The 144,179-nt window shown below is 36.1% G+C and overlaps 2 pseudogenes; one reads left to right on the plus strand and one right to left on the minus strand.

Moving 5' to 3' along the window:
• Positions 1 to 29,906: 29,906 nt before the first annotated feature.
• On the minus strand, positions 29,907 to 107,280 carry LOC143638661 (aldose reductase-related protein 2 pseudogene; annotated as a pseudogene).
• On the plus strand, positions 107,202 to 108,236 carry LOC143638889 (heterogeneous nuclear ribonucleoprotein A1-like; annotated as a pseudogene).
• The last annotated feature ends 35,943 nt before the right edge of the window (positions 108,237 to 144,179 follow it).

Here is a 144,179-nt window from a genome sequence, read left to right on the forward strand (position 1 = left end):
CTTGTTGATTGATTGTATGTCCTCCTCTGAGAAGTGTCTGTTCAGGTCCTTGGCCCATTTGTTGATTGGGTTATTTGTTTTCTTATTGTTTAATTTTTTGAGTTCTTTGTATATTCTGGATATTAGGGCTCTATCTGAAGTGTGAGGAGTAAAGATTTGTTCCCAGGATGTAGGTTCCCTATTTACCTTTCTTATTGTTTCTTTTGTTGAGAAAAAACTTTTTAGTTTGAGTAAGTCCCATTTGTTGATTCTAGTTATTAACTCTTGTGCTATGGGTGTCCTATTGAGGAATTTGGAGCCCGACCCCACAGTATGTAGATCGTAGCCAACTTTTTCTTCTATCAGATGCTGTGTCTCTGATTTGATATCAAGTTCCTTGATCCATTTTGAGTTAACTTTTGTGCATGGCGAGAGAAAGGGATTCAGTTTCATTTTGTTGCATATGGATTTCCAGTTTTCCCAGCACCATTTGTTGAAGATGCTATCCTTCCTCCATTTCATGCTTTTAGCTCCTTTATCAAATATAAGATAGTTGTAAAATTGTGGATTGGTTTCTGTGTCCTCTATTCTGTACCATTGGTCCACCCGCCTGTTTTGGTACCAGTACCATGCTGTTTTTGTTACTATTGCTCTGTAGTATAGTTTGAAGTCTGGTATAGCTATACCGCCTGATTCACACTTCCTGCTTAGAGTTGTTTTTGCTATTCTGGGTCTTTTATTTTTCCATATGAATTTCATGATTGCTTTCTCTATTTCTACAAGAAATGCCGTTGGGATTTTGATTGGCATTGCATTAAACCTATAGAGAACTTTTGGTAATATCGCCATTTTGATGATGTTATTTCTACCTATCCATGAACAGGGTATATTTTTCCATCTTCTAAGATCTTCTTCTATTTCTCTCTTTAGGGTTCTGTAGTTTTCATTGTATAAGTCTTTCACCTCTTTGTTAGGTTGATTCCCAAGTATTTTATTTTTTTTTGAGGATATTGTGAATGGAGTGGTTGTCCTCATTTCCATTTCAGAGGATTTGTCACTGATATACAGGAATGCCTTTGATTTATGCGTGTTGATTTTATATCCTGCCACTTTGCTGAATTCATTTATTAGCTCTAATAGTTTCTTTGTAGACCCTTTTGGGTCTGCTCGGTATAGAATCATGTCATCTGCAAATAGTGATAATTTGAGTTCTTCTTTTCCTATTTTTATGCCTTTAATTTCTTTCATCTGTCTAATTGCTCTGGCCAGTGATTCGAGAACTATGTTGGACAGAAGTGGTGAGAGAGGGCATCCCTGTCTTGTTCCAGATTTTAGAGGGAATGCCTTCAGTTTTTCTCCATTCAGAATGATGCTAGCCTGAGGCTTAGCATAGATTGTTTTTACAATATTGAGGTATGTTCCTGTTATCCCTAGTTTTTCTAGAGTTATGAACATAAAGGGATGCTGTACTTTGTCAAATGCTTTTTCCGCATCTATAGAGATGATCACATGGTTCTTATTTTTAAGCCTATTGATGTGGTGAATAACATTTATTGATTTCTGTATATTGACCCAACCTTGCATCCCAGGGATGAATCCTACTTGATCATGGTGCACAATTTTTTTGATATGTTTTTGTATCCGGTTCGCCAGAATTTGATTGAGGATTTTTGCATCTAGGTTCATTAGAGATATTGGTCTGTAGTTTTCTTTCTTTGAAGTGTCTTTGTCTGGTTTAGGAATCAGGGTGATGTTGGCCTCGTAGAATGAATTTGGAAGTTCTCCCTCTTTTTCTATTTCCTGAAATAGCTTGAAAAGTATTGGTATTAATTCCTCTTTAAAGGTTTTGTAAAACTCTGCTGTATACCCATCCGGTCCTGGGCTTTTCTTAGTTGGTAGTCTTTTGATGGTTTCTTCTATTTCCTCAATTGATATTGGTCTGTTTAGGTTGTCAATATCCTCCTGACTCAATCTGGGTAGATCATATGACTTAAGAAATTTATCGATGCCTTCACTATCTTCTATTTTATTGGAGTATAAGGATTCAAAATAATTCCTGATAATCTTCTGTATTTCTGAAGTGTCTGTTGTGATATTGCCTTTTTCATCCCATATGCTAGTAATTTGAGTTCTCTCTCTTCTTCTCTTCGTTAGCGTGGCTAAGGGTCTGTCGATTTTATTTATTTTTTCAAAGAACCAACTTTTAGCTTTGTCAATTTTTTCAATTGTTTCTTTTGTTTCGATTTCATTAATTTCAGCTCTGATTTTAATATTTCTTGCCTTCTACTTCTTTTGCTGTTGTTTTGCTCTTCTTTTTCTAGGATTTTGAGATGAAGTATTAGATCATTTATTTGTTGGTTTTTTCTTTTTTTAAGGACCAATGTATTTTTCTTTAAAGACATTGTATTTGTCATGTGTGGTCACAGAATTCTGTTAGCTTAGGGCTTAGCTAGTGATTTGACAGATATTTCCTTACCTCTGAAGCCAAATTGTCCTTGAATCTGGGTTTCTTATGTGTTGGAGCAAGTCTTCTGCACCCAAAGTGACAGTTTACAAGTCTGTTTTCACCTTCACAGTTCACTTCTTCAGAGTTTGAATGTCACCTAGAGAACTTTCCTGATTCTTAGGCGTTTTTAGAGCATGCTTCTAATCCTGGATATATCATATTCATGGCCTTCTAAACTTCAATAATAATGTAGGAGCCTTTCAAAGCTCTTATTCTCCCAAAGCATCTTACTTACTTCCTAGTCTTTCTTCCTTGGTTTTTTGTTGTGTCTATTTTTCACCCAACTGATAACCATTTTCTCAGAGAAAAACTGTTAATTTACCTTTAAATATTTTTAACAAATGCCTACTTCCATGTATGCACTTTTCTACTCTGAGAGTTCTAAATTAGGCAAACTGTTTATATTAGTTCTTCAGGGAACCACTTCTCAGGTCCAAGCTTTTTTTTTTTTTTTAAAGAGAGAGAGAGAATTTTAAAAAAAATATTTATTTATTTATTTTTTTTAGTTTTCGGCGGACACAACATCTTTGTATGTGGTGCTGAGGATCGAGCCCAGGCCGCATGCATGCCAGGCGAGTGCGCTACCACTTGAGCCACATCCCCAGCCCCTCAGGTCAAAGCTTTTGAGGACATAGTCCATGCTGCTCTCTTTGGTACCAGGAAGCAAGACTGGTTGTATGGGCCAATGCCTTCAAGAGCGTCATTAAGGTTGTGAGGCAGGGATGGGGCAGTTGAAATATCACAAAGTTTTTTTACTGAGTTTCAATCACCTTTTTCTTATTGAAGTGTTCTCTTGATTGCCATTAACTTTGACTGTTTTCTAGAATTTTGATAATGTTCATTAGGATAGTTTTTGTCAATCATTTTTGGTGTTTTGTGGAGGGACGTGTCCTCAGGGTTCTCTGTTACATCATTTTCACTGATGGTACCTGTATGTTTTCCTGGCAATCAGTATTTTGTTTTATTTAGAATGAGCAAAAGCAAGTTATAAGCAGTCTCAAAGTGGCTGAGTTCTGTCTAGGAATAGGATAAATTATACAAAGTCAAACAGTAATATTAAAGTTTGAGAAAGCATTAAAAATCAAATCTTCTAACTGCTAGTGGAAGGCCTTTCTTGTATATTAAATTTATTCTTATGGCTAGGTATAATGCTTCTGAGTACCAGTCAATACTGGAGAAGTCACCTGTATTTTAATTTCCAATTATTAGGGCATCATGATAGAAATTTATTAACTATTTTATAGAGAGCTATCTCTGAGTCACCAAAAGCCATCTGACCACGTACCCTCATTTTAGCAACACATGTCCTCAGGATTTTTTTTGTTCATCTTCCATACTTCTCATGAAGTCAGTCTATTTGGTTTCCTCTGTTGCAAAGTGCTCTTTGTTTCCTACTTTCTCCTATGGCTTTTTGTTTCATAAAGTAAACTTTTTCTTTAGTGACTGATAAGAATGACCAAACATTAATTTGGGGCTTGGATAATGTTTTTTTCTGTCCTTTACTGACTCATTATTCCAACTAGAGTTATCTGTTCTATAATCTCTTTTAGCTCTTTTTTCCCCTTGTTTCTAGAAATTGTATTTTGTGTACTCTTCCTTAGCCCAGGTAATTACATAGTGTGCAAAATCAATGCCCAGAGAGAATCTATTAAATATTCTTAGTCTAGTGCTGTTGACTTGTCCACAATCTGGGCAGAAAAAGTAAATGCATGACAGTGATTTTATGTTTTGTACCCTATTACCTCCATAAGTTTGCTCCCAATCCCCGGGCTTTATGTTCTAATTTTGAATTAGAAAAATATTTTACCTATGGGATCACCTTGGTGAATGAGTCAGATGGAATTTTCTGAATTAGTTTTTTCTGATAGACTTGATGAGAACCAGTGTTCAGTGTGTGCTTCCTTGTGATTGACTTCTTTGATTTATAGGGAAATTTGGCTAAGAGCATTTGACTTAGCCTTAATGGAAAGAAGATAAATTGGACATATCCTCTGATAAGAGTATGTATGTGTGTGCATGATATTTTTATTTTATTGGTTGCCTCTGATGAGAAACTGACTTGAATATTTTTTATGACAAAGTAGCAGGAAAAAAAGCAAGCAAGCTTGGGTAATTTTTACAAGCTTGGAGAGCATTTGAGGTAGATATTCTGCTAATATCTGCTCTAAAGGCTGAGGAAGAAACTTAATAGTACAATACTCTGTTTATGTGACTGGTGACTTGCCTTCCTTGTAATTCATTTGAATGCCTTATAACTCCGAATGGAACTTCCTGGCCTCTTGTTACTCCTGCTATCTGTGGAAGAAAAATGGATATCAGCATTAGGGCTGTTTTTTGTGCTGTCAGCTAAAAGCCTGAAGAGTTTATAGAACAATCTTCTCCACTGTGGCACTTTGCCTGAGGCTAGTTCAAGTCAATTTAACCATTATATTAATAATATTAATAAATGGTAGCCATTAGTTATTCAGCCAGACTGGATGACAGTTACATCTTACACATTGTTTCTAAGTTATTATCTCCCTTTTCTATATGAAGAAACTGAGGCACACATTGTGGAGGTAGTGGTATAATATGGTGCCCCATATTGCACAGGAAATGGTTCAAGTCCAGGTCTCTCTGAATGCAGCATGCTCTCTCTTTCCACTGTGCCTCTATTCTTTTCAAAGATCTTTCTTATTGGGAGTATATATGATTTCATTTCTGTTATTTTTCTTCTAATAGTTATTGTTTGAATATCAGGCTTTATCCAGGCCCTATGCTTGCCATATATTATCATTAAGATTTATAGTAGCCCTGCAATGTAAATGTTTGTACCCTAGTTTTACAGGTGAGATGATTTTCCATTGTGACATGCTGCTTCTTCAAATTTTTAACCATTTTTAGCTTCTGTTCTAGTTACTCTTGAGCCATGTTCTGCCCTTCCCTATCCTAATTATACCTTTCCGGATTCATGTTCCAGATGATTCCATTATCTTGTTCCTACTTGATGGGTGCTGATGATTTCCTATGGTATCTGTATGAGTTGGTAAAACTCCCTTAGGGACCCACATGCTTGCTGCTTACTAGAACTATGTGGACTTCTTAAGTATGGTGTTCTTTAGCTGTGATGAAAATTCAAAGTGTGTAGTGGTTAGTTGGACCTTTATCAAATCTACCTCCAAAGGACTTGTAGACATTGGAAAGCAACTCAAATATGCAGATGCTCATGCTGCTTGCTATAAGCAATAAAGTCCTTTCTCTCAGACCCAAGAGGTTTTCATCTTCTGTCAGCATCCACGAAACAGTGTGTCTTATCTTTTTAAGTTATTGGTAGGATAAAAATACCAGATTCTTCTAAGTTCCTGAAAAATATTGTATCTGAAGTTTTCCATTCTATTTGATTAAGAGCCAGCTCAATTAATTCTTAGCTTCATGTGAGCTGGTGACTCTAAGGAGGCCCTCTGTAGACTCTAAAGTTCTCTTTGTTACTCTTTTCTCTCTGGGTTTCTTTCCTGTAAATTCTAGTTCCCTTTTCTTCCTGTTCTTTCAGCTCTTTGTCTACCCAGGAAATTCTATCAATTTCTCCTTTCTTCTCTCTCTGTCTCTCTGCTGCATTTTGGAAATTCTTTCTAGGCAATAAGCTGATGCAGTCCTTTGTTTCCAGAATCACTGTTCTTTATAGCTTTATGTCTTGTGTCATTGAGAACTCTTCTTTCTTATTGTGCACTATTTTTGAATTTCAGGTAAGAAATAATGTATTCCCTCTTATGCTCCCAGAAGTGGGAGTTGAATTCTTGGGTTTTGAAAATAGATTTGATATTTGGAAATAGCTCAAAGAATGGGTCAGTAACTCAGAATAATAAGGTTGCTCATCAAGATTGCTAATTCCTCACACCTTTCTCCCCTCAAATTTTGGTAGTAACCAATTTATTTCCCCCCTCTGTGGCTTTAGAATATTTGTGGTTTAAAATTACTTTCAAGATGTTTTTCAGTGGATTACCCTCTCAATGTCCCCTTTAATTTACAAGCTCCTTTAAACTTGGAGGAACCAAAAGTTCTACAAAGATTAGTTTTATTTTCGCTTGCCATTAGCCAACTCTTTCCAATGCCTTGATTAACTCAGTAGACAAATTGCATTAATTTCCCCTTTGGGTTTCTCTTAATATCATTCTCAGTGCCATACCTCAGGCTGCATCCTTCCTTTGCTTTGGTCTAGGTTATTATATCCTCCTCCAAGCTAGTCCCTCTCTCTTTCTATTATTCACATTAAGGTCAGAGTAACTTTCAAAAAACAAAAATAAAACAGATCTGACAGTCATTTTTGACCCTGAAAATGGTTCCTCCATGAATATAGAATAATGCTCACCTTCCTTTGTGTCTACAATTTGTTCTCTGTTTACATTTCTCATTTTATTTTACATAACATTCTCTACCATTTGATAGGATTATAATCCACAAATGTCAGTATTTTATTACATTTTCAACTTTGTCCCATCTTGATGCCTTTGCTTATCCTGTCTCTTTTTGGCAAGAATACCTAATTTTGCATGATTTCAAAGATGTTTCTCAAATACTAACTATACCATGAGGCTTCTCCAGAGGCCACCAGTGGAATGAAGTCCCTCATCCCTTGTTTTTGCATGATACATTAGATGGACCTATATTAGAGCATTTATCAGACTCTCCTTTTGGTTTACTTGAGTAAGTGTCTATCTCCCTTAATGGTCTGTGTGTCCCTGGAAGGCAAATACTGCCTTATTTCTCTTCATATTCACCATACCATTTATCTCAGGGCCTTATAAATAGTGCATGCTGAATAAATATTTGTTGGATTGAAATTGGTTACTTAAGGAACCTTATTTAGCACATAAAAATAAATCACTAGTACTTTCATTACTGACATTTGCAATTTGGTTTGAGCTCAGTGAAATTTTACATTCGAAATTTATCTTTGGACTTTATGAAGACTGCTCTCTCTTTGTGGCCAGCCTACACTCAGAACTTCTTTCTCTTCCCCCAACACACAGGGTACTGATGTCTTCCTACATTCTCTAGACAATGCCCTTTGACAATGGCTTCAAACCAGCTATGTCCTGGATTCATCTAGGGGAGTTTGTTGTACTGGGGATTGAACTCATGGGGGGGAGGGTTAAAAATAGCATATTTTCTGGATCTGATCCCAGAATTACTAATATGGAGTCTCTGGTGCTACTGCTCAGGAACTTGTGTGTTTAACAGGTACCTGGCACTGGATGATACTTATGTGCAGACAATTTTGAGACCTACTGCTCTATGATCTTGAGTTTAGATCATTTTTTGTACTGACTATGCTATCACAATTTATCTACTGAGTCTCCTGCCTTTGAGATGCAGCTTTCAATTAGCTAACATTTGAAAAATGTTGTGATTTACTTTTTGAAAAATTTATATTTAACTCATACATAAAAACATTAATATTGTACATATGTACATTGTATAATGTTCAAATCAGATTGAATATATCTATCTCCTCAAGCATTTATCATCTTTTATGGCGAAAACTTTGAAAGTCTTTTCTTCCTGCTTTTTGTAATTTCAAGCACATTATTTTTACCTCTAATCACTCTACTGTGCTATAACAAACCAGAACTTCTTGCTTTTAACTGTAACTCAGTACCCATTGACCTACCCTCCCCCCGCCCTCTTCCAGGCTTGATTTACTTGAGAACTCCATTTCACTAAGTTATTAATGTCTTCTCTCAAGGGCAGTTACTTTTCAAATTACAAAACGTTTTAATAGACTTTTTAGAACAGTTTAAGGTTCACAGCAAAATTGAGAGGAAACAGTTTTAATAGGGTGCTCTTAAAGAGAAAAATGTTGCCTTTAAGGAATGACAGTATTTAGACTTTTTGGTAGCAATAAGAATGGACTCCTTTAAAGAACAATAATTTTTAGTTGCTTCAGAAAGTAGGTAATAATTATAGAAAATACAGAGTTTTGTTATATTCTTTCTCTTTAATCATGTATTAAGATTGGGAAAGGATTGTAGGATTTAAATAGAGAGTAATATCTCAAATCATGCTGCAGGAAAAATAAGAAAAAATCAAAACCTCAGGAGCTTTACTCTTTCTTTCTCTCCCTCTTTTTCTCTCCCCCTCCTCTCTCCTCTCCCTCTCGTACTGGGAATTGAACCCAGAGACTTTCTACCATTGACCCTAGCCCCTTTTTATTTTGTTTTTAGACAGTTTCTCACTGAATTGCTGAGGCTGTCCTCAAACTTGTAATCCTTCTGAATAGTTGGAATTATAGAAGTGCACCACCATGCTCAGCTAAATATGGCTATTTCCCCCTGTACTTTGAATGGAACCAAAGGTCTTGCACATGCGAGGCAGCACATCACAACCCTTTAAAAATTTAAGGTTTTGAGACAGGATCTCAGATGTTAAGTTGCCTCAGCTAGCCTCAAATTTGTGACCAAGACTCCTGCTTTAGCCATGCCCTAGTTGCTGGGATTATAGATATGTGTCCACCCTGACTAGCTTGATTCTTTTTTGTCTCTCACAGTAAGAACTTGGTAAATGGTTGTGAACAGGTCAGAGTTAAGAATTTGAGGGGGTTTAAAAAAGTTTCCTAAAAGAGAGAAATTACAGTTCCAAAGGTTTCTAATAGGATAGTATTATGGTTTGGTTATGAAGTGTCCCACAAAAGCTCTTGTTAATGCAGGGATATTCAGAAGTTAAGTGACTGGATTGTGAGAACTGTAACCTTATGAGTCTATCATAGTTTGAATGGACTGACAGGGTGTTAACTGTAGGTAGGTGGGGTGTGGCTAGAGGAGGTGGGTCACTGGTGGCATGTCCTGGAAGGGTTGTTCTTCTGTAGCCCCTTCCCCCCTCCCTCTGTCTCTGTTTCTGATTATACCATGAACTGAGCAGCTTTCCTCCACTGTGCCCTTATCCCATGATGTGCTTCCTTAACTTAGGCCCAGAGTAATGGGAGTCCCTTAGTCTGTGGATTGAGGCTTCTGAAACCATGTAAACCCCAAATAAACTTTTTCCTCCTCTTAAGTAGTTGTTGTTAGATTTTCCTTGATGTGACCAAAATATCAAACTAAAACATATACAAAAGGAAATCAGTAATTAAGAAGTTTAATTTCAGCTTAAAAATCAAATGGTACCACATGGTGCTATACAGTTCCTATTTCTTCAAAACCTTAATCTATTATTATTTTAAGTTTTTTTAAAATAAAGAATATGTCATTAAAACAATGTTCTTATATAGAGTTGATGTTCATATTTGGAAATGTATATTAGGTGTTTGAAATCTAAACTGACCATGGTTATGGTTAATATGTAAGAAGCTTACTTAATTTAGTTCTCTTCAAATATATTTGTCCCATCTACTTTATGAAAAAAGTATGCATTCTAATAGGTGCATTTAATTACAAAGTATTACATATAAAACTGGTGTAATAAATTCTGAACATTATAAAATATACAGAAATAGAAGTATAACTGGATTGCACATGTAGAAATTTTAATATTTCCTTCCAAAATTCCAATGTATTGTTTCCAGTATACATGGCATTCCTACAAATCACTTTTGATACCACTGCTGTTTCTGTCTGATTCCCAAACTGGGTTGAACATTAAATTACTTTGGTGTATTCAAAATACATTTAGGGGGCTGGGGTTGTGGCTTAGTGGTAGAGCATTTGCTTAGCATGTGCGAGGCACTGGGTTTAATCCTCATCATCACATAAAAATAAATAAAAATAAATAAATAAATAAATAAAAGTATTGTATCCATCTACAACTTAAAAAAAAGGCCCTTAGATTTTTGTGTTCTATCCTAGGTTTATTGAATTAAAATCAACAGGCTAGAATTTAGTAGCCTATATTTTGAAAACACCCAGGCAATTCAGATGCCCAGTTAAGCTTGGAAAATATTGATCTAACCCTAAAGGTTACTTTGCGGGGTATTCAGCCTCTAGGATCATGATTCTCAACTTTGACTATACATTGGAATCATCTGGGGAACTTTAAAAATACTGTTGTTTGTGTCTCAGGCCCAGAGACTTATAATTTACTTGTTGTGGGGCATAAGCTGGGCATTGAGATTTTTAAAGTTCCCCTGGTAAATCTAATGTGCAGCCAAGGTTGAAACTACTACTACAGGGGGGATAAAATGGGCTCTGTGTGGCTATATTATTTTCATTTTGAGTTACATGATAACTTCTTAAGCAAATGGAATTTATTAGTTTACCTAACATGTCTAAGGATTGTCTGATTTTAGATATATCTGGATTTAGGGGCTAAACAGTGCAATAAGGATTGTTAATATGTCTTTCCATCACTTCACTCACCTTTCATCTGTATACTTATAATCTTTCACTATATGTCTGGAAATATGACCACAACAGCTCCAAGTTTTTATAGTCTTTTTAGTGTACAGTGTAGGGAGTGAAAAAATCTGTTCATTCCTTTGGTTCATATTGCAACTCTTAGGGCAGACTCTGATTGTTCTAGCTTGGCTTCAGGCACCTATCACTGAAGGAATCACAGTACCTAATGTCAACTGAAAAAGAAAAAAAAAGTCAGAGAGAAATTCTCAAGAGTGATGATATTATTTGAGAGTAGCATTGCAATGGCAATAGGAGAGCAATGCAATAGTAAAATGAATATACTGTAGTAAACTGAGGGCATGTTCAAAGAAGTTCAGGTAAGGACGAGTTTTTAAAGATAGACATGAAAAGGGCAATAGTTGATGTTTTGAAACAATACTCCTTGAACAAAATGATTAATAACAATGATGATGTTGATCTGAGGTTGAACAGATATCCTCAGAGAAGTACTTTTTTCATATGAAGTTGTAGTGGCCTCTGTATAAGCTTGAGATTTGGAAGTTTTTGTGATTGTTACTAACAGATAGTCATGTGTAAGAACAATTCCTTCATCACCAGGCTTTATTAATTTTTCAAAATTAAGGTTAACATAAATGACTCGGTTTTGATTGTGGCAACTCATGTTTCTTTCATATTATGTCCTTTGGATCAATATTTTTCTCTGAAAACATTCCTGATCAACCACTCCATATCTAGGTTTATATGGTCCCTCATTGTTAAGATGGACCTGGCCTTTGTCCTGGTTATTGGCCTGTTCTGGGCCCACTTGGGAAGTGGGGGGTGTGAGTGACTGATTATCACCTGGGAGTTAGGGTCAAAAACCTCTTTAGTCACATTTGATCAAAGCAGTTTTGAAGTGATAGTTTTTAGACTGTTTTACCTTGAGTCCATTATTGAGTTCAGGTCTGTCTGTCTAAAAGGAGATGCTATGTTGTCTAATCAGGGGCAGCATTTTTTGTTATGAGTTATACCTCAGAATTTTTTTTTTTTTGGTACAGGGGATTGAACTCAAGGGCATTCAAACACTGAGCCACATTCCCAGCCCTATTTTATATTTTATTTAGAGACAGGGTCTCACTGAGTTACTTAGCACACTGCCATTGCTGAGGCTGGCTTTGAACTCAGGATCCTTCTGTCTCAGCCTCCTGAGCTGCTGGGATTACAGGCATGTGCCACTGTTCCTGGCTTTATACTTCAGAATTGTGACAGGCAACAGCTACAAAGTTTTAAAAGGAAAATATAAAACAAAACAAGAAAAATAAAATAAAGCCAGTTGTATAATAGTTTTGGACCAAGAAATAATTTTTCTCTGCAGCCATACCAATTGTTACCAAAGATGTTCACACAATTTTTTTTTTTTTTTTTTTTTTGTAAAATGAGTTCAGATTTATCAGAAAACTGTGTTTCAAAGTACTGGTTAGTCTTTTTCATAAATCTGATAGCAAATGCATTAGACAAGAATCAAAACTGGATTTGCTTAAAATTTTGATGGGAGTTTAGTATTTGATAATAAAATTTAGTTATATTTATTAAATTCATCATTTTTGGATCCACCATGGCGGCGGGCAGAGAGGCTGCGCTTTTAATGCATTCCCAGTGATGGGATCATAAAGTCGCAAGGATAACTCTTGGATTCTACCAACGGAGAATCTCCTAGCAAAATTCCACTGAAGAGAGACCGCCCGGGAGCTACTAGGATTTTTTTGAAGCGTATGTGTGACCCGGACGAGCGGGACCCTGCCACAGACGCGGAGTTCCAAATCCACCAGCCACAGTCCGCGCACCGCGGGCACAGCTTCAGATCTGTCCACCCGCCCACAGTCAAAGTGACTGGGTCCTGCTAGACGCCGAGACACAGCTTGGCAGGAAGAAGTCTTTAGCCAAGCCTCCATAAGCCAGGAGCTGAGGCGAACCAGGCCGGACCAGTCCCACCCCTCCCCTCGGACACTCCGGCAAGGAGCCTGGGGCCCGCCATAGCAGAGAGGTGACGTCATCGGAGTTCGGCCGGCGGAATTCCTTCCCAGCAGAATCCACTTTAGCAGGTGCGTGACTCCCCATACTGATACAAGCAGCCAGGAAACTTCATTGACTTCTCAGGGGTCGTGTCCGTAGGGAAGCAGAGGGGATCCCAGCCCCCCAGGCCCCCATATCATCAGCGGTGACCCCCAAGGTCTTAGCCACCAGTTTACCACAGCACTGGGGCTTAAAAGGGGCACGCGGTGGGGCTGCAAGTGTAACTAGATCTCGGGGGAGTCACTTCTGGGGAACAGGACCTGGCTGGCAGGCTGGCAGGAGGAAGGGGTTAAGAGCTGGAGAAGTGAAATGGCTCTGGACTGACAAGTCTGAGAGACTCCCAGGAGACGCCCTACAGAGATAGCTCTCAGCAGGTAGAGAGCAGAGGCTCCGCTTGGAGGGCACAGCACCGCCTACTGGAAGAGAGGAAGGTGGATCTCTAAGACTTTAATTTTTGTTGTTGTTGTTGTTGTTGCTGTTGTCGATATATTTTTTCTCTCCTTCATCTCTCCCTGTTCCTTTCTCCCCATTTCCTTCTCTCTTTCTATCCCATTTCAAGTTTTATTGTTCTTTTCATTCCCCTCTAATCTATCTCTCCCTCTATCCTTTTTTCTTTTTAACAGCACCTTCATTCCCCTAACCCCCAACTCTCATCCCAAGCATTACATCTTCCATTGCGTGTAATTGTCTAAATGCAAATAGGTGAATGTCTCGAGGCTGTCTATAAGACTCCTAAATACCTAGCTACTACCAACACCCTGATCCAATTGCTTGGTAGTATCCACCTTCAGTGGAGCAATCTTCTAAAGTAGCCAAGACATACTAACCATCGTACCACCAGAGCAGCTAACTTAAACATATAGTCCTAAGAACAAACAGCAAAACATTATATGCATACAGAACCTAGAAGCCTTATATGAATTGAATGAATCAGCTTTAAAGTACAACAAAGCCCAACATTTCTAGGCATAATCTCCCACCACAAAAGAGAGACAACAGAGATATACAAAGCTAAAACAAATGTATAGGAGAAAGCAGTTACTAAGCAGTCAAACAGAGCTGGAAAGCAACGTGAACAATATGAAAAAACAAGGGAAAAAAGGGTTACAAACAATGCAGGACAACCTAAATATACAGGAGGACCTAGAAGAATCAGAAACATGGACAGGGAAAGAAATCAAGGCATACCTAATTCAGATGGAACGGAATATTAGAGAAGACATGAGACAGCAAATCCAAGCATTGAAAGTATATTTTGAAGAGGAACTAACCACACAAATTCAATCCACAAAGAATGAGCTTTATCAGGAGATAGAGGTGTTAAAAAAAATCAAGCTGCAATCATAGAAATGCAAGAAACCATAAATCAGATTAAAAGCGCTAATGAGAATATTACAGACTAGATCAAGTAGAAGTCAGAACATCAGATAATGAAGACAAAGTTTATCAAATTGAAAAGAATATAGTCAACACAGAAAAGAAGCTGAAATCTCACGAGCAATCTATCCAAGAGATATGGGATCTCCTCAAAAGACCAAATTTGAGAGTCATTGGGATAGAAGAAGGCACAGAGAACCAGTACAAAGGAATGGATAGCATACTAAATGAGATAATACTAGAAAATTTCCCAGAGATGAAAGATGGAATGGATTGCCAAATCCTGGAAGCTTACAGGACCCCAAACATCCAAAACCATAATAGACCAACTCCAAGACACATAATTATGAAGATAGCTAACATACAGGACAAGGAGAGAATACTAAAAGCTACAAGAGAAAGGAGGCAGATTACATTTAGGGGTAAACCAATTAGGTTAACGACTAATTTTTCATCACAGACTTTGAAAGCGAGAAGATCCTGGAACAACGTATTTCAAACACTGAAAAATAATGGATTCCAACCAAGAATACTGTATCCAGCAAAACTAAGCTTCAGATTTGACAATGAAATTAAAATATTTCACGATAAACAAAAGCTAAAAGAATTCACAGCTAGAAAACCAGCACTGCAAAGTATGTTCAGCAAAATATTACAAGAAGAGGAATTGAAAAATAGCGCCCCAAACTAACAGTGGGAGGTGTCTCAGTAAAGGGGGAGAAAAATAACCAAAGAGGGAAAACTAACCAATCTAAAATAAATAAATAGGTGAAAGATTTATACAATGAAAACTATAGAACCCTAAAGAGAGAGATAGAAGAAGATCTTAGAAGATGGAAAAATGTACCCTGTTCATGGATAGGCGGAACTAACATTATCAAAATGGCGATATTACCCAAAGTTCTCTACAGGTTTAATGCGATGCCAATCAAAATCCCAACGGCATTTCTTGTAGAAATAGATAAAGCAATCATGAAATTCATATGGAATAACAAAAGACCCAGAATAGCAAAAACAATCCTAAGCAGGAAGTGTGAATCTGGAGGTATAGCAATACCAGAGTTCAAACTGTACTACAAAGCAATAGTAACAAAAACAGCATGGTACTGGTACCAAAACAGGCATGTGGATCAATGGTACAGAATAGAGGACACAGAAACCAATCCACAAAATTACAACTTTCTTATATTTGATAAAGGGGCTAAAAACATGCAATGGAGGAAGGATAGCATCTTCAACAAATGGTGCTAGGAAAATTGGAAATCCATATGCAACAAAATGAAACTGAATCCCTTTCTCTCACCATGCACAAAAGTTAACTCAAAATGGATCAAGGAGCTTGATATCAAATCAGAGACCCTGCACCTGATAGAAGAAAAAGTTGGCTCCGATCTACATATTGTGGGGTCAGGCTCCAAATTCCTTAATAGGATGCCCATAGCCCAAGAGTTAATAACAAGAATAAACAAACGGGACTTACTTAAACTAAAAAGTTTTTTCTCAGCAAGAGAAACAATAAGAGAAGTAAATAGGGAGCCTACATCCTGGGAACAAATCTTTATTCCTCACACTTCAGATAGAGCCCTAATTTCCAGAATATACAAAGAACTCAAAAAATTAAACAATAAGATAACAAATAACCCAATCAACAAATGGGCCAAGGACCTGAACAGACATTTCTCAGAAGAGGACATACAATCAATCAATAAGTACATGAAAAAATGCTCACCATCTCTAGCAGTCAGAGAAATGCAAATCAAAACCACCCTAAGATACCATCTCACTCCAGTAAGATTGGCAGCCATTAGGAAGTCAAACAACAATAAGTGCTGGTGAGGATGTGGGGAAAAGGGTACACTTGTACATTGCTGGTGGGACTGCAAAATGGTGCGGTCAATATGGAAAGCAGTATGGGGATTCCTGGGAAAGCTGGGAATGGAACCACCATTTGACCCAGCTATCACCCTCCTCGGACTATTCCCTGAGGACCTTAAAAGAGCATACTATAGGGATACTGCCACATCAATGATCATAGCAGCACAATTCACAATAGCTAGACTGTGGAACCAACCTAGATGCCCTTCAATAGATGAATGGATAAAAAAAATGTGGCATCTATACACAATGGAGTATTATGCAGCACTAAAAAATTACAAAATCATGGAATTTGCAGGGAAATGGATGGCATTAGAGCAGATTATGCTAAGTGAAGCTAGCCAATCCTTAAAAAACAAATGCCAAATGTCTTCTTTGATTTAAGGAGAGCAACTAAGAACTGAACAGAGGGAAAGAGCATGAGGAAAAGATTAACATTAAACTGAGACGAGTGATGGGAGGGAAAGGTAGAGAGAAGGGAAATTGCATGGAAACGAAAGGAAACCCTCATCGTTATACGAAATCACATATATGAGGTTGTGAGGGGAAAGGCGGGGGGAGGGAGAGAACGGAACAACAACAGATGAGGTAGAGAGGGAAGATGGGAGGGGAGAGGAGGGGGAATAGTAGCGATAGGAAAGACAGCAGAATACAACAGTCACTAATATGGCATTATGTAAACATTGTGAATGTGTAACTGATGTGATTCTGCAATTTGTATTTGGGGTAAAAATGGAAATGCATAACTCACTTGAATCAAATGTATGAAACATGAAAAAAATAAAAAAATAAAAAAATTTACTTTCTACAAAAAAAATAAAGAAAATCACACAAAAAAAACAACTTAAAAATATTTTTAAAACACTCTAAAGTCATGTATATCTAAAAAAAGAACAAATAAAAAATGCTAAGGAAAAAAAATTCAGCATTTTAAGATATCATTCATGACTGATAGTCTCATGGTCCTGGTATAATGCTTTCTGTTTTGTACCAGGGATTGAACCTAGGGTGTCTTAACCACTGATCCACACCCCAAACTCTTTATTTTTTAAAACAAATTCTCATTAATTTGCTTAGGGCCTCACTAAGTTGCTAAGACTGGCTTTAAACTTGAGATCCCCTTGCCTCAGCCTCCCAAACCACTGGGATTACTGAAGTGTGTAACCATGTAGGTCAGACCTCTAGACTTTTAAATAAATTTTCGTAATTCTTAGAACATTTACAGTAATAAAATAGGATTACAAATTATTGTGCAATGCTTGCCACTTACTTAAATCAATTTTAAGCAGAGTTATCAAGTAACCATTTAAAAGAATTTGTGTTTTTAAAAAATCTTAATTCTTTAGTCCAGTTTTCATAAGTAATTAAAAAAAGATGGCAAAGAACAACAATTACCTTGAGAAAAAGCAAAATCTTTGTTTCCTCCCATGGTTAAATGCAGATCAACTTTTTTTTTTTTTTTTTTTTTTGGTGGTGGTGCTGGGGATTGAACCCAGGGCCTTGTGCATGCGAGGTCGGCATTCTACCAACTGAGCTATATCCTCAGCCAGATCAATATTTTAAGAAAACTTTTTGATTTAATGTAGAGAAAGACATTCTATTTTATATCAGTGTATTAATGCACAATTTTTAGAAAACCCATAAGTAATTGCTTTTAATCACAACCAACTTGATCACACACAAATTTTCTTAAGATTCATCTTTCAGAAGCCTTCTGCAACTTGCTTAGATCAGCAGCACCTGGCTTAAACCTTTAGTTTTGTCCTTAATTCTTCCATTCTGGAATAGTACAGTCATTCTAATTTAGGATGCAAATCTTTCAGTGCAAGAACTTGTTTTTATAAAAAAAAATCTCTAACCTTACTCATTAAAAATATACATGTATACTTAATTTTTTTTGCTTCTCTCCCCTACTTACTGGTTCCTTTGTGCCTTGTTTCCTACTTTAAATATATAGTCAATCCTTAAAAAATTCTCTGAATTTGGACAAAATTATTTATTCTGAATAAAGGAATGTTTTATGACTTTCATATAGTTTTTGTCATGAAAAACACCTTAATTTCTTTTGATAGTTTTTGCCTGTAAAATTACATATGTTAAGTAGAATTTTTCACTATTAGTAACATTCCTTTTTAGTGAAGATACAGGTAGAAAGCAATCTTGAATTTTTGTTGTATACTAACAATTGATGAAAACATATTTAATTAATAAACCCAAATATGTATTTTTAAAGAATTTAAGAGTTTAAGAGTACTTGAATTTGTATGTCACAGTTGTTATTTCAATACACTTAACTTAGAAATGGCTAAAGTTTTATATCTATTACTTAACATTTTAAAGTTTTAAAAATTAACACATTTATTATAAATATTAGTGGGATTCAGTGACATTTTTCCATACATGTATGCACTGTGCATTGATCAAATCCACAAAACTTTTTCCCATACTTCCTTCTGTACCCTTCCCAATTTCTAGTTATTACTATCTACTTTCTGGTGGATTGTTTTAGTTTCCACATATAAGAGCAAATGTGGTACTTGTTTTTCTGTGTCTGGCTTATTTTACTTTACCTGATACTCTCTGACTCTGTCCATTTTCCTTCAAATGACAGGACCTCCTATTTCCTTATGGTTAAATAATATTCTATATACAGGTCTTTTTGTGAATATATTTTTTTTCAGTTATACTTAAAGGTGTCCAAAATATTCCAGAGTGTTAGCACAATTAAGGTGTTTCACCAGCTTACCATCATATGAGCATGCCAGCAATAAATGAGGATCTTATTTCTTCAGATTCTCTTCAACAATTATTCATTTTTTTTTTTGCATTCTTCATGATTCAGGTAGTTTACTTTGACTTTCTTCCTAACAACCATTGAAGTAATCCTGTCCAGATTTCCTATACATCTCAATACAACTGTGAATGAAAGATGAAAGACAGACCAGAGCCAATGCAGAGCCATCACAGACAGACACAATATCTATAAGTGAATATATTACTAGTGTGCTAATATAAATGGATATTTATATATGCCTACATGCATATATATACATACGTATACATGATGTCACACATATACACATCTATACATCTATCTACATATTAAAACAGTTCTTTACAAAAAGCAGCAGATCTCTGATTGAATGACAATGATTTGTTTTCATTATTCTATTTATTTATTTATTTTTGCATTACAATTCTTAATACACCTTTATACCACAATTTATCATATCTCTGATTGTATAACTGAAAAAAGAAACATGTTCACAGAAAGACCTGTACATGAATGCTCAAACCACTTATTAATAATAGCCAAATATTGAAATAACCTAAATGTCAATCAACTGATAAATATATAAACAGAATGCAGTATATTCCTACAATAGGATGTTCTCTAGCCATCAGAAGAACAAAGTGTAGACTTAAGCAACATTAAGGAACATTGCTGTAAGTAAATAGAGTCAGTCAAAAAGACATCTTATTATGTGAAATGTTCAGGATAGTCATTTTATATAGAGACAATGAGTAGATTTTTGATAACCTAGGTTCAATTGGATGTGAAGGAGGATACAATGAACACAGTAGTGGGAAATGGAAATTGACAGATGATATGGACATACTTTGGTGGTTTGTGACATTTTTCTAAAATTAGATTATGGTAATATTTGCCCACCTATGTGAATATATGATAAAAATAATTGCATGGCTAATTTTGAAGAGATGAACTTTGTGATCATAAATAACATATCATTAAGACATAAAATGACCTTGAAAATAAGTGTGTATTTCTGACTGTTTGTGTATGAATAAACTGTCCTCTGATCCTTAACATTTCTGAAGTTTATATATCTTGTCAAATATTCTCAAACTGCCTTAAAATTTATGGAGCCTATTGATTACCTCCTGAGATCCTGAATATAATAAAGAGAAAAACTTTGAAAATAAATAAATAAATAATATGCTATAGTATATATATACCACATTTTAATTATCCATTCATCTTTTGATGGACATCTAAGCTGCTTCTATATTTTAGCTATTGTGAATAGTGCTGTAATAAACAGGGCATACAGGAATCTCTTTGGTATGCTGATTTTATTTCCTTTGGATATATAGTTATGGTTTAGATGTTAGTTATCCCTAAAAAAACTCATGTATGGGAGAATACAAGAAAGTTTATAGAGGTGAAATGGTTGGGTCACAAGAGCCTTAACCTAACTAATGTATAAATTCCCTGGTAGGAATTAACTGAATTGTCACTGTAGGCAAGTAGGGTGTGGCTGGAGGAGGGGGGTCATTGGGGTATATATTTTGTGAGCTGATCTTAGACTCTTTCTCAGCTTCCTGGTGACGGGTTTCCTGCTGCTTTCCTCCATCACACACTTCTGCCAAGATGTCCTGCCTCACCCAGAGCCCCAAGGAATAGAGTGGGCCATCTATGTACTTCTGAAACTATGATCCTCAAAATAAATTTTTCCTCCTCTAATTGTTTGCATCACGATATTTGATCACAGCAGCAGAATAGCTGACTAAAACATATACCCAGAAATGAGATAGCTGGATTAAATGGTAGTTCTATTTTTAGTTTTTTTTTTTTTTTTTTTTTTTTGTGGAAACTCCATACTGTTCTCCATATGAATATACTAATTTACAATCCCATCAACAATGTATAAGAGTCCCTTTTTTGCCATATCCTCTCTAACTTTATTTATTTATTTTTTAATAATAGTCATTCTAACTGAATTGAGATGATTTTCATTGTAGTTTTGATTTGTATTTTCTTGATGGATAATGATATTGAGCATTTTTTAAAATTAAAAAAAATGATTTATATATGACACCAGAATGCATTAAAATTCTTATTGCACACATAGAGCACAATTTTTCATATCTCTGGTTGTATGCAAAGTATATTCACACTCATTTGTGCCTTCATACATGTACTTCGGATAATAATGCCCATCACATTCCACCAACATTTATAACTCCATGCCCCCTCTTTTTCCCTCCAACCCCTCTGCCCTATCTAGAGTTCGTCTATTCCTTGCATTCTCCCTCTCCTTACCTCACTATTAATCAGCCTCCTTATATCAAATAAAACATTCGGCATTTGGTTTTTTGGGATTGGCTAACTTCACTTAGCATTATCTTCTCTAACTCTATCCATTTACCTGCACATGAAATGATTTTATTCTCTTTAATTGCTGAGTAAAATTCCATTGTGTATATATGCCACGTTTTTTTATCCATTCATCTATTAAGGGCATCTAGGTTGGTTCCACAATTTAGCTATTGTGCATTGTGCTGCTATAAACATTGATGTGGCTGTGTCCCTGTAGTATGCTGTTTTTAAGTCCTTTGGGTATATATAGACTGATGAGAGGAATAGCTGGGTCAAATGCTAGTTCCATTCCTAGATTTCCAAGGAACCTCCATTTCTGCTTTCCACATTGGCTGCACCAGTTTGCAGTCCCACCAGTAATGTATGAGTGTACCTTTTTCCCCACATCCTCACCAATACTTGTTGTTGTTTGTCTTCGTAACAGCTGCTATTCTGACTAGAGATGAATTCTTAGAGTGGTTTTGATTTTCATGTCTCTAATTGCTAGCGATGATGAACATGTTTTCATATATTTGTTGACTGATTATATATCATCTTCTGAGAAGTGTTTGTTCAGGTTCTTGGCCCATTTATTGATTGGGCTATTTGTTTTTTTGGTGCTTAGCTTTTTGAGTTGTTTATATACCCTAGAGATTAGTGCTCTATCTGTGTGAGGCGTAAAGATTTGCTCCCAAGATGTAGGCTCTTTATTCACCTCACAGATTGTTTCTTTTGCTGAGAAGAATCTTTTTAGTTTGAGTCCATCCCATTTATTTATTCTTTTTTGGCACAAAAAGGAATTCCATTGTGTATATATTCCATTGTGTATATTAGCCAAAGGATTCTTATTAAGGAAGTTGGGGCCTAATCCCACATAATGGAGATTTTGTCCTACTTTTTATTCTATTAGATACAGGGTCTCTGGTTTTATTCCTAGGTCCTTGATCCATTTTGAGTTGAGTTTTGTGCATGTTGAGAGATAGGGGTTTAATTTCATTTTTTTGCATATGGATTTCCAGTTTTCCCAGCACCATTTGTTGAATATGCTATCTTTTCTCCAATGCATGTTTTTGGCACCTTTGTCTAATATAAGATAATTGTAGTTTTGTGGGTTAGTCTCTGTGTCCTCTATTCTGTACCATTGGTCTACCAGTTGGTTTTGGTGCCAATACCATGCTGTTTTTGTTACTATTGCTCTGTAGTATAGTTGAAGGTCTGGTATAGTGATGCCACCTGTTTCACTCTTCATGCTAAGGATTGATTTAGCTATTCTGGGTCTCTTATTTTTCCAGATGAATTTCATTACTGCTTTATCTATTTCTATGATGAATGCCATTATGATTTTGATCAGAGCTGCATTAAGTCTGTATAGTGCTTTTGATAGTATGGTCATTTTGATAATATTAATTTTGCCTATCCAAGAGCAAGGTAGTTCTTTCCATATTCTAGGGTCTTTTTGATTTCTTTCTTTAGGGTTCTGTAGTTTTCATTGTATAGCTCTTTCACCTCTTTTGTTAAGTTGATTCCCAAGTATCTCATTTCTTTCTCAGAGGATTTGTCACTGATATGCAGAAATGTCTTTGATTTATGGGTCTTGATTTTATATCCTGTACTTTGCTGAATTCATTTATTAGTTCTAGAAGTTTTCTGGTGGAGGTTTTTGGGTCTTCTAGGTATAGAATCATATTGTCAGCAAACAGTGCTAATTTAAATTCTTCTTTTCCTGTGCATATCCCTTTAATTTCTTTCATCTGTCTAATTGCTTTGGCCAGTGTTTCAAGGACTATGTTGAATAAAAGTGGTGAAAGAGGGCATCCCTGTCTTTTCCCATTTTTTAGAGGGAATGCCTTTAATTTTTCTCCATTCAGAATGATGTTGGCCTCATCACCCTGATTCCTAAACCAGACAAAGACACTTCAAAGAAAGAAAACTACAGACCAATATCTCTAATGAACCTAGATGCAAAAATCCTCAATCAAATTCTGGCGAATCGGATACAAAAACATATCAAAAAAATTGTGCACCATGACCAAGTAGGATTCATCCCTGGGATGCAAGGCTGGTTCAATATACGGAAATCAATAAATGTTATTCACCACATCAATAGACTTAAAAATAAGAACCATATGATCATCTCGATAGATGCAGAAAAAGCATTTGACAAAGTACAGCATCCCTTTATGTTCAAAACTCTAGAAAAACTAGGGATAACAGGAACATACCTCAATATTGTAAAAGCAATCTATGCTAAGCCTCAGGCTAGCATCATTCTGAATGGAGAAAAATTGAAGGCATTCCCTCTAAAATCTGGAACAAGACAGGCATGCCCTCTCTCACCACTTCTGTTCAACATAGTTCTCGAAACACTGGCCAGAGCAATTAGACAGACGAAAGAAATTAAAGGCATAAAAATAGGAAAAGAAGAAGTCAAATTATCACTATTTGCAGATGACATGATTCTATACCGAGCAGACCCAAAAGGGTCTACAAAGAAACTATTAGAGCTAATAAATGAATTCAGCAAAGTGGCAGGATATAAAATCAACACGCATAAATCAAAGGCATTCCTGTATATCAGCGACAAATCCTCTGAAATGGAAATGAGGACAACCACTCCATTCACAATATCCTCAAAAAAAAAAAAAAAAAAAAACTTGGGAATCAACCTAACAAAAGAGGTGAAAGACTTATACAATGAAAACTACAGAACCCTAAAGAGAGACATAGAAGAAGATCTTAGAAGATGGAAAAATATACCCTGTTCATGGATAGGCAGAACTAACATCATCAAAATGGCGATATTTACAAAAGTTCTCTATAGGTTTAATGCAATGCCAATCAAAATCCCAACGGCATTTCTTGTAGAAATAGAGAAAGCAATTATGAAATTCATATGGAAAAATAAATGACCCAGAATAGCAAAAACAACTCTAAGCAGGAAGTGTGAATCAGGCGGTATAGCGATACCAGACTTCAAACTATACTACACAGCAATAGTAACAAAAACAGCATGGTACTGGTACCAAAACAGGCGGGTGGACCAACGGTACAGAATAGAGGACACAGAAACCAATCCACAAAACTACAACTATCTTATATTTGATAAAGGGGCTGAAAGCATGAAATGGAGGAAGGATAGCATCTTCAACAAATGGTCTTGGGAAAACTGGAAATCCATATGCAACAAAATGAAACTGAATCCCTTTCTCTCGCCATGCACAAAAGTTAACTCAAAATGGATCAAGGAGCTTGATATCAAATCAGAGACATGGCGTCTGATAGAAGAAAAAGTTGGCTACGATCTACATACTGTGGGGTCGGGCTCCAAATTCCTCAATAGGACACTGATAGCACAGGAGTTAATAACTAGAATCAACAAATGGGACTTACTCAAACTAAAAAGTTTTTTTCTCAGCAAAAGAAACAATAAGAGAGGTAAATAGGGAGCCTACATCCTGGGAACAAATCTTTACTCCTCACACTTCAGACAGAGCCCTAATATCCAGAGTATACAAAGAACTCAAAAAATTAAACAATAAGAAAACGAATAACCCAATCAACAAATGGGCTAAGGACCTGAACAGACATTTCTCAGAGGAGGACATTAAATCAATCAACAAGTACATGAAGAAATGCTCACCATCTCTAGCAGTCAGAGAAATGCAAATCAAAACCACCCTAAGATACCATCTCACTCCAGTAAGATTGGCAGCCATTAGGAAGTCAAACAACAACAAGTGCTGGCGAGGATGTGGGGAAAAGGGTACTCTTGTACATTGCTGGTGGGACTGCAAATTGGTGCGGCCAATGTGGAAAGCAGTATGGAGATTTCTTGGAAAGCTGGGAATGGAACCACCATTTGACCCAGCTATTCCCCTTCTCGGTCTATTCCCTAAAGACTTAAAAAGAACATACTACAGGGACACTGCTACATCGATGTTCATGGCTGCACAATTCACAATAGCAAGACTGTGGAACCAAACTAGATGCCCTTCAATAGACGAATGGATAAAAAAAAATGTGGCATTTATACACAATGGAGTATTACTCTGCATTAAAAAATGACAAAATCATAGAATTTGCAGGGAAATGGATGGCATTAGAACAGATTATGCTAAGTGAAGCTAGCCAATCCCTAAAACACAAATGCCAAATGTTTTCTTTGATATAAGGAGAGTAACTAAGACCAGTTTTGGGAAGAAGAGCATGAGAAGAAGATTAACATTAAACAGGGGTGAGAGGTGGGAGGGAAAAGGAAAGAGAAGGGAAATTGCATGGAAATGGAAGGAGACCCTCATGGTTATACAAAATTGCATACAAGAGGAAGTGAGGGGAAAGGGGAAAAAAAGAAAAAACAAAACAAAACAAAAAAAAACAAGGGGGAGAAATGAATTACAGTAGATGGGTAGAGAGAGAAGATTGGAGGGGAGGGGATGGGGGATAGTAGAGGATAGGAAAGGCAGCAGAATACAACAGACACTAGTATAGCAATATGTAAAACAGTGGATGTGTAACCAATGTGATGCTGCAATCTGTATACACGGTAAAAATGGGAGTTCATAACCCACTTGAATCAAAGTGTGAAATATGATATGTCAAGAACTATGTAATGTTTTGAGCAACCAACAGTAAAAATTAAAGAAAAAAAAAGAATGATGTTGGCCTGAGGATTAGTGTACATAGCCTTTATGATGTTAAGATATGTTCCTGTTATCCCAAGATTTTCTAGTGTTTTAAACATAACGGGGTGCTGTATTTTGTCAAATGCTTTTTCTGCATCTATTAGGATGATCATATGATTCTTATCTTTGAGTCTTGATGTGATGAATCACATTTATTGATTTCTGTCTGTTGAACCAACCTTGCATCCCTGGGATTAATCCCACTTGATTGTGGTGCATGATCTTTTTGATATGTTTTTGTATTCAGTTTGCTAGAATTTTATTGAATTGTTGCATGAATGTTCATTAGAGATATTGTTCTGAAGTTTTCTTTTTTTGATGTGTCTTTGCCTGGTTTTGGAATCAGGGTGATATTTGCCTTATAGAATAAGTTTGGAAGAGCTCCCTCTTTTTCTATTTTCTGAAATAAATTGAAGCGTATTGGTATTTTAAATATATATTTGTTGGCCATTTGTATTTCTTTTGAGAAACATATATTCAGATCATTTGTCCATTTTATTACTAGATTACTTGGTTTTTAAATTAAATTTTGATGTCCTTACATAGTCTAGATATTAACCCTCTGTGAGATGAACAGCTTGGGGATATTTTCTTCTACTATGTAGGTTGTTTTCTTCACCCTCTTGATTGTTTTCTTTGCTGTGCAGAAGTGTTTTAGTTTTATGTAATCCCATTTATACATTTTTTTCCTGCATTTACTGTGTTTTATGAGTCTTACCCAGAAAATTATTGCCCCTACTGATGTCTTGAAATTTTTCCCCATAACATAACACAATGTTAAGACATGAATTAATTGAAAAACTTATTATAAATATTTATTTAGTTACATTTATCTAATTTGTTTATTTCATAAGGGTACTTGTGAAAATTCTGTTATCTGACAAGCCTAGCCATTATTTTTAAGATATGTTCATGTCAGAGAAAAAGTTAAATTGCTGCACTTGATATCCTGAAAGCAGTGCACACTGCCTTGCACTTTGAGTTGTATATTTAGTCTTAGATATATTCATATGATTTAAAAAATTTAATGTAGAGGATTACAGGGTTATTTATAAACCTACCTGGTCAGCAAACCCAAAAGCAATAATGGATGCTAACAATTCTGATTTTGCCAATAAATTTAAAGTAACTTATTAGAAATTCGATATGCAAAGAAAAGCATTTGGCTTCATTTTACAGTTTTATGTGTGTTAGAATCACATAGCAACATAAATTTAATAGTTTGTAACAAAGTTTAAATCAAATTATATTTTTGATAAAATGGGACAAGTTAAAATTTTTATTTGCATACTTATGATGACTGTAGACCCAATTTTTAAAGCATTTCCCATAGCAGCTTGTTTTCTTTTCATGGTACATAAATATTTTATTGTATCAAGGAGATAACATTCAAGAGTTGAAATGAAATTCTTTTAACCACATTGCTTTACATGTATTTGTTTAAGTTTTAATTTGTATTGGTGTTTTTATTTTCATTGTTAACTAATTTTTAACCCAAATATGAAAACATAAAAATTGTATATATTTAAGGTGTGTTTGTGATGTTTCAGTTCATGTGTACATTGTTTAATGTTCAAATTCCAGTGAGCACACTTATTACTTCAGACATTATTTCTTTATGTTGACCACATAGTTCTTTTCTCTAGCTTTTTGAAATGGACATTACATTATTGTTTATAATTAGTCTACTATGCAATAATATGTAATAATTTATTGTGTCTATAATTTAGGACTTTTTTATACTGGGGATTTAACTCAGGGATACTCAACAACTGAGCCACATCCCTAGCCCTTCTTTATATTTTATTTAGAGACAGGGACTTATTGAGTTTCTTAGGGCCTTGCTGTGTTGCTGAGGCTGGCTTTAAACTTTCGATCCTCCTGCTTCAGCCTCCTGAGCTGCTGGGATTACAGGAATGTGCCACCATGCCCATGGAATTTAGGACTATCAATCAACCTTTCTCCATAACTTTTTCTTCTCTTGTCTACCTAGGCTCTGGAAACCATCATTCAGCTTCTATGAGATTACCTTTTTAAGATTGTACATATGAGGGCTGGAGTTGTGTCTCAGTGATGGAGTGCTCCTCAGCACTGCATAAAAATAAATAAATAAAATAAAGGTATTGTGTCTATCTACAACTAAACATTTTTTTAAAAGATGGTACATATGAGTGAGATCATGGGATATTTCTATGTCCATGACTCATTTATTTCATGTAATATAATCATTTATACTTCCATTCATATTGTTGCAATAAGAGGATTTCATTTTTTTACGACTGAACAGTATTTTGTGTGTGTGTGTGTGTGTGTGTGTGTGTGTGTGTGTATATATATATCACATTTTCTTTATTTATTCATCAGTGATGGACACTAATGTTGTTTCAGTTTCTTGGCTGTTGTGAATAGTGCTGCAATGAACACAAGAGTGCAGATGTCTCTTCAACATATTGATTTCATTTTGTTCATGTGTGTATCCTAGTAGTGTTGATTACTAGATCGTAATGTAGTTCTATATATACTTTTAGTGCTGAGGACTGAACCCAGGGTGTCACAAATGGCAGACAAGTGCTCTACTACTGAGCCATATACTCAGCCTTCATAGTTCTATTTTTAATACTTTTTTGAGGAAATTCTCTACTGCTTTTCATAATGGCTATATCAATTTACACTCCTTTCAACAGTGTTCAAGTTACCTTTTCTTCTTATCCTTACTTGCACTTACTTTCTTTAGTCTTTTGATACTAGTCATTCTGACTGGGAAGAGGTAATATCTCATATGGTTTTCATTTGCCTTCATGTAATGATTAATGATGTTGAGTACTTTTTCATACCTCTGTTGGTCATTTGTATGTCTTTTGAAAATTTCTGTTGCCATTTTTTATTTTATTTATTTTTATTTTTGTTCTTTTTTTTAATATTGGGGATGAACTGATTGGTGCTTAACTACTCAGCCACCTCCCCAGCCATTTTTTATTTTGAGACAGGGTCTTACTAGGTTGCTTAGGGCCTTGCTAAATTACTGAGGTTAGAGTTGAACTTGCGATCATCCTGCCTCAGCCTCCTGAGTCCACTGGGATTACAGAAATATGCCTCCATGCTTGACTATTTTCATTTATTAATCAGGTTGTTTTTGTTTTCTGCTATCCACCCATCATCAGATGTTTTTTTTCGCATATATTTTTCTCCCATTCTATAAGTTTTTTCTTTGTTGATTATTTCCTTTTTTGTATAGAAGTTTTTAATTGGTTACATCCCTGTTTGTCTATATTTGCTTTTCCAGTGCTTGTGGGGGGCTTCTATAAAAATCCTTTCTGATTTCAATGTCCCATTTCAATGTTTTCTTATAGTTTCATATTTTCAAGTCTTACATTTAAGTCTTTAATCCATTTTGAATTGATTTTGGTAAGTGGTATTAGTTTCATTCTTCTGCATGTAGATATCCAGTTTTCACATCACTATTTATTGAAAAGACTGCAGTCCTTTCTCCATTTAATGTTCTTTGCATCTTTGTTGAACATCAGTTGACTGTAGCTGCATGCATTTTCTTCTAGACTCTCTATTCTTTTCCACTGATCTATGTATTTTATTATGCTAATACCATGCTATTTTGATTACCATAGCTTTGTACTATATTTTGAAGCAAGTTGTATAATTCCTCATGCTTTGTTCATTTTTTTGGTTATTATTATTATTATTTATTCTTTTTATATTTGTATCCTCAGTGTTAGTAGAGTTCCCTGTTGATTAACAAACATTTTGACAGCTCACATAGGTGTCATTTGCTTCTCTGAGCCACACTTCCCTGTAGTAGTCTGCTTTTGGTTGAATATATGGATCTAAATAAAACCTTGCCTAGATTCTGTCCTATAAGTTCAGGCATGGTATGATTTTAAGCAAACATGGTTACAATGGAACTCTGGGAGTGAGTTACCCTTTAGTGAAGAGAGGGAATCCAACAGGTAATCTCTTCAGGACATTCAGCTTCGGTATTGAGCATTGAAAGGATACTATTCCAGAAAAGGCTCATCAGCTGAGGTACAGGACCTCCAGTTTCTGTTGAAAGTGAGTATGACTACCATCTCCTCCTATTTCAGTTTGAGGTCAAAGACCTGAAAGTTTTTTCATAATGTGGGCTGGTATCAAAGACTTGGGGATCACTACCGTATTTCTCTGGATCTAGAGGTGGATCAGAATCTGGGCTGGGCTTTTTAATTGTTTGATTTTTGCTTTGCAGGAATTTCCTTAATTTGGGGATCCTCCAGTAGTGAAGAGCCCTTTGTCTTGCCTAAGGTCTATCTACAGAGCCCAGGAGGCTATAGGTTGTGATAGTGATACCCTTGGAGTTGTAGTACTTGATCAGTTTCTCCTGGGTGGAGTACAGGTGGCACTTGACTTGCTTATTCACTGGTTTATATTTTAGTCCAGGCTTGTTGAAGCTCCTGCCGCAATCTCTGGCTGGGCACAAATCACGAGTCTCCACACAGCTTGTAGATTCAAACAGCAATTCTTTATTCCCGAACTCACACCGGCCGTCTACAAACACGTTCTGGGGAAATCCACGTTCTCTGCCCAAATCCACACCTCCACCGGGCTTCTGTCTCCCAAAATATACTGTCTGACCCTAAGAACTCAAGAGGAACTCAGGCAGCAGGATACGCCCTATTCTAAAGGGGGAACACCCTAATCTCCTATTATGCTAAACCGGGGACACCCTAAACACGGATCCGCCCTGGTCCTTGAGCAAGGTCACCTTTCAAGAGTCCTTCCACTAGACAGCATGGGAGTAGCTGGCAAGGAAATTGTCATACCTACTTGGCTGATGGCTCCCAGCAAGCTCCTTTCAATGTTGTCTTGGTTAAAGATGGAGATGCCAAGGACTTTCATCAGTCCCTTGTTTCCCAGTTCTTCCATGACGTCCTAGGCATCTAAGAATGTTAATTTACTGGTGAGGCTATTGACATTATTGACTTTGGTGAATAAGTTCTTCCCAGGCTCAAATCTGTGCCCAGTGAATAAAGTGGATTTCCAGATAATCATGTTTCAGATCCTAGAGGGTCTTCCAACAGGTTTCTTTCAGGAGATTTCTTTCCCACGAGGTACACCAGTTTGCTAGCAATGAAGAAAAGATCCTTCTACTTCACAGCCTTCTCTGGAATCTTCTCTTGGATGGTTTTTCCATCTCCTTTGTGTTCTGACAGACTTAGTCTGTATGGTGATATCCTCCATCAATGGCTACCTTCATAACTTCTTTAACTTTGTCTAGGGGAAATGCCTAGTTGTCCATACCCACATTGGGCATCTTGGTTTTGGTGATGAGCTCCATAAAAGTGACGATGGGTGGTACAGAAATGGTTCTGAGAAAACAAATAAATGTCTTTTTTACATGCTTGTTGATTTACTCAAGATATCTGGTGATTTAGATGTTTTGGTGTGGTGTGAATTTTAGAAAATTGTTTTATGATTGAGGAATATTATTGGTATTATTGTAATTGCAAAGAATTTGTATTATGAGGGCTGGGGATATAGCTCAGTTTATAGAGTGCTTGCCTCATATGCACAAGGCCTTGGGTTCAATCTCCAGCACAACACCAAAAAAAAAAAAGAATTTGTATTTGTATTATGACATTTTAAAAATATTGATTCTTCCAATCCATGCATATAGGATATCTTTCAATATTTTGGGTAACATCTTTAATTTCTTTTGTCAGTATTTTCTAAGTTTCATTGTAGGCAACTTTCTCCTTCTCCTTAAATTTATTCCCCACTATTTTATTTTATTTTTTGTAGATATTGTAAATGGGATTGCTTTTTTTTGTGGCATTAGTGATTGAACCCAGGGCCTTGTGCATGTAAGGCAAGCACTCTACCAACTGTGAGATTCCTTTTTTGATTTCTTTGTTCACCAAGAATATTGATGTCTCAATTTCTCCCTTCCCTTTAATTTTTCCTTCTCATTACCTGGTTTTAGTATCAAGGCTGCCCTTATAGAATGTGTTTAGAAGATTCTTTCTTTCATTTGTTTGCAATAACTTATGAAGAAGTAATATTGGTTCTTCTTTAAATGTTTAGTAAACCTCAATAGTTGAGCTGTATGGTCCTGGGATTTTCTTTGTTTGGAGATTTATATTATTCAGTCAATCTCATTAATTGTTATTGATCTGTTCTGGTTTTCTCTTTCTTCATGGTTCAGTCTTGGTAAGGTTATAATCTGCAGAAATTTGTGCACTTCTTATCAAATTTATAGGCATATAATTGTTCACGATAATTTCCAATGGTCCTTTATGGTTTCAGTTATAATATTTCCCTTTTGATGTCTGTATGAAACTTTTTTTAGTCTAGCTAATAGGGCTTATTATTGATCTTTTCAAAGATGCAAATGGTTGTTTCATAGATTTTTTGGTACTATTTTGTCTCTATTTCATTTATTTATGCTCTTATTTTTAGTGTTTATCTCCTTATATTAATTTTTTCCTAGTTCTTTGAGATGCAGCAATATGTTGTTAAATTTGAGATCTTTTTTTTTGATGTAAGTCTTGATTTGAACAAACTTCCTTCTTAGTAGTACTTTTTATGTATCCCATAGTATTTGATGTGTTTTGTTTCTATATTCATTTCCTTCAAGAAGTTTTTTGAAATCTTTTCCTTGATCCATTGGTTGTTCAAAAGTATGTTGTTTTATTTCCACACTTTCCAGAGTTTATCTTGTTGATTTCTAGTTTTATTGCATTGTGGTTGGAAAAAACACTTGATATTATTTCAGCTTTTTTTTTAAAATTAAGTCTTGTTTTGTGGTCTACCATATGATCTATCCTAGAGAATATTCTGTGTGCTGATGAGAAGAGCAAAATAATGTTGAATGGAATTTTCTGTTGATATATGTTGGTTTCATTTAGTGTGCAGTTTGGCTTTTCTAGTTCTTTGCTGTTTTTTTTTTCTGGATAATCTGTCCATAGCTAAAAGTGGTGTATTGAAATGGACAGTTCTGAATATTGGAGTTTGTCTCTCACTTTAGGTCTGTTGACATTGACTTTGTATACTTGGGTGCTCTGATGTTGGATACTCAGTTTTAATTGTTCTTAATTTATATGCACCCAATTGATGTGTATATATATTTAGAATTATTTCCTCTTGCTGAATTGTCCACTTTAGCATGTAATTACTTTCCTTGTAATGAATTTCTCCTTTTTGCATTCCTTTTGCATGTAATATCTTATATTGTCACTTTATTTTCAGTCTCTGCATGTCCTTACATATGGAATGATTTTATTGTAAGCAACATATAGTCAAGTCTTTTGTTTTTACCTATTCAGTCACACAGTATTCTTTTGATAAAATAATTGATTTATATTCAAGGTTATTATAGATAGGTAAGGTCTATAGGCATTTTGTAACTTGCTTTCTTGTAGTTCCTTTCATTTTTTTCTCACGTTAATATAGTCTACTTTGTAGTTAAATGATTTATCTTGAGTGGGGTGTTTATGATTCCTTGTTGATTATTTTTTTGTTTGACTTTTCCAGGGTTTTGCTTTGTGATTACCACGAGACTTACAAAAACATTTTTTGGTTATAATACACTACTTTGAAATAGGAACAACTTAAGATCATAGAGATCAGAATGGAAAAGAAACATAAAATATACTGATAAGGAAAGTCCACATTTGTACTCCATTCCTCCTCATATTTTGTATTTTTTTTAAATTATCTTTTTTTAAGTTGTAGTTGAACACAATACCTTTATTCTATTTATTTTTATGTGGTGCTGAGGATTGAACCCAGGGCCTCACACATGCTAGGCAAGCATTTTACTGCTGAGTCACAACCCCAGCCCATATTTTGTATTTTTGATACCCCATTTTACATATTTGTATATTGCTGTCTCTTAACATATTAATGTAGTTTTTATTAGTTTTAATTGTTCTTTTACTGTTTTACATAATAGTTATGAATGATTTTCTCCTATACTTACAATATTAGAGTATTTTGTGTGTAATTATTCTTGCTAGTAAACATTTTACCTCCTCATGTTTTCTTCTTACTCATTAACAGCACTTTTCATTTGAAGGATGTTCTGTAGCAGTTCTTGTAGAATATGTAATAGATTTTCACAGCTTTTGTTTGGGAATGTCTTTATCTCTTCTTCATTTTGAAAGGATAGATTTGATGGATACAGTATTCTTGGCAGATTTTTTTTCCTTTCAGTACTATGAAAATCTCATGCCATTCTCATGCCCTGTAAGTATTATGCTGAGAATTCTGCTAATGGGCAAATTGGGGCATCTCAATGTGTTATTTGTTTCTCTTCTCTTGCAACCATGACAATATTCTGTTTGTATTTTACCTCTGAGAGCTGTATTATGAGATATTTTGTGGTACATTTGGTTAAGTTAAATCTGCCTGGTGACTTTCGATAGTCCTGTACTTGAAGGATGTGCATATCCTTATAGAGGTTTTGAAAGTTTTCTGTTATTTCTTTGAATAAACATTCTACTCTATTGACATTCTCATGTACCACTTTAACCCTAATAATCCAAATATCTTTTTAAAAACTGTTTAAAAGTTGCAGTTTGTACTTTCTTCATTCTTTTTTATTTTTTCTTCTCCATTTGTGTGATTTCAAGTAGTCTGGCTTCCAGCTCACTAATTCTTTCTTCTTTTGATTTCTTTTTCTATTTATGCCTTCTGTTGCATTTTAAATTTTACTGAGTGTGTTTTTTAGCACAAGAGTTTCTGTTGGATAATTTAAATTGTTTCCATCTCTTTGTTAATTCTTTTAGAGTGTTGAATCACTTCTCTGTGGTGTTTGAAACTCATTGAGTTATCATAAAATGGCAGTTTTAAAACCTGAGAATTCTTCCATACTGATTACTATCTGGTCAATCTGTATCACCTCATTTTGGCTGTTAGATGAAGCCATGGTTTCCTGAAATCTCCTAATGGTTGTTGGTATTGGACATCATCTGGACACTGAAGGAATAAATATTTATTCTGGTCTTCTAATTTGGCTTTGTAACCATCTTTCCAGAATTTCTATGACATATGCTTATTTTCTCTGAGCCTGTGGTCACTTGAACTATTTCAGCACTGAATGGCTCCCAGGTCTAGTTTCCCATGAATCTGTAGTTGGTTTGTTATCACTGTTCATTCAGAACTACTAGATTTGTCCCAAATTTTGATTTGGTTGTGTTGTTCAGAATGAACCAGGGGAGTATCTAAAGAGTAGCTTTTCCCACAAGATTTTTGCTGCTGTTTGGCTAAGCCCAGATACCTTGTCCATAGTCATTGACCTGTGATCAGGGAATCCAGAATTCTGCTGGACTCTGGGTAGCATTACTGTGGATGCACAAGCTGTAGATTCCTTTGCTGTGTCTGTGACTACTATGCCACCAAAGTTTGTCACACCCTAGGGCCACACTGCTGTGGGCTGCCTACTGCTGATATGGACTCTTGACCCAAGACCACTGCAACCAGTCACAGGTGATACAGGCTAGAAGTTTGATAGAGTGGGATTACTTTACTTTCCTTGGTATTGGGGGCATACCAGAGGCTTCGTGTTTGGAAAGAATTAGGCATGGGGATGACTGGGATCAGCACAGTGTTAGGTTAAGTCCTGAGCTTTCTATCCTTTCCTACCTTAGCAAATGGGGTCTTGCTCCATTCTGTCCTGTCAGAAGTTGAAGTAGTATTAGTAAAGGCAGTCTGTTGGCCACTAAGCTGGTGCTAAGCTGGGTCGTACCCAAGTCTCATAGCATTATGAACCTCCACAGTCTCAGGGAGAGCATGGGTGTCCATAAGGTTTACTTCAGTTGCTGGAAATGATGTGGCCAAAAGGTGCCCAGGAGTCTGCCTAATGCTGTGGCTGGACTTTTAGCTCTGTATGTGAGGTATGGACTTTGTATGGAATCTTTGGTTTCAACCATTTTCTTGGTCTTACCATGGTAGGCTTCACCCTGGGTTCTGAGACAAACCCCTATGATACTGTTTGTGCCTTGTTCCCCAGCAGGTAGTGTACTACTCCCTCCTCTGTCTAAAGCTGGAGGATGTGTGATAGAGGCAGTCAGCCAATTGGCTTCCAGTTTCATTGACTCAATCTGCAAATATTGACTCAGTGGTAGACAAACCTGTCTGGCAGCAGGTTTCAGCATGATAGGTCTGGTATTAGGTTTCAAGTCTGAGGCCTGAATTTGATTCCCTCTTTCCTAAGTTGGGGGATACTCTGTCCAAGTTGCATTGCTTCTAGTTGCAGTAAATTTCTTTCTTCCTCCCTTCTCCACTATGTGTTTTCTTTTTGTTGTACTAAGAGCAGGCAATGTAGTTTGTTACCTTGTTTCCTTTCCTCTTGTTAGGATAGTTTGGTGTGTATATAACTCTTGGACTTGGTCTGTGTATGGGAAGATGGTAGCCAAATAATCTGTTCAAGGCACCATCTGGCTTTGCCTACTTATAGAATGGTTTTTCAAAAGTCTCTTACATTTTTCCCTCCATTATTTTCTAGCTTTCAGTGCTTATAAGTTAACTCTTATATCTTTATATTTTCTTTACATTTCATATAGGACTGGCTGAAATAACAGATTTCTAAGCATCTTTGAATAACGTAATTATCTATTTTTCTATCTTGTTATTTTGAATCTGATGTTTATTGCTCATATTAAGATAACTACAAAGTTTTACATTGTTAACCCTATAATTGCAGTTTAAGAATTGTCTTGAAAGAGTTACAAGAGCAGGGTGAGGTGGCACATGCTTGTAATTCCAGTGTCTCCAGAGGCTGAAGTGGGAGGATCTCAAATTATAGACTAGCTTTGGCAACTTTGTGACACCTTGTGTCAAAATAAAAAATAAAAAGGACTGAGGATATATGTAGTTCAGTGGTAAAGCACCCCTGGTTTCAATCCCAAGTACCAAAACAAAAATATTCACAAGAAATTTTTATATTAGGCTTGCAGATTAAACACAACTATGAACCAAGGTGTACCTAAACCTATAGGAATTCACCAGAAATGGTCACAGGATGTTAAACATGAGCTCAATTGTATTAAAGAGTGCAAGAGGAATCCTTGCAAAGAAGAGGGGAACAATTTTGGGAACTCCACATATTCCTAGGAATCCCAGTTGTATCTTACATTGATAGGTTTGAATTTTTGTTCTATCAAGGGCTCTCTCCAGAACACAAGAAAAGTTAAGCTTACCTTTCACCAAAGACTTTCTCAGGAAAAAAATGTCATCCAAAGAGAATTAATAGGAGTACTCATCCTAAATATGGCCTAAGGGAGGTTTACCTTTATCCTTCATGAAGGAACTTTTTGAAATATCTCAAAGTCAGAAAGGAGACTCTACCAAAAAGATAAAGGTGCCAAATGAGAGAAGACTCATTGGGACAGAAAAAGGCTTGTCATGGAAACAGAATACAAAGTGCTTATTGTTGTCAATGTACCTGTTCAGTGTCCCTCACCTTCAGAGGGAATAGGTGACTCAACCTAAATAAAACAATCAGAGATTCTCCAGAGAAGAATGATATTTATTTGGTAATAACATTGTAATAGTAATATGTGTATCACAGTAAACTATGGGCATATCCAAAGAGGTCGAGGCAATAGGAAGCTTTTAAAGACAAAAATGAGGAGGGGAACATCAGATAGTTTGAAACAACAATGCTTGATTACAATGACTAATAATAAGGATGGTGTTAATCTGATGTTGAACAGACAATGGCTGGGCATGTGTCTTTGTAAAAGTTTTTTTTTTTTTTTTTTGTATGAGATTTTAGTGGTAACCTCGTGATTCTGGCAGGGTCTTTTATGATTGTTACTACCAGGTAATCATGCATAAGGATCCTTCCTTTATAATCATCCAGGTTTATCTACTTTTTGTTGTTAAGGTTGACATAGTGATTCCATTTTAATTCTGATAATTTTTACATTAGATAGATAGGGTAGAATGGGTCATATGCAACCCCAAATGGTCTGGAGGGTGGGTAGTATGAGTTGGTTTCCTTGAAACGATATCAAATGGGTTTTTAATAGGAAGTGGGGTTTGATTATAAGAAAGGGTAAAGGGATATTGCACAGGGTAGATGATATTACAATGTACTATGGAAGTGGATTTTCCAAATTTTAATCTTGTTTTGATAGTGCTAATAGTATTGCTTAGAAAATTTATAGAGAGCCATAGTGCTCTAAGACAAAATGATTGTCTATCTAAGGATGAACACTCTGTATAAAGCTGGTCTTGTTTGAAATCAAATTATAGATTCTAATAAAAACTAACAATTTCCTTTTCCATTGTGTCAACTGAACCTTACATTATGAATTGTTTAATTGTTCTTCCCTGCTAGCTGTGGACATTAGCTTCTGGGATTTTGGAAGGAACTGAACTCATTTTGGTGATACAGTATGTTTGATGAAGACCTTAAGTCCCATGAGCGAGTCATCCAATTGTTTTAGCATTCAACTGAGGAGAAATTCCTTTTTTGGCTCATGATTTGCATACTGATAAGCCATTGCTCTTGCCAGAGTGCTCAAGTTAGTGAAAGTTGGTGGAAGACCTATTACAATTCTGATACTGTCAGAATTTATAGTATGTGAGAGCTCAGCTCAGGGTCCCTCTCTAAGATGATGAAATGTATTCACAGTTGAAACCCTGGCCCTGAAAATTTGTCAATTGGGAAAAGCACATTCAGAGTCAACTTTCTCTGTAATTGGTTAACACTCCTCTTTCTCCATGGAATCAAGTAATGGAAAAATAAATGCAGAGTAAATAGAATTTCATGCTTGTGCAAGTCACTGGAAAAATCATCCCTGAAAAATCATGCAAGAAGAAATGTTCTGTTCAGAGGAAAATTGTCTAGAAGGGAAACATTTTATTCTAGCTTCCCTTCTCTTATTTATACAATTTGAACTTCTGATTTTCAAATGCTGATCATGGAGACAAGAACTGGGAATGAGGGTATTTTGAAACTATCCTAGGGATCAAGTGAGTTTTAGTTGTATTAAAAGACAGAAGAACATATTAAACCCAAACTATTATCTGAAGTGACTGCTAATTACACTTGTAGGGAAAAATGTTAAAATAGACAAAATTTACCTTATCAATACTGTTGCATCTGTGTCTTGGTCATCATCACTTTTTCCTGATCACTCTTCTTGCTACATTATATCACTTTTCCATTGCTCCTGGAGGGTAAGGGTCAGAAGTTCAAACCAAATCTCAGTGGGATAAAACCAAGGTTTCCACAGGGCTGAATTGCTTCCTGGAGGTTCTAGGGGGATTCTACTTCACTGCCTTTTCAGCTTCTAGAGGCCGCCCACATTCCTTGGGCGATGTATCCTTTGGCTTCAAAGCCAGCAATGGCCTGAAAGTCTCTTCACGTCATATCATTCTGCCCTATTCTGCCTCCCTCTTCCACTTTTGTTTAAATAGTTTTTTTTAGATGTTGATGAACCTTTATTTTATTCATTTATTTTTATGTGGTGCTAAGGATCAAACCCAGTGCCTCACACATGCTAGGCAGGTGCTCTACCACTGAACCATAACCCCAGCCCCCCTCTTCCACTTTTAAGGACCCTGATCATTCCATTGAATGTATCTGAATAATCCAATCTAATCTCCCTTAAATTAGGTAATTAGAAATTTAATTCATGTACAGTATTAATTCTCTTTTGCCATAGAGCCTAACCTATTCATGGGTTCTGAGTATTAGGATGTGGATTTTTTTTTTTTTGTGTGGGGAAAGGTTACTGTTCTACCATAAGTGTCAAGTATTGCAGGCCTTTCATCTATTCCTTAACATTTATCTAGGAATGTTACTTTGTAAGGATCTTAATATATGATGGATAGATAATACCAGACTAGGAGGCAAAAGACCTGGATTGGAAGACAGCCTCTTTACTTTTGAGCTGTGTGACCTTCTGAAACTCTTTTAACCTCATTTATTCTTAGCTTTGTCATCTATAACCTTTTTCTTCCCCTTCTATCAAAGCATATCTTTATTCTTTTTGGCAGGCCTAAGCAAAGAACTAAAGTCAGTCTGGAAAACTAATTCAGGCTAAGATATGGAGAATTATGGCTTGTCTGACTCTCTTGGCTGTGTTTGTGCTGGGAGTGCCTGTGGGAAGGTATGGTTCAAGATACCCTGGTTGCTATGGTAATGCTGGCCACCTGTAAAGGTGCACAGCTCTATCATTCAAGGCATTGAGTTCAGCACCTTCTCCCAGGGATAGTGAATTGTGAGCAAAACAAGATGATCCTAATGTTTCCCTAGTCCTTGGTCCTTCAGATTGCCTGCTTTACGGAAACTTTCCCACAAATAATCTTTTGATGAAACCTATATAATATACTTGTTAAGCTAGCTCTGAAGTCAGTCAAGCCTCTCCAGGGCTTGGCTACCTACCAGGCCCCAGCTTGTTCTCCCTATTTGTGTCCGTTTGTCTTTTCTTTATCCCTTATCACTCCTGTGTGTCTGGTATCTCTATTACTGACCATGGCAGAGAGAGATGAGAGGATCAAAGCTCTATGGTATTAATAAGTGGCAATGGTTTGGAAGCTGGGGTTGTGGCTTAGTGGTAGAGCACTTGCCTAACATGTGTGAGGCACTGGGTTTAATCTTTAACACCACATAAAAATAAGTAAATAAATAAAGCTTTAAAAATACAATAACATTTTATAAATTGTGGCAATGGTTTTATGTATGACTACTTTCTCCCCCCATATACCCTGACAAGTAGCATTTATATATTTGTAAGATGAATTCATTTAAAAGGAAATCATTTTATTGGGCAATACAAGTAAATGGTATGGGTTGATGCCCACCTCTTAAAGCTGAGCTCTACCCTGAACATTTAAAAAGATGGTATCTGTTGGATGACCAGAAGGCCTAGCTTACCTAGGATAATTCCATTTTATGATCATGGACTTGTTTTACACTTAAGGTAAGGTGTACCTTACCTTAATTTAGGTGATGCATTATATAGTTACTATATTTATTTGATACTTATTTGTCAATGCCTTGAATGTGTTTGTAAAATTTCTTTTCTTCCATGGACTTTTATGAAAGTAGGGGATTTTAGTCTTTAAAATACATTCTCCTAGAATTGCCTGGAATCTGCAAACCATGGCTATGTTAGCTATTTCTTTTTATTTTTGAAATTTGTTTTTGGTTGTATATGCACACAGTGTCTTTACTTATTATTTTTATGTGGTGCTGAGGATCAAACCCAGTTCCTCATGTGTGTGAGACATCAATCTGGCACTGAGCCATGATCTCAGCCAATGGGTACCTATTTCTGACTTACTATATTCCATATTTCACATTCTAGCTATCATTATTTCTCCAAGTAAAGTTTGTAGACCATCTATTATGGACTGAATTTTGTTTGCCCCAAAGTCCATATGTTGAAGCCAAAACTCTCAATGTGACTGTATGGAGATAAGTCCTTTAAAGAGAAATTAAGATTAAATGAAGTCATAAGGATAGGGCCTCAATCCAATAGGACTAGTGTCCTTATAAGGAAAGCGTGAGTTATCAGAAATGTGCAGGAATAGAGAAAAGACCGTGTTAGGACAAAGCATTAGTATAGCCATCTGCAAACCAAGAAGCCCTCAAGAAAAACCTTAATTGCCAATATCTCGATCTTGAACTTTTTGTCTTCAGAATTGTGAGAAATTGTAGTAATTTTGTAATAGAAGCCCTAGCAGACTAATGCACCATCTGTATAAGAAGCAGTTAGAGATTTTGTTAAAAATGTAGTTTAATGAATGCTATTCTGGACTTAATCAAAATATCTCTTAATCAAAATATCTTCAGGAAGCTGTATTTTTTAGGATGAATTCTATGTGTATTAAATTTGAAACCAATGAATGAGAGACTAAGATTTAAAAGTTTTTTTTTCTTGTAGGTGTGCAAGATATCAATCCTTTTTTTTCTGTTCAATGATTTTCAATCAGGGTAGAAAGAATGAATGTCTGTTATCTTTGGAATATCATTAATGAAAATTCTAAAAAAATCAGGAGGCTGTAGGGGATATGAATATATATATATATATATATATATATATATATATATATATATATATATATATATATTATATAATGAATCTAAAAGAGAGGTACTGGGGATTACATGATGCAGGGGCAATTTAACACTGAGGTACATTCCCAGACTGTCTTATATTTTTAAATTGTGAGACAGTGTTTCCCTAAGTTTCCGAGGCTGCCCTTGAACTAGTGATCCCCCTGACTCAGCCTCCCCCAATCTCTGATGTTATGGGCCCACATCACTGTGCCCAGCCAAGAATATATCATTCTAGGGGGAAGTCAGTATCAAGAGTTACCTAGAATTTATCTTTAAGAAAAGTCATTGGGAAATTTGTTAAAGTGTCATTAAAGCCACTGTTTCTTCATTTTCTAGAGTATTGAGCTTTGCCCCTTTCATTCAGACATGGAAGTATCTTTGATTTTCAAGTCTTTGTTTTTATAAAGAGAGCATACTTGATTCCATATTTGATCTCTTACCTCAAATACCAATGTACTTATTCCTTAGAATTGGAATCTTATCTCAAGGGAGCTAGATTAGGGACAGATAAGTAAGCTAAGAGACATGGATCCCATTGATATCTCAAAACTTTACAGAAGTAAAGTACAACCTGCATGTCAGTTCTAATTACAGTTAGCATGAATCCCTGCAGACCCCATTATTTGTGTAAGTCCAAAGCCTTCCCCTTAATTCCCTAAATCATGTTTCCTCCAAATAATTCATTCACACAAAGTATTTCTAAGAAATAGGGATTTTACTAAAATTTTGTGCAAATTATGGAGATAATTTACCCAGCTGCAGTACAAATGACATTAACATGAACTATAGGCATTTGCATTCTTAAGCTATCTATTAACTATGGCAACTATGCAGAGTTTTACTAGCCCATCATATTAACCCAGTTTTTTTCTTGCTAGTTCCTTTCACATTCTCTCATATTTTAAACTTAAAATAGGCATAGCCATGGGATATATATTTTGTATCTGAAGAATGGAATCTCTCTGTTTCTTGATCATCATGTGAGCCACTTTTCTTTGCCACATCCTTCCACCATGATGTTTGGCCTCACCTTGACCCCTGAAGAATGGAGCCTGCTGTCTACGGATTGAGACCTCTGAGACCATGAGCCCCCATATAAACTTTTCTTTCTCTGCATAAAAAAAGATCAAAATGGGGCTAGGGCTGTGGCTCAGTGATAGAACACTTGCCTAGCATGTGTAAGGCTCTGGTTCGATCCTCAGTACCATATAAAAATAAATAAATGAAATAAAGATTGAATATTCCTAGTCTGGAATCTGAAATACTCCAAAATCGATAATGATTTAAAATCTGAAATTTTCTAAGTGAATTTCTAAGTGAATTTGGAGTATTTTGGCTTGGATGCTCAACTGGTAAAGTCTATGCAAATATTATCAGATCCGAAAAACAGAAATCTGAAATACTTCTGGTCCCAAGCAGTTTAGATAAGGGGTACTCAATGTGTAGCAACATATACATATGAATTGGGAATCTTGGATCCAAAGATCTACTAGTGGTTTGTGTGCCCTTGCTAAAGTCATGCTCCCTCCCTGAGTTTAATTTCTTTACCTGTAAAACAAACCTAGATTAAATAGTTTCTAAAGGCCATTTTAGTTCAAGCAATATGACATTCTGTGACCTAATTCCACTTGGCAAGTAAAACTGGAAGCTGTAGCATGCTTTGCTAAAATTAGGTGAGATTACTTTATGATCTGTTTCCTGTGTTTCTGCTATCCTCTCCCTGAAGCTGATAATTTGTTATGAACTATTTACTTATTTACTAGAGATTGTCTAGATATTACATATGTAGGGTTCAGAATTCTTTAAAATGTACTATTGATTTTCTTTATATTCCATTTTATTCCTCAAATTTTAAAGATAATTTTATAATCTCCCTGAAATCAGAAGAGTGAATGGTCTTTAAAATTAACAAGTTATATGGCAACTGTGCCATGGATATAAGAAGCACTATAAAGATATTGGCATATCTCATATCCTTAACCTTAGCTGTCAATCCCAAACTGTGAAGGCTATTTCTTATACTGTGTGACATGACCTGAAATATTACCATCTCTTATAGTGGCCGTGCTGGTAAAGAAGGCAGGGCTGAAGGCAGAGATCCATTGGTATGATAAATCCCCTGACTAGTCTGCATCACCACAGTGGCCAGTGGGAGGTTATTGGGTGGTTTTAGGAAGTATAATTAAAATATGTAATTAAAAGATATGTCACTGGATAAGATGTTTTTTGGATCATGGGTTTAGTGGCTAGTATTGGCTAAATTGTTATCCATTTGAAGAAGAGGAGGCTGGAGAGTGACATATAGGATCCTGTTTGAATTTGATTGATAAATACATTAATAAAGGATTTCTCAGCATTAGGGGTAGTGGTATACACCTGAAATCACTGCGACTCATATGAATGAGGCAGACGTATTGCAAGTTTGAGGCCACCCTGAGCAACTTAGGGAGACCCTGTTGCCACATGCAACTGAATCAGTCAGGGTCACTCCAGGTGAATTGGGCTGGCTATTAAATAATCACACAGACACAGTAAGTACCTTTATCTTGGGACATTTCAGCAAAGGCTCCTCAGCCCCAACTCCCACAAGGGAAGCAAGAGAGGCAGACAAAAGAGAGAGGAGCACATTCTGAAGCCCTATTTATTGAGGGGAGCCATTCAATAGAACATTCCATCCAAAAAAAGTAAGGGGTAGTATTACAGAGGAACAAGAAGGCAGCCCACTCCCACTGGGTAATGCCCACTCCCAAAGCCTTACTCCCCTGTTGAGCAGAAATGGGGATCCACCTGCTTCCATGTGCAGGGAAGCCAGTCTCCACATCTCCACTGCTTGAAGCCAGGGGGCGCTCAGCTCCTATGTGGCAGCTCCCCACAAGACCCTGTCCCAAATTTAAAATGGGATAGAAGTGTAGGTCAGTGGTAAGGGAGCCGCTGGTTCAATCTTCATCACTCCTTTTCTACCTCCTCAGTAGAGATGCTGGGGTTTGTGGTTAATGTGTCAAATTCAGTTATCTCTGCTACATTATTGTTGTCTGGCTAATCCTCTTCTTCCAAAAATATGTAAATAAAAATGATAATATCATTAATGTCTATAGTACTTCATATGCATTGTGTCATTTAAGCATCACAACGACCCTCCTTACTATTTTTGTCCAAATTGTATAGAGAAGGAATCTGACGCTCAGTGAAATTAAATAACTTTCCCAAGTTCATTCAGTTAGTGTCTATTTGAACCCAAATTTAAGCCTTGATTATCCCTCTTCTTCCTGTCCTCTTTTCCTTTATGTACTTTGTTTTGACCATTTCTCCTCTTATACTGAATATCTAGTAATATCTTGTTGAATTTGTGATATAGCTTGCAATGGAGTTAATAATCAGTTGGCAAAATAGAAACAAACAATAGACTGATTAGTCAATTAAGTAATTATTTATTGCCACTATATGCAGGGACATGAATACAGTGTTACAAAGACAGCAGAATATCCCTCACTCTCACGAAGCACATAATCTAATTACTGGTGCTGTCCACAGTTATAGCTGGTACTTTTAAAATATAATTAAAATTTGGTTTTTCAGTCATGTGCTACTTCAAGTTCTTGGTGGACACATGCAACTAGTGGCCAGCATGATAGACAGCACAGATATAGAGCACTTACATTATCAAACTAAATTGTATTGGAGAAAACACAATTTAAAATAATTCATTGAGTGAAAAAGAGGACATATAAGATGTTTAAAATTATTTAATAGGAGGTCTTGTCTGAGAGACTTTCCTGAATGAAGTAACATTTGAACTGAGCTTTCAATTAGATAACCAAGTAGATAGTTCCAGGTTATGACCCATCCACAGATACTCAACTGTGAAGTAATGTGATTCCCACAGAGAAACTTTAGTGAGGTTGATTTGCTCAATTGGTCCAGGATGTAAGGGAACCTATGTTCTTCTCTCTGTGGACATTACTTTGCATAAGCAAGAGAGAATGGAATGGAGGAAAGTAGAGGGTTCTTTCTCATCTCTTTCTGTTAAGGTCTGAATGGTAGAACCTGGGGTCATGAATTATTGCACATGAGAACCTTCACGTATTTTGGTGCTTGTTAAAGCTGTTACATATTTTCCTTTAGAATATTATGGGGAGATCCCTGCTTTTGTGTCAATGTTAAATTTTATAGGATATATGGTATGAAACTATATATCTTATAGTTGGTATAAGATATATATTTATATTTATATCTTTATATCATATATAGTTTCATACCATATATCCTATAAATATAACTTATAGTTTCATAAGACATATGGTATGAACAGAGAAAAGTGATTGAGCAGAAGAGATGCTTTCTGTACCTGGGTATATGTGCTGTATCAGGAGCTATATGCTCCATGAGTCTCACTAGCCTTCACTGGGGAATAAAAGGGTATTGAGATACCCACATATCCATAGGCAGGAAGTTAAGATCAAGTTTACAACATGGCCAAGTTGCAGCTCTTGTGGCAATTTGAACAACCTGGCAAGTTGCAGCTCTTGTGGTAAATGAGTTATTGGTAAATGAGTTACCATGTCAAATTGATCTCCTTGCCATTCTCTCCCTCTCTACCACCTGGTATTATCATCTGTTAGATATCTATGTTTATTCTCCAGAAGTTCTGTACAATCTCCAAAGATTTATGTATCTGGATTCTGGCCTTAATTCTTTCTTTAACTAGAGCACCCTGGAGAAGGGTATGGGGAATGGCAGACAGCCCCAGTGTCATTTTCATGAGCTGAGAATATTTTATATTTACTTTTTTAGGGAAAGAAAACAAGGTCTCCAAAGATAAATTTAACTTGACTTGCATGCTATCACCACAACTGGTCATGTCAGTTAAAAAAAGAAAACTATCTACCGATCATATACATGGGACAAAAATCTGGGGAATTATATGAGCTTTCAGCCTTAATTTACATTAATATCATGTGGATGTCATGGTATTGGGAATGGGAATGATTCAGTTCTTTGAACTCTTTCCAGTTTTTGAATCTCCAGAAACAGCAGTGTCAGTCTCTTCACATCTGCCAGCTGTTTGTTTCCTGCTGTGTTTAAATGTTTTTTTTTTTTTTAATGCATCATGTTGCTACTGTTTTTTTTCTTGTGGGGAGGTTGTTTCTGAAGATTATATTCTTTTTAAAAAGTACTGCTTCTTCCCTTTTGATGTAAAATCTGCTTGTAGCTTCCCCTCAGATATCTTGACTCACTTGCTATGGCTGGAATCCAAGTTCTGTCCCTCTCAGTTTTTGTTGCATGTTCTGAGCTTTGTCAGAGCCATTCTGTATTTGATTTATCTTCTGCCAAAATGGTGGCGCTATAGTCAATCTGTGTGTCAAGTGCTTCTGAGGCAGTCTTTCCAAACTAGATAATTTAATTTTTCCACTTTAAGAAAGCAAAGAGCAAGTCACCTTCATAACTGGAAATGTACTTTGTGGTGCAGTGGATGGGCTAGCTTTATTTTCCTGAATCTTAAGAAGAAGCTTATCTTATTCTTGAGGTTACATTCTCTTGAAAAATCTCCCTGCAACTCTCTTACCCTCTGCTACCACATATATTTTCAGTTACAGACATATACTTCCAACTCTTCAAGTTCTATGAGTCCTTTGAGAACTAGTTTAAGTCTTATTCCCTCCATAGATTCTTCCCTAATTAGAGAGAATGAGTTGTTTTGTTCTTTTCTCCTAGAAGCATCTATTGTCTGCAACATGCATTTTAATATTCACTTATTATATTAACTTTACTGTCTTCTTCAATGGGAGGGCCCGATTTGTTGAGGGATTAGTGAATTTCTTATAATTCTTCTCCTGGTAGTTGATATATTTATTCATCAAATATTTGTTGAATACTTACTACATTTAAGTTTTGTGTAGGCACTGTAGCTACAAAGATGAATAAGACATGGCCTCTGTCTTCAAGGGGTACACAATCTCATAGAGGAGTTAAAAAGTAAGCATTTAAATGTGACAGTATATTATAGATACTATGATAGAAGTCAAAATAGGGCAAGGAAAAGCACAAAGGAAGGAGTGGTGTTAGTTCTACTTGAAGGAGGAAAGAAATGATTCAAAGTTATGATGATTCAGTCTTACTTAAAAGCTTAGTCCATCCATATTTACTTGCCAGGAAATGGGTAGAATTGTATTCCAAACAGAGCAAAAGAGGAAAAGTAAGAGAGCTTTGCAAAAGTATGAAACATTGGAGAAACTAAGTTGTTTGGCATGACCAGAAAGCTGTTGGGTGGAAGGGGTGGGGTAACTAGTGAGCGAGGACACTGGAAAGGTTTTAGAAACCAGATTGTAGAGGGTCTTGTCATGTTAAGGACATCACAGGCAGTAGTTAATCATTGTGAAATTTTTGTATGGAGGAGTTATGTAATCTTTTGTGATTGAAAAAAGATTACTGTAATAGATAATATGGAGCCAAATTAAGAGGCTAAAATAATGAGGGTCTTGATCACCTGAGAACCATAACAGTCAGCATTGTGAAGGAACACAGATGCTAGAAGTGCAGGGAGGGAGACTGTGGGAGTTAGTGATTGATTGGATGGGAAAGACCAAAAACAGGAAAGGGGAAGTTATGATGAATCTCGGGTTTCAGATTTGGACCACTTGGTAAATGGTGGTATCACTTGCTGAGGCAGGAAACAGAAATAATTCCTTTCCCTTCTTGCAGTCCCATGCAGATCGACAGTAGATGTTCATTAAATGCATGAATTTTATTTAATTTTGCTGTTGAGAGAGGAAAAGATCTTGTCTTTTCTTTGTGGCTGCCTTAGTTTGTATAAGATTCTTCTTGCAGTGGTAGTGAAGTTTCATGGCCTCTTTGTTGGTGCTATACTGTGACATCTTTCTGCTGGTATGATCTATCTTTGAATTTCTGTGTCTCTGGTATAGGTCCTGGGCTCATTACTCAGATTGCCTTTTTTGTTAGTGCTACACACCTCTGATCCTTCTTCATATGTATGATTTAATAATAGTCATTATATTTGAAGAGTGATCTGGAATTTACGAGTCTTGTTCAAATATACTATCTCCTTTGATCCCTATTACTAAACTGGGAAGTAGAGAGTGAAGTAACTTTAATCGCCCCCTTTTCATATGAAGGAATTTAGGCGGTGTTGATTTGACCTGTCAAAGATCACACAGCTAGTAAGTGGCATTACTGTGACTCTGCCTCTCCATCCATTGTACTTTAATTGTGCAGTCTTGATCCTTGCCTTGCTCTGTTAACCAAGTGGTTTTAGATGACTCTTGGCCTTTCTGATTTCTCCCCTCTGCCTTTTTCTGACTCTCAGAGCTTATCTGTGCTTGAATTCCACTCTGAACTTCTGCTTCCAGTAACCTATCTTGCTTAGACCTGTATATTACCCTGTATATCTTGCTCTACTTCATCTCTCCCAGTCCAGCATCTTGCCCTGTCTCTGTAATCTTTCTATCCACAGTCCTGACAGCCACAGAAGGACTTGCAGATGGATTTGTGGCACTAGAACTTTTCTTCTCAAGAACACGGGGACACCCACTTTCAGTCTGTTGGAAAGAAACCTGACCCAAATAAATACTGGCCTTTGGACTGTGTTGCTTAAAAAGTGTTTGATAACAAATTTTCTAACCTATGACTTGCCTCTTTTTCATCATAGATGTCATTTAAGGCCATCAGTGGGCTCCCTTGTATAAGCCTGTCTCTCTGAGCATATGGAGGGCCCAATTCAAATTTTGGGGATGAACATTTTGGACCATTTAACAATAATATGGAACTAGAAGACAGCTTTCAGGATCATATACGTTGTTGGTAGGTGGCTTCCTATCAACACTGAAATAGTTCGATGATTGACCCAGTGGGAGTCAGGGTTGCTTAAGCTTCTTTAGCACTTTAGTGTTTTTTTGTTTTTGTTTTGTTTTGTTTTTTTTTTAGTTAAGTAGGAAGTACTTGGGAAACATTTACTGCATGCAAGGGAGGTTATAAACAGTCTCCTTTCTCTTGATCCTACTGTCTGCTTGAGAGGATATATTTTGCATGTGTTCCAAATTGGCTGAACAGCACACAACACAATTATAAGTCCTTTCTAGGAGTTTGGAAGAGAAAGTGATATGGGCCAAATTAGTTGAGGCAGCTTCCTAAAAGAGATGACAATTGAACAGAGCCTTAAGGAATAGGTAAGATTTATAACATTGAATATATGATTCAGCATTGGTGCTGATATTCTAGGATGGCAGAATGGCATAATAGAAACCCCATATTTAATTCTTTTTTGAAGAGTGTTTCTCTTCATCTCACGTGACAAGTTCAGGAGGGAGCCTGTCAAAACAGGTTTTCTTAACAATTGCAGATATTACCACCATAAGTTCTCCAGCTCTACAGATTGGTTCTTTTGCAACATGATTTTAGGTTGTGGTGTGAACATAACCCAGGAGATTTCTTTCTCAAATCAGGTTTCAACTGCAGGTGAAAACAGAGTTTGTACTTTTGAGATAATTATTCTAAGAAGGCAGTGCTGCTAAAACACAAGCTAGAATAGAAAAGTTAACTTTGTGTAGCTCTGACATGCAATTTTCTCTCTTCTTCCTTGGCAAAGATGATGCTGTGACTGGGGAGCCTTCTCAGAGTGACAGATCTGTGTGGGCTGAAGCCCCAGTTTGATCATGAGGGGGTGGAAGATGGAAATTTCTTTTTTTCCCCCCTCTATGATGGATTCTGAGGCTGGCGGCTATATGCTCTGGAAGCTATTGTTGGGGGCATGATATATACCTTGTTTCTCAGTGGAACATTATGGAGCAAACAACATCTGAAATGTTTTTGCAAGTGAGCAGGGGGTGCAGGATGTGCTAAGCAGAGAAAATAAAAATTTGTTAAATAGAAGAAATTTGTTGGAGGTGTGACCTGCAGGAATGCTGCATCGGATATCAAACTCAATTGCCTCACCCACTATTCCACCTTTTCAAAGGTTTTTCTAGGTGCTAGGGTGGATTGAGGTAAGATATTACATCTCTCAATTTGGGTGGTAATGAGACATTATTAAAAATGGGCAGATATAGTTGGTCCTTGGATAACCTTGAATTTGGCAGCATATATCTGTTAGTTTCACACCTTCCTATTTTTTTTCCTTATCCTCTATTGGTCTTTTCCCTTAGGAAACCTAGAATCCTCCTCTGTTAAGGCTGTATTGGACCCTCAGTGGTGACTTACAGGGAGAGTGGAATATGCTTGGGATGCAGGAGTGGTGTCAGAACTGTCTAATTTGAAGGCCTCTGTCTCATGACAGGGAAGCAGTCTGAATATAATGTCCTGAGGGCATAGCAAATTCCTATTCAGCATGAATTGTTGTCTGGGCCCACGGACAGGAATTGATTGACAGATTCAATCTGGGGTTCTCCTGGGGGCCCTCCTTTTTTATTGAATAGACAAAATGCAGACATAAAAAGGGTTAGAAATGACTGGGGTTGTAGCTCAGTGGTAGAGTGTTTGCCTAGCATGTATAAGGCACTGGGTTTGATTCTCAGCACCACCTATAAATAAACAAACAAGCAAATAAATAAATAAAGGTCCATAAACAACTAAAAAAATTAAAAAAGAAGGGATAGAAAAATAATGAAAGTGGAAATATAGAAAAATGATCTCAAGGATATTTTTAGGATGGATTTAGTGGAGAGAAATTAGTATTTACAGGGTAAAAAAATAATCCCTAATTTTTATTGAACCCTTACTATATTTCAAGCATTTTATATAAAGTTCTCATTTAATATTCATGATAAGCATATCATGCAGGTAGTTTTATTATTCACATTTCATGTATAGGAAAAATGAGATTCAATTTCCTAAAGTCACAGAGCTGATAAATGATTGAACTTTTATTGTTATTATTATTTTTTAAATTTTTATTTACATATGACAGCAGAATGCATTACAATTCTTATTACACATATAGAACACAATTTTTCATATCTCTGGTTGTATATAAAGTATATTCACACCAGATCGTGTCTTCATACATGTACTTTGGATAATAATGCCCATCACATTCCACCATCATTTCTAACCCCATGCCCCCTCTCTTCCCCTCCCCCCCTGCCCTATCCAGAGCTCATCTATTCCTCCCATGCTCCCCCTCCCTAACCCACTATGAATCAGGCTCTTTATATCAGAGAAGTATTCAGCATTTGGTTATTTGGGATTGGCTAACTTCACTTAGCATTATCTTCTCTTACTCCATTCATTTACCTGCAAATGCCATGATTTTATTCTCTTTTATTGCTGAGTAATATTCCATTGGGTATATATGCCACAGTTCTTTTTATCCATTCATCTACTGAAGGGCATCTAGGTTGGCTCCACAGTTTAGCTCTTGTGAATTGTGCTGCAGTAAACATTGATGTGGCTGTGTCCCTGAAGTATGCTGTTTTAAAATCCTTTGGGTATAGACTGAGGAGAAGGATAGCTGGGTCAAATGATGGTTCCATTCCCAATTTTCCAAGAAATCTCCATACTGCTTTCCATATTGGCTGTACCAATTTGCAGTCCCACCAGCGTGTATGAGTGTACCTTTTCCTCTACATCCTTGCCAACACTTATTGTTGTTTGTCTTCATAACAGCTGCCTTCTGACTGGAGTGAGATGATAGAGTAGTTTTTATTTGCATTTTTCTAATTGCTAGTGATAAAGACCATTTTTTCACATATTTGTTGATTGTACATCACCTTCTGAGAAGTGTCTCTTCAGGTCCTTGGCCCACTTATTGATTGGGTTGTTTTTTTGTTTTGTTTTGTTTTGTTTTGTGGTGTCTAGCTTTTTGAGTTCTTTATATACCCTAGTGATTAGTGATCTATCTGATGTGTGAGGGATAAAGATTTACTCCCAAGATGTGGGACCTCTATTCACCTCACAGATTGTTTCTTTTGCTGAGAAGAAACTTTTTAGTTTGAGTCCATCCCAGTTATTGATTCTTGATTTTAATTCTTGTGCCAAAGGAGTCTTATTAAGGAAGTTGGGGCCTAATCGGACACAATGGAGATTTTGTCCTACTTTTTCTGCCATTAGGTAGAAGGTCTCTGGTTTTATTCCTAGGCCCTTGATCCACTTTGAGTTGAGTTTTGTGCATGTTGAGAGGGGTTTAATTTCATTTGGTTGCATATGGATTTCCAGTTTTCCCAGCACCATTTGTTGAAGAGGTTATCTTTTCTCCAGTGCATGTTCTTGATACCTTTGTCTAATATAAGATAATTGTAATTTTGTGGGTTAGTCTCTGTGTCCTCTATTCTGTACCATTGTCTATATGTCTGTTTCAGCGCCAATATCATGCTGCTTTTGTTACGATTGCTCTGTAGTGGTATAGTGATGCCACCTGCTTCACTCACTCTTCCTGCTAAGGATTGCTTTAGCTATTCTGGGTCGCTTATTTTTCCAGATGAATTTCATGATTGCTTTATCTATTTCTGAGAGGAATGTCATTGAGATTTTGATCAGAATTGCATTAAATCTGTATAGTGCTTTTGGAAGTATGGTCATTTTGATAACATTAATTCTGCCTATCCACAAGCAAGGTAGATTCTTCCATCTTTGAAGGTCCTCTTTGACTTCTTTAGTAATTTTAATTATAAATATGTTTCACCTCTTTCATTAAGTTGATTCCCAAGTGTTTTTTTTTTGAAGCCTTATAAATGGGGTAGTGTTCCTCGTTTTCATTTCTGAGGATTTATCACTCATATACAGAAATGCCTTTGATTTATGGGTGTTGATTTTATATCCTGCTACTTTGCTGAATTCATTTACTAGTTCTAGAAATTTCTTGTGGAACTTTTAGGATCTTCTAGAATTATTCATTGGCCAGTGTTTCAAGAATTATGTTAAATAGAAGTGGTGAAAGAGAGCATCCCTGTCTTGTTCTAGTTTGTAGAGGGAATATCTTCAATTTTTCCTCCATTTAGAATGATGTTGGCCTGGGGCTTAGTATAGATAGCCTTTATGATGTTGAGAGATGTTCCTGTTATCCCAAGTTTTTCTGGTGTTTTGAACATAAAGGGGTGTTGTATTTTGTCAAATGCTTTTTCTGTGTCTATTGAGATGATCATATGATTTTTATCTTTAAGTCTTTTGATGTGATGAATTACATTTATTGATTTCTGTATGTTGAATCAACCTTCCGTCCCTGGGATGAATCCAACTTGATCTTTGTGCATGATCTTTTTTGATATGTTTTCATACTCAATTTGCCAGAATTTTATTGAGAATTTTTGCATATATATTCATTAGAGATATTGGTCTGAAGTTTTCTCTCCTTTTTTATATTAGCTAAGAGTTGCTTTGTGGCATAGTATATGGTCTCTTTTAGAGAAGGATCCACGTACTGCTGAGAAGAAAGTGAATTCTCTTGTTGAAGGTTGAAATATTCTATATATGTCAGTTAAGTCTAAGTTATTGATTGTATTATTGAGTTTTATAGTTTCTTTGTTCAGCTTTTGTTTGGAAGATCTATCTAGTGATGAAAGAGATGTGTTAAAGGTACCCAAAATTATTGTGTTGTGGTCTATTTGACTCTTGAAGTTGAGAAGAGTGTGAAAACCATTTTTAATTTGTTTAAGGTAAATACCCAGGTGCAGTATTGCAGGGTTCTGTATAAGTTGTTTTTTTTTTAAGTTTACTAGAAATGCCCAAATCATTTTTAAGAGTAGCTGTACCATTTTGTATTCTCATAAGCTGTATATATAGATTTATAGTTGTTCCACGCTTTTATCCATACTTGGTATTGTCAGTACTTTTTAGTTTTGCCAATCTAATAAATATGTAGTAGTATTTTATCATTTTTTTGATTTTAATTTGTCTGATGGCTGATGGTACATGTACATATATATCTAGATCAATCCCATTCCTAAAAATGTTCCCTCCCTTCCTCTCTCCTATCATCCCCTTGCTATACTCTACTTGTTTCCCTTGTGTTATTATGTTTTTCAGTGAGTATCTTACAATGGCCTATAAATTCAGGATTCAGTGTGGTATATTCACATGGGCATAGCATAATGTGGTAGAATTCATCCTCTAGTATTTCCCCATGCCCTCTCCTTCTCCCTTTTGATTCTCTTCCTATAGTCTATTGGCAGGATCACCTTTTTCAAGTTCATACCCTATAGATCAAGCTGTATCTAATATTTTTGTGTGTTTTATCAATTCTTTTTACTTGTATATAACATTTAGTATATATTTGACACAGTCAAAAAATATGGAATATAATCTGTTCTAATTCATTCCCCAGAATTTGCTCCATTCCCCTAGTCCTTTCTCTACCCCCTTCCATTACTGATCTTTCTGAAATTTATTTAGATTTTTTAAAAATTAGTGTCTTATGAAGATACTCAATTTTGGGATTCACTGTGCTATATTCATATATGTACATAAAGAAAGTTCTGTCAGAGACCCAAAGAGCTAAAGCAATCCTTAGCAGGAAGAATGAAGCAGGTGGCATCACTATACCAGATCTTAAACTATACTATAAAGCAATAGTAACAAAAAAAGCATGGAATTGGTGCTAAAACAGACTGGTGGACTAATGGTACACAATAGAGGACACAGAGAATAACCCACAAAATTACAATTATCTTATGTTAGACAAAGGTGCAAAAAACATGCATTGGAGAAAAGATAGCCTCCTCAACAAATGGTGCTGGGAAAACAGGAAATCCATATGCAACAAAATGAAGTTAAACCCCTCTCTCTCACCATGCCCAAAACTCAACTCAAAGTGGATCAAGGACCTAGGAATACAACCAGAGACCTTCCACCTAATGGCAGAAAAAGTAGGCCCTAATCTCCATCATGTGGGATTAGGCCCCAACTTCCTTAATAAGACTCCTATAGCACAAGAATTAAAACCAAGAATCAATAACTGGGATGGACTCAAACTAAAAAGTTTCTTCTCAGCAAAAGAAACAATCTGTAGGTAAATAGATGCCTACATCTATTTATTTATCCCTCACACATCAGATAGAGCACTAATCCCTAGGGTATATAAAGAACTCAAAAAGCTAGACACCACAAAACAAAACAAAAAAACAACCCAATCAATAAGTGGGCCAAGGACCTGAAGAGACACTTCTCAGAAGGTGATGTACAATCAACAAATATGTGAAAAAATGTGCATCATCACTAGCAATTAGAGAAATGCAAATCAAAACCACTTTAAGATTTCTTGTCACTCCAGTTAGAATGGCAGCTATTATGAAGACAAACAACAGTAAGTGTTGGTGAGGACGTGGGGAAAAAGGTACACTCATTCACTGCTGGTGGGACTGCAAATTGGTGCAGCCAACATGGAAAGCAGTATGGAAATTCCTTGGAAAATTGCGAATGGAACCACCATTTGACCCAGCTATCCCTCTCCTCAGTCTATACCCAAAGGACTTAAAAACAGCATACTACAGGACACAGCCACATCAATGTTTATTGCAGCACAATTCACAAGAGCTAAACTGTGGAGCCAACCTAGATGCCCTTCAGTAGATGAATGGATAAAAAAATGTGGCATATATACACAATGGAATATTACTCAGCAATAAAAGAGAATAAAATCATGGCATTTGCAGGTAAATAGATGATGTTGGAGAAGATAATGCTAAATGAAGTTAGCCAATCCCCAAAAACCAAATGCTGAATAAGGAGGCTGATATAAGGAGGCTGATTCATGTTGGGGTAGGGAGGGGGAGCATGGGAGGAATAGATGAACTCTAGATACGGTAGAGGGGTGGGAGGGGAATGGAGGGGGCATGGGGTAATTAATAATGGTGGAATGTGACAGGCAACATTATCCAAAGTACATGTATGAAGACACGAATTGGTGTGAATATACTTTGTATACAACCAGAGATATGAAAAAAATTGTGTTCTATATGTATAATATGGAGTGTAATGCAGTACATGGTCATATATAAATAAAAAAAATAATAAAAAATTTCAGTCAGATTTATTTTACTGTTTTTTCCTTTTTCTGGCTTTCCTCCTCCCTCTTCATCCTCTTCATCTTCTCTACTGTTCTTTCTTCTATTTTGGTGAAATATCCCATTTAGCTTTCTCTTTCTTATTTTCTGTGGGGAAAAAGGCACACTTGTATATTGTTAGTGGGAATGAAAATTAGTGCAATCACTCAGGAAAGCAGTATGATGATGTCTCAAAAAATGAGGAAAAGTGGGGCTGGGGCTGTAGCTCAGTGGCAGACTACATGCCTAGCATGCATGAGGCACTGAGTTCAATCCTGAGCACCACATACACAAACAAAATAAAGGCATTCTGTCTATCTACAACTACAAAATTTTTTTAATGAGGAATGGAATCACCCTATGACCCAGCTATCCTACTCCTCAATATATGTCCAGAATATTTAGAATCAGCATACTATATAGATATAGCCACATCAGTGCTTATAGCAGCACAATTTACAATAGCCAAGCAATGGAACCAACCTAGGTGCCCTTCAGCAGATGAATGGATAAATAAAATGTGGTATATATACACAATGGAATATTACTCAGCCATAAAGAAGGAGGTTATGGCATTTGCCAGAAAATGGATGGAACAGGGTACTATCATGCTAAGTGAAATTAGGCAGTCCCCCAAAGTCAAAGGTCAATATTTTTCCTCTAAAATATATAAGCTAATGCAAAATATGGGAGGGAGTAAGAAAAAATGGAGCTATTTTTAAAGGCTATTAAGTTTTTCAAATTTCTGCTTTCAATTGCTAGTATATAGAAATGTGATTGACCTTTTTGTGGGGTGTGGAGTATGGTGACTTTCTGTTTGCAATATTATTAAGTTTCCTAAATTCTGTAATCGTATGCTTACTTGGTGGTAGTAGGAAGTTTGTTTGTAGGTTGCTTAGAATTTTCTTATCGATAAATATGTTTACAGCAAAGACATAATTTAGTTTCTTTTTAATTAATATACATTTTGTTTATTTTCCTTGGTATATCACATCAGCTACGAGTAGTAAGCAAAGGTCTCTTTGCCTTGTTCCCGATCTTAGAGGAAAACCATCTCTCTCCATTAGATGTAATCTTAGCTGTAGGTAGGTGCCTTTTGTAGATGCCCTTTATTAGGTTGAAAAAATCCCTTCTATTCCTTGTTTCCTGAGTTTTTAAAATTATGTATTGATAATGAATTTTTTCCCTTGGTCTCAGGAATTGAACCCGGGGGTACTTAACCACTGAGCCACAACCCCACCCCTTTCTAAAATTAATTGTAAAAATTTTAAACAGTGTCTCACTAAGTTGCTTAGGGCCTAAGTTGATGAGGCTGGCCTTGAATTTCCCATCCTCCTCCCTCAGTTTCCTGAGTTGCTGGGATTATCAGCATGTGTCACCATGCCCAACTTGATAATGAATTTTGTTAAATATTTTGCATGTGGTAATATGATTTTTCCTTTTAAAACTTTTTGATATGTTAGATCAATTCATTTTTTTTGTGGTATAGGGGATTGAACCCAGGGCCTTGTGCATGTGAGGCAAGTACTATACCAACTGAGCTATATACCCAGCCCCCTGGATCAATTCATTTTTTAAATATGGAACCAACTTGCTTTCTTAGTATGAAGCTCGTTTGATTATATGATATTGTTATTTTTGCATACTGTCTGATTCATTTTGTTAATATTTTGTGGAGAGCTTTTGCAATTATATTATCAAGCAATATTGATATGTACTTTGGTATTTTTTCGCTATTGTTTGGTGTTTTTAAGTTAGTTCTTTTTAGATATACATGGCAGTAGAGTGTATTTTGGTATATTATAGATACATGGAGCATAACTTATTCTAATTGGGATTCCATTCTTGAGGTTGTACATGATATGGAGTTTTGGTATCTGGTCTTCATAGCAAGTTAATACTGGCATCATAAAATAAGCTGACAAAATGTTCCTTCCTCCTCTGTTTCTTAGAGGAGGTTGTATAGAATTAGTATTACTTCTTTAAATATTTGATTTAAAAGGTTGAATTTTTGTTTTTTAGAAGGGAGTTGAACTATGTATTCAACTTTTTTAAACGTTAGAACTGTTCAGATAAGTCTTTCATATAGATTGACTTGTAGTAGTTTGTGGTTTTTGAGGAATTGGTTTATTTCATCTAAGTTCTCAAATGAAGGCACACAGTGTTGTTTATGGTATAGCTTCTTTTTACATTTGATGTTGGTAAGTGTTGAAATAATATCCTTCTCTTCCTTTCCTGGTAACAGTATTTGTATCTGCTCTTTTTCTTCTATTAATCTTGCTAGAATTTCATCAATCTCCCTGATGATTGCTGCAATATTATAAAACACATCAATGCTTAGGTGTTATTCAAATGAAAGATGATCAAGGTAATGAATTTTGGAAAGTAAATAAATGGGGTATAATATGTCCATGAATTAGAAGATTCTGTGTTACAAAGGCCTAGGTTTTCTGTAAATTTAACTATAGCCTAAATGAAAAATATAATCACTATTCCAGCTGTTTTTAAAAATGCAAATTGTGTTTCTAAAGTTTATGTGTAAATACATAATTATGAACACCCTAATTACTTAAAAATACTGAAGAACAAAGGTAGAGGATGTATACTATCAAACATCAAGGATTATAAAGTCTTATGGATCTTGCAAAACATAATGTGGATTAAGATCAAGAAATAGACCAATAGAATAGAATAGAGTCCCCAAAGAACCTTATACATTTATGAAAATTTGATATATGATAGAGCTGGAATGGAAGCCAGGAGATAACTATTAAATAAGTGAAGCAGGAAACATTGTTCCATATGGAAACAATGTCAATTTCTTCCTCTTACATTATAAATTAAAAAATAACTCCAATAGAATAAGTAGGGTGAATCGTAAAAGCATAACAAAGTTTTTTTTTTTTTTTCTATACCTGGGATTGAAACCAAGGGTGCTTAACCACTGAGCGATACATGCAGCCTGTTTATTTGAGATAGGTTTCTTGCTATATTGCTTAGAGACTCACTAATTTGCTGAGGCTGGCTTTGAACTTGCAATCCTCCTGTCTCAGCTTCCTGGGTTGCTGGCATTACAGGCATGTGCCACCATGCCTGGCTCAACAGCATAACTAAAGGTTTTATTGCAAAATCAGTGAATGTCTTTCTGATCATAAGGTAGCAAGCTATTTCTGAAGTCACAAAGTACAATCAGGAAAAAAAGACTGATAAAATTTATTGTAATTATTTTGCTAATAAAATACTGCTTATGAAAAGTGAAATAAGTTGTGAAATTTGAGAAGATATTTGTAATGTATAAAAGTACCACATTGTCAAGAATGTTAAGAACTCATCAATAAAAACTATAAGCTATCTAATAGAATAATGGGCAAAGGACATGAATTTTATTTTTTATTTTTATTTTTTGAAGAGAGAGAGATAGAGAGAGAGAGAGAGAGAGAGAGAGAGAGAGAGAGAGAGAGAGAAATTTTTAATATTTATTTTTTGTTTTCGGCAGACATCTTTGTTTGTATGTGGTGCTGAGGATGGAACCCGGGCCGCACGTATGCCAGGCGAGCGCGCTACCGCTTGAGCCACATCCCCAGCCCCAGGACATGAATTTTATAGACAAAGAAATAAACAAAGATAATAAAATATGACTTGCTTGACTCCTGATTAGGAAAATTTAAATCAAGGCTTGAGATATTTTATACCATTCAGTAAAAAATATGTAGGAAGCCTGACAATTCCAAACATTGAAGACAAGGATAAACAGTTACCACCTCTTTATTGCTTCTGATAGTATAACCTAGTTCAACTACTTTAACAGACAATTGAGCATTATTTTTAAATTTGGAGATTAATATTCACTATGACTAGCAGTTGTACTTTTAGGCATATTCTCAAGGAAGAATTGAGCAACTGGGCTGGGGTTGTAGCCCAGTGGTCGAGCACTTATCTAGCATGTGTGAGGCACTGGGTTCAATTCTCAGCACTGCATATAAATAAATATGTAAATAAATAAATAATTAAATAAAATAAAAGTCTATCAACAACAAAATATATATTAAAAAACTTGAACTACCAGGTGATATCTACAAATATTCATAACACCATTTATTATAGCAACAAACATTAGAAATACTTGTCATAACAGGAGGATGGGTAGATAAATTGTGGTATGTTGACATGACGGAACATTATAAATCCTAACAGCTTGGATCAATATTTATAAAAGTAAAAAAATAAGTCCCAAAAAATAATCCTTATAGAATTATACCCTTTATAAAAATGTAAGTCCAAGCAAAACCAAATATTATATTGCTTAAGTATATCTACACATACACACAGACACATACACAAACACAATAAAATTAAAGAAAAAGCAAGGAAATGGTAAACATAAACATAAAATCATAGATGGTGATTGGTTTCAAAGGTGGGACAGGAGGATTGGATGTGGAGGAGCAGATATGTAAGGTTATTGGTAGTGTTTTAGTTCTCAGATTGAGTAAGTGGGATTAAGTGTTTTATTATATTAATAATAAGTAAATGAGTAAATATAAGAGTACCACACATGGACCTATTTTGATAGTGTGTTGTGAATTAGGACTCATTTTCATGCCTCTGAGATATCCCAAACAAATGAACCTCAAAGTAAGATAATTAAGCAAAATGTATATTTCTGTAGAAGATTTGTACTAGGTTGTTTGCAGGGAAATAATGTGGGATGAACAATTTTTCATGTATTTTACTTCAACCATGAAAAAAATCTGTAGACAACTACTAAAAAATAATCATTACTGCCCGGGGAGCTGGGGTTGTGGCTCAGTAGTAGAGCACTTACCTAGTATGTGCGAGGCACTAGGTTTGATCCTCAGCACCACATAAAAAGGTAAATAAATAAAATAAAGATATTGTGTCCAACTGCAACTAAATATATATATATATATATATATATATATATATATATATATGTATGTATATACATACACACACATATATATTTATAAATCATTACTGCCAAAATTATTAGTAACTACAGTAAAGTAAAATTAGTTGAAGTGTACACTGCTGTGTGATGGCCTTGGCTAGTGGAGAAAATAGGCATGATAGCAGATAGGTTAAATATGTAAGTGTATTGTGCACCACTGAGCTATTTGGTAATAGCATCACTGCTCATGTAAATGTAGTGGTTGTATATTATGTAAGTGTACCATAGCTACTCTGCTTCAGGGAAGGAGAGTACATGGAATTGAATTAGTTAAAAGGGAGGGAGGGGGAAAGAGGGAGAAAGGGGAAGAGAGAGACACACACACACACAAAACATTTTGTTGCTCTGAAAACTCTCTGTCATTTATATAGGCATGAAAAATTAATCAAATATTTGGTAGAAACAGCTGCAGTCCAGGTGTTTCCCTAAGAATGTAGCATCAACCTTTTTTGCAAAAGTTCAATGGTAAGACAAAATATTTATGGAGGAGTGCCTGAAAAATAAACAGTTCCTTACAGTCATTTCTTTGAAAAAAAATTGAGGTCCAATATTATTAGAAATACTTGGGGTTATGTATGAAATGAAGAATCTTGGGCCCTATTCCAGATTTACTGTATCAGAATCTGCATTAAACGGGATTCCTTAGGTAGTATGTACACACATGGAAGCCGTGTTTAGATCAGGGCTTCTTACTTAGAGTTCAACCAAGGCTGGGCTTCATGAAGTCTCTGCACTCTCTCAAACTTTACATGTAATTTTAGGTTTGTGTGAATGAGAACTTTTGTGGGATACACTATGTATTTTACACTGAATCAAGCTTAGACCATGGAAAAGTTGTGTATTTGATCTGCAAGCTTTGGCTGGCTAATTGTTTCCCAGAGTATGCTTTAGTTTCATGCTTCATTTACTTACATTGAGAAGCACTATGAAAAGCAGCTGTTGAAATCCATATTTTATTTATTGTTAGATACAATTGAGAATATTATACATTACACAGGTGGTTTCATGGCCTAATTGCACAGCAGAATAATTTGAAGTGCTTTTAAACTACAGATCTGAGGGAATACCTAGATTTTGGTGGTAGTGGGGTACTAGGGATTGAACCCAGGGACATTTTATCACTGAGCTATATCCTTAGCCCCACACCCCTTTAAAATTTTTTTTTGGAGACAGGGTATCACAAGATGCTGAGATTTTCACTAAGTTGCTGAGGATGAACTTGTGATCCTCCTGCCTCAGGCTACCAAGTTGCTGGGATTATAGGCATATGCCTTGACACCCAGCTAGAAATAGATCTTCTTAACAAACCATCCTGTGATTTTGATGAAACAACTCCATAAAATAGTAGGGAGCAGTTTCACTACCTAGCTCGTGTCTCTCTATTAAAATCTACAGAGAATTCTTTTTTCTTTGAATTGTAGCATCAGGAAAAGCTTTATTTCTTCTGGGTGATTAATATGAAGTTATCTTATAGAAAGTACAACTTTGTAAAATTCATGTGTATTCCTCTTTTATTTAACTTTCAAATTTTGTATTTGTGACCTACTTTTGATAGTTGTTTTAGTTGGCTTTTTCTCTGCTGCAACCAAAAGACCTGACAAGAACAATTAGACAAGGATAAGTTTATTTGGGGACTTATGGATTCAGAGGTCTGAGTCCATAGATGGCTGACTTCATTCCTTGGGGCCTAAGATGAGGCAGACTAAGCTCAGCTCACCAAATATAAATCTCAAAGGCACACATGCCCCCAGTGACCCAACCCTTCCAGCCACAACCTACCAGCCTACAGTCACCACTTAAATCTCTACCAGGGATTAACACAAGGATTAGGTTAAGGCTCTTATAACCCAATCATTTCATCACTAAGCCTTCTTGCATTGTCTCACACATGAGCTTTTGAGGGATACCTCACATCTGAACCATGATAGCAGTTGTCTGTTTATATACACTTTTGTATTCTAACTTTAATTCTGCCTTCATTTTAATCTTGATTTTTTTCCATCACTTAAATCTTTTTTGCTCATTATCACTCAAATCAGTTTGTGTAGTCCCTTCAAAATCTTTTTGAGTAACACAGGCTATAAATAAAATTCAAGCCAACAAGTGTTTGGATATTTCATTTATTTGATCTATGAAAATACATACACTGTTAAAAATTTTCTACTGACAAGAAAGTCAATGACATTCATGTTTAATAACTTGTGTTTTCTTATACTATTTGATTCTGAAAGCTATCTTAAGTTTTGTAATTAAGTATTTATATTAAAATATTTTTTAACTCATAGCTCACAGAATTGAGTTCAGCCCTCAGCAATGTGGAAAACAGGTGAGAACAAGTGTTGGTGAGGATATGCAGGTAATGGAAACTTCATGCATTGCTGTTGGAAACAGACTGGTGCAACTGTTCTGTAAAACAGTTTGGCAGTTCCTCAAATAGTTAGAGGTTCCATATGATCAATCATTTCTACTCTGAGGCATATTCTTAGGAGAAACAAAAACATATGTCCATATAAAAAAACTTACACATGAATATTCATAGCAGCACTATTGATAATAGACCTAAAGTGGGAAATAACCCAAATGTTCACCAACTCTTAAATTCATAAACAAAATGTATATTCCTACAATGGAATATTAGTTGACCACTAAAAAGAATGAAGTATTAACACATGCTACAACATAGCTGTATTTTGAAAATGTGACAAGTGAAAGAAGCCACACCCAAAAGGCTGTATATTATTTCATTTGATGTGAAATATCTAAAATAGGTAAATAGGAAGCAGATGAGTGTTTGATAATTGCTGTTTTTTTTTCTTAGGATCATGAAACTATTTTGAGTTTAGATAGCGATTATGGATGCCCAACACTTTGAGTATGCTAAAATCCACTAAGTTGCACACATTAAAATTTTGAATTCTGTGGTATGTGAGTTACATTTCAAATTGTTTAAAAAATAGTTGTGTACAACTTTTACACTGTCAATCATGCCTTTTATTATTTCCCATTATGGCCCACATCTCCCTTTCCCCAATGTTTATTAGAGTTTGAACATTTTACATATCATAAACATCATTTATTAAATCACTAAATAATGTTCTCATTTTGATTAATTGAAAGGACAAATATTATGGATATGGATTTCTGATTACCATTTTATAAGCAGTATTTCCAAACTGAGCTGGCATGATTGCTGCCAAAAATAAGAAACATAATATTTTTAAAAATTTATGTAGTATTTTTGTACAGGAAATATATGATATCCATTAGGCTGTTGGAAGTGGTAAAGGAGATCACAGACTTTTATTCTTGCTATTATGTACCCCTGGGAGTTAGGAACCCTTAAGTAGTGAGCTTTTCCCCTAAAGTAGTTATTTTAAATTCAGTTGGTAACTTATAGTTTAACATCCAGCGTTGTGTTCTGTATTAGGAGGTTTCTCTTATAGTTTTTTGCCAGTAACAACAATTTCTATAACTATGTTTAAGACAAATATATATTTTCTTTATTGGCCTTTATTTTTGTTATCTTCCATAGAGTAATAGTGTTATTTTTACCTCTAAGTATTATTATAAGACTCCCATGATAATGAATGCACACCTACTGAGTGACAGATACTTTTCATAGACATACATTACTTCCCATGAGGTAGGTAGGGTTTTTTGCCCTCTTCCCAAATGAGGAAAACAAGACTCAGTGAGGTTCTCTGTCTTACTTAAGAATTGTACATCTAAACTAGTACTTAATATTGATTACTTTGATGTCAGAGTTTAAATTTGTAAGTCTATATTATTCAGTATGAACTGTTATGTTGAAGGAATAAAAAATCTTGAAATGGCCAGGTGCAGTGGTGCACACCTATAATCCCAATGGCTCAGGAGGCTGAGGCAGAAAGATTGCGAGTTCAAAGCCAGCCTCAGCATAAAGCAAGGTGCTAAGGAACTCAGTGAGACACTGTCTCTACCTAAAATAAAAATTGAGCTGAGGGTGTGACTCAGTAGTTGAGTGCCCCTGAGTTTAATCCCTAGTACTGCCCCCTCCCCCCAAAAAACCCCTGAAGTATAAGGCTTAAAGTTACAAATGTTCATTTTATGTTCTCCCTACATATTTATGGTTGACTTATGAGCTGACAAAGTAACTGCCATCACCAGCAATGCTGGTCACCTTCACAGAAGAAAAGCATGTGATTATGCAGTGATTCTTTAAAACTTCCACATTTAAAGTGATATATGTTGCTTTTGTTCATACATTGTTGATCAAAGATAGTCACATGGTCATACCTTAGAGAAGTGTTTGTGTGTTTGTATGTATGTGGGGTTATGGTGGTGGTGTTTGGAGGTGGGACAGGAAATATAACACTTTTATGATTATTAATACTGTTCTTAACTACACAGTACAAAGTTAGATTTACATTTTTTGGGGGAAAGTACCAGGGATTGAACTCAGGGGCACATAACCACTGAGCCACATTCCCAGCCCTGTTTTGTATTTTGTTTAGAAACAGGGTCTCACTGAGTTGCTTAGCATGTCTCTTTTGCTAAGGCTGGATTTGAACTCCCTATTCTCCTGTTTCAGCCTCCCGGAGCCTCTGGGATTACAGGAATGTGCGCACCAGGCTATACGTACATTTTGGGGCATGATTTAATCTATAAATTATGCCATAAAGTCTGTGTTTGAGCTACAATTGAATAAAACAATAAATATGTAAAATAAAACATCGAGACTGAATTATGCTAAGTCCAGATAAGAATATATCAAAGTAAAGCCTATTGTTGTATATAATTATAATTCACCAATAAAATATTTTAAAAACAACAAAAATGAACTAGTATATAGAATGTGAGCTGTTTTAAAGACTAGATTTTTTTCTTTTTTATTATTTATTTTATTTTTTATTTTTTACACAAACGGAGCACAACTTTTCATTTCTTTGGTTGTACATGATATAGAGTCACACCATTTGTGCAATCATACCCATACATAGGATAATAATGTCCATCTCATTCTACCAACTCTGCCCCCACACACTACCCCTCCCCTCCTTTCCCTCCCCTCCTTCCCCTCCCTTCCTTCTGCTCCATCCAGAGTTCCTCCATTCCCCCCCGACCCCCGGGCATTATGTATCAACATCCACATATCAGAGAAAACATTTGGACTTTGGGTTTTTGGGATTGGCTTACATTGCTTAGCATGAGATTCTCCAACTCTTTCCATTTACCTGTAAATTAATGGCTAGATTTTAATATAGCTTTCTTCTCAGGAAAAGGTATAGTTGGTTTTTTTTTTTTTTTTTTTTTTTTTTTAACCTTCCTGAAGTATATTTGCAGTGAAAATAACACAATAAGTGGGGTTAAGTATAAAGAACAAATGCTGGAATTCTTTAAGAGTTTTCCTATGCTTTTTGGGCCTGATATGAGAGACACACGTGTGCTCATTATAAGGCCTACACAACCCTTCACAATCTTCAAAATGCTCTTACTGAATTAAATAGCTTTCTGAAAACTATAGATATTTGGCAAATGTCACTTAATAATGTCACATGTTTTTATTTGATTTCTTACCATTACCCTGTGAGGTAGACCAATACTGTGTGTTGTTTTCATTTGGAGTTGAGGAAACTCAAATATTAAACTACTCTCCATGGCCGTGGGCTTAGGAAGCAAAGGACTTGGACTAGAAATCCACTGTGTGTCTCATAGGTCAGCGCTTTACCCACTACATAGAACTGCCTCTCCAGCCAAATTTTTGGATATGACTTAAATGCACTAGAGAAATTAAAAATGACCCAGTTGAAATAGAAAAGGAGAATTCTCAATTTCCCAAGACATAGCTGGCATTGTTCAGACAAACTAGTCAAGGAAATAGAACATACTGCCTTCTGATAAGAAACTCCTGAAAGGACTGAATCATTCTAAGGCCTAACATTAATGGTGAGCAAATGGACTTTCCAAGGGGCCAATTAGAGGCTTGGTAGCCTGATGCATTTTGCAGAATGTCATAGCTCAAGGAAGCTGAGGAAAGGAGTTATGCCTGCCTTAAAGAATTGTGCAAAGTGGGTTAGCAGCATTGCTTCCATTTTTGTGAAAGAGAATGCCTTTCTAATTTTAGAGTCTTTTAAGAGGTGGATAGGCTTTTGTGTGAAGGGAAGCTTTTCTCAGTGTTCATTTTGAGAGGTGCCTGTGAAATCATTTTATATCCTGTTTGGAAAAGGAAGACAATGTGGTGGAAGTGAAAAATGAGTTTGCGTAAAAAGTTATCTTCCCCAGAAGAGATGGTGGAAATAGGGATACACAGCCATACTTATTACTTTTCCCCCACGTTATAGAGATGTGTGTTATCAGTTCAATGCAGATATTGGAATCCTTTAGCTGTAATGTGTCTCCTGATGTTATGCAGTAGAAACCATTTATTTAGCAGATGGTTCAAGAAGGGACAGAGATTTTAACTCCTGGAGGGTGTTGGTTTTTTCCATTTCTCAGTAATTCTGTTGTGATTTATTTTGTTAATTCCTTTTTTCAGAGCTTTAAAATGTATCTTGTAAGACAACCTTTTTCTTTTTTAACCCATTTTTTTCTTTTGGTGTAACAGCAAATATTCTAAATGCAAATACCCAGGGCTGGGAATAAAAAGGTTCCCACCAAGGACCTGAGATTCCTTTATAGGGTGGCAATTATGTATAGCTTTGTTGAAATAACTGAAGCTGGATTATGTCCCAAGAAACCATTCTTCAAGTTTTGTTTAAACTGAAGAATTTATATGTGTTTAAAAATTAGGATATCTATCTAGAAAGGTAAAGGCTTAGAGAAACCTGGGATTTAAGTCTGTAAACATCACCAACTGGTCAAGTCCTAGAAGGCTGGGGTTAGATTAGATAAGAGTTGAAGATATTATTTTTAGGACCAAAGGCAGTGAAATTCCTCTGAATGGGGCTGGTATAATTAAGACTTCTGTTACCTCTAGAGTGACTGTAAATGTATGGAGGAAAAGAAAAGGTTCTAGTGAGTATGTAACACATGTGGTCCCATTAAATCTTCAGAAATAACTGTGGATAGTTGATATAGAGGAAATAGTAAAACTTAAAAGTTTTGTAATGGGGCTCAGGCCATATATCTAATAAATAACTGGAATTTAAATTCAAATCTAGGACATTATCAAACCTGTGCTCATCTTGATATACCAATATTGATTCAAGAAGACCTTACAATTTTGTTGACAGATTTGTATAAAGGTATTCAGAGGAACCAAGGGTATTAAAGCTTTTCTTTACATTTAAGGTTCCTATCAAGAACAACTAGCCCCATTTGTAACTTGGTGCTCAGAGACAGAACTTGAAGCTAGATAGTGCATATAGCTGAGGTTGCATTCTCATCAGATTCCCTTGTAGTGCAGTTTGCAGTAGCTGCCTTTGAGTTAAACCACCACTATGGGGCAATCAGCTTATGCTGCAGCAACATTGTTCAAAGTCTTGTGGTTATTGGGACATATGTGATGCATGAAAACTCTTTTTGGTAACTTTGTTAACTTGGTGCTTGTAATTGGCATGCGAGATCATGCCCTGTACAAGTGAACATATAGAAAGGATCTGCCTATGAAAAGATTTGTCATTTGCTGGTATTGGCCAAGCTGCTTCTAGATTCCAAATCTATTTGTAATTTTCCTGCTGTTATAACAGGATACCATTGACTTGGCATATTATGTGGAACAGAAATTTATTTGGCTCATAATTCTGGAGGCTAAAATATTCAAGAACAAGGAACCACATCTGGTGAAGGCCTTTGGTGCTACATTGTAATATGGCAGAAGACATAAAGTGGCAAAGGAGTATGTGAGCAAACAAGAATGAGAGCAAGAGGGGCCCCAACTCACATGTATATTTTTTGGGAGGGGAGGTGGTGAGGATTGAACCCAGGGGCACTCAACCACTGAGCCACATCCCCACTCCTTTTTATTTTTTATTTAGAGATAGGGTCTCATGAACTTGCTTTGACTGACTATTAATACGTGAGCCTTCTGCCTCATTCTCCCGAGTTGCCAATTTACTTTTATAACAAGCCTGCTCTCATAATAACTAACCTACTCTTTTTTTTTTTTTTTTTGGTGCTGGGGACTGCACCCAGGACTTTATGCATGTGAGGCAAACATTCTACCAACTGAGCTATATCCCCAGCCCCACTAACCTACTCTTGAGACAACAACATTGATCCTTTCATGAGGGCAAAGCCCATGTGAATTCCTTGAACTTGCATTTCTAAACCCACAAACTTGCCTTTGCTTCCACATTTTCCTATATCTGTTATGGTAGAAGTGTTCCTTTTAATGTTGACAGGGATCAGGAAGAACTACCCTAAAATATGATACTTGGGCATAGTGACAGTTTCAATCTGAAGAAATTTGTGAAATGGCAGATGAAAAAAGTTGTTTTTTGATCTTCTCTTGAAGTAGGTCACAATAACCTCATGTAAGAGACACCCTCACTATCCCTGGACCAAAGGAGTATTATTATCTTTGAAAATATATGGACATCAGTAGAAATATGAATGAATAGCCTTTGGTGTTTATTCCAATTTACTACTGTAAGATCATACCTCTTTTTGTCTTACCAGATTTTTCTACAACTTTTCCCACTTCATCAACTCTAGACTAAAAAAAAATCTCAGGTTTAGATGCTTCTTTGGGTCATTTCATGTAAAACTTACATGTATTTGTTTGATTTTCTGTTTTAATCTGTTTTATGTTTTAGAGCTCCAGCTAAGAACTTGGAATGGTTTAGCAAAAATAATTTTCTGCCTTATTGAAAGGTTAAGTTATCTATTTGTGCTTCATCATCCATCACTTCTCAGTTCAGGCATTTAGATAAACCTAGGAAATAACATACTTGTTTCTTGCTCAGGTCAAATCTCCTGGGAAACATGGAGTGGGAGCACAAATTATTTTGTTTCTTGTGTACTCAGAATAATGGAGACTGTTTTATCTTCAACATGTTACCCTAAGCATCAATATCCAGCTAGATGATGAGGTGAGGGAGAAAAATACCATTTAGGGTGATTGAGGTGAGGGAGAAAAATACCATTTAGGGTGATTGTATGGGCCAGATCTGAAAATGGTACTTCCAGTTCTAGGTTCTGAGGATCAGAACCCCACAGAAGGTCACTTATAGTTACCCAGATGGCTGGGAAATGCAGTCTTTCTGTATGTCCAAGAGGGAAAGGAAATGTTGAACATTTAGAAAATCTTTTTCATCCTTTCTGGTCTTCAGTTTGTTTTTACCTTCATCTTCTAGACTGCCCTATTCCTATCAATTTTTTAAAACATGCTTAAATTTCTCCCAACTTTTAAAACAAACAATAAAACTTTCTTCTTTGTTGCAGTGGTCATAACAAAGTGCCACAAACTGGGTGGCTTAAAACAATAAAAATTTATTCTCACCCAGTTCTGGAGGTGGGAAGTCTGAAATCAATATATCACCAGGGTTATGTTCCTTCTGAATCTGGGTAGAATCCATCCTCTACTCTTCCTAATTTCTGGAAATTAGGTCTTTTTATAGTTGGTCTTTTTATAGTTGCATCACTGTGATCTCTGCCTCTGTTATCCCATGCCATTCTTCCTATCTCTGTCTTCCAGTGGCAGTTTTACTTTCTTTAGGAATACCCATCTGTATTATCACATCTTTCCAAAAAGGTAGAACTAATAGGACATGAATATAGATAAATTAGAAGCAAATTGGCTCATGTTATTATGGTGGCTAAGGATCCAGTATAGATTTTCTGCAGGCTGGAGATTCTGGGTTGCTGGTAGTATGACTTTGTGAGTGTAAAAGCATCAGAACCTGGGAATCCAATGGTGTATTCTTAGTTTTAGGTTGAAAGCTTGAGTTGTCAGGAAGGGAGCCACTGGTTTGAGTATTGGTGTTCAGAGTCTGGCCAGCCTGAAATCCTGATGTCTGAGGTTGGGAGGAGGGGGGAGATGAGGGGGGGATGGGGGCGGGGAAGCATGCCTTATTTTTTTAAAGGGATAAGACCCAATTTTTCTTCTCTCTCAGCCAACAACTGACTGGATGGTGTCCTCCTACTTTGAAGGACAACCTAGTCACTCAGACTCATATATTATACTCTGGAAATATATTCACAGACATACCCCAAATAATGCTTTTTTGAGGGTTCTTGGTATTCTTTAATACAGCCAACTTGACACCTAAAATTAACAATAATACCATCATATTGGATTAAGGGACAATACTACTGTGTTATGATTTCATCTCAATTGAGGTCACATTATGAGGTGATGCTTGTTAGGACTTCAATATATCTTTGTAGAGGGACATAGTTCAACCCATAACACTTTCTAGTAAGTGCCCTGTATTATTCTCCTCTTACCATCCATACTTGCTGAATGAGTTAACTGTATTTACTCTCTATACTTTTATCCTCAATGTACATAAATAAGGCACTCATCATTGTCACTCCTCTAAGTTTGTTTTTACTACCCTCCTTGCACAATGTCCAGTGAATACTTCTATGTTTGTTTCACTTAACTTTTAGAGACAATAGACATTGCTGGCTATTCCCTTCTCAAAACTCTTTTCCTGACATTGCTGACACTTCTCCCTGTTAACTTTCTACCCCTGTTAATTCTTTCTTTGTTGTCTTCCTTTCTGTCTGTCTCTTATGTGTAATTTCCCCCATTCTAGGCCTCTTTCCCACTCCACACAGTGTCTCAATTGCATCTGTCCTAATAGCTTTAGTTAGATTTAGATAATTCTAGAATATTTACCTTCAGCTTCTATCTCTTTCTTGAGTGTCATACTCGTCTCTAGTGTCTCCCTAAGAGCTCAACTTGGATGTTTCAAAGGCAACTGAAAGCTGAACTCATCTTCTTTTCATAAGTCCTCATTTCTCTTGTTTTTAATGTCTCAATAATGGTATGACCATCCAAAGAATTGCTTACATCAGAAAAGTGGAAATTATTTCCCTCTCCCTATCCAATCTCTCATGAAGTCCTATTGATTCTACCTCTGTTAGGTGAGGAAGGGTGAGGTTGTTAAGAGTAATTGCTGATAGATATTGGGTTTCTTTTTATGATGATGAAACTATTATGAAGTTAGTGGTGATGGTTGTACGACCTTATGAATATACTAAAAAAGTCCTTGATTGTGTAGATTAAAAGACTGAATTTTATGTTACATGAACTACAGGTCTATAAAGATGTTTTTAAAAAATTAGTGTATTTCAAAAACTCTAAGACATAGGACAGAACTTATATTGTAGACTTTTCTTACTCAGTTTATCTGCCAATTGCTGGCTAAGGTGGTTTCTGTCTTTCCCACCTCATTGTGTTCTCTGGCTATTGAACTGACTCATCCAAATGAAATCTTTCCTCAGACATGAACAAAGCTTTATGTATGCATATGTGGAAATGCCACAGTAAAACACATTAATTTGTACAATTAGTAGGTGTTAATTATTTTAAAAATAGAAACTCAAGATTATTTTTGTCTTCAAGTTAATAATAATGATAATAAAAACCCTCATACCTATTGCAGGCTTGCCATGTGCCAAGCAGCATAAGTTTTTCATTGAATCCTTATAAGGATCTAATGATTCAGGTAGTATTATTAACTTTATTTCCAGATAAGGAAATGTATACAGATAGGTTAAGTGATTTGCTAAGATCTAGCAAGAAGAAATTGACAGAGCTGATGTTCAATTCCAGGTATGTCTGACTTTAACGTATATTCTCTCTTCTCCTTCTCTTTTATTTTTCTTTCCTCCTTCCTCCCTTTCCCCCGTTCCCTGTTTCCTCACATGTAATATTTAATTCCCCTCCTAGGTAACTCCTATTGGCCTAACATGGCAATATATGTAAAAGGTTTGAAATTTGAGATAAATCAGAAAACATAAAATCCAAAAGGAAGTCTGTCACCCTACCCCTAGAGTCTTTCTCCAAAGGATACCACTGTTTGGAGTTCTAGTAATTCCATCTGACAGTCAATATTCTTTTTATTTCTAAGTAATATCCCATTGTATGAATATGCAACAGTTTAATCATTTATTAGTTGAAGGACATCTAGGCTGATTCAAGTTTGTGGCTATTATAAATAAAGCTGCTATGAATATTATGTACAGGTCTGTTTTTTTTTTAATTTCTGTGTGATAAATGCCCAGCACTGTAATTGCCAGGTCATACAGTAGCTACATCATTAGGTCTTTTTTTTTTTTTTAAGTTGGACAGCATGCCTTTATTTTATTTTTTTTTATGTGGTGCTGAGGATTAAACCCAGTGCCTCATGTGTGCTAGGCAAGTGCTCTGTCACTGAGCTATAGCCCCAGCCTCCTAGGTTTTTAATAAACCCCCAAGCTTTCCCAGAGTGGCTGTCCATTTAATGTTTGCATAAGCTATGTATGAGTGAATCAGTCTGGCAATATTTTCTCTAGCATTTGATGTTGTAATTATTTCATTTGAGCCATTCTCTGAAGTGTGTAGTGATATCACATTGTAGCTTAAATTTTCATTTCTCTGATGGTAGTTTTGTTAGATATATTTCATGTGTTTTTCCTAATTTTCTAATTGGACTGTTTCTTTGCTTACTTTTCTTTTCATATCAAGTTTTTAGAGTTCTTTTTATATATTGACATGTCTTATGGCTTAATAAAACAGATATATATATATATATATATATATATATATATATATATATATACTAGATGTATATAATTTGTATATAATGTATTATATAATAGATAAATCTTAGATATAACTATGCATAATGTATAATGTGAGAAATAAGTTTTTGTTGTTTAAGTTGCCTGGTCTGGTATTTTGTCTGGTAGCTTGAGAAAGCTTATCAGTTTAGTGAGGATTGATTTCTTTTCTATGTATAAGCCTTTTGAAGTTCTCAGAATATAAATCATGTATTTTATTATTTGCTAAGTATGTAAATATTTTATTTTTGAGCAATTATAAATGTTATCATATTTTAACCTTGATTTCCATATGTTGAATATTAGTGCATATCTTATGTTCTTCCTAAACTCCTTTATTAGTTATAGGTTTCTTCTGGACAATCTTTGTAATTTTCTATCATATTTGTAAATCAGGGAAAGGTTTATTTTTTCCTTTCCCATCTGCATGTGTTTTAGTTCCTCTTTTGTCTTATTGCACTGGCTAGAAGTTTTAGTACTGTGTTGATTAATGTTGTGAGAGCAGACATCTTTTCTTATTACCAATATTAGGTGAAGATCATTGTTATAATTTGTACTTCAACCATGTTATAAGTTGAACTATGCACCCCTCAAATAAATAAGTGAAGTAATAACCCCTAGTACTTCAGAATGTGACTATATTTAGAGATAAATTCTTTAAAGGGATATCTAAGTTTTAATGAAGTATTTATGGTAGACTATAATTGAAAATGACTACAGTCCTTATAAAAAAAAAGAAATTTTGGACAGATAGGTATAGAAAGAAGACTGCTTAAGGACATTAGGAGAAGAAGACCAGTATGTTAGTCAGCTCTTCATTGCTGTGACCAAAATACCTGAGTAGAACAACTTAGAGAAGGAAAGGTTTATTTTGGGCTCACAGTCGCAGAGGTTCAGTTCATGGTTGGCCAACTCCATTGCTCTGGCCCTAAGTGAGGGAAAACATCATGGCAGAAGGGTATGATAGAGGAAAGCTGCTCAGTTTATGGCAGCCAGGAAGCAGAGAGAAAGATGGAGAGAAGCCAGGGATAAGTTTGGAGTTTGACTGAAATAGAGCAGTTGTTTTCCAAATTTTATTTTCTATCTTGCTAGGCTGCCTTAGATGACAGAGAGTAGGTACTTTTTGTCTGTCTGTTGGTGTTTCTGAGTTGTTGGCTTATTCATTTTTCAAGTCTGTGATACTTGAAGCAATTACCTTCTTTTTCCTAGATTTCCAAAGTTCCTAGCTCATCTGGCTTCTTTTTCAGAGTTTTCTTATTATACATAATGCCAAGGAATTTTATTTGTATTTATCAGAAAGAATAACAAAATGTATGTGTACTCTATATTTCTGAAGATGGTATCTGTTCTTGAACTTATATTATTTCATTATTTGCATTTTAAGTATTTCAACTTGGTATATTTTATTTTGACTTTAGGAATAAGGTAAGGACAAAAACTTTCTTAAACTTTAAATAATGAACCAGTTGATATAAGCTCATTTGTTGAATACTCTATTGTTTCTTCACCAATTTTAGAAACTCCTTTTTTTTCACCAACTACTTCTATATTTCTATAGGCTATTTTCATTCTGCCTATTTCTACCCATGATTGAATGCTTCTTTATTACTAAATGTTTCATTTATTGAAGCTTCTCAATATTTTATTAGACGTGGGCCATGCTTTTGGACATTTGACCTGACTTGCCTTTATTCATTCAGCTCCTCATTGACAATAGCAAACCTTATCCTATATGATTTTCATTAGTGCCATCCAAAGACAACATGATTTCCTTTGCCTATTGTGATTTTAGTACATGGATGCAGGATGTCAATTGTCTGGGGCAGGATTGGGAATCTTGAGAGATGAAGAGAATACCTTCTGTCAAATTCTAAATTCGTTCAGCCAATCAATTAGAAATGCGTGTGGCTGCTACTCTGGAGGGGTTAGAAAATCGTAATTATTGTCCTGGCTCTGTAATCCAGCATGCTATATATCTTATATGCATTTAACTTTCACAACCTTCTAAGAGCATCAACACTGTTCATAATGAGGAAAGCATAAAGACTAGTAAAATTTGACCTGGGAACTTTGGGAAACAGGTTGTACAATGTCACCATGGCACATTCCTTTTGAAATTTCCTATATAATCTGTTTGCATGGATGATCATCTATTGGGCCTTCTTCATTCTCTTTCTAAGGGAGATTAATTAAACAAAAAACTATGAAATATTTTTATGTATAGAGAGGTATAACACTTTTTTCCCTATAAACAAAAAGCAATATTGTCTCATTGGTCTGCCTTTCAAAAAAAATCTTTATTTATTTATTTTTATGTGGTGCTGAGGATCAAACCCAGTGCCTCATACACACGAGGCAGGCACTCTACCACTGAGCTACAGCCCCAGCCCCTCTGCCTTTTTAAATAAATAAAAAAAAAAAAATATATATATATATATATATATATATATATATATATATATATATATTTGTCATAGATGGACACAATACCTTTATTTTATTTATTTATATGTGGTGCTGAGGATCGAACCCAGGGCCTCACATGTGGGAGGCAAGCACTCTACCACTGAGCCACAACCTCAGTCCCTCATTGATCTGCCTTTGTACTCTAGAAATTACGCTGTAGACAGTTTCATTTAACTGTCTAAGGTAAACTTACTCTCTATCTCCATCCTAGCCTTTGGACTGAGGTGTGTGTGTGTGTGTGTGTGTGTGTGTGTGTGTGTGTATGTATGTGTATGTGTGTATTTGCCTATGGAACTTCTTCTTTTGGATAGCTCAAATATAGTATCTTCAAAACAGAACTCCCAGGGCTGGGACTGTAGCTCAATGGTGGAGCATTCGCCTCGCATGTGTGAGGCACTGGGTTCGATCCTCAGCACCACATAAATAAATAAAATAAAGGTATTGTGTCCATCTGCAACTAAAAAAATATTTTTTTAAAAAAACTCTGATTCTTTCCTTAAAATCTACTTTCCTTCTATGAATTTATTTTTTGTTTTGATAAATTACTGCTTTCCTCTCATAATTTAGTAATGAGACTCACAAGTCATTTCCTTGGCCATTTTAACAGTTTCCTAACTATTTGTCTTGATTTTGCTTTTGTTCCTATCCAAACTATTTTCTACCTCCAGTCAAAAAGAGCTTTCTAAAATATATACCTAATCATATCAAGTTCATGCTTAAATCTTTTTAATGGCTTCCCATTGTTGTTAGAATAAATATAAATCTCAAGATGGCCTTCAGGCCCTTAATAATCTGCCTAACTATATTTCCCATTCTTTTTCTTCTTTTGTTATGTCGTTTTATTTAAATATTTCTTTTCTTTCTTTTTTTAGTTGTAGATGGACACAATACCTTTATTTTACTTATTTATTTTTATGTGGTACTGAGGATCGAACCCAGTGCCTCACACATGCTAGGCGAGTGCTCTACCACTGAGCCACAACCCCAGCCCCTCCCCATGTCTTATTCAGTGACAATCATGGGCATTTTGCCTCCTCAGTATATTCTGAATATATTTCAAGTCCAGTGCTACCACTCCATTTCAAGCAGCCATTTTTCTTTACTTCAGGCTCATTTGGTGATGACTAATTAATTGGCTTTCCAGATTCTTCTTTTCTTGTTCCCTTTTAATCCATCTCCAGACAGAAGTCAAAATTATATGTTAAACACACACATGCTTTTGTGACTCTTCCTTCACATATAGCACCATCATTTTTTTCTTTTGTTTTCTTTATTTCCTCCTCCTTTCTTTTTTGTCTTTTTCCTTCTTTTTTTTTCCCATGGCTGCATATGGACCTAGGAGCCTTTCACATGCTACCACTGAACTACATATTCAGTATTTATAAAAAATAATCTTTTTGTGTATGACACAATCCCCTTCATGATATGAATTTATTTCTATTTTCAGCCTTGCCCCACTAATACTTCACTCTATATTATACCTTTAATAATAATTATGATATAATAATAATACCAAATAATACTAGCAGTTCCCAATTATCAATCATCTTCAGTACATGTGGTATGTGTGTGTGTGTGTGTGTGTGTGTATGTGTGTATGTGTGTGTGTGTATAATATCTCTAATTCTCAAAACAATTTTTCTAGCTAGTTGTTAAGGAACTACTGCTCTAGTTTCACTATTAATTGTGATGGTGGGCTACAGTTTTGAAATCAAGTTTCTTCATTATTATGGGAATTTAATTTTCTTTTGGTTTTCAAGATTACTAAGATTTTATGAGAAATACAACATGGAATTTGAAAAATATATTTTATATGCATTAAGATGACGTCTCTGTCTATTCTGCCTTCTATTAAAAAATATGTTAGGCTGAGGAATTTGGTATAATTTTTCTTCTGTTTTGTTTTATACTGGGTATTGGAACAAGGGGTACTTTACCACTGATTTAGCTCCTTGTTACTTCTATTTTTTTAAAAAAATTTGAAACAGGGTCTCATTAAGTTATTGAGGGTCTTGTTACATTGCTGCAGCTGTATTTGAACTTGAGTTCCTCCTGCCTCAGCCTTCCCCAATAACTGGGATTACTGGCATTCACCAGTGCACACTGGGCTAGATCCATTTTTAAATTATAGAAATTCATTTCTCACAGTTCTAGAGGCTAGGAAGTTCAAGGTTATGGCACTAGCATATTCAGTGTCTGCTGAAGGCTTACTTTTCATTTCCCACATGGTGGCACCTTGCTGTATCTTCACATGGTAGAAGGGAAAGACAGCCCTTTGCACCTCTTTTATATGGACACTAATTATATTCTAATGGGGTTACCCTCTAAATGCCTCACCTCTTAATATTATCATAATGGTGATTATGTTTAGCAGATGAATTTTGGAGGATACATTCAAATTATATCAGATGGTCATATAAATACTTTTTATTATTTTATTAAAGTAGAATACATATGGATTGCTGATATTAAAGGTTTTGACATTTGAGTAACCTACTTGGTGCTATGGAATTTTAATCTTTTAATATATTTCTGGGTTTGATTGATTTTTTTTGTGTGGTACTAGAGATTGAATCCAGAGCCTTGTGCATGCAACACAAGCACTCTACCAACTGAGCTATATCCCCAGCCCTTGATTGAATATTTTGTTTACCATTTAGTTTTATTTATAAATGAGATGTCAATACTTTTCATGGAAGTCTGTGTATGTGTGATATCAGCTTTGATATCAATGTTATACTACCTTCCTAAAATAAATTGGTAAACTTATTCGATTTAATATTCAATATTTTAGGTATATTTTTAAAGTTGTAGATGGACACACTTTATTTATTTATCTTTATGTGGTGCTGTGGATCAAATTCAGGCCTCACACATGCTGGACAAGCACTCTACCACTGAGCTACAACCCCAGCCCATATTCAATATTCTTAATTGTTTGCATAGTATATGACTCCCCTGTTAGGTTAATTCTTCTTTGAGGGCAGGAACCAAGTCATGGAATAGTCCTAGGTTGGTGCTTGTCACATTATGATTAATATGTAAATAATTTCTAAGTGTTTGAATGAAGCCCTGTCTTACAGATGGGAAGGTGAGAATTGGAGTGTTTAGACAAATTCTCAGGGGCTTGCAGTTAGTAAATGGCACAGCTGGTCCTAGTATAACTATAAATAGTATAAATAGAATTTAACAAGTTTAAATAGAATTTAATTTAAACTTCAATAGAATTTAAACGTGGGTAGGAAGTTAGGGTGTGTGGATTAGAAACTCACTATATTGTGGTTAGAATTTCAAAAATGGAAAATCAGATTTCAAAGCGGTTTTCTCTTATCTTGGTTCAGATTTATTGCCTCTATTCTGCAACTTTTGTTCTATCATTGCCTCTCCAACTACCTGCAGTTGTCCGTTCATGCAGGGTGACTGCATATTGCATTATTCAAAATGGGACAATTTGAGAATGAAACAGGCTACTGTTATTAATTATGCCTATATAACCAGCAAGTTGGGGCTGTTTGGGGCACCAGGCTGCCTGCTCTTCCCACCCAAACACTCAGAATATCTCATTTCTCATATACATACTTTTGCCGATGGCTGTGCTTTCTATCTGAAATGCAATTTCTTTGTCTTCATCTAGCCTTATCATTCTTCAAATGCTTCCGGCTGGCAGCTTTGTTAAGCTCCTCATTTCCCCCCATAGGCAGTCAAATATTTTACCTTTGTTTTTCTTCAGAACTCTGATTATTATGTTCTAGTATATATCATACTCTCTGATATTTGTGTGTATTTAATGGTTTCTCTTCTGATAGGCTGTGAGCTCCCTGAGGTGAGGGACAATGTCTTTTTCTTTTTTCTCCTAATGCTAGACAGTGAGTGGCATATTGTAATGACTTGCTAATTGTTTGTTGAGTATATGAAGGCATGAGCAGATAAATGAATGAACTGGAAAATAAAATTATGTTTCCCTAACAGAAAATTGCCATTTGTGAAGAGAATAAGGCAAGAAAATATGTTGAGGCTTTCCGATTGATGTACGTGGCTAAGATCATTCTACTGTCAACCCTTTAGAAAACAGTAGGGTAGGAACAGATGGCTTCCTGTGTGTGAGGTGTGTTAAATGGTGGCCTGAACAATAGAGCTTCCCCTGGTGTGCTACACTGCCTGGAATGCTGCCATCACAGCCATTCCTTTAGGGTAAATGCTGTCTCCAGATGGCCACTCCTAAATGTACATATGTTATCAGAGAGGGGTAATCCTCTAAATTATCACTGCTTTGTCTGTGCACTTAGATTTTTCCAGGAATGGGATTTAACGTATAGAATCTATGAATCTGGGTAGCACCAGGGAAGTTCAGATTTTAGAAGTTGCCATATCTGTAAGTGTTCATATATTCATGTGATTAATGTATATTTCCCCACTATACTGTGAACTCCATGAAGGCAGAGATATATCTCCATTGGTTTGCTCAATACCCAGATTAGAATTCTCTATATATTACCCTGTTTATAGTAGATGTTCAGTAATATTTGTTTACTAATACTATGTTCATATATCGCTTTGTATATATTTATAGGTCTTTATCATAAGCCTAATTTCTTCATTTACACGTTGGTAGACTCTGTTTTCATGAACACTTAGTTCTAGTGGACTAAGGAACATTAAGCCTGTGGGTTCAGCCTGCCTGGCCTAGTATCAAATCTGGCCACTGCAGGATCTATATTACCAGCTGTAACCTCAATTTGTTTTGCTTCCCCAAGCCTGGTAATTAATATGTGTGTGTACCAAGTCTTAGGGGTCCTGGCTGCATAGAGAGTCATAGCCTTCCTGCTAACTCTTGTTTTCATCTTCAAATAATGCTCAGGCTTTTGCCTACTTGCACACTGTCATGGAAATGGATCAGGCTTCTTGTACTCTCAGATTTTGGCTGTGGCTGTCTATCACAAGATTTGATTATAATTCCCAGGTTGGAATGTGAGCCTCTTGCTCCCAGGCACTTTGTTTTATTAATTGTTATACTTGATGCTCAGGGCAATGCTGAAGACAGTGTCAGTGTTCAGTAAATGTTCATTGAGTAAATGATAAAGCCCTTTCCAGTGAAGTCATGCCTGGTGTGTGTGTGTGGGGGGTGGGGTGGGGGGTTGTCGAGGGCATTGTACTGGGCTACAGTAGTAATAGCTACCATTTACTTTTTTGCATAGTCTGTGCCAAGCCTTGTCCTAAGCATTTTAAGAACAATTTTTCCACTTGGCATAATGATGCCTACGAAGCAGTTACTACAATCTTTGTAGATTACTAAACTGAGGTTCAGAAAGATTATAGAACATGCCTAAGGCCACATAGTAAGTGGTGGTAAAAACCCGTATTCTTATTCCAAAGCCTCTGTACATTTAATTACATGACAGAACAGTGTGCAAGTCATAGTGGTGTGGCAATTTTGGGGGCATAGATGGGCTAGAGAGGTATTATAGGTAATAAAGACAGACTTCATTGGCTGATATATTGGCTAATACCAACTCTATTGAGTCTGAAGATGGTTCTACACTCAAGAATCTGTTTGTCCATCTCTACGAAGTCTGTGGTTAACTAAGCCCTGAGAGCACAGAGAAAAGAGAAGATGTACAGCCATCAGGTAGCTATTCTGGCAGGTGCCTTTATTATTTACCCACCTGCTCTAAGGGGCAAACCAAGGTGCTGGGAGTAGTGTTTATGCAGGATGTGTTAAGCTGAGGTAAATAGTTAATTCATTTGGATTCTTTGCTTTATTCCTCTTGAGTGAGTGAGATTTAAAGTTTATTCCCCATTTTTCTCTCTTTGTCCCCCTTCATTTCCTGTGTATCTGTATGTTTCTGTGTTTCTCCCTTTCTCTTTCCCTCCCCACTGCCCCTCAGCAATAAATATGTTGAAATCCCTATAGGTAACTTATTCTCTTGGGGAAAATTTGGGGCTTTTGAATGGTCAGTGAGCCCAAATCCAAAGTTTATTGGGTTAAATTTTTTAGAAGTTGCTGAAACTAAAAGGAAATGATGAATTATGGGGAGATCAATTCCCCACATTTTGCTTATGTCTAGTATGGCTCTTTTGGAGGTGGTGGATATATGGGTTTAGCTGGTACATTATAAACACTGCAGCCTCTTGTTTTTTACTCAGGAATTTTGAGGCCTCATCTGGCTATAGTATATTCCAAGGAAGATTCTGCCAGCCTATTGCGTATGGAAATTACAAGTTTTGTTTAGAGTAGTGGGAAGCCAGTGGCCTCAAGTCCAAGAAGTACCTGCGGCAATCAATTCACTGACCAGGACTAATGGTATGCCTGTCAAGGCTTGAATGTGCTTTCAAAAACCAATAAGAATTTGTGTTTTTCAAAGGGGCCAACAAGAAGAAAAACAGTTAGAATTCTAGGGGAACTTCTGTTGGTATTTCAAAGTTCTGATTCTCTAAAAGGAATATGCACATGAAAAACAGCTACTTGACACCCAACATATTTATAATGATCCATCAGACTGTTCAGCTCATGGGCAGCTTACTTATTCTTTCTTTTGTGTCTTTGTTTATGCTGTACCTTTTGCTAGGATCATCTTTCCTATTTCTTTTTAGATTTGCACTCTTCTTTGTTTTCTTCTTTTCTTCTTCCTTCTTCATCTGAGGTTTGTTTTCCCATTTCTTTTCCTATCCCTCTTAGTGCTCTGAATAAACACACAGCATCAATGATAATAAAAATGGCTTATATTTAATGATTACTTAAATAATTGCTATAAAATCTCTATACACATTAAATAGAAGTTACCAGAATTATCCCTTTTCAGAAAATTTGTTTCCTTTTACAAAATCATGCATAAGGAATCTAACAACAGTTGAATACCCCAAAATAGCTCTCAGATGTTGCTAAAATGATTTCCAACTATCAGCAAGAGGGAATATTTCATTCTTATTTATGGCTGAATAAAACTCTTGTGTTTGGAGATTATTAAAGTAGAGGACAAGGATCAGGGGAGGAAGGAGGGAAGGGGAAGGGAAAGGGAAGATACAGAAAAATGAGATTGATCAAATTTTGCTATCTGCACTTTTGAATATGGCATAATGAATTCCACTATTGTGTGTCATCATAACATATCAATAAAAGTTTTATTTATGAAAAGTATTTTGTCTAGGTAAAAATATGAATATTCCAGGAGAAAAAGAAAAAAAAATGTACAATGGAGATGAGCACAAAGATAAGCATTTAATTAGCATACACAGGAACTTGTGGCCACACTATAGAAAGTGACTGACACTGTTGAATGTTCTTTATTCAGTATGTTGATTAATTCTTACACCAACTTAATCCTTGTTTTAAGATAGGTGGGGACACTGGAACTCAAAGAAGTTAAGTAAGTTGCTTGATGCCATGTAGCTAAGATATAATGGAGTTGGGATTTGAATTCATGCCATTTGTATTCCAAAGCCCATTTTATATACTGTCCTTCACTCTCCAAGAACCAGCTCCTAAAACCCTCAAGAACTCTAATTCAGTAAGTTGCTTTAAAATATGAACTTATAACAGTGTTAACAATTCAATCTAAAATGTAGGCATATACTATGACAAGTTATCTTTTGCTTCATATGTGTAGGTTTAGTCTTTACCCATAGACTTATGCATTCTTTTGTATACAGTGCTGAACATAAGGTAGGTATATAGGACGTATAATTTTTCTTGAAAAACAAAGAATCCAAGATGTGATTCTGACCATAGAAATTCTGGGAACAACTAGTCTGTTTATTTCAAGTAAAAAAGAACTAGGTAAAGCTTAAAAAATCCTCTCAAATAACTATTTTGTATAGATTGGCTTGGGTAGAATTTGAGAGAAGATATAGGAGCTAGATATTGTCGACAGGTTTCACAACCACTGTCACACTGACTATGTTGAATGAATCATTCAGTTAAAGACCATAGACAATATCTAGATAATTCAATTTGGTCCTATAGATGAGCCACCTTCTATAAATTGCTAATTCTGAAAGTACATGTTAATTCAAACCTTCTCTCTCTCTCTTTTTTTTTTTTTTTTTTTGGTGGGGGGAGCCAAATAACCTCACTGCCTAGGTGACCAGAAACGTCACTCAGCACCTGCAGGGAAGTTAGCCTAAGCCTTATCTCTCATTATCACTATCTCCCAGGATGTGCTTGTCAAAGACACATTCTTTTGTACCAGAGTCTGGGGTAATCATCTTGTTAAGGATTAAGTTTGTTAGCCAGTCACCCAATTTTTTGATGGATTTCATTTATTCATTCAGATAATGGGTCTCAAAGAAGTCATACAAATTGGGGCCACTTCTGACACTGACCAAATTGTACAGTTTTAGTAGTGACTGATTCACACCTTCTCTCCAAGTGTAATGCATGCAGACTTCTTCCCTAGTGGTCTTGGTTTTGTTGATTTTTTTTTGAAAAATAATTCAGCCACTTCTGTTGGTTCTGGAGCTTTACCAGTTTTTCAGCATGTTTCTGCTCCTCATGAGATTGATGAAGAAAATATTTAGCAAAGTTCTTCAAAGCCCCATCATGATGGTAAAGACAAACATATGTAGAGGTAGAAGTCACAGCTCTTGGTTGATCTAGTAGTTGATAGTGGCCTTGGAATCCTGGTAGTAAAATTCTGGTGTACCTGCCAGTGGGACACAGTCATTATGATAGGTGGCTAAGGAGAGGTAATAGCAGACGGGCCCTTCGGCTGTCTGTGTATTCTAAAAGGAAGTATGGAAGGGTTGGCTCTGAGAAGCTGGGTGGGAAAGGATAGGGTTTGAGCACTTGGTTCCATCCAAGCATACTTGAAGTAGGAATTCATGGCATGACTCACTGCAAAGAACATCTAGATTTCTCTTCTTTAACTTATATTATCATTCCAAATCATTTATATTATCAGCTGGCCTGACAATGGTTTATTATTTGTTTGCTATAAGTTTTATCTTCTGTACTTTGTCAATTAGAGATGATTTTTTTAAAAAAGACCTAAATCTACAAAATACCAAAATGAGAAAATGATTATTTGTAATATGAAATCATTGACAGGAAGATATTCACCCATAGTTTGCCTTGTATATATTAACTGTGATTGGATTTATAAAAGTTTCACTCAGATTGTGTGTATAAATAATCAATAGATATAAAATATTCACAAACTTTCATAAAGTAAATCATAATTAATCTATAACGTATTGAATTCTGGTATTTGTAAGTACCCTTTGGCAAAATCTTTTAGAAATGAAGTAATTGCCTATTATTTTTTTGGCATTTGTTCCTTGGAAATTTGCTCCATGGAATTTGCATAAATTAGAGAATGCCTCTGCATTAGGTTTCCTCAGTCTTGGCACATCTAATACTTTGGACCTGATAAGTCTTTGTTGTTTAGGTATTCTTTCCTCTTTATTTGACTATACAGAGGAATAATGGGCAGAGTCAGCTATAGGCCTATCTCTGTGGAGGACTTAGGATAAAGGCTATACTATTTTATACGATATTGTACTACACTATACTATACTATTGCTTTTAATTTTTAATTTTAATTTTTTTGTGTACTGGGGATTGAACTGAGGAGCATTCAACCACTGAGCCATATCCCCAGTCCTATTTTGTATTTTATTTAGAGACAGGGTTTCACCAGCATCTCACTATTGCTGAGGAGGCTGGCTTTGAACTCTGAATCCTTCTACTTCAGCCTCCTGAGCCACTGGGATTTCAGGTGTGTGCCACCGTATCTAGCCTACTATTGCTTTTTTTTTTTAAAAAAAAAAAAACAAAACACTTTAATCAAGTTTTTCCATATCAATGTACAAATTTGTAGGCCTACTCCTGGTCATCAACCACTTTTTATTTAGTTTACTTAACAAGTAAAATTTGTATATATGGTGTATAACATGTTTTGAAATATGTGTACATTGTGGAGTGGTTAAATGAAGTGTGTGTGTACACACATACACACAGACACACACACACATTCCCTCACATTCTTTTTTGTGTTGAGAAAACTTAAAATTGACTCATTAATTTTTCAATTTTGTTTTTGATTAACATGCTGTTATGGTTTAGATATGAGGTATGCCCCAAAAAGTTCATGTGTGAGACAAAAGCAAGAAGGTTTAGAGGTGAAATGATTGGGTTATGAGAATCTTAACCTGATAAGTGCATTAATCCCCTGATAGGGATTAACTGGGTGGTAGCTATAGGCAGATAGGGGGTTTGGCTGGATGAACTTTGTCATTTGGGTGGTGCCTTTGAGGTATATATATTTTTTGAGGTATATTTAGTTTGACAGTGAGGAGAAGCTTGGCCTCTCTTTCCTGATGCCATGTTCCCAGCTGCTTTCCTCCTTTACACTCATCTGCCATGATGTTGTTCTGCCTTATCTCAGATCCTGAGGAGTGGAGTGGTTCATTTATGGTTTGGGACCTCTGAAACAGTGAGCCCCACATAAAATTTTCCTCCTCTAATTGTTCTCGTCAGGTTCTTTGGTCTCCACAGTGGCAGAAAAAATATAAAAGACTACAACATATCCCTTGTTTATGTTAATGGGGTTCATTGTGATATTTTAGTACAAGCATACAACATGTACTAATCAAAGAGCCTTCCTTCAGTAATTTTAAGTATGTAATTCATTGATATTAACTGTAGTCACAATGTTATGTAGTAGATCTTTGGCCTTATTCATCCTAACTGAATTTAAAATTTTTTCCAACATCACCAACCATTTTTGATTAAGTGAAAAAAATGCTTCTCTTTGACAGTATGAGTGTGGTGTATGTACAGGTGGGGACTCTCTCATTCCAGTTCCAGGGCTAAACTGATGGTGGATTCTGTTTTAGTTGTCCCATGAAAAATGATGCAGTTTTAGGTGAGCTTTGTGTATTCACATTATTCTGAACATTTATCCAGCCTGAAGAGTTTGGATAGTTCCAAAATCTAGTGTATTCTTGGTGGGTAGTTATGCAGAATTTCCAGGAAAGAACATTAGGTAATTTGCAGATTAGGGAATCTGCAAATATACGTAAAATATACACTTGGGTATTCTTCCCTGAATAGCAGGTGATGTTGAAAGCCTATAATTTGACCTATTTTTTTTCTAATTTTGGATTTGCTTATGTATTTTACAAATGGGTAACATTGCAAGGAGGATTAATTCTAATCTAAAGGAGTATAGATGGCTAAAAAGCTTGCATTAGGGAAGATAATACTATATTTTAATGATTATATCCATTCTCTGACTGAATGTTTATTAAAAGTCAATCTGCCTATGGTACACTTTTTAGTTGCCTGCTAACAAATTTACTCATACTTTTAAAGCCTCAGTTTGCAGTTTGCAAACTTGAGATGTGAGAACAATATTTCCCGCAACAGAATTGCTTTGAGGATTATATGAAATAATTTACATGGACTACTTAGTACATGTTAAATAGGTATTAGCTGTTAGTAGTACTGCATTACCTATTTTGTCACTGTATGTCTTCTGAAGGAGAGACTATAAGGACATAAATAACTTGAAACATAAAGCAAAAGGTGATATCATGCAAGGAGGAGTGATAAAATGCATTGTTAGTTCACAAGAGTGATGGAAATCCTTATGGATAAAAAAACACAGAAAGAAATTATGCACAAAGTGGCTCAGCTTAGCCACTTGAAGAAAAGAGAATTAAGGCATGTAGTTGTGAGAACACTATTTCTAGAATCAGCTATAAATACCTAATGGAACTGGATGGCAAATAATGACTCATCCTTTTCTTTATCATCCTTCCAATATTCAGAAAGGAAAATCTACAAAAGAAACAGATTCTTGCTCACTTGCTTACTGGTGTTCTGTGTTAGTTTTCCATGACAACATAGAAGGGCAGTCTTATTTCCTTTAGCACCAATAGAGACATTAAGTACAAGATCATATAGTCAGCTTTCAATTAGAAGATCATGTACCCTCCAATATATGTAGTATGAAATCTATTATAGGAATTCTAAAAAAAGATTGATTGGTGGGACCTGAAATGATTTCAAATAGAAGGCTTTATGGAGGGGTACAGTTTTGAGTTTTGGATTGCTATAGATGAGAGAAGGGAAGAAATTTTGAAATGGGGAAAATTCATTTAGAAAAGCTGCAGAGATATTTATTGATGAATGGGTCCACTATCTTTTATTCTGTGGATTAAAAATTCAGTAATGTCTGTGTCTCCTCAGCTGACAGATATTTGCAGAGATGTTTTTGGATCTGTTTTGTACTATTGCCCCCTTTCCAGGTGGTTTGCAAAGTACTTTCTCAAATTTCTGCTCTTCCTGGTGCTTTCTACCATCCAGAATCTGTGCATGCATGAGCTATAGGAATGTCGTGCCATTGACAAGAAAAATTCTCCCTTTCTAGACATGTTGAGGAAATGAATAATATTGGCTCATTTCAAAAAGGAGTCTTTCCAAAGTCAGCACATTTTCTGACACTTCTCCTTTCTTTCCCTTCAGTGCGTGAACCCCACTGATTTTTTTAGGAAGATGCACTGGTTGTCATGGTAAAAACTACGCTAATTGGCTTCCTCTAGTTGATGTTCTGTCAAGCTCACTGCCCCACTGAGGATTTGGAATAGAGCACTTAACTTTTTGCTTCTCAAAGAATATGTTCCCAGAAAGTCAGCTGCTTCAGCAGAAAATTGAAGGTATTTGAAATGTCCAATATGTTATCCAAATATTTCACCCTTCATGGGGCCGGATGTGCACAGTTTCACTTTCATTTGGTCTTCTTTCCACAGAGAGTTCTGATGGAAACTCAGCAGGAGATTTTTAACTTATGTTAAGTGGATTTGTAGAGAATGAAAGTACATGGTCAAACCATTACTTTGAGAAGGAGACTTGATTCCAGAGCACAGTTTGTCTGAAGCAAACTGTGATGTAGTCACTTATTTTTTAAATTATCTTTCCTATTTTGCCCATTGATATAAGGAGAACAGGAAGGAAAAAAGCTTCATATTTCCTCCCTATGGTTTGGACTCTATGACTGTTCCTGATTTCCCCTTTCCTATTGTTTAAGTATATTTCAAAATTTATGTGTTGAGTTCACAGAAGAAGAATATGAATGGTCAACAAATCTATGAAAAATATTCAGCATCACTAGCAATTAGAGAAATGCAGATTAAAACTACAATGAGATTTCTTCTCCAGTCAAAATGACAATTTTCAAGAATACAACTAACAACAAATGTTGGCAAGGATGTGGGGAAAAAAGGTACACTCATACATTGCTGGAGGGATTGCAAATTGGTGCAACCATTCTGGAAAGCAATATGGAGATTCCTCAGAAAACTTCGAATGGAACTACTTTTTGACTCAGTTTCCCCACTCCTGGGCATGTACCCAAAGGACTTAAAATCAGCATACTATAGTAATGCAGTCACATCAGTGTTCATAGCAGCTCAATTCACAATAGCTAAGCCATGGAACCAACCTTGGTGCCCTTCAACAGATGAATGGATAAAGTAAATGTACATATACACAATGGAATATTACTCAACCATAGAAAATAATGAAATTATGGCATTTGCCAGTAAATGGATGGAACTGGAGACTATCATGCTAAGTGAAATAAGCCAATCCCCCAAAACCAAAGGTGGAATATTTTCTCTGATATGCGGAGGCTAACTCAAAATAGGCTTGGTAGGGAGGAGGAGTGAAGTTTCAGCAAATTAATCAGGGGGTGATGGGGGAAAGAAGGGAGGATGGGAATGGGAAAGACAGAATGAATTGGACATAACTTTTCTATATTGATATGCGAATACACAACCAGTGTAACTCCACATCATGTACAACCACAAGAATGGGAAGTTATTTTCCATGTATGTATGTCAAAATACATTTTACTGTTATATATAACTTGTTGAGAGCCACAGCCGAAAGGGCCCCAGCAAACTTTCAGACTGCCAGCTGATGAGCTGAAGGGGCCCCAGCAAATTTTCAGACTGCCAGCTGATGATTGGCTCACAGAGGCCCCAGCAACATCTAGCTGATTGGCTCCTCTGCGGTGATGCTCATTGGGCTGTTTCCCTGCCCTTTCAGACCACGGAGCTGCTCATTGGGGGACTTTTTTGGCTCCGCCCATGCGACCCAGCCAATCGGCCTCAAGAGCAGGAGGATTGTGGGAGGAAGAGGTTGTTGGGGTGTGTGGCTTGGGGGAAGCCGGTGGTGGCAGTTGGGCTCTGAGGGTTTTTTCCTGAGGAGCTGTTTTGTTTATATTGTGTGGTTCTAAAAATAAAGTTAGTTTCTTTTGACAAGTGGCTCCTGAATTGTGCCCAGCCAGACTGTTCTGAATCTTAATCCCCACTTTGGTGGTATTAATTTGTGTGGCCTTTTCGGATATGATTAATCATGAAAGCTCTGTCTTCATGATTGGATCAATGGCTTAAAAGGGGGCTGACAATAACTATCTTAAGCCCTTTTTTTTCTCATTCTGTCCCTTCTACCATGTTATGATACAGTTTCTTCCATTCCAGAGGATACAGCAACAATACATCATCTATAAAGAAGAGAGCAGACCACTTGCTGAAAAATGATTCTAAGATCTCAGCCTTCCAATGCCTTGGTCTTAGACTTCCCAGCTTCCAAAATTGTGACAAATAAATTTCTACTTTTTATAAATTACCCAGTCCAAGGCATTTTGTTAGAGGAACACAAACAGAAATATGCTCTCTTCCATCCTTTCAAATTAAAATGTAGCTATCCAGTGTATCTTGCCAGGGCTAGTTTGTATTTGTGAAATTAGAGGAAAATATGAACTATAGTGTTTGTGGATTTGGATGGTTTAACTCATGTAACATCATTTAGTGTCACCATTGAAGACTATTACATTAGATATTTTGGTATTGCTTATTTGATCAGGTAAACAGGTGCTATTATCTGCCTTTAGTTTAGTTTTGTCCTGGATCTTGTTGGTAATGAGAAACTGAGAAGTTCCAAGCATCCTGTATGTCTCTATGCCTCAGTTTTTCCAGTGGAAGAGGGGTTTGTAAGGTTTTCCTCTACTTTGGAGAGCTCTAAACAGTATGATATTAAGGGTTTCTTGAGGTCTTCTTACATCTCCTTGCACATTTTTAGTGATGTTGCAAACTTATCTGAAACCTCTCCATCCCATTCATCTCTTTACATTCATGTAAAAATATCATTGACCCTCTATACTTCAGTGTGAATGTGTGTGAGAGAAGTTTCTGGGCCATAGCTACCCGAGGGAAGCAGGACAGTAAACACTAGAAAAATGTCCAGTGGATGTTTGAGTTTGGAAAATAGCTTGCTTTTAAAAGAACAATTTTGCTTCAGGCTGGTAGTGAGGATAATAATGATAATCATCATCATCAGGAAGTGGTGCCCAATTAAGTGCTTAATTGGGCATGATACTTAGAGAATTTCATAGACCAAGTCAGTTTCTGCATTGAGTCTAAGACAAACACACTCTCATAGATAGAGTTGGTGTATAGAAGTATTGTTGGCTTGTGCAAAATTTATGGTCTTTATCAAACAAAGGCTAAATCGGTTCATTTGTGTATGTGTGTGGAAGGAAAGATAAGAGTCGTTGAGATAAAAAAAAATGGGGGGGGGGGAAGGAACTTTAATATTGTTTTTGCTTTACCACTTATAAAATATTTAGAACTTTTTTGGATCTCTTTCCTTCACTGGAAAGTAATGTCTCAGAAACTTTTATTACACAAAGACCTTGCTTGGCATCTGGAACATTGTTTAGACATCAGATGTCACTAACTACTCTTTGAAATAATGATGGAAAAGGTGGGAAATCATGATGAAGAAGATGAGGGATACATGGGGACTGATGCTAAAACCTTTCCTGAATATGGTTTGGGAGACAGTTATAGACTAAAGAGTATAAATGTATGCTAAAATTTAAGTAACTAAGTTCCAGGTATTGTATGAAGAACCCTATTTCAGCTATCTTAATTAATTTGTCTAACAACATTACACAGTTGAGGAAATGGAGGAATAGACAGTATAAAAATATTTCCTAAGTCAAGCAGTTATACAGAGTATCCACCCCATACATAGCGTACTGAATTTTTCTGACAGTTTTTTTTTTCTTATCATTGGACACACTCTAAACAAAAGTGAATGCAATTAGTTGAGGATTCCACTTCATTGGGTCCTGGTTAATTGAAGTTTGACTCTTTCATATGGTGGTTGCAAATGACGCAGTTCAGGCCCTTTAATTTCCACCAAATAATCACATCTCATGGTAGTTGGTTGCTGGAGATTGAGTAGGCTAATGTTCATATGCCAAAGAAACTTGTACCCAAGTTTACTAAAATAATTCAAAGACTAGGAACTTTGTTGAATTCATGCTGTTCTTACTAATTCACTTATTGTTAAATCCCTGCCTTTACCAACAATCTTCCAGCCACTCAGGCTCCCAGCCTTAGTAACTTGTTTATGTAGGACTCTTTTATTTGAAGAGGAAAAAACATCTTTGCAGCTTATAGGTTAGAGGTAAATCCTGCCTAAACTTTACTTCCTACAGTTTGCCCTTACTTGTTTCCATAGAAACAGAATTGTAGCTTGAACTAAAAATTCCTAGATTTGCTTTCCTTTTTATGTTGTTTGAAACTTGTACTAACTTCACCAAAACTGAGGGAGTGATTCCTGGCCTTCCATTCTACTGAGAAATTTATGGGGTCTATGTGCTTGAAGGAAAAAGGGCACCTGGGTATATTAATTTCAGAATCATATTAACCCTTGATGTCAGTGAAGAGAGAGATCCCAGGGTATATGTAACTCCTTCCAGCCTCTTCCCATTCAGCTCAGCCATTTTGCCTCAGATCTTAGGATTATTTTGCAGGTAAGAGTGGTTAAGAGCATAGGCTCTAGATTTGGGTTTGACTTCTGCCTCTACTACCCATCAGCTTACCTGTGCTTGGGCAAGTAGTTTAAGCAATCTGGTCATGTGATCCTCATCTGTAAAATGGGGGATAATACTGAAGTTTGCATCAGAAGAATATTGTGAAAGATTAAAATGAGTTAGTCCATCCTTGGTATAATGCCTGAAACATTGCAAACATTCAATAAATAATAGCATTTTTTAAAAAAGTTATTTCTCATCTCCTTACAATTTGGGCATCTCACCTAATTCTATTATACCTGTCCTTTTGCTTGAATTCCATTTCATGTTGGCTGCTGTGATGTCACCTTACTTGGCACTTTTGAGTTGGTTGACAGTGGGTTGTAGATCTTTGATTATAGATAGATGTTGTCTTAGAGATCAACTAGATTGTGTGCTCTTGCCTATCACAATGTTGAGCACCCAGGAAATACTAATTATATGTTTGTAAAAGTAAAGAGTATGATCTGGCCTTCAATAACTTATTCAGAGATTGTTTGGGGTTGGCTTTTTCTATTCAGGAGTCCAGGGAATTACTCTTCTAGTTACTGCCTTACTAATACAATCTGTATAAGGTGTCTGCTCTGCCCAATATAGTAGATCTTATCTATAAGGATTGATGAAGATGAAAGACTGCTATCATACCTGTGAAGGCTTCTCTGCCTTAAGTGCCCAAGGCTCATTTCATATCGGGGAAGTACTATATTAAATTTGGTTGGTCTCAAGCACAGACCCTAAAGACTCTTGAGTATGAGCTGGCAATGCATACTGAGCTGGGAGCAATGTCAACTTCACATTATGATTCTCCTTTTGATTACCATTGGGTGGTGGTATCACTCAGGCTGAATATGTTAACCTTCACCTCAGGCTGTTTTTTCTTAGCTATTTTGCAGCTGGTGGTGATATCTAAGGTGAGAAATCAACTGTGGAAAAGTGCCTGAGTTAAATAGTGAGCTACTTGCAGGCAGTCTTTAGGAGCAAAAAGGGATACCAGAAGGAATTACTAAGGAGAAATCACTTGTTTACAAGTCCTTTGCAAAACTGAAGGGGAAACCAAAGCAGAGCTTCTGTTATAATTGAATACAAAGCATGGATTTGCCTCAGTTCCAAACTTCTTTCTCTAGTCAAATACTTATTTGAAGTCAAATGATTTTTTGCCACAGTGAGTAGAACAGATATTCAGGGAGGGTCATTAAGAGATTTTTCAGGTCTGAACCACACCCAAGTAAGAGGAATTTTGCCATTCTCTTGTAGCCCTCCCTGTAGGTTTCATTGAGGGCAGCATCCAGGTACCAAGTTGGTTGAATATACCTCCATTAGGAAAAAGACCTAGCCTTAGAAACCTTTCCCTCTAACCTGGATAGCTACCTGCAGTTAGTTCCACCAGTGATCTTCAAGGATGAGCCTGAGGTACACTAACTGATCAGAGGAAGACAGAGAGTATGAGAGGGGAAAGAGGACAGCGAGAAAGGCAAAGAGGAAAATATCTGGGCCTACTGAGCCTGCCTAGTACTTGTATGCCCAATCTCTATTCCTGTCTTTCTTTAATCCTTTCTGCATACAGACACCATTGGTCTTCCTAAAGATAAAGCCAGTTGTCTCATCCCCTTTGTTAAACCCCTTAATATTCCCAGTTCACCTGAGCATCAGGTCCTGGCTTCCTGTTGTAATGTATGTGGCCCTTCATGATCTGTCTCTTGCCATGATCAAGTTTCACATTCTACTTTCTGCCTCACATTTGATAGTACAGTAATATTGACCGACTTACAGATCTTTCTGACTCTTCTATAATCCTTGTACCTGCTACCAATTTATTTACACAAAAGGCTGCACAATGTCCTTGCCCATGCAAATCACTCTGACTACGATACTTTTTTTTTTTTACCTTTGCTGATTTCTGTTCATACTTCCAAGTCACAGCTCCACACTTCATTTGAAACATTTCTTACCAACTCTACACAGGGCTGAGTTTCTCCTCTGAGTTCTACAACACCTGTGCATACCCTCTTTACCTCATCATTATTGAAATTGACTATTTACATATCTATTTTACCCACTAGACTGAGATCTCCTTGAAGTTAGAGCTAACAGCACTCAAAATATTTCAAGTGGAGATGAGTATACCCAGAGAGCAAGAACAGTGGTCTTAAATAAGTGCCTGAAAAATCAGGAATGCTCTCACCTTTCTTGTATTTGGCAGATATCTGCTGTTTCACTGGTTTATGTGTTTGTGAAATGTGGTTTGAGCCGTTATTCATTAAACTTCTGGGTCTATGGGAGTGTTTGCGTTTAAAATTGATGTCTCTAGTGTCTTACCTTGAGGGAACAACAGGGTTTCAGGTATTGAGGCATGCTGGCATATTTTCCTTGACATTTTATGCCACATGGTTTAGGCAGCTGTTCATTAATTCTGTGCTTGCTTAGGTCAACCCAGATCCAAGCGCTCACTGATCATCATAGTGATCTGTTAACATTCAGTTAATTTGTCTCTTTAAAACAAAAATTGAATGTGTGAGTGTTTGCAATGGGGATCTCTAGCTAGTTACTGTGTAAACTCCTTGAGGAAATGGGCTTTCTCCAACTTGGCTGGAAGAAAAGACTGTGGGAGCAGGGTGGGGTTCTTGTCCAGTTCTGTTGATTGAGGGAGGTTTTATTTTTTTCCATTGTGCCTAAACCAGAGTAGAGAGAAACACTTCAATACGTTCATCCAAAATTGGTTTTCCTGTGCCTCAAGTCCCAGACTGCTATCTTGTCTATGAGTTTACTTAAAAAGAAGCTAATGCAAAGAAAGTGAGGGATGGAGAACAGCTTGGACTATCAAACTTGGCTGCTTTCATCACACTAACATTTCTCAGAAATTTCAAATGGTTCTTACTGAAAAATGAGAAAAAAATGAAGGAATCACATCTTATAGTATCCAGAGGAAAATGTGCTTTAAGTAGCAAGATCCAGTCTTTATTGGAGAAATGCCAGTTAGACTGATGGAAAGAGTTTTCTCAGACCATCTGCTAGATATTATAGCAGTGCATGTTTAACCCCTTCTGTAGTAGCATACAATCATTTGTTAATTTAGTAAGTCATTGTATCAGGTGCTGTGGAGGATAAGACATGGCACCTGCTTTCAAGGTATTTAAAATTTAATAGAGGGAAAACCTGCTGTCCCCTCTTACATTGTGAGAATTCTGTTTCTGTTTCTATTCAATAAATCTTACCCTTACACTCCCCCATCCCAATTAATAGAGACATACATGATTGTTTATCACACAGGAAGAGTGTACTAAGATCTATAAGGGAGATACCAACGTGGTGGAAGCACCAATGAGAGGAATATTACTCTTGACTAGGGGCTGTTGAATTCTTCGTGGAGGCATTTGAAGTCAGGGGAAGGTCAGGAGTTGTGAGCATTCTGGCTGGAGGGACAAACATATTGAATTCCATATGGTGGAAAGTTCAGGACAGATCTATACAATGGGAATAGTGTGGTGTGATAGGAATATAATATGTGGAAGTAACCATAAAAGGTTTATATTGATTGTTTGCAGGATATATCAAGGAGGCATTTGACTGTCAGATAAAGAGGTGGACTTTTACTTTATAAACAGTAAGTTATCAGTGTTTTATTCAGAGCTATGCTTCAGGAGTATTATTTGGGCATACCAGGCAGTATGGGTTAAGTGCTGAGTTATTTTCTCTAACCTCAGGGGAGATAGAAGTAGATCCATGGCTTCTGCTATTTGAGATGTGATGTATTGGGTTTTGCAGACTTAAGAGCTATATTTTTCTTTTATTAGCTGCTACCAGATTGATAGCTTTGAGGTCACTGCTCAGGCCAAGAAAGCTAGCCTGGCTGGGATGAGAGGGTACATTTTTCTTCTAGACTTTTAACCTATGTGAACTTTGTGGGTTTTGTGTTAAATGTGGACCAACTTTTCAATGTCAGCTTAATGCTCTTTTTTTTTTCTGTTACTATGTGTATATTTATATATGTGTAAGTGTCTTTTTGTTGGGTGGGTAATGGGGATTGAACTCAAGGGCACTCAGCCACTGGGCAACATCCCCAGCCCTGTTTTGTATTTTATTTACAGACAGGGTCTCATTGACATGCTAATGCCTCACCATTGCTGAGGCTGACTTTGAACTGGATCCTCCTGCCATAGTCTCCTGAGTTGCTGGGATTACAGGCATGTACCACTGTGCCCAGTGTGAGTATGTTTTTTGATTGGAGGTCAATTTTTATAACTTGCCTTTTTTCGGCTGGGGTTGTGGCTCAGAGGTAAAGCACTTGCCTTGAATGTGTGAGGCACTGGGTTTGATTCTCAGCACCACATATAAATAAAGAAATAAAGGTCTATCAACAACTGAAAATAAATAAAAAAAATTAAAAATAACTTGCCTTTTTGGTTGCTTTCTTTTTTAAAGGGGGGTTTCATTTGTTTATTGTATATCAGGCACTTTGTGAGTTTATTTGTTGACTACAGCATTAACTCAGTTTTTTTATAGCTAATGGAATGTAACACGTGGAAGTTGGGTTGTGGTAAGGAGCTTGTAGATTGACATCTGAAATATCTATATTCTCCAAGTTCCTTCTGGCTTAGCACTATCAAAAGGCCTGTTATGGGGTATATTTTTGGTAGGATTAGCACCAGTGTTTATTCATGTGTAGGCCTTCCTTTACTACCTGTTATAGAATTCACTTGGGCTGTGTCACAGACTGGGTATCTGACTATTTAATAAGCTCCTCAGGTTATTCAGTTTACATGTTCAGGTTTGAGGACTACTCAAGTAACAAAAGAATAAAAGCCAAGAAATGGTGCTTTGAGTTAAAAAAAATGATGAAAGATGGTAGATCATAAAGCAATTACAAGGAGCTTTGAAAAGTCTAGAAAATTTGGACTTTTGCCTTTTTTTCTTTTAATTAAGCAAGCAAGGAATTTTAGAGTCAAAGAATAGAAATTCCAATTTGGATTTGTCTTTTTCTTCTCTATACAAATCTTACTGGTTTCTTAAAGGCCTTTTTCCTCTCATGTGTTCCATGACCAGTCCAATAAATGAAGGCTGTTTTTTTTTTTTAAATTTAAATTTATTTTTTGGTTTTCAGAGCTGCTCTCATTTCTTGATTGTCTCTTTCATTTGCCATTCCACCTCGAGGCCTTTTTGGTAATTACCTTGTCTACAGTGATGACTTAACCCTTGAATTGGGACTTGCTCCATACCTGTTCACGTAATTTCTCCAGGTGGTCTTCAGTTTCCTTGGGGGAAAGTGCTATGACTTGTTCTTTTTTAACACTCTCTCCCATCCTTGTAGCATCGAGTACTAGGTTTGTCACCTTGTGGTTGCATAATACATGCTTGCAGAGTACTTCAGAGGATTTCAGAGTACCTGATGTCGTTTTGCAAACACAAATATTAAAGCTATATTGAGGGATAAAGGATAAAGTGAACCTAAAACATATGGGTACATTTGTTAAAATAGCATGTACTTAAAACTGAAGTATGTAGAGTTCCTTTCCCAATAGCTTTTAGGGAATCACAGTGAGCCAAAATTCTGCATTTTCATTTATGTGAAACAAACCCATTTCCATAACTCACCTTTCATTTTCAACACTCTATTTCAATTCCAGCTATGACTCAGGTTTGCTTTATTTCTGGCAGCATGTAGTCTTTTAACTGAGAAGTGAAAGGAACTTGGAACAATGACTTTCAAACTTCTCTAGTCTTTCTATAATAGTCCTGCTTAAGTGCTGAGGGATAGTCGTTTGTGCATTCACTGATTACATCATCCATTATACTGGCCTTGTCATGGGATCCCTTTCTTCCCTTTGGAATTTGATAACTGACCCCATTTAATTTCATTTGTCAAAATGCATCTTTCTAATTTATCCCTTCCCCCTTATTCTTCCTTTGAAGCCATATCTTCCCTGAGTTTAGAGTGTGGGGGACTAGGGGTGGGTGGGAATTGATGCCTGCCTGGGCTTTTTAAGTACCAGCAGCAACATTATTTCTATTTTTTTTCTGCCACTGAAAATGCCTCAGCCCACACATAACTAGTTCTCATTCTCTTCCTGTTCCCCCGCCCACAGCATCTTCCTGCTCCCCCTCAGATGCCTGCCCCCCTTCTCAGCAACCACTTTTGTTCACAGTTCTAGAATGGTTTCATTCATCACTGTCACAGTCCCTGTCGATGGTAAACTCTTCCATTTTATCTGCGGCCACCAGTAAATGAGTTTGCATTTAATATTTTAAAGAGTTTTCTTTGTTTTTGACATTTCTCCACCCACTGATACTTGCACTTATGTGGCTTGCTGTCACTTTTCTTTCCCCGCCAGTTGGTTGGCAGGAACCAATCTCCCCCAGAAAATGCAAGAGGATCATACTGTCACTTGGGAAATCTGTCTAATCTTCATCTGACATTGGTTACAAGTGCTCACTTTCTTCTTTGGGTGAGAAAGACAGAGTTAAGAATAGGAACAATTTAAGAATTTGGCAGAGGCTGCTGAAAATTTCAAATGATCTGTCTGGACACTGGGAAGTTTTTTATTTGAGTTCCTGCCCTGGGTTGACTTGCTGTCAGTTCTGTGTATGTTATTTAGTCTATCTGTGTTCTCTTCTATGCTTAGGAATGATGCTAATTTCTAAACTGGCATGGGAGGGAAGTAAAGAATACCATTTTTAAAAGTAGAGATTATCAACAATAATGCTATTGCTCGGTGAAAGCTTAGTATGCACAAGGATACTTGGTGATTTGTACATATAATGTCTACCCCTAAAGATAACATTGAATAACTTCAGGCTCAGATATATCTCTCTCAAGACTACATACCTTGTTAGGGTTTGAACAAGAGTTTGAACATAGATCTGTCTTTTTCCACATTTCATACTCCTATGGTAAACCAGACCAAGGTGTTACTGATCACAGTTGGGTGTTCATAGTCATTTATGTCTTGTTTTGCCTTGGTCTCTTTTAGGTCATTCATTGAAATTGAGCTATGTGTGACTAGCTGTTGTCTGGATTCAGATTTGAGCCCAGTCATTCACCAGCTATAGAACTCTGGACTAGTTTTTAACCTTTCCATGTCTGTTACCTGCTTGTACAAAATGGAGTTGATAAGAGATTGATATTGGACTCTACCCCACATGTTCATTGTGAGGCTTGATGAGTTAACACATTAGTGTACTTTTGGTTTACATATCAAGAACCCTTGATGATTGTTAGTTATTGTCCTTGTCAGCTGCAGCATTATTTCCCTCTAGGTCTTTTCCCCAGATTTGTTCTGTCTGGATGGTTAATCTTGCTGAAGATGTATTCTTCCTTATTAAAATAAAATCCCTTCTTTTTCTGTTTTCTTTTCAGAGGGCTCTTCTCTGGACCTCACAAGGTGACTGATCCTCCCAAGGTAAATGAGCTTATTCTGTGATATTAGTGGTAGATGATTTATGCTTGACTAGGATTTATGATAACACCATTCTTTAACCCCAAAGTAAAATTATTTAATGCAGATTTTAAGTTGTATTTTTCTGATCCTGAAGGGAATGAGGTGTAGGGTAGGTTGTAGTGTAGTTAGGTCTGTAGCTGTTTTCTTCAAACACATCAGGGACAACTTTATCTCTTTAATGCATATAGATAACTTCCTGGGAAATGTTTTGATGTAATTATAAAGGTAGGAAATGTTTAACTTAGTCCTTACTTTGTGGCAGACATTGTTCTCAATGTTTCATAGTATCTCATTTAATCTTCAAAACAACCTATGAGGTAGATGTTATCATCCCCATTTTATGTAAGTGAAAGCATAGCAAGGTTAACTAACTCGTTGGAGACTACATAGTAAGTTGTAGGACTTATTTTGATCCCAGGCTGTATACTCTATTGTACTACAATATATTTTGTGTACTTAATGAAAAGATTGTTCTATAATTCCTGTAAGTTTGTAAACCACTGATCTTTGATCTGATCTTTCATAATAGAGATTTGAGGCACTGACTTGTGGTAAGAATGTTGGGTGATGTGAGAAAGGTGTTGCCCTGAGGTTGTAGTTATTGTTCCAACATTTATTTATTTTTTTAAATATTTCATTTATTATTTATTAACCAACACTGTAATTTTCTCTTCTCTTTTGGTATCAGGGATTGAACCCAGAAGTGCTTAACCACTGAGCCACGTCCCCAGCCCTTTTTTAGAAAATATATTTTCAGACAGGGTCTCACTAAGTTTCTTGAGGCCTAGCTAAATTATTGAGATTGGCTTTGAACTCATGATCCTCCTGTCTCTGCCTCAGCCTCAGCCTCCTGAGCTACTGGGATTACAGGCATGTGCCATGGTGCCTGGCCCTAACCCTGTAATTTTCAAACACTTCTGTGACATCAGGTGGTAGAAGAGAGTTTTAAATCATGTGACTCATAAGGTTTGAGGAATACATACAATATCTACATGTTTTTACTATATTTACATTAAAAATTCTTTTTTTCATATTCTAAAGAGTTTTATTCTAATAATTATGGATAACATGCTATTTTTTTATTTTTATTTTTTTCATCTTTCATACATTTGATTCAAGTGAGTTATGCATTTCCATTTTTACCCCAAATACAAAGTGCAGAATCACATCAGTTACACATTCACAATGTTTACATAATGCCATATTAGTGACTGTTGTATAAGTAACATGAATCTTTATTTTTTTAAGAATTTCTTTTGGAACAAAATCAAAATGTCTGATATATAGTCTCTAAAAATCATGTCATACAAAAATGTGGTTGAAACAAGGTTACACTTACGAGAGAAGACTTATGGAGCTGAGATAATAGTCTTCAAATATTTGCACATCAAATGATTGGCATGAAGAAGTGAGAGTAGGCTCACTCCTTTTGGACTGTGTGGCTGAGCTAGAGTCAATGTATGAAAGATCTAGGGAAAGAAAAATTTTGATCATTATCAGGGAGGATTTTCACAAAGAGTTTCCTTTAATGAAGCAATATTCCTTTCATGTTTTTTACTATGACTGCACTATTCAGGGAAGTAAGACTTGGTGAGAGATTGTTATCAAGGGAGTCTTCATAGATACATTTTCTCAATTATATTAAATGTGTTCTTTTAGATATTTAAAACTTGATTCCAAAAGAAAAGTCATCTCTTTTGAACACACCTAACCTACTGGTTGCTTATTATTTTAAATCTCAGGCCTGTCTGATCTGAGCTTACTCCTCAGAAAACATCTAACTGGACACTATTGGTATTTCTGTGGTCAGTGACTTAATGCTCTTCTTGAATGTGTCCTCTCTTGTCATTTTACTCTGCCTTCACATTTATTGTGGAAAATCCTAGAGGCTTAATCCTTTTTAAAAAAAATTATTTTTTAGTTGTAGGTGGACACAATACCTTTATTTTATTTTTTATGAGTGCTCTACCTCTGAGTCACAACCCCAGCCCCAAAGAGGCTTAATATTTAGATTAAAATTTTAGAGCACTAAAATCTCACATCTCCCTACCATCAGGAAAGTGGAGCATATCTATATTATTCTCCTGGTTGCTTGAACAAGCTTCATTGTATACCAGAATTTTCCCTAAGCAATTACTCTAACAGAGAGACAGGATTATAAATTGACAGAATCTTGTAAAACAGAAAATAGAACAGAATTTGAACTTTTTAAAATCACAACTGAATCTTGGTGTAACCTATAATCACTTCTGGGTATTTCCTATTTTTTCTCTTTAGACTCAGGCAAAAGGTTTTATCACTATTTAGGGAAGCTTAGTTCTGTTAAATAAATAACTCTTGTTTATAAGGATAGCAGACTCCAGCAAGAGCTCTTGAATTATATTCTTCAAGATAATACTGACACAGAGTTGAAGTTCAAAATGCTATTTCATGTGCTGTCTCTCTTGGTAGTATTAACTATTTCTTCAATTTAAAATTCATCAACTTTCAGTATCCTGTGACAGATAGAAGAACACTTTGATGAAATGCTTGGGAAGAGATGATAGCCAGTATGTCAGATTGGAAGATAGTGAGATTTTAAACAATTTAAGAAATCACTGTTTGAAGTATACAATAGTTTCTTGGTTGAGAACTCTTCAATATACTGTAGATTGCATTTTATTAGGAGCTAAAGCAGCTTATCCTTCACCCCACTCTCTTATTAGATATGCATGACTAAATAATATGTCTCTCCAGGCTCATGTTAGGAAGGAAGAAGAGGTATGTCAGTTTTGACTAACCTTATTAACAATGCATGGATAACAAAGAGAAATTAATCTCTCAAAGCAGTCTCCATTTTATTGAGAGTTCAACCTAAGTATAAACCTTTATTGGAGCTGTTGTTCATGTTTTCCTATTTGGAGTTTACCCCTTTTGTATCCCTGCATACCATCTAGTCTGGAAGCTAGGGAGCAAAGAACAGATCACAGAAGAAGCCTGGAGCCCAACTAATATCCAATTGGCTCAACCTCTCCTGAATACATGAGACATGACTGAAGAATCCACAGAGGGGAGAGATGGCTGTATTTTTTTTTAAATCAGTGGTTGCAAACCAAGGATTGGAAAACATGGGAAATGTGGTTATAACAGCTGCTGGAAGTGATGTTCCAGTTTTTACATGAGTCAGTTTAGCAAAGCCAGCTGCTTCTGGACTACTTTGCTGCACCTGTGATAAGGAACACTCTATTAATCTGAAAGCTGGGGTGTGGGAGGAAGGGAAGCCTGAGGTATTCTGATTAATGGGATTTTTCAGGATTACTCATAAAATCTGTTCTTAATCTCATTTGGTTGAAAATAATTCCAAAACATTGGAATAAAATTAACTACTATGTATTGGGGCTCAAGTAGGTCAGTACTTATTTTATAATTACCCTGGGAAGTAGGTGGTATATATAATCCTTATTATACAGGTATGGAATCTGAAATAAAGACTGCTTAAGGAAATTTTCTAGTGTTATACACTAAGGATTGGAGATCAAAACATTTTGCCCTTGCTCTGTCCACTTTACCACTTAAAGATCATGCTTAGCCTCATGATTCCATTTTGGTGTCAGGAACCACCCAACTGCTCGGGTTCTTCTCTGTTTGACTATCTTCCATAATCAAATCCTCTAGTACGGACTATTTATTGTAGTGGTTGCTGCCTAAACATCAGAGTAGTCAAGATTGTTATAGTTGGGAATATTTACGCTCTAATAGAAAAAGGATATACATGTTAAGATTTTCTTTTGAAACTGCTGTGTTCTGTCAATAGCCAAATCTCAACCATGTCTGCAAGTTCTACTTTGTAAAGGTCTACCAAACAACTTAAACATCATTTCAGGGATGTTTTAAATAGGAATAAAAGTTATTTTGCTAAGAAGTCTTGGCCTTTTGCAGGAAATACCACAAGAATACCCTGTCTTCACAGTCCTAGGCAGTGTCCCACTTTTTTGTACAATGCATGATGTATGTCAATTTCAGATGTATTTTGTTGACATTGTAGAAGTATGCTTAAGAAATTAACTGGTGAATGCAGTTTTTTTCTCAATTATTTAAAAATTTCCTTGTGACACTATTATGAAATCTGTGATTGATCCTTAAAACAAAGCAAATGAACCCCAAATTGAGTTATTTTCATGTTTAATTTATATCTATTAAAAATCTTAAAGCTGAGCAGATCAACATATACAAAGTGGGATAGGTCCTCAATTTATTGAAATAAGGTATAAACATTATTTTAGACTATAGCCACAAATGCCAAGCGACTGTGGAAGAAAAAGGACAAAGTTCCAGGAGAGGCTATCTTTCCTCTGCAATGTAGGCAAGTACAGCTTGTCTGTTTTCCCCCTTAATGAGAAATGGCATGTGAAGTAGCATTTGGTGTGCTCTAGATTTCTGAGAAATACCATGGGGATTCCAGTTGTAATTCAATTAGATTAGACCTGTGAAGCATTTTGAGTTTAAAAATATAGTGCAGAATGTCTGAGTAGGATGTGATAGGTGAAGAAGTGTGTTTCAGACCTGACTTAACAGGGGAAATTCCTGAGTGTGATCGTTCAGCAAAACTGTACAAGGTCATTACTTTGCTAGAGCCATACATATTGATAGTCACTTTTGGCAATTGTGGGCCAAGGTCAATACCTTCACTGACTGCCTTTATAATCGTATGGAAATTCAGGTTTTTATTTTGGTTGTGATAATTGTATTACATATGAATGCACTGATGCATCAAACAAAAAGTAACTAAATCAGATTAAATTTATTGTATTTGGCTAGTTATGTACAAAGAAAAATATGTAATTAATAAAAACTTTTGGATGCAGATCTACATTGTGATGCATTTCCCTTGTATCTCTCAAGCATCTTGCAGGTATTAATTTCCATAGTAGCTTAATGGAAAAAGAAAGTAAATATTCTTTTAAAATATAGGAAGACCTGTGCACAATGTAATGAAGGCATCCAGATATTGTAAAGCACCAGCATTACATAATAGAGTTTAACAAGGAATTTAATCAGTAAATTCCCCTGTGAAAATTAACCATTTGTGGGCTGGGGTTATAGCTCAGTGCTAAAGAACTTGCTAGCATGGGTGAGGTCCTGGGTTCAATTCTCAGCACCAAATAAAAACAAATAAATAAAATAAAGGTTAAACTTAAAAAAAAAACTAGAAAAAAAGACATGTAAGGAGAGGGATTTGAATTAGAAAAACCCAAACATTTGTGTTAAGGAGGGAGACAGTGATCATTCTTAAAAGCAATTAACACAGAAGGAAAAGAGTATAGAGTATATTTGAATTTTTCTCAATGTGTTATTTATGAAAGCCAAGTGTCTCCCAAACTGTAGTCTGTCAGCCTATTCTTGGTACCACCTGCTTTTGTGAATAAAGTTTTACTGGAAAGTAGTCAAACCCATTCATTCCTGTATTGTTTATCATTATTTTTCATGCTATAACAATAGAACCAAATAGTTGTAACACAGACCATATGGACTGCAAAACACCAAATATTTACTTGCTATCTGGCTCTTTATAGAAAAACTGGAATGATAACCTGCTCTGTCGCATTTCCTAAAAGGAAAGGTTTATGCTGCAACAGCATTCATTTCCTGGTCCTTGTAATTAATGAATGCTTATTTCTTATAGTAAGAAACAATATCCCTTCATAATAATGACTAGATTTTGTTGAGGACTTACTCTGGTCCAGATATTTTACTAAACTACTTATATATAACAATATAACACATTTAACCTCACAGTTACACAATCAGGAATTGGTACTATCAAGAATGCCATTTTGGATACGTTCGTTAGCTTACTCCTTTCTGCCCGTGGACGCCGCAGAGAAAGCATCGTTAAAGTCTGTCTTCCTGCTGCCGTCATGTCGAAATCAGAGTCCCCTAAAGAGCCCGAACAGGAAGCTATTCATCGGAGGGCTGAGCTTTGAAACAACTGATGAGAGTCTGAGAAGCCATTTTGAGCAATGGGGAACACTCACGGATTGTGTGGTAATGACAGATCCAAACACCAAGCGCTCCAGAGGCTTTGGGTTTGTCACTTATGCCACTGTGGAGGAAGTGGATGCAGCCATGAATGCAAGACCACACAAAGTGGATGGTAGAGTTGTGGAACCAAAGAGAGCTGTCTCACGAGAAGATTCTCAAAGACCAGGGGCCCACTTAACTGTGAAAAAGATCTTTGTTGGTGGCATTAAAGAAGACACTGAAGAACATCACCTACGAGATTATTTTGAACAGTAGGGGAAAATTAAAGTTATTGAAATCATGACTGACCGAGGCAGTGGAAAGAAAAGGGGCTTTGCTTTTGTAACTTTTGATGTCCATGACTCTGTGGATAAGATTGTCATTCAGAAATACCATACTGTGAATGGCCACAACTGTGAAGGGAGGAAAGCCCTGTCAAAGCAAGAGATGGCTAGTGCCTCATCTAGCCAAAGAGGTCGAAGTGGTTCTGGAAACTTCGGTGGTGGTCGTGGAGGTGGTTTTGGTGGAAATGACAATTTCGGTCCTGGAGGGAACTTCAGTGGTCGTGGTGGCTTTGGTGGCAGTCGTGGTGGTGGTGGATATGGTGGCAGCGGGGGTGGCTACAATGGATTTGGTAATGATGGAAGCAATTTTGGAGGTGGTGGAAGCTACAATGATTTTGGCAGTTACAAAAATCAGTCATCAAATTTTGGACCCATGAAGGGTGGAAACTTTGGAGGCAGAAGCTCTGGACCTTACGGTTGTGGAGGCCAATATTTTGCCAAACCACGAAACCAAGGTGGCTATGGCGGTTCCAGCAGCAGCACTAGCTATGGCAGTGGCAGAAGGTTTTAATACTGCCAGGAAACAAAGCTTAGCAGGAGAGGAGAGTCAGAGAAATGACAGGGAAGCTACAGGTTACAACAGATTTGTGAACTCAGCCAAGCACAGTGGTGGCAGGGCCTAGCTGCTACAAAGAAGACATGGTTTAGACAATACTCATGTGTATGGGCAAAAAAACTCGAGGACTGTATTTGTGACTAATTGTATAACAGGTTATTTTAGTTTCTGTTCTGTGGAAAGTGTAAAGCATTCCAACAAAGGGTTTTAATGTAGACTTTTTTTTTTTTTTTGCACCCATGCTTTTGATTGCTAAATGTAATAGTCTGATCATGACGCTGAATAAATGTGTCTTTTTTAAAATGTGCTGTGTAAAGTTAGTATACTCTGAAGCCATCTTAGTAAAACTTCCCCAACAGTGTGAAGTTAGAATTCATTCAGGATGATGCCAGGTTCAGAAACCTTGGTGTAGTTGTGACCTTCTGAATTTCACCATTGAAAGGGTCACCCAAGCAGTTATGGAATTATTTGGTTATAAAAATGATTGTTGGCATATCCTATGCAATATCTAAATTGAATAATGGTACCAGATAAATAATAGATGGGAATGAAGCTTGTGTATCATCCATTATCATGTGTAATCAATAAACGATTTAATTCTCTTGAAAAAAAAAAGAATGCCATTTTATAGAAGAGGAAATTGAAGTTTAGGTAACTTAAATACCTCTGTATTTTATTTCTTCCTTCCTTTCTTTTTTTTGGTACTGTGGATTGGACCCAGGGGTGCTTTACCACTGAACCATATTCTCAGTCCTTAATTTTTATTTTAATGTTGAGACATGGTCTTGTTAAGTGTCTGAGGGTTTCACTAAGTTCCTGAGATTTGCCTCAAACTTGTGATCCCCTTGCTTCAGACTCCCTAATGTCTACCAGATGTAGCTGACTGCAGTATTTTCATAAGAAGTGGTTGAAGATTTAATGACTTGTTAAAAGTCATAACAATCAGTGGTAGAGTCAAAATTCAAACCCAAACTTTTATTCATTATTGTAAAAATATAAGCCAGTTGCAGTGGCACATACCTGTAATCCCAGTGGCTGGGCAAGCTAAGGCAGGAGGATTGGGAGTTCAAAGCCAGCCTCAGCAATGGCCAGGCACTAAGCAACTCAGTGAGACCCTGTCTCTAAATAAAATACAAATACGGCTGGGGATGTGGTTCAGTGGTCAAGTGCCCTTGAGTTCAATCCCTGGTACCTACTCCCCAAATAAATAAATAAATAGCACAATATTATTTTCATAAGTATATAATTCATTTGCATTAAATACAGTCATAATATTATGTAACCATCATCACTATCCACATCATAAACTTTTTCATAATTTCAAGTAAAACTCTCATTTAATAATCTCTTCCTAAAATGTGGCATATATACACAAGGGACTATTACTCTGCAATAAAAGAGAATAAAATCATGGCATTTGCAGTAAATGGATGGAGTTGGAGAATATAATACTAAGTGAAGTTAGGCAATCCCCCCAAACCAAATGCTGAATGTTTTCTCTAATATAAGTGATTCATAGTGAGGTAGGGGCAGAGGGGTGGGAGGGGAAGGGAGGGGGCAGGGGGTTAGAAATGATGGTGGATCTTTTTCCCCACATCCTTGCCAACACTTACTATTGTTTGTCTTCATAATAGTTGCCATTCTGACTGGAGTGAGATGATATCTTAGTGTAGTTTTTATTTGCATTTCTCTAATTCCTAGTGATGATGAACATTTTTTCATATATTTGTTGATTGACTGTATATCCTCTTCTGAGAAGTGAAGTCAGCCAATCCCAAAAAGACAAATGCTGAATGTTTTCTCTGATAAAAGGTGACTGACTCATAGTGGGGTATGGAGGGGGAGCATGGGAGGAATAGATGAACTTTAGATAGGGCAGAGGGGTGGAAGGGGAAGAGAGGGGGCAGGGGGTTAGAAAGATGGTGGAATGTGATGGACATCATTATCCAAAGTACATGTATGAAAACTTGAATTGGTGTGAACATACTTTATATACAAACAGAGATATGAAAAAATGTGCTCTATATGTGTAATAAAAAAAAGGAATGATGGCAGAATGTGATAAATATCATTATCCAAAGTACATATATGAAGACATGAATTGGTGAGGCACTGGGTTTGATTCTCAGCACCACATATAAATAAATAAAATAAAGTTCCATTGATAACCAAAAAATATTTTTTAAAAATCAATAATTTGTGAAATTTATAAATATATACCTTCATATCCTGAAAAATAATACTATGCACATTTTAAAAGTCCTGCTCCTCCCCATTTTATAGCATATCTTAGACGTCTCCTTTATATGCCTATGATTAGGATTGCAAATTAAATCATCTTTTTTGAATGATAATCTTATGACTGGCTAATAATTTTTTGCTTTTAGTTGTGAATTTCACTGGTATTTAGCATATTCATAATTGTGCAACCATTTCCACAATTGTCTGTTTTGTCATAATATACCAGAACCACAGACTGGGTAATTCATAAAAGTCAGAAATGTATTTCTCACAGTTCTGGAGGGTGAAAAATTCAAGAGCAAGGTATTGGCATCTGGTGAGAGTTTTTGTTTGTTTGGGTACTGGGGATTGAACCCAGGTAGGCTTTACCACTGAGCCACATCCCCAGCTCTTTTTATAATTTATTTATAGACAGTGTGTCACTAAGTTGTTTAAGGCCTACTAGGCTGCTGAGGCTGGCTTTGAACTTGCAATCTTCCTGCCTCAAGCTCCCAAATTACTGGGATTATGGGTGTGTGTCACTGTGTCTGACTATGGTGAGAGCTTTCTTGCTGGTTTCCCACATGGTGGGAGGTGAAAAGTAAGAAAAAATGAACCAATAATACTGATCTTTATCCATTCTGCCTTCATGGCTTAAACATTTTCTGTGGTGCACCACCTCCTAACACTGTTGCATTAGGGATTAAATTTCAAGGGCATGAGTTTGGGTGGGGGCATAATGTCAATTTTATAACATACTCATCATCCTGAAAAGAAAACTCACACCCCATAAATATTCACTTCCCAATTTACTCCAACCTCTACACCATACTCGAATGTTAATTTACTTTCATCATATATAAATGTAATCATACAGTACTTCACCTTTCATAAATGACTAATTACATATAGAATATTGTTTTTAAACTTCATCCATTTTGTAGTATTTACTAGTATTCAGTTCCTTTTTAAGGCCAAATAATATTCCATTCTAAGTATATACTTTTGCTTATCCATCCATTAATTGATGGACATTTGGGTTGTATGTAATTTTGCTGTGATGAATAATTTTTTGAAAATTCATTTATAAGATTTTTGTGTTGACATATGCTTTTGTCTCCTTTATATGCCTATGATTAGGATTGCTGTTATCCCTGGTAACTTAGTGGTTAGCTTTTTCTTTTCTTTTTTAAATTTTGAGATAGTATCTTACTAAGCTGATTAGACTGACTTCAAACTTGTGTTCCTCCTGCCTCAGCCTCCTGAGTCTCTGGGAATACAGGCTTGCACTATCATGTCCTGTGATTGTTAGGTTTTGACAGACATTCCAAATTGCCTTACAAAACAGCTGAACCATTTTATGTGCCCAACTCCCATGTATGGGAGAGTTCTAATTTACCTAATTCCCTGTAGACAGTTATTATTGTCTTTTCCCCTATAACCATCCTAGTGGAAGTGAATTGATTTTTATTAGATTTTCCTATTGACTAGTGTTGTTTAACATCTCTTTGTGTGTCTGTGGGCAATTTGTATATCATTTTGAGAAATGTATATTAAAATAACTTACCCATTTTCATTTTGAGCTGTTCTTTATTACCATACTAGTTCTTTGTAGTCTTTTGTTGTGAATTGGGAAGGGGTATATATCCCCCAAAGATAAACTTAAAATAACCTTTTTTACTCTAAACTTTTTAAATTTGGATTCATCAGGACTTAGTGCTGTGGAAAGGCATATGTGTCCAAAAAATGTACATAAGCCCAAGGTACTTTGGAAGGATATTCTAAGAGGACAATGGAAAGGTCCTGACCCAGTGATTGTCTGGAGTCGGGGGTCTGTTTGTGTGTTTCCACAGGGAGAACAGCAGCCAATTTGGATTCCAGAGAGATTAACTAAGGTCCTGGCCCAGTGATTGTCTGGAGTCGAGGGTCTGTTTGTGTGTTTCCACAGGGAGAATAGCAGCCGATTTGGATCCCAGAGAGATTAACTAAAGCGATTTCTACAGACCAAAAAGAAGATGATTTGGCTCAAATCCATAACAGCTGATATCCAGAACTCCAGTTTGGCTATTCTTACGTCTGTGATAGTGGTTCTCCCACACCTGGAGGCTAATGAAACCAGGATGATTTTTTCAATATCTATTTTATTATTGCCTTTTCCCATATCATGAAGTTCTATTTTGTTTTTTGAGCTCATACAGACCTAGGTTAATGTTTTGCTGATCAGTTCTATTTTTTGACTATAGAGTTTTTAAACATTGCAATGGAGATTTCACCTGTAAAAAGTTATAAGGCCTTTGCTGTTATGTTATGTGTTGTATGTATTATATTATGTGTGCACACTTGTGTTTTGTGTTGTATGTTTATATGTGTGTATGTCCATATATCATATATGATGAACGTTCATGAAAAAATGGATCTAAATATTTTTTTAATCACGTGAATAAGAAAAAAAATATTTTTTTTCTTATTCACGTGATTTAAATGGTTTAATTTAAATTGGATAAACAGCTGTTGAGGATTGTTTTAATATGTGAACAAAAAAGGAGGTTAACAGATCTGTTTGTTTACTTTCACCTTTCCTTTTCATTATATTTAATAATTCTGTTCAGGATAATGTAATTTGTTCAGAAAACTGTTTTCTTTTAGTGCCTGCTGGAATGTTACATAATTTTTTCTTTAGTCATTATTGCCAGAATTCCTATCTTCATCCCAGTGCCAGTGAAGACAAAGATGATAGCTATCATTGAACTGCTTGCAGAACTTGTCAACTATGTATCACTTGTGTGCATTGTGAACTATCTGTTGGTGCAGCGACTTGTGGTAGTGCTGGGGTATTTTTGCTAATGGTGTCATCGGTGGTACAATTTTTCCAAAAGGAGCCGTCAATTGGCTTGGTGTATCCTCCTCCCTTCTGCTTTTGATGGTCGTTCAGCTAAAATTTGAGGACCAACAGAGGTGAGGCAAAGAACCTCACCCCCCTGCTGGTACAAAGACCTATCCACAGGTGTGGCTGTATACTGGACCGGTAGTCAGTGATGGGTAAGATCCAATTGCAATGGTACCAACCTAAGACAGGAGGCTGACGCCTTGAGGTCAGCTCATCCAATGACGGGTAAGGACCATATGTACTATTGGACAACCTAAGGCAGACACGGTCCCTAAGCCACATGCTTCTTGTTTAAACAGAGAGGGGGAGATGTTGAGAGCCACAGCCGAAGGGGCCCCAGCAAACTTCCAGCTGATTGGCTCACCGTGGCCCCAGCAAACTTCTAGCTGCCAGCAGATTGGCTCCTCTGCGGTCATGCTCATTGGGCTGTTTCCCCGCCCTTTCAGACCACAGAGCTGCTCATTGGGGGACTCTTTTGGCTCTGCCCACGCGACCCAGCCCATCGGCCTCAAGAGCAGGAGGAGTGGGGGGTTGAGAGGCTCGCCGGAAGCCAATGGTGGCAGTTGAGCTCTGAGGGAATTCCTGAAGAGCTTGTGTGGTGGGGCGTGTGTGCTCTAAAAATAAAGTTCATTTCTGCTTGACAAGTGGCTCGTGAATTGTGCCCAGCCACACTGTGGCAGTCTTTCTAGATAAAGTCACTTGTCATATATATTATTTACAAATATATTCTCTCCCATTTTTGTTGATCTTGTCACCATCATGTTAGTGTCCTTTGCACAGAAATTGTTATTTTAATGAAGTGAAGTTTATCTGCTTTATTATTTGTGCTTTTTGGTGTCTTATATTTCCTAATTCATAGTCATGAAAACTTCTGTTTTCCACTTAGAGTTTTGTAGTTTCAGCTCTTAAATATAGGTTTATGTTCTTATTTTGAGTTAATTTTCCTATATGGAATACTGTAGGACTCCAATCTTCCTATTTTTTTGTATGTTGATATGTAATTATCCTAGTATGTATTGAAGGGATCATTTGTTTCTTCATAGAATTGTTTTTATACCTTTGTTGAAAAACAATTGACTGTGAAATACTGGTTTATTTTACAGGCTCTGAATTCTATTCCCTTAAATTTTTATATGCCTATCCTTATGCTAGTTCCATATTTGTCTTGATTACTGTGGCCTTGTATCATCTTTTGAAGTATGACTTCTGGAGTTTTGTTCTTACTTTTTAACTCAAGGTAGTTTGACTTTTGATATAAAATTTACTTTTGATGAATTCAGTAAGATGGCAACTCTCCTTTCCAGACTCACAAAGGAGGAGTAGAACTTACATTGTGTTTAGAATGGAAGAATGAGGGGAAAGCAAGAGGAGGAAGGAGGTCATGGATCAAATGCCATAAACTCTTACAGTTTTACTGAGTTTCAATAGATTTTCAAAATGTTGCTCATTTTACTCAATTGCCTTAGGACAATTTCCAAATTCCTTAAATGGTTTTCATTTTATAATTTTTCAGTTTTGATTGTTCTCTTGGGAGATGATCTGTGGAGCTCCTCACAATATTATTCCTGTAACCTCTTTTATTAACTCTGTATACCCTCCTGCCTTTTGAGGAAGGCAATAGAAATTTCCTCATTTTATCTTTTTATGAGAGCAGGCCATTAAGATACCGTGATAAGTTTGGCTTTCCTGGGAAACTACATAAGAACTCTGAATATAATAGAAATATTAAATGGTTCATTCCTGTGAAAGTTTCTTTTATGTAGACATTCTTCTGTGCTCAGTTTTAAGCTGTGAAATTTTGATGCACAGAGTACTTAACTGAATTAGTTACATGTTCACTGTATCAAAATTGGGATTTTCTGAAAGACAGAACACCTGAAATAAGAGTGACTTAAACATAACCAGAATTTCCTTCACATATAAATGAAATAAGTATTCTAAGTCTGGTATAGCTTCTCTGTGATTATCCCTTCCCAACACTTGACTTTGACTCCACAGTCTAAAAGTATTATTCTAGTCTAATCATCATATATATTTTGTAGTCAGCTAGGAAAATGAAGGAGTAGGATATTGCTGTGCTCATCTTGTTGGACAGAACTTGAGCCCTCATCTAGCTGCAAAAGGACTCTGAACAATAGTTTTTTTTCCAAGAAGGGCATGTCATTGGCTAAAAACTAGAGTTTTAATTTTAAGAAGATGCAGAAAGGACATAAGGTAATTCATAGTCTCTATTGTAGTCAATAGTAAACTATTTATATTGTTTGTTGATTTTTCTGAATTTATTTTAAGTCTATTAAGACAAAATATCCATTTTCCTTGGAATGTAAAAATCCATTCTTTCCACCTTGAAGCAGAATATTTAAGTTTTTTTTTTTTTTGCTGTCCTATGACAAAGATAATGAATTCAATTCTTTAAAGGGTCTAAACTTTTGTAAATATCCCAGTGAGTGTTGATGGATTACTCTGAATGTAGCACAATATTTTTTTTTAACCAGGTACAATCATGTGTTATCTAATGACATTTGGGTAAATGGAAAACTGCATATGTGAACACGATCTCCCAACTTTGTAAAGGAGTTGAAAAATTCCTATCACCTAGTATATCATAGCTTTCATAGCATCGTAGCGTAGCATACTAACCACATTTGTGATGATGGTGGCAGTAAACAAAACTATAACTCCGCCAATTATGAAAGTATGGCACACACAGAGGAGTAGCTCTTGTCTAGCATGTGTGAGATTGTGAGTTGGATCCCCAGCACCACACAAAAAATATTATAGCACATATAATCATGTGCACTACATAATACTTGATAGTAAATGACTTTGTTGCCAGTTTTCATATTTACCTAATGTTTAATTGTTATTTTAGAGTGTATACCTTTTGCTTATTAAGATAAATTTAACTGTACAACAGCCTTAGGCAGGTCCTTCAGGAAATATTCCAGAAGGTGTTGCTGCCTTAGAAGATGACAGCTCCTTATGTGTTTTTCTCCCTTAAGACCTTTCTGAGAGATAATATGTAGAGGTAGATGACAGTTATATTGATGACTGTGACCCTGTAATATGCTTAGGTTAATATATTTGTATATGACATAGTTTTAAAAAGATGTTTAAAAGTAAAAACTAGTTTTGAAAACTGAAAGAAACTTATAGAATAAATATTTGAAGAAAGAAATTATTCTGTACAGCTGCATAGGGAGTTTTAGGTTTTAAATAATCATATCAAAAGATTCAAAACTTAAACTAGAAGTTAATAAACTAGAAAATTAAAATAAGCTAAGGTTCATTTATTATTTAAAACAGACTTTTTCATAAATAGTGTAGCCTAAGTAGTCTGTATTTATAAGGTCTACAGTTGCATATTGTAACATCCTAGGTCTTTCATACTCACTGACTCTCCCAGAGCAACTTCTAGTCCTGGAATGTTAGAGTCTGTAAACAAGTCAGGATGGCACCTGGCATTTTGCCAGAGAAATGTTAGGGTCTGTAAACAAGTCAAGGTGGCACCTGGCAAAATGCCAGAGGGAGTGGCTTGTGAAGTAATGCCAGCGAGCCATTAAGTGTGGAGATTCCTTATTGGTTGACTGCTGTATCTAGTTTATGCTAATTAGATAAGCTGTGTGGAATGTATAAATACTGCTCCTGTCCTACAATAAACGACTCCCACTCCTGCTGTATCAATCTACACAAGTTGCTCGTCACCCCCCGGTTATTTTGCTACAGCCGGACTGCGGCACTAGAATCTCCATTCATGGTAATTACCATATACATGTGTACCATTAAAAAAGAACTTTTATTCCATATTTAATATTCTTTTTATGTTTAGATGCATAAATACTTTTGTTTTATGATTGCTTACACTATTCAAAAATGTAACATACTATGTAGGTTTATAGCCTAGGTTTGTATGTAGTACCATCTAGATTTATGTAAATATCCTCTGTGACATTCATACAGTGGAGAAATTCCCTAACATCACATTTCTCAGAATATATTCCTATTATGAAATGATTTAAACTGTAGTTGCCTGGTCCATATTGAGTCTACCTATGTGTTAGAGAAACAAAATTAATGTTCATGAAACAATTATCAATAAAATATGTATTTTTGAATTTAGCATATCTTCTCCAACTTTATAGCCATCTGTATATCCTGTAACTTGTTTCTGAACTCTAAATGTTGAGACTGAACATGATTCATCATTTTGGCTTACTCGGCATCCACATAGTGTTTGATACATAGAATGTGCTCAGTATATGTCCTGGTGGAGGAATAACCTAATGAACTATATTTCAGTGTCTTACATCAAAATTTAGAAATTCTCTCTCAGGCTTCTTTTATTTCTGTTTCATCCACAAGCCTGGTTACTCTAGGTTAGTTTAGCACTAAAATATAACTAATTTTCTTCTTTTCATTTTTCTACCTTAGTTTAAAGTCTTTTTTTTTTTTAGTTTAAGTCTTCATTAGCCCCAAACTTGACTTCTTCAAGAGCTTTATATAATTAGTTTTATAATTTTCTTTCTTTTTATAATCTTTTCTTGATAGCTAAAGTTATGTTTTAAATTTATGCATCAGATGATGCTATCATCCCATTTAAACATCCCAATAATTTCATAATATACTTAGAGTGAAACCCAAACTTATTACTCTGATTTGACCCCTGGCCACTCTCCTTCACTTATATTATGGTCACATTAACCTTATTTAAATTTTGAACCATTACTAAATTCCCTTGATTTGTTTTTTCTACCTATGATGCTTTTCCTATAGATGTTTTTTAGCTGGCTGGCTCAAACTTTACTTGCTCATTGAAGCCATTCATGACCACACAAACTACATTAGCTATTCAAATTCAATCTCTATTACATCACTTTGTCCTTTCTTCCATAATATTTATCATTGTTTTATATGTTGTTGTTCATTCATTTATTTGGTTCATTTGTCCCTTACCTGTGTCCCTTCGATAAAACATAATATCCACAAAAGTAGGAATTAGGTTTACCTATCTTGTTCAGTGATACATCACCACCCTAGTCCAAGTTTCAACAAAATTGCTGATTGAGTCAATTGATTGTTCTGTGGCTGACCTGAAGTTCCTGATGATGGTGGCACCCAGGAGCCAAGTGAAATAAGTCTCTATAAGTCACCAAAAGAATACATATATATTAATTTTCAAATAGAAATGAGAGAAATTTTCTCTATCTATAAATAGTAAGTGATAGACAATAGGACCTCTAAATCTTTATTTTGATTGTTATTTAGTGGACTAGCATGAATTAGACATTTCATATATCATAGCCCTGATGTCATCATTTGCATTCCCTAGGAAGCTGACTCTGGGATGAAATTTAGATAGTACGTTTATTTAAGAGTACCCTTGGTTTGAACACCTGTGGGAGGGAGAAGGAGGAAGTTAGGAGGTATGGGCACAGTGAGAAATTGAGTTGTAAGCTCAGTAGTAATGTTGGCTAATGCCACAGGGAGATCCTTCATAGTTTTCCTCAGTTGGACTGAGATTTTCTTTGCCAATCGTTCACTGGATGTGGGCTGCCCCAGAAACATCACAACTTTGAACACACCGTCTCTCAAGAAGTCAAGATAATCTCTGAAGGCACTAATGGCCAATCAATGTCCTCAGCAACTGGAATATTAGGGAGATCTAAGCAGGGAACCATAGTGTTCATCACAGTCTACTCCTTATTCTTCCCAGATCTATTTCTTCCAATATTTTTTGTTGTAGATCCTCCAGAATTCTGTGGACCTCTCTTCCTGGGGGGACCTTAGAATAGGAAGGTTAGTGGTAGAGGAGTGGGGGATGATTACTACTTTCACAACTACAGATGGTCTTAGGGCTTCAATTCATATTCATTATTTCCATTCATGTCTATGATTTGTAGATTTTATTCAATCTCAGAACTTCTGCTGGTCTTGTTTGCTTCCTCAGGGACCCACCCCTCCCTCCTGAGGCTTGGTGATTTTTCAGTTTGTCCACCACTTATATATTCTTTTTGAACACTCTAGACCCTTTTAAATTGTTATGAAGTACCTCAGTGGTTAGCTCAGGTCATGGTTGTCCTTTATCATGCAGAGGAAAATCACCTCAAAATGTTTTCTTCACAATATGGTAGCAGGTGCAGTGTTTGGAATTGAAAAGCTAAATGTGTCATTGAAACAAATTGAAGGTTGATGAATTTTTTATAGAAATGTTTTCAGGTGCTGAAAGAAAAATGCCCATGGCCCCTTTCCCAGTGTAATAAGGCAGGAAGAAAATATCCTAAGTCTCAACCAGGACTGTCAAAATCTGTAAAGCTTAATTGAAGACTTTATTTATATTCTGAACTTAAGGTAAGCAGAATGCCTCAAAAAGACTATCATTCAACATGTTTCTACAATCTTAAAATTTTTCCTGTACTTAGCTTATAATAACTTTTTGCCACTTAAAAATTATGACACTTTACTTAACAGAAATCTCACCATGTGTATTTGCAAATTAATATGTGGGTATTCTATTGGTGATTTGTATAAGACTCTTTCACTTGGTTCCTGGTTACCAGCATCATCAAGAACTTCAGCTCAGCCACAGGAATAGCCAGGGTAATTAGCATGATTTTTGATAGAACCAAATGGAAAAGTGAGACCAATGACAGACTCAGAATGTCACTTGAAGGCAGATTGTATCATATTATATATCATGTGCTCTGTATTTTTGTAGTACTCATGATTTTTCTAACATCTCCAAGGAAGGGTTGGTTCCAGAATGTCATGCCTACCACCTCGCCCCACCTCAGCTTACCAGGTATTAGACTCCTGGATTTTAAAGATCCTGATCTATAGCTTTCTTTCCCCTTGCATGTATTCATTTATACCTTCTTCATGAGTAATATAAGTAATAACAGCTACAAAGATTGAGTGCTTACTGTGTGCTAGGAACTTTACCAACTGGTTTACATGTACTAACTACTTTAGTTCTCACAGCAGTTTATGACCTCAGTAATAATGGCATCCTCATTTTATAGAGAGGTTACATAACTTGATGTGAATCATTTATTTGCTAACCAAACATACATTGAGTACTTTCTAATTTACAGGCACAATCCTGTTTGGGATATGTTAGAGAACAATGCCCATCACTGTTCTTGTCCTCATTTAGCTTACATTCAAGTATGAGAGAGAGATAATAAATAGAAAAGTAAAGTATTTTGGAAAAAATTATGGGGCAGCATATTGAAAGCAGCAATTGAAGACATGGTTATTGTATTAAATAGGGACAGGATAGGCCTGACTGATAATTATATTTGAGCAAAATCTGATGGAGTTGCAGGACAGAATCTGGAAATGTGGGGTAAGAGTTTTCCAGTTAGGAAAAAAAGTACAAAGATGTCGAGGTGGAATTTTGCTCAGTGAATTCAAGGAAACAGGCTGCCAGAGTTACTATAGTGTGAACCAGGAGGAAATAAGGTCAGAGTGGTAATAGTATATGGTGGTGGTGGGGTCTTTATAGGTCACCTAAAGGATTTTAGCTTTTAACTTTAAGTGAGAAGAAACTGCAGTGTTTAAAGCTGAGGAGGGAAATGGTCTGATTTAATAATAAGATGTTTTAATAAGATCTCTAGCTGCTGACTTGAAAATATACTTTGAGGACAGTTCACAAAGGCAGGAAAATGAGTTAGGGGATACGTGTAATAATCCATGTAGAGACAATATTGGCATAGACCAGAGTGGTGGTAGTAGAAGTCTTGAGAAGTAGTTGAGTTTTAGAAATACTGTGAAGTGAGTAGCAGCAGGATTTGCTAATAAAATAGATTTGGGATACAAAAGAAAAATAGGAGGGAGCCAGGTGTAGTGTTGCATGCTTGTAATCCCAGTGGTTTGGCAGGCCAAGCCAGGAGGATTGCAAATTCAAAGCCACTTGTAGCAACTTAGTGAGGCTCTGTCTCAAAATAAGATCAATATATAAATAAAAAGGTTGGGGATGTGGCTCAGTGGTTAAGTGCCTCTTGGTCCAGTTACTGGTTACCACACTCCCCCCACCCCCCCAAAAAAAAAGAGAAAAGGAGGAATGAGAGATGTCAACAAAGTTTTTGGCTTGAGGAACTGGGAATTGTCAACTGACATGGGGGTTGGGGTACAGAGAAAGGACCAGGTCCAAGAGGAAAGGCTTTGAGTTTGATTTGGGGTTTGTTAAGTTTTAATGACCTATTACACATTCAAGTAGGAGATATTAAGGAAGCAGTTTCATATATATGTCTGGAATTTAGGGGAAGGCTGGATTATAAACTTGGGACAGAAAAGTGGTTGGTATTATATTAGGCAGCAATATGCCCATGCCCATAATTTTTATCACTACCACATGTAGTTTTTGAAATAGATTGTTATGTACTCTCTCTAAATATGCACTTGCCCCCAAATAAGCTGAGAATCATTGTCTTGAAGTTTTAGTAATGGTTGAAATTTGGGGAATTATAAAAAGCCAGTGGGAGAATATCCCTAGGATTTAAGAAAATATGCCATAAAGCCTCTGAAAAATAGTATGGAAATGTTTAAAAGATTGTGTATGGTGTTAAAACATGCTTTATCCCAGTACCCCTTTTATTTTATTATTTAATTGATTTTAATTTTTAAATACATGACAGCAGAATGTATTACAATTCTTATTACACATATAGAGAAGAGTTTTTCATATCTTTGCATATAAAGTATGTTCACGCCAATTCATGTCTATACATGTACTTTGGGTTTTTTTGCATTACAATTCTTATTATACATATATGCCACAATTTTTCATATCTCTGTTTGTGTATAAAGTATGTTGACACCCAATCTGTGTCTTCACCAGTACCCCTTTTTAATAAACCTTTTCTCTTTGGATTGCTCCCTTAGCTGTGTACGTGCACATATGTTCTCATGAGATGGGAGAGAAAGGAAGGGTGAGGGATACAGAGAAATATGAATGAGAATAACTCAGTTGTTCAGGCTCATGCAAGACATAATCTGGGAATACGTGAGTATTGCCTATAGGTCACAGTATCATTTATGCTATGTTGTCTGCTTCTTCTCATTTAAATTAATTTGGTGATACTATGTTTACTCCCAAAATAATTCGTGAATAGCTCTAGGTTAAGGATCTAGACTTTTACTTCTTCTTGTAGTAAGAGTTTGGTAAATGCCCCTTTTCTAAGGCAGAGAAAGATGAGTTATCATAGATGATAACTCATCTTTGAGCAGAGGTTGTATTCCCCCTGAACACGTGTTTGGTGTGACATTCTATTTTGTCATGGTAGCCATACTTTTTCTGTCTCTAATTAAAAATCATAACAAAAATTTTGCCCTGTTCTTATTGTTGCAGAACAAATAGAATTTATGTTCCACAATTACATAACTGATTTATGTAATATTACACTTTGTTTAATCTTTCAGATGTTTAAAAAATTGTCTCTCCGGGTTGTTAGAATGTTTCACTGAAATATTCTGGTGTTGTGTAGGGGTAATATGTACTTATAAACTTTCTGTTGCTCTGATACAGCCTCTGAAAAAAGTCTCAATTACTACATGTTTTAATGCATCCAAATGCTATAGCCAATCCTTGATTCCCAGTTTAAGTCAATGCATAAAGGTTATTGAGATACATATGCTCCAGCAAGTAATGGAATGTCAGTCTCAGCAGATGCCAATTAGAAGTTCTTAGGCTAACAGAACTCCAAGGCATCCAATATTGCATAAAATAAATTTGTAATCAGCTGAATGGAGCAACTGAGTTCAAGAGCTGTAAATTTATTTAGAAATTCCTTCTCAGTACCAGATGGCCACTTCAGGAAAGGTAATGGAGAATCTCCCTTTGAGATGACCAGAGAAAAATCCATACCAGTTCTGAAGAAGACATTAACTACATGATGTCTAAAGTCCCCATAAGAGAATTATAATAAAAATATTGGTGCCTTTAAAATGACTATTTTTACAGTGATTGGTAATCAGGACTGACTTTCTGCATAATAGGAGATGTGTAACCTAGAAAAGGTAATCTCTTGTGTTTCAAATGTCTCCTCTATGGATCATTTGGTGCCCACATTTCTGTCATTTTAGTGGTTTGGGTACTGTTGCTTTGTGGAATTTAATTAACTTGCAAGTAGTCTTGGAAGGGGCAACATGTCACAATATTACTAATCATTATTGCCTTAGTATGGAGGTTAGAGTTATCATTGTTGTATTTAATTAAAGATATATTTTGGAAAACATTCATAGGCATTTTGAAGAAATGTGACACTGGATATAAACTTGTTAAATTTGGAATGAATAGATCATTTTTTTTCAGACAGCCATTGTATATGTCTCCCTTGGCATTGGCAGCGTAGAATCAGCACCAACATAGGTTAGTAGAGACAGCAGTAGACTTTGAGCTGTATTCAGCTTGTAGTGATACATGTCATATGGCATGTATGTTCTCATAGAGAGATACACTGTTGGGAAGTCATAGAGTAACAGAGGAGAGAGATTAAGGGAAATTTGAGTGACAAATATTGCAATGGTATGCTTTTTTTCTGATACCTCACTTGCAACCTATTGGATTCTATGAAGGATTGAAATAGTTAAAAGAATACAGAAGGGAGATGCAGTTCAGATCAAACCTTAAGGTGAACATTTAAACCAGCTATAGATACAGTTTTTAGCCTAGCTGCACATTAGCATGCCCTGAGAGGCTTAAAAGAGTAACAAGCCAGCTAGATTTGGTGGCACATGCCTGTAATCTAAATGTCTCTTGAGGCTGAGGCAGGAAGATCACAAGTTCAAAATCAGCCTCAGTAACTTATTGAGGCCCTAGGCAATTTAGACACTAGTTTTCAATAAAAAAATAAAAGAGGGCTGGGGTTGTGGCTAAGGGGTAGAACACTTGCTTAGCATGGGTGAGGCACTGGGTTCTATCTTTAGCACCACATAAAGATAAATAAAGGTATTGTGTCCATCTAAAAAATAAACTAAAATTAAATAAACAAATAAATAAATGGAACTAGAGATGTGGCTCAGTGGTTAAGCACCCCTGGGTTCAATCCCTGGTAAGAAAAAAAATCATAATGGTTTAATCATTTTATTTAATTTATTAATAAATTAATAAGTTAAATTCATTTTAATTTATTATTCAGACAATTTATTTAATTCATAAAATCAAAAAAAGAATAAGGAGTCTTAAAATATGTCATAGAATAATTAAACTCAGGTCTCTGAGGGTGGGTGTCAGCATAGGCTTCTTTTACAACGTAACAGATGATTGTAATGTTCAAAGTTGAGAACTGGTATAGAAGGTTATTTGTAGATGTAAGCAAATAAGACTTAAGTACTGGCAAATCCCTGAGCTGCTCACCGATACTGTCCTTGTCAGTTAGGCCTGGGAGAGTTTATTGCTGGCTTTCCATCTCTCCAGTTGGTCCCTGGCAGTCCTCAGCTATGAGTTCCAGCTTCTCTTACAAACCATGTGGCTATGATGCCAAACTTCCTCTGTACATCTCTTGTCTATGTCTCCTCCTATCCTGAGCTCAGTTCTCTCCTTCAGATAATGGTAGGGAGCACTCAGTGTGTGCCTGAGCTTTATCTTATTTGAGGAAATCAAGTGAGCTTTGGCCTTTGTGGGAGTTGGAGACTTTGAGAACATTCAAGTATATTGTCTCTATTTTAGCTTTTTTTGCATTCTATGAATTTCTAAAAAAAACCCAATTTTTGAAATGGGAATTTTCTTGGCTATAGCTTGATTCTCAATTCATCTCCTATTCTTAGTTTTGATTACCCACTTAGGAGAACATTTTTGTTTTGTTTATATTGATTGCTTTACTTTTATATGTTGTTATGAGTATATTCCTTTTGCCTTTAACTTTGGAAACAACAAAATCTACAGCATGTTTATTTTCTTTGTTTGCTTGCAGCAGTGAAATGGTCAAAAGATTTTCTTTTCTCTCAGGTATATATTATGTAAACACTTGGTAGTTTACAATGAGCTTTCTAATCCATTCTTTGATTCTCACTGCAAGGCTGGATAGCAGGCTTGGCATGAGCTATTTTTCTTCCTTAAAGATGAGGAGACCGAGTTGAAGAGAAGTCATTTGCCCCACGTTTATGCATACAGGTCTTAAAATCTAGTTTCGCATAGCAGTATCATATCTCTTTTGCTTGTTTCTTGTTTGATTTTTATCTGTATTCTCTGCCAGTCTGCCAGTGAAATGCAAGTTAATATGAAAAGAGGCCTACCTGTCATGTTCACCTCCATATCCCTGAAAACTAGACAAGTGTATCACAGAATGCTTTTGGTGAATCTTGAAGTATACCCCAGTCTTCCTGTCTCAGGGCCTGTGGTCTTTTAAATTTCCCATGGCTACTCTTCTTTTTCCATAAAAGACAATTTATCTGTTCACCTTAAACAGAAGAATGTGTGAATGGTAATGTAGCTAGTAATTGGTGGAATAGTAAGACCAGGACCTAGTTTAATTCTCAACAAAGTAGATTAATGTTATTTTATTTGTGGACCCTGGCAGACCAAATGTTTTAGAAAGGTGCTTAGATAGTGGCAGCATTTTTCTAAAATAGACAGAGCTACTTTTTCTGTGAAGCTGTTGAATAGCAAAAGTTCTTTGCCACCTCTGTCTTTACCTGAGCAAGAGCTCAGCTACTCAGTATTCTCAAGTTTTTTAGTGTCCCCCCGCCCCATGGGGTTTCACCTAGCATACTCTCCAGTGTTCAGCTTATTTTTAGATCTTTCTTTTCTAATGATTTTTATCTGTCCTTTGACTCATTCTTAGTGCAGATATCAGTTCTAACTGGGTTGGCACCTTGCCTCTTTGAACCTGAATTTTCTTAAAAAAAAAAACCCAATAAGGATGATAATATGTACTCTTTACCTGTGTGCATCATTTTGTGGTGTTGACTAAAAAAGGGCAATGCACAAGCATAAAGCATTTTGCCAAATATGTCATGGGTGTTTTCAGTTTTTTCCCCTTGGGAAGCTTTTTAATATAGTTGCTTTACTTAGATATACAGATCAATACCTGACAGGAGCAATGTAAGAGGAGGAAAAGTTTATTGTGGCTCATGGTGTCAGAAGTTCAGGCCTTGGTGAGCCACCTGCATTGTTTTGGGTTCAAAGTGAATCAATTTATCTTGGGATAAGGGCATGATTGAGGAGCTCTGCTCCTTCATTCAAGGCAGCCAGGGAACAGAGTAGGGGAGGACAGGGTACAGGAGCTATAAGGAAGATGTCCCCTTCTAGGCCATGCTCCAAGTGAGCTAACTTCTCCACCCAAGCCCTGTCTACCTATCGTTACCACCCAGTCAGTCCATTTAAACTATGGTGGACTGATCCAGTTATAGCTCTAACTACCCACTTATTTCACCTCCAAATACCTTGTATTAACACTGGAATGTTGGGGGGATGGTGTGTGTGGGATACCTCATACCCAAACCATAACAATTACAAGCTAATCACTCTGGGGTCCTTAGGCTTTTTTCTTTTTATTTTTTTGAATCTGTAGATGGACTGCATGCCTTTATTTTATTTAATTTTTATGTGATGGTAAGGATGGAACCCAGTACCTCACACATGCCAGGTAAGCACTCTGCCACTAAGCTACAGCCCCAGCCCCTAAGGCTTTTTTCTTTCTTACTTTCTTTTTTCTTTTCTTTTTTTTTTTTTTTTTTGGTAGCTGTTTATTTTTGTATGTGGTGCTAAGGATCAAACACAGTGTCTCACACATGCTAGACAAGTGCTCTGCCACTGAGCTACAGGACTAACCCCTAAGCCTTTTAATAATGACTTGAATTACCTTTTTTGATTGCTCAGCTAAGTTTAAGGAAGATGCTTAATACCTTTAAGAGAGTAATTTCTATGGTGGCAATGTAAAGACTCTTCTGCAAGGGACAGATTTTAATTTGGGGGTGGGAGAAGAGAAGTTTTTAGGGCTTTACTATTTACCTTTCATCATGGTTCACATTAAATCTTTGTTCATGTTTTGTAACTACTGCCAGGTGGAGGGACAGATTGGTCAGGACTACCCATACCTTTTGGTAACCAATTTGGTTTGAACTCATCTAAGCTAGTTAGTATCTATTTATTTCACTTCTGGAACATTTCACACAATAACTCTCCTGTATTGGAATCCAGTGGTAACAAGCTCTCTACTGTGCTGATGCATTTGAATTTAGACAAAATATTTATTTGCCTGTTGGTGTTCTGTGACAAAGGAGACCAATGCCAATGAGGTGAAAGGTAAGGGTTAGATAGTACACAGAAGCCTGCATTTGAGAAAGCTGGGGCCAAACCCAAGGGTGTCCTATTCATGTGAAATCTTGCCCTGTTGTTTTCTCACTGAGGCCCCTTTGTCAAAATCTGTCAACAAGTGCCTTTTGCAGAGTTGTGAGATCCAGGGGTTGATGTCTTTCTAGGCATTTTCCTGTCAGAACTGTCATTCAAAAAAATTATCGCATACAGATTGAAACTAAGATTATAGGTTTAAACAGCTCTAGCTTCTCTCTGACTAGGGGCAGCCTAAGCAATGCCTATAAACTAAATTTGGTCTCCGTTATTATGAAAATTGAAAGTAATGCATTAAAATTAAGAGTTTGAAAACAGCCTTTAATTTAGATTCCATAAAACATTGATGGGTTGGGAGGGTATGGTCCTAAGGTCTCAGGGGGCCTATATTAAAGATGAGTAGAGAGGCTTTTAAAGCTTTGTAACTAGTTTGAATGTGATCTGAGGGCCATGGCACTCTGAAGACAATGAAATTGGTTGTTTAATAGGTTCTGTGAAATACAGTAGTCAACATCTTTGTAGCAAGAATTACTGATTAGAGAGGTTGGGATTCTAGATAGGTAAAGTATCCTGCTAAATAAATGCAACTTAGACTCAATCTCTTCTGCAACTTTATTTCTAAGAAATAGGATATTTTTAAAGACTAAGGAAATTGAAATGTAAGTCGATTAACAAAATCAGTCTTAACTTGTATTATAAAGAAGGATGGAATTGTAGTTATCAAGATAGAACGTGGATGGGAACAAATTATTTTAAAAAATTAGAGCAATGTCCTGCAATTCCCCAGCCTCACAAGAAATAGAAGAAATCTTGCCCCTAAGAAAATCTCCCAAACTTGAAGAGCCAGAGCAAGGAGGTAGTAGAATGCTGTGATGTAGTGAATTTCACATTGTAAGGAGGGCTGTTTAAGTTTGGCTGTGAATATAGAAGTTTCACTAACTGGAGAAGGGAAATGGAGACTAAGATCCTTTGCCAGCATTGCTTATGACTCTCTTTTACTCTCCATTACATTTATGCTCTTCAATTGCAGAACTGAAAACTAGCTTAAGTGAGTTTCCAGCTGTGCCTATAATATTTATGGGTTTTTAATGGTATTCAAGTGTTTATTTTGAGATGGGGGAAAGAAAGAAACCTAGAAATATAAAAAATTCCCACCACCCAGAGATAACTACTTTGAGGATGACCATCTTTTTATGTGCCTTATTTTGTGTATATATACATACATACATAACTTTTCCAAAAAGTATCATAGTTCATTACTTTTCTTTATCGTTAAGTCCACCTTTTGGTTAACTCATCTTCCTCTTCTTTCTTGTCATTTACATTTCTCCAATTACCTACATTAATAGCCTGGTGTATATCCTTCTATACTTTTCTCTAGATAAACTTAGTAAAAATCAAACACATCTACAGGTTTGGTGGCCATTGTTTTACAAAATTGGTTATTATGTTATACATTTTCTGTGTTTTTTATTTATTAATCATTCCCTTGTGGTTTTGGTAAAAGTTCCACAATTCTCTTAATGGTAGTGTATTAGTTTTTAATCTGAGAGAGGCAACTTAAAGGAGGAGAGATTTATTTGGATCCACGTTTCAGTCTGTGGTTGACTGACAGATTGCTTTATGCCTGAAACAAGACAGAAAATTCTGGCAAGGTTGTGGTGGAGGAAAGCCCCTTAGCTCCTGGTAGCTAGAGAGAGGGAGGAAGGGGCCTAAGATAGGATATATAATTCAAGGGCACAACTCCAGTGACCTACACCCTCTGAGTAGCTGCCACCTCTTGCACTTCTACCATCTCCCAATAATGTCATCAAATTATTAATTCATCAGCAGATTAATGCATTGATAAGGTCAGAGCCCTCATGATTCAGTTACTTCTTAAGAGTCCCTCATTTGAGCATTGCTGCACTAAGTTTCAAGCCTTCAACATAAGAGCTTTTGGGAGACCTTCCAGATCCCAGTCTAAACAGGTAGTGTTAGTAGGTCATGACATAAATGGAATGACAGTTTATTCATTCATTTTCATATGAATAGCCATTCACTATATTTCTACTTTGTCACCATCATCCTCGATGCTGCAGTAATTATTTTTACATTAAACCATATAAAATTTCACTTTTGTAGATAAAAATAGTTAACTATAAAAATTCTGGTATTAGCATGTAAAAAAATAAACTGTAATAGGGACTAGAGATTTGAGAATGCAGAAATAAAATCAGCAATTGTTGGTGCAACTTTAATCCCTCCTGGAGTGCAGAGAAAAAGAACAATGAAAAAAGAAAGGTCAGTAATGAATAAAATGGGTCACTGAATGGACAACCAATGTGTGGCTATTATGCACCTGAACAGATAAAAAGAAACAGAACAAAACAGTTCTGAAATGATGAAACAGGTAGACCTCTATATCAAAAGGTATCACCTAGTACCAATCAAACTAAAGGATGAGACAGACATCTATGTAATCCTATTGTATATTTTTATTTATTTATTTATTGGCATTGGGGTCTGGATTTGGGGGTACTTTACTACCGAGCCACATCCCTAGGCCCTTTTATTTGTTGACATAGGAGTTCTCTAAGTTGCTGAGGGCCTCACTAAATTGCTGAGGCTGGCTTTGAACTTTCAATCCTCCTGCCTCAGCCTCCTGAACTGCTGGGATTACAGGCACTATGCCATTATGCCTGGCAAATATTCTGAATTTTAAGGATAAAGAAAGGAAGTTCTACAAGTATCCTTTCAGAAAGAGGAAAGAAACATCAAAAAACAAAATCATTTTACCACTCGAGAGAACAATAAGTGTAGACTTTCCTATAAAATTAAATGTCATAGGATAATGGAGCAGCATATGTATTTTTGGTAGAAGAATATGGTTTATAAAAGTTGCATATGAAAGTAAATCTTAACAATGAAAAGTGGACAGATTATGCACACACATACACACAGATAAGCAAACTTAAATAAAACACAATATTATAGAGAAAACAGAACCAAAGGCAATCCCATTCATAAGATAAGGCTCCTTTTTATTATTAACAGTCTTCTGCCCAGTAGGGTAGCATTATAGTTAAGATATGAGGTGTACTTCAAAAGGTCCTTTGTTGGGGCTGGGGATGTGGCTCAAGCAGTAGCATGCTCGCCTGGCATGCGTGCGGCTCAGGTTCGATCCTCAGCACCACATACAAACAAAGATGTGTCTGCCAAAAACTGAAAAATAAATATCAAAAATTCTCTCTCTCTCTCTCTCTCTCTCTCTCTCTCTCTCTCTCACCTCTCTCTTTAAAAAAAAAGGTCCTTTGTTAGTGTAGGAGATGAAATTATTAAATCCTGAGAGACTTTACCTAATCAGTGGATTAATCCATTTAATGGATGAAAAATTCGGGTGGATTGCTGGGTGGTAATTGTAAGCAGGTGGGGTATGGCTGGAGGAAGTAGGTAACTGGGGGCATTCCTTGAGGATTATGTATTTTATCCCGGTTCCTTCCAACTCTTTCTTGCTTCTTCTCTCTGATAAGCTGAGCAGCTTTCCTCTGCATGCCCTTCTGCTGTGATGTTATGTCTTCCCTGGGCTGAGAGTAATGGAGCCAGCCTACTATAGACTGAAACCTCTGAAACTCTGAGCCCAATATAAACCTTTTCTCCTCTTGTCTGGTATTTGTATCATAGAGACATAAAGCTGACTAACACAGGAGTCATTAGCTATATGTGGCTATTTGAATTTAAATTAGTTAAATGCTGTTTCTCATTAATATTGGCCACATTTCAAGCTCTCTGTAGCCACGTGTGTTCAAGTGCTCACAAGCCACCATATTAGACAGCTGAGACAGAACATTTCTGTCATCTCTGTTCTGTCATCACTGATAGAAAATACAATGTAGAGTAAAAGTGTAACACTTATGAACATTTTGCACAAAATAAAAACCATTCATATATAATAAGTGATTACTGAGAAATACAAGGAGAAACTGTTAGAAGGCTGATCTTAAAGGCATACTTGAACAGTATATTCTCTGAAAAATAAATGTTAAAAAAATATAAAGCCACATGAAGGATCAGATTATTTTAATTAAATTGAATCAATTCATTTCAATTTTTTTTTATGTGGAGGAGTGCTAGGGATTGAACTCAGGAGCACTTGACCCTGAGCCATATCCCCAGCCCTATTTTTTATTTTATTTAGAGATAGGGTCTCACTGAGTTGCTTAGGGCCTCTATTTTGCTGAGGCTGGCTTTGAACTCAAGATCCTCCTGCCTCAGCCTCCTGAACTACTTGGATTACAGGTGTGCACCACTGCACCCAGTTCAGTTAAAATTCTTTATCCTAATGAACTATATCTTATTTTATACTGTCCATGAGATGTTTAAAATATAGTTATATATTAGCCATAATATAAGCCCCATTTCCAAAAAGCTTACATTGTGTAGTATTTGCAGTTAGTAAAAGATACACAAATGGAATCCTTCTATATACTTAGAAAATGCATAACCCTCTTGTAAACAATTCTTGGATTGAGGAAGAAAATAAAAGCCACAATTCCAGAATACTGAGTCAAATAACAGTGAGAATATACCATGTGTATAAACCTATGTGATATTGCAGAGCTTTAATCAGAGAAACATGGATACCTCTGTAAATTTTCAGTGGTTAAATGTTCAATATTCAAAGTTAAAACACAATACAAATATAAGGAAACAATAAGGAAGTAGCAGAGCTAAAGCAGAAACTAATGAACTAGAAAAAAAATCTAATGGAATCAACTATTCAAGTCAGAATATGTTTTCTTAAACAGAATAGGGACAGGATCTTAGCCAAATAAAAATGAGCAAAACCATAAAAGTAAAATGAGAAAGGGAATATAAACACAAATTTTTTTTTAAAGAGAGAGAGAGAGAGAATTTCAATACTTATTTTTTAGTTATCGGTGGACACAACATCCCTGTTTTGCATGTGGTGCTGAGGATCGAACCCCGGCCGCACGCATGCCAGGCAAGCACGCTACCGCTTGAGCCACATCCCCAGCCCCTATAAACACAAATATTGAGAATATTTTCAGAATTGAATAGAGATTGTATATAACTCCATGTCACTTATTTGAAGATTTCAATGAAATGGATAATTTTCTTAAAACATAGATTACTAAAATTGTTTCAATAAGTGGAAAGCTTTACAGATGAGGTGAACAAGTAGTTGTACCTGTGGTTATAACATTTCAGGTGGAATGTTTTCTAATTTTTTTATTTTATGTTTTGATTTTTTAAGCACTCATTTTATTAAATATTTTATGTGGTAAAACAAATTATGTTATCTTAAGCATTTTAAATGTACAGATCAGTAGCGTTAAATATATTCATGTTGTTTTACAATAGTTCTCCAGAAGTCTTTCATTTTGCAAATCAAATTCTATTCCTATTAAACAACTCCCACCTTACCTAATCCCTCTATCCCCTGATAAACACCTTTTTCTTTCTGTTTCTATGGATTTGACAACCTCATATAAGTGGAATTATATGGATTTTGTCCTATATGTAACTGGCTTATTTCATGTAAGAAAGTTCTGAAGGTTCTTCCATATTGTAGCATGTGATAGACTATCCTTCTTTTTTCATTGTTTTATTTCTTGATTTTTCTTCAGTGCTAGGGGATCAAACCCATGGCATCATGCATGCCAGGGAAACACTGAGCCACATTGCCATCATGATTAATTTCATTTAAAAGACTGAAAAATATCCCATTGTATATCTATATTCCATTTGATTATTCATTCCTGCATTAATGTATATTTAGGTTTTTTCTTAAATACTAATTTTTATACATGTTTTAGTTATAAAAAAATTTTACAATGCACATTCTTCTGCATCTTGTTTTTCATTGTAATAAGAATTCTATGAGGACAGTGTGTATATTATGAGTAATTGGTAATTTGCAGATTTTTTTTCCAAGCTGCTAATTTCAGCACTTACATTTGTGTTTCTAAGTTTTTCATTCTAGTCTGTAGCTATCATTTCCAGAGTTATTTTAATCTTAGCACTGTATTAAATAGTTTCTCTGCTTAATGCTGGTCCTCTTGCTAGGGATTATCATCTTTTGAATAGGTTGACATTTGTCCTTCAGCTTAAGTAGTTTCTTCAAGAAATGCTCTTTGAAATAATACTTCTATGTATGATTTAAAACACTTGATTTTGTTTATGGATGAATGTTTATTAGAAGATAAGTATTATACTTTATTTTTTCTGAGGATTTGGTAGATAGATATTGCTTCACCTTCTAGTGTTGAAGGGTGCCCTAGAGATCTTTTGAGACCAACCTCCTACTTTCCCTTATTGATGTCACTTTATCTTTTTGGTATTTTGTCTACATACAAAGGAGTCTTTATTCTTATAATCCAATTACTTTATGGAGATGCATTTTAACTTTATTTTTTTAATCAAATTTTGTAGGAGTTTGAAGTTTTAAAAAAGTATTTAAATATTTTCTAGCCCTTTTTTTGCTTTGTTATTTATGTTCTTCAGCTATGTTTATATCACATCTCCTTTGTATTTTTATCTATCCTTTATGTCATTTGTGTTTTAAACCCTTGAAAACTCTATTCATTTGCAGTTCTTTTTATGTTTTTAAAATCTTGTATACCAAGTATTTCCTACTGTAGTTTTCTGAGTATCATTTTTTCTTTGTGGTATTTACAAAATGGTTTATTCTTATCTTCCTTTGTTTTTTTAAGTTAATGTAAGTAGTTTTATTATTCCATATTAGCATATATAATCAAAATATAGTTTATACATTTCTTTTTTCTTTTTATAGTGCTTGCAGTCTGGGCCTTATACATAATTGGTAAGTATTCTACTACTGAGTTATGTTCTTAGGCCTTTACCAATTTCTTACTAAGGGAATAATTTTTCCTAACCACCACTACTCACCTTTTAAAGCCTCAATTTTCCCTGGGAAGCTATATATGAACACCCCTCCCGCCCCTGCAAATGAAACTCTTATAGCCTTCCCAATTATAGCAGTTGCCACACAGTTTTTAAAATTCTTGTTTACTTGTCTGGAAAATAGATTGTATGCTTTGGGAAGTCAGGAACTGTGTTTATTGTTTTTGGTCAATGATGCATCCCCAGCATCTGGCCTGTAATAACCCTTCCATTTATACCCTTAATTGTCTGGAAGGGCTTCAAGATGAAGCTCAACACCAGAAAGAACACAGTCTTGTGATTTGCTCATTATGAACATGCATGGAATCCTTAGGAAATTTAAAAACAGTTCTGTAATTTTTCTAGCTGTTCAACAGAAGTACTTACAGTTCATTTGATGAATGCTCAAGGAGTCCATTTTTTCTAATGCCCTCCACCTTTCATTTTTATTCCTCTGTCCATCTCCAAGGCCTGACTCTCCATAGCAATCAAAGCCATAGACTTGTGGTTGAGGATTCTTTCAGAGAGGGTTGAGGAATGCTTCATGGAATACTTGATTACTTAACTACCCTATTTTGGGAACAGGTTTATATCTTTCAGTTGATTCTACATGAAGCATGTATGTAAAGTTTTTTTAATTATTATTATTAGTTGTCTGTTATTTTGCTAGGGAGCCAGTGTATAAGAAGGAATGGGTCACAAATTATGCTTTATACATTTTAGGCAGTACTCAGTAATTATTTCATGAGTGAAAGAATGAATGGTGTAATGATGGTTGATGTTTGCTTCATTTCTGTACAAGCATACAGAATGTCACTTGTATATTTGGTTTGATGTTGCAGGTTTGATTTCAGATTACCATAATGGAGCAGATACTTCAATAAAGTGTTCCATATGAGTCTTTTGGTTTCCCAGAGTACATGAAAGTTAGGTTTACAGTATACTTTAGCCTAAAAGTATATGGTAACTTTATGTCTGAAATACAATGTACATACCCTAATTAAAGTACACTTTGTTAACAAAAATTGCCAATGATCTTCTGAATTATTGGAAAGATGGCATCCATGGACTTGTTTAGTGTAGTTTTGCCACAAACATTCAATTTGTAAAAACACAATATCTGTAAATTACAATAAATATTAGTAAATAAAGTGAGTGATGCCTGAATACATATGAATACGTATGATTTTTAAGTATTCTTCAATGTGTATGTGATACATTTGAAATAAGCTAAATGAATTTTGTTTTAATCTTTAAAACATAATATTTAAAGAAAGTACATTTAAATGGGAATTATGAATATCCTATTAATCCCTGTATGGTGTCAATTTGGAAACTCAAATGAGTCTCTTTCTAAAATTATATTTTATACCCACCTCTGGGCTTATAATTCCACTACACTTTGAGCTAAGATTTCAAGATATTTGAATGATTCCCTGGAATTTAATTTAGGACTTTTCACATACAAGTATGGGGTTATGGGATACTACTGAATTTCTTAGGTTGGTTCATTATCTGGGTAGCTTCTTTTTGAGAATCATTTGTGGTAGACAAGGAACAAATCTACACAACAAGGTTCCTGAGTTTATGGATGAACCATACCAGAGGCAGAACTAGGCACTGGGATGTCATTGGTAACCAATTCTGCCTGTGAAGTTATATCAGATTTGATGCAGCTACTCCCTACGTGTTTTTAGTAGTTTTTATATGTTGGGATTCTTTTTCTTTTTTTCATATCCTTTTATCAACAACTGCCCTTTTCAGCCATGATGTTCTTTTATTGTTTTTGAATTTTCCTATAGGAAATAGAGAAATACAACAAAATCAAGTGCAAGTAAGCAGTGGCTGGAGAGACTAGCATTTGAAATGTTAATCTCTACTTTTCAGCCATAAAAACATGTAAGATGATGCCAAACAAATAAGATTTCTTAGACTGACATGAAGATTGTCCCATCTATCACTGATTGTTTTCTAAATTCTATCTGTGGTCTTCCTTAAGTTTGTACTTTTCCAGGAACTGTCCATTTGTTCAGGGTAGCTTTGTACTGGGGGATGATAAGGGACATGCATTCAATTCTTTACTCCAATTTTGCTCTGGAGAATCTGATCATGGTAACTGTGCTGTTCATAAAATGCTTTCCTCTCAAAATAACTTTCTCCTAGCTTTTCTAAATCCTAATTATGAAATTACTCAAATCTCAGTTTCTCCATGAAGACATCTGGAATTCCCCAGTGTTCTTTTGATCTCTGAACCTGTATGAATTTGGATGCAAACATTGTCATGGTGAAATGTGTGAACTTGGACAAGTTATTTAATCTCTCTGTGCCTCAGTATCCTTACTTGTAAAATGTGCATGATAAGAATGCCTGTTTTATCATGCTGGTTCTTATGTGGTTGGCATAACTGAATACATATAAAACAGTTAAGAATATTGCTTGGTACATAGAACAGTATCTGCTCAGTAATTATTAGATGGTCTTCCTACTCTTACTTTTAATGTGGTTCCCAAATCAACTGTAACACCTTTTAGTTGGGTTTTATGGATCCATTTATCTCCTTAAGAGATAATATATCATAGTGATAAAAGTATGAATTCTGGATCTAGACTGCCTAAGTTTGTTTGAGTCCTAGTTCTGCAACACACTAGCCCTCTAATCTTGGAGAAGTTATTTAACCTTACTGACTCTTGGTTTCATCATTATATAATGGAGATAATTATATTAATATACTCCAGATTCTTTTTTTAAATTGGTGCATTAAAATGATACATAATATTGGAATTCATTATTACTACAGTCATACATACACATACCTTAATTTGATACATCTCATTCCCCAATATCTTCCTCTTCCCTTTATTCCTCTCTCTCCCTGATTTGCTTGCTCTACTATCTTGATCTCCCTTTTCTTCTTCCTCTTATTGCATTAGTGCTTTACAGATTATGTATATTTAATGTATATATATTTATCTACTTAAGAGATTATATACACATATAATAATATACATGTATATAATGTATATATATTTATCTCCTTAAGAGATATATAATCTCTTATATATCTTATATATCTATCTTTTGTGTTATTGAGAAACAGAATGATCTGGAAAAGGATAACTAACTGTGTCTTTGAACTGCTTACTTTAGACTCAGTGTCTTTCCCCCCATCAAGCTACCCTTTTTGTTGTGTTAAGCCTCATAATGTTTATGATGACAAATAATAGTAGTTACTATTTGTTGAGTTATTACTTTGAACTGTGTTTATGCTAAATGTTTAACTTAAATTATTCCTAGCCTTGTTTCCTCTAATGCTACATTCTCTTCTAAGTGATCTCATCCATTATCTTGGCCTCAAGTATGGTTTATATGCCTTTGAGCCCCAAATTCTTATCTTCATGCCAGTTGTCATTTGGGCTGTCTATCATCAAGCTGTGTACGTACCCATGTATCTAATTGCATACTTGGTGTTTGTGTTTAGATAGTCCATAGACTTTGAAACTGAAACTTTTCAAAACTGTACTGTCTCCTGTGCTTTCCCCTACTGATTTTCCATTTCTGCTTTTTCTATTGTGCATATCATCACCATGAATAGAATTAAAGACCATTCAGTTAATTTTTTTATTAGTTCTTATCAGTTATAGATGACAACAGAAAGCTCTTCAATTCATTGTACACAAATGGAACAGAATTTTTCACTTATCTGGCTGTACATAAACTAGAGTTACACAATTTGTGCAATCATGCATTTACCTAGGGTAATGATGTCCATCTCATTCCACCATCTTTTCTACCCCATATCCCTCCTGGCCTTTGCACCATCCAGAGTTTCTCCACTCATCCCATCCTCCCCCATTATTGATTAGTATCCACTTATCAGAGAAAACATTCAACCCCTGATTTATTGAGATTGTCTTATTTCCCTTAGCATAATATTTTACAACCCTATCCATTTACCTGGAAATGCCATGATTTTATTCTCTTTTAATGCTGAGTGATATTCCATTGTGTATATATATACCACAGTTTCTTTATACATTCATCTATTGAAGGGCATCTAGGTTGGTTCCATGGTTTAGCTATTGAGAATTGTGCTGCTATAAACATTAAAGTGGCTGCATCACTCTAGTATGCTGTTTTTAAGTCCTTTGGGTATAGACCAAGGAGTAGGATAGCTGGTACAAATGGTGGTTCCATTCAAGTTTTCTAAGGAATCTCCATACTGCTTTCCAGTTGGTTGCACTAATTTACAGTCCCACCAGCAATGTAAGAGTATACCTTTCCCCCCACATCTTCGTCAACACTTATTGTTGCTTGTATTCTTGATAACTGCCATTCTGACTGGAGTGAGATGATCTCTTAGAATAGTTTTGATTTGCATTTCTCTAATTGCTAGAGATGTTGAACATTTTTTCATATATTTGTTGATTGATTGTCTATCTTCTGAGAAGTGTCTGTTCAGATCCTTAGCCCATTTATTGATTGGGTTGTTTTTTTTTTGTGTGTGTGTGTGTGTGTGTGTGTTAAGTTTTATGAGTTCTTTATATATCCTGGAGATTAGTGCTCTATCTGACGTGTGTATGGCAAAAATTTTCTCCTAAAATGTAGGCTCTCTCTTCACCTATTGATTGTTTTTCTAAGAAGCAGCTTTTTGGTTTGAATCCATTCCGTTTATTGGTTCTTGATTTTATTTCTTGCACTTTAGGAGTCTTGTTAAGGACGTCAGGAACTAATCTGATGCAATGAAGATTGGAGCCTACTTTTTCTTCTATTAGGCATAGGATCTCTGGTCTAATTCCTAGGTCCTTGATCCACTTTGAGTTGAGTTTTGTGCATGGTGGGAGATACAGGTTTAGCTTCATTTTGCTGCATTTAGGTTTCCAGTTTTCCCAGTACCATTTGTTGAATAGGCTATCTTTTCTCCAATGTATGTTTCTGGCACCTTTGTCTAGTATGAGATATCTGTATTTAGGTGCGTTTGTCTCTGTCTTCTATACCATTGGTCTACATGTCTATTTTGGTGCTAATACCATACCGTTTTTGTAATGTAGCTTTGTAGTATAGTTTAAAGGCTGGTATTATGATGCCTCCTGCTTCACTTCTTTTGCTAAAGATTGCTGGGGGTCTTATTTTTCCAAAAGAATTTCATAATTGCTTTTACTATTTCAATAAGGAATGACATTGGGCTTTTAATTAGAATCATATTGAATCTGTATAACACTCGTGATAGTATGGCCATTTTGACAACATTAATTCTACCTATACAAGAGCATTGGAGATCTTTCCATCTTCTAAGGTCTTCTTCAATTTCCTCCTTTAGTGTTCTGTAGTTTTCATTCAGACCAATCTGTTTTACCCCCCATTCAGAACCTTAACAAGTTCTGATAGATTTTCTGTCAACATGTATATTAAATCAGTTTTTCCTTTTTAATATCACTATCAAATATAAGCTGACATTATATTCTCCACTGATTATTGTAGCCTACTTATTATGTAATCAGATTTTACTTTTTAAAAAATTGTCATATGATATATATACATTAATATGCACAAAGTGCACTAATCTCAAGTGTTTAGCTTCGTGCATTTTCCCATATGAATATACTCATGTAATCATTTCCCACCTCTAGATGTAGAACATTTCTAAAAAGCTTTGAGTCCTCTTAGAGTAGCTTGTATTTTGGTGTGAGAGCTTTAAACATGAAAACCCATAAATATTTCATAAATATGAAGTAAATATTTTTCATAGATATGAAAACCCTCATAAATATTGAAGTGTAGTTAATGACACACATTGAAGTATTTAGGGTGAAGTTTACACATTAGTGACTGTAGCTAACCTTGAAATGCATAAAAAATAAGACACAAGCATGCCTAATGTGTGATACATCAAGCCTGATAATAGTATGTGAGAGATCACCATAAAATTCTTTTGAATCTGTAACTTTGATTTTATTATAAAATATTTCAAAAGGGGATCTTTTTAAAAAGCCCAAACTGATTTTGTATTACCTAAAAATCTTTAATACTTTTCCAATTATTATTGGTATAGAATATATGATCTTTAATATCTCCTAAAAGGCCTAGCATTTCCCTGCCAGACTCTCCAGCTTCTTTCCCCTCATTCTTCATCTTTTTCAGTCTATTCAAGTCCGACATTCCTTTTTTTTTATTTCCAACAAAATGCAGAGTGAAAGAAATCAGGCAATGTGCTATTCATCAGGTAGTGTTCAACAGTGGGATAACCTGAAGAGAAGTCATTTTTACCCAATGCAGTCTCTGGCAGGTAATTTTGTTTGTGTTGAAGATGGGTAAGAATGATGAGACAGTAAGTCAATGATAACAGTACTTCCCTACCATGAATGAGGGGCTGGATTCAAACCTCAGCACAGTAAGGAAGGAAAAATGAAACGAAGGAAGGAAGGAAGGAGAAAAGCAGACAGAGAAACATGGACAAGATCCTAGCCCCTAGTTGCTGAAAGACATCAAACCACCTATTGCTAATGCTATGCTATGTTCATGAAGTCTATTTATAGCACAAAGGGAACATTGTCATCTCCATTTTATGATATAAATTCTGTAAGGACAGGGACAGTGTCTAGCCTTTTCTCTCATGTATCTATAACTTCTATCAAGTCTCAGGCAATCCTAATGTAGATACTACATAAATATTTCTTCAGTGGACTACCGGTTTCACTTCCTATTGTTCTTTGCCCACAGTCAGTTGTAGTACAAAAATATTAATGAGGGCTAGGAGTTTAGCTCAGTTGGTAGAGTACTGCCTAGCATGCATGAGGCCCTGGGTTTCATCCTCAGCAAGGAAGGAAGGAAGGAAGGAGGGAAGGAGGGAGGGAGGGAGGGAGGGAGGGAGCATGTGATTCCAGTTGATAGCCAGTCTCAACCACCAGAAACATAAGACCTCTTATGGATCCAGGTCCCAACCATTAAACTGTGTTATTAGGGAACAGAGAATAGCTATCTACAGCCCTTCTGACTTCCAAGTCCTGCTTGAATTACAGATGTGGGAGAAAACTCAACAATTATCTGTCCTGGCTGTTTAAAAATATTAATGAAAATTTTCAGAAATAACCTGTATGTTTTAAATTTCTACTCTGAGTAGTGATAAGATCTCATGCTGTCTTACCTGGGATTTGAATCATCCCTTTGTCCAGAACATCCATGCTGTATATGCTGCCAACTCATGGCAGTTGAGGAAGACATCACATCTACATAACTTTTATTATAGTACATCATTATAATTATTTTGTCATTTTTATTATTCTCTTACTTTGCCTAATTTATTAAACTTCAGCATAGGTATATATATTTATGAAAAAACTGTGGATTTGTGTATATAAACATACATACATATGTATATGTGTGTGTTTATTTATTTATACATGGAGGATTTTGTACTAACCATGGCGTCAGGCATCCACTGGGGGTCTTGGAACATAACTGTGGATAAAGGGTACTACTAAAATGAGCTCATTAAATCCTTATAACAAAACAGGCCATGGTGCTTGCATGTAACCCAGCTACTCTGGAGGATCACAAGAGGAAGGGCAGCCTTGGACATCTTAGTGAAACTCTGTCTCAGAAGTTTATAAAAGGGATGGGGATGTAGTTTATTGGACCCATAGGTCCAATCCCCTGCCATATACACACATTATCCCCCCCAATCTTATCACAGCCCTACAGGATAGTTATCATTTTGACCTCCATTTTCAGTTGAGAAAACAGAATAGTTATTGAGGTGAAATAACTTATTGAATCCCACCTATTACAAAGGGGTTAGGAATCAGTCCTAGATATGTCTGACTCTGAGGCCCAGGCCTTATTTGTTCTTCTTCTTTCTCTAATGCAGATATTATACCCTTCCTGGAAATCACCCCTGAGAGTGAAAAGGGCGTGATATGAGAGGGCATAGGAGAGGAGAGTGTGACTATTTTGGCCTAACAGAAATGCCAGGTATTTCTCTTTAGGGACAATTTCTTCTCCCCCATAATCTCCTTTCTAGTGGTGTTAGAAGCTGCAATTTGGATCCCACACCTGGAAGTGAACAGTGCTCCTGCTGAGCCAGCATTCCTCCCCAAATTGGTGATTCATTTTGGCTAATCACCTTAGTTATACTCATTAGTTTCCTTTTCATTAAGCCAAATGTAATAACTGCCATTTTAGCTAGGTGTGTTGTTGGAGTTAAATAAAGTACTGCAATGAAAGCATTCCCAGCATAAATAAAAACGTTTCCCAACCAGACCAGCTTGGATGCTCTTATAAAATGAGGCAATGCATAGGCAGCCTATGCAGCTTCATTTTCTGCATATGTCTAGGTATTCTTTCTACCCATGTCTAGGTGAAGTAAGCAGTTTTCTAAATGGTCTAAAATGAAGACAGTTAATTCTTTGATAACCAAATTCCTGGTAAAGTTTTCATCAGAATAATGGAATTCCTGAGCCATACTTATTTAAAACTAAGAGATTTGCTTGGGCTCATGGTTCTGCAGGTACACGATCTAGGGCCCTCATCTGGTGATAGCCTTTTTTTCTGGTAGAGTTCTGAGGCAGAACAGAGCAATCTATTGTACTGCAATAGACAGTGCAGTGTGTGGCTGTGTCTGGTCTTTGTCTTGTAAAACCACCAGGATTCAATCATGGGGCTTCTACACTAGTAACTTTTTCCAATCCCAATCACTTCCCCAAAGGCCTCAGCTCTAAACATTGTCAATTTGATTAGGTTTCTATCCCCTTAATATCATTAACACATTACTCTGGGGATTAATCTTCTATACAGATTTCAGGATGTATATGTGTGTGTGTTGGTTAGAAACCATATTCAAATCAGAGCACCATCAGATCTTATAGTTATGCTACTGTATTTAAAATCATTCCTTTAGGTTTAGAGATCTAGGGCCCCTATTAAAAGTTACATCCCTTATTATGGGAATATTTCATTAAGTCACTATCAGCCATTATCATTTGAACTTGTTCTATTTTCTTTATTGTCTCTACTCCTCAGTTATTTCCAGGTTTCCACTTAGATATTGAAAAGTACCTATTTGGTCATGCTTCTTAATTGAATGAGAAAAGTAGGATTAAAAAATGTAAGCATCTAGTAAATATTTAATGTGTTAGTTACCATAGAAAGGACTTCATAAGTGATATATCAATCCTTCTAACAACCCAATGAAAAATTTTCTACCCATTTTGTAGAAGGTGAAAGAGAGAAACAGAGAGGTTAAACAATTTGCCTAAGGTTACCCAGTATAGTTGAGTTAGAAGGTGAACCCAGATGGTTTGACCCCAGAGCCAATAATCTTAACTGCTATGCAGTAGCACATTTTTAATTGTCAGTTTGACTATTTGGAATTGTTGTGTGTGTGTGTGTGTGTGTGTGTGTATGTATTAATCTTCATGGTCCTGTATCACAGTAAGAGAGGAACAGAGGCCAAAGAAAACAATTGAGCTTCAGAAGTAGTCTACTGAAAGGCAAAGATAACCAAGTAGTTGTTGTACAGTTTTCTAAGTAATTATTACAGTAGTAACTGACACTTATGAGGGCTTATTGTTTGTCAAATATTGTGCTATGTGGTATGTCT

The sequence above is a fragment of the Callospermophilus lateralis genome, chromosome X (genome assembly GCF_048772815.1).
Source record: "Callospermophilus lateralis isolate mCalLat2 chromosome X, mCalLat2.hap1, whole genome shotgun sequence".
In the NCBI taxonomy this organism is placed as follows: Eukaryota; Metazoa; Chordata; class Mammalia; order Rodentia; family Sciuridae; genus Callospermophilus; species Callospermophilus lateralis.